At 39.5% G+C, this 139207-nt stretch overlaps 16 protein-coding genes and 1 long non-coding RNA gene across 20 annotated transcripts in view; 8 read left to right on the top strand and 9 right to left on the bottom strand.

Moving 5' to 3' along the window:
- Positions 1–4691, bottom strand: part of pdgfbb (platelet-derived growth factor beta polypeptide b) — an 11472-nt gene extending 6781 nt beyond the window's left edge. The window contains exons 1-3 of one of the 2 annotated variants that reach the window (XM_042008136.1): positions 4334–4691; positions 3866–4180; positions 242–338 (exon numbers count right to left, since the gene is read on the bottom strand). In XM_042008136.1, the coding sequence (XP_041864070.1) occupies positions 242–338; positions 3866–3931 (163 nt within the window). In that variant the 5' untranslated portion in view covers positions 3932–4180; positions 4334–4691. Of the gene's footprint in view, positions 1–241; positions 339–3865; positions 4181–4333 lie in introns of those variants that run through there. The other variant, XM_042008145.1, reaches the window with a different exon arrangement.
- A 19561-nt stretch (positions 4692–24252) lies between these two features.
- Positions 24253–43512, top strand: LOC121655753. The gene is made up of 4 exons (XR_006013289.1): positions 24253–24568; positions 27699–27706; positions 34076–34080; positions 43502–43512. It is a non-coding gene; the product is annotated as an uncharacterized LOC121655753 (long non-coding RNA).
- On the bottom strand, positions 41004–44401 carry tmem150b (transmembrane protein 150B). Its single transcript, XM_042008883.1, has 6 exons — positions 44340–44401; positions 44157–44216; positions 43911–43978; positions 43573–43700; positions 43242–43419; positions 41004–41269 (listed from the first exon to the last, which is right to left on the bottom strand). Exons 1-6 carry the CDS (start codon positions 44399–44401, stop codon positions 41034–41036), a joined length of 732 nt encoding a protein of 243 aa, XP_041864817.1. The 3' UTR covers positions 41004–41033.
- Positions 44402–45343: 942 nt separating this feature from the next.
- Positions 45344–53814, bottom strand: adsl (adenylosuccinate lyase). Its single transcript, XM_042008215.1, has 12 exons — positions 53522–53814; positions 49492–49695; positions 49286–49330; positions 48957–49036; positions 48647–48818; positions 48524–48570; positions 48171–48261; positions 47987–48056; positions 47742–47889; positions 45866–46046; positions 45606–45782; positions 45344–45489 (listed from the first exon to the last, which is right to left on the bottom strand). Exons 1-12 carry the CDS (start codon positions 53663–53665, stop codon positions 45403–45405), a joined length of 1446 nt encoding a protein of 481 aa, XP_041864149.1. The 5' UTR covers positions 53666–53814; the 3' UTR covers positions 45344–45402.
- A 69-nt stretch (positions 53815–53883) lies between these two features.
- si:dkey-110g7.8 (GTPase IMAP family member 8) lies at positions 53884–63424 on the top strand. 2 transcript variants are annotated; one of them, XM_042008173.1, is made up of 7 exons: positions 53884–53959; positions 54510–55084; positions 56144–56699; positions 57620–57717; positions 59083–59214; positions 59369–59959; positions 61424–63424. In XM_042008173.1, the coding sequence occupies exons 2-7, from the start codon at positions 55054–55056 to the stop codon at positions 61495–61497; spliced, it is 1482 nt and encodes a 493-aa protein (XP_041864107.1). In that variant the 5' UTR covers positions 53884–53959; positions 54510–55053; the 3' UTR covers positions 61498–63424. The 2 variants fall into 2 exon arrangements, with proteins under 2 accessions (XP_041864107.1, XP_041864115.1); XM_042008181.1 differs by lacking the exon at positions 53884–53959 and adding an exon at positions 53969–54360.
- Positions 63425–64239: 815 nt separating this feature from the next.
- Positions 64240–66937, bottom strand: atf4b (activating transcription factor 4b). Its single transcript, XM_042008264.1, has 3 exons — positions 66783–66937; positions 65682–66140; positions 64240–65580 (listed from the first exon to the last, which is right to left on the bottom strand). The coding sequence occupies exons 2-3, from the start codon at positions 66034–66036 to the stop codon at positions 64595–64597; spliced, it is 1341 nt and encodes a 446-aa protein (XP_041864198.1). The 5' UTR covers positions 66037–66140; positions 66783–66937; the 3' UTR covers positions 64240–64594.
- A 101-nt stretch (positions 66938–67038) lies between these two features.
- Positions 67039–83764, bottom strand: LOC121654020 (uncharacterized protein KIAA1522-like). 2 transcript variants are annotated; one of them, XM_042007862.1, is made up of 18 exons: positions 83660–83764; positions 83386–83540; positions 80868–80966; positions 80581–80733; positions 80331–80471; positions 76550–76669; positions 76265–76369; positions 76035–76130; positions 74146–74262; positions 73968–74033; positions 72074–72193; positions 71788–71892; positions 71565–71660; positions 69678–69794; positions 69503–69568; positions 68428–68467; positions 68205–68262; positions 67039–68010 (listed from the first exon to the last, which is right to left on the bottom strand). In XM_042007862.1, the coding sequence occupies exons 2-18, from the start codon at positions 83389–83391 to the stop codon at positions 67269–67271; spliced, it is 2247 nt and encodes a 748-aa protein (XP_041863796.1). In that variant the 5' UTR covers positions 83392–83540; positions 83660–83764; the 3' UTR covers positions 67039–67268. The 2 variants fall into 2 exon arrangements, with proteins under 2 accessions (XP_041863796.1, XP_041863804.1); XM_042007870.1 differs by having other exon boundaries at positions 80868–80949; positions 83386–83758.
- A 1773-nt stretch (positions 83765–85537) lies between these two features.
- napsa (napsin A aspartic peptidase) lies at positions 85538–90944 on the top strand. The gene is made up of 9 exons (XM_042008397.1): positions 85538–85729; positions 86026–86182; positions 86575–86698; positions 86915–87033; positions 87175–87374; positions 87557–87679; positions 87975–88119; positions 88211–88309; positions 90342–90944. The coding sequence occupies exons 1-9, from the start codon at positions 85662–85664 to the stop codon at positions 90501–90503; spliced, it is 1197 nt and encodes a 398-aa protein (XP_041864331.1). The 5' UTR covers positions 85538–85661; the 3' UTR covers positions 90504–90944.
- Positions 90945–91400: 456 nt separating this feature from the next.
- Positions 91401–95204, bottom strand: mief1 (mitochondrial elongation factor 1). The gene is made up of 4 exons (XM_042008228.1): positions 95058–95204; positions 94750–94930; positions 94031–94302; positions 91401–93933 (listed from the first exon to the last, which is right to left on the bottom strand). Exons 1-4 carry the CDS (start codon positions 95202–95204, stop codon positions 93094–93096), a joined length of 1440 nt encoding a protein of 479 aa, XP_041864162.1. The 3' UTR covers positions 91401–93093.
- Positions 95205–95394: 190 nt separating this feature from the next.
- Positions 95395–96545, bottom strand: LOC121655177 (MIEF1 upstream open reading frame protein-like). The gene is made up of 2 exons (XM_042009646.1): positions 96463–96545; positions 95395–95645 (listed from the first exon to the last, which is right to left on the bottom strand). The coding sequence occupies exon 2, from the start codon at positions 95605–95607 to the stop codon at positions 95395–95397; it is 213 nt and encodes a 70-aa protein (XP_041865580.1). The 5' UTR covers positions 95608–95645; positions 96463–96545.
- A 2625-nt stretch (positions 96546–99170) lies between these two features.
- On the bottom strand, positions 99171–103494 carry LOC121648422. Its single transcript, XM_041998505.1, has one exon. The coding sequence runs from the start codon at positions 103492–103494 to the stop codon at positions 99754–99756; it is 3741 nt and encodes a 1246-aa protein (XP_041854439.1). The 3' UTR covers positions 99171–99753.
- Positions 103495–103525: 31 nt separating this feature from the next.
- LOC121648413 (peroxisomal carnitine O-octanoyltransferase-like) lies at positions 103526–107788 on the bottom strand. Its single transcript, XM_041998493.1, has 5 exons — positions 107726–107788; positions 104534–104997; positions 103965–104366; positions 103593–103647; positions 103526–103533 (listed from the first exon to the last, which is right to left on the bottom strand). Exons 2-5 carry the CDS (start codon positions 104975–104977, stop codon positions 103526–103528), a joined length of 909 nt encoding a protein of 302 aa, XP_041854427.1. The 5' UTR covers positions 104978–104997; positions 107726–107788.
- A 2484-nt stretch (positions 107789–110272) lies between these two features.
- On the top strand, positions 110273–112921 carry LOC121654489 (3-mercaptopyruvate sulfurtransferase-like). The gene is made up of 2 exons (XM_042008658.1): positions 110273–110887; positions 112443–112921. The coding sequence occupies exons 1-2, from the start codon at positions 110299–110301 to the stop codon at positions 112736–112738; spliced, it is 885 nt and encodes a 294-aa protein (XP_041864592.1). The 5' UTR covers positions 110273–110298; the 3' UTR covers positions 112739–112921.
- A 19-nt stretch (positions 112922–112940) lies between these two features.
- On the top strand, positions 112941–116434 carry LOC121654479 (3-mercaptopyruvate sulfurtransferase-like). The gene is made up of 2 exons (XM_042008648.1): positions 112941–113625; positions 115084–116434. Exons 1-2 carry the CDS (start codon positions 113037–113039, stop codon positions 115380–115382), a joined length of 888 nt encoding a protein of 295 aa, XP_041864582.1. The 5' UTR covers positions 112941–113036; the 3' UTR covers positions 115383–116434.
- Positions 116435–116578: 144 nt separating this feature from the next.
- Positions 116579–123370, top strand: LOC121654822 (SUMO-conjugating enzyme UBC9-like). The gene is made up of 7 exons (XM_042009156.1): positions 116579–117005; positions 117295–117380; positions 117546–117629; positions 118039–118111; positions 118856–118965; positions 119081–119160; positions 122064–123370. The coding sequence occupies exons 2-7, from the start codon at positions 117315–117317 to the stop codon at positions 122125–122127; spliced, it is 477 nt and encodes a 158-aa protein (XP_041865090.1). The 5' UTR covers positions 116579–117005; positions 117295–117314; the 3' UTR covers positions 122128–123370.
- Positions 123371–126692: 3322 nt separating this feature from the next.
- On the top strand, positions 126693–128412 carry LOC121648404 (testis-expressed protein 33). Its single transcript, XM_041998481.1, has 4 exons — positions 126693–126737; positions 126833–126959; positions 127827–127937; positions 128066–128412. The coding sequence occupies exons 1-4, from the start codon at positions 126693–126695 to the stop codon at positions 128146–128148; spliced, it is 366 nt and encodes a 121-aa protein (XP_041854415.1). The 3' UTR covers positions 128149–128412.
- A 2710-nt stretch (positions 128413–131122) lies between these two features.
- Positions 131123–137948, top strand: il2rb (interleukin 2 receptor, beta). The gene is made up of 10 exons (XM_042007962.1): positions 131123–131385; positions 132200–132297; positions 132411–132546; positions 132712–132778; positions 132906–132999; positions 133186–133334; positions 133520–133703; positions 133814–133919; positions 134000–134078; positions 134883–137948. Exons 1-10 carry the CDS (start codon positions 131381–131383, stop codon positions 135633–135635), a joined length of 1671 nt encoding a protein of 556 aa, XP_041863896.1. The 5' UTR covers positions 131123–131380; the 3' UTR covers positions 135636–137948.
- The last annotated feature ends 1259 nt before the right edge of the window (positions 137949–139207 follow it).

Here is a 139207-nt window from a genome sequence, read left to right as displayed (position 1 = left end):
TAGAAATATATCTTGTATGTACACACTGTCATCTGCTAAGTGCTCAGAACTTTCTGTTGGGTTATACAACACAAAAATGGGATGTTTTGTATGTTGGAGTGTGTGAATGGAATTATGTGTTAATATATTATTTTTAGTCCATTTTCTGGATGATGCTCCTTTTTTTTTTTTTTTTGACCAAAATCTGAAGCATCATCCACAGAGTGCATCAGTAAAAATATCAGAAAGCTCTGTTCTTTACCTACGGAGTCAGACAGCAGCAGCAGCTGAAGGTCCTCTATGGAGGAGATGGGGCTGTTTCTAACCAGCTCCACCAGGGCTGCAGGCAGAGCGTCCCCCTGCAACACACACTTCAGTTAATACAAGACACCACAGAAACAAACATTTTCAATCATTGTGCAGGAGGAACTGCAGAGTTCTTTCACTGGACATTAAATAATACTAATAAATTTGAACAATTTTACCTTAAATTTAAAAGTGACATTGCAAACATGAACCAGGAACACTTATAAGGGACATTTGTAATAAGTTGCGGTTCTGTGAAGGGATTGTTTGCAAGTGAATATTTCAGCTACACTAAAAAGAAACACATAAATGATTATGTGTATTCATATCCATATTCTTCTGGTATTATTCTTCGTGTCTAAAATGTCTGTTTTTGTCCAAACACTCTGACTCTGACACTGCTTTGTCATCCTACTACACTGCATATACTGGACGGGGAAATCTTTTTCATGCCATGCATTTAGAAAGCAAAAGAATTTTCTTTTCTTTAGATCTTTTAATTTTCTTAAATAACATGATGCATTTCCATGGTGTCACATGTAAAAACCCAAGCAGCAGCTCTACATTGTGATGGTAGGGATTTGACTGTGAGTTTAACCCCCTCTGGTCATTAATGGGTTAGAGACAACCAGGGAGGGGGAGAACTGACCAAAGCAGACACACAATGGTCACTAAGAGCAGGGTGAATGACTATTGGCGTTGTGTCCTCTCATCTGCTAACATTTAGGGGTCAAAGGGGCAAGGAAGGAGTCAGGAAGTGGGGGAAGGAGTGATATAGAGAGGATGAGAGAAGGGAGGTGCATCTAAAAAAGAGAGAGAGGAATAATAGGTGAATAAAAGACGGGTTGAAATGGAAAAGGATCAGACGTGGGTCGAAGCACTGCCTAACGTTGCTTTAAATGCTTTGGATGAGGTTCACTTGCTTTCACTTGTCTTCTCATGGGACGATGGAATGAGATACAGCATGAGCAAAAGCTTTTTAACACAAGTTCATTTTAGTGAGTTCAGTACAGTTAACTAAACTGTGTGTTTGATTTCATTCAGCTTCTGGAGAACATAATGAATCCCAGCGGCGAGTAGGTTTCAGCCAAAGGAAGCAACCATCCGTGGACGGACGTGCACTCTCACCCTGCCCACGCTGTTTGCCGTTGACATTCCCCCATTGTTGGTTTGCTTGTCAGACAGTCAAATAATAACGCAGGGAAATGCCTGCTGTATTACTCTTGCATCTCTTTTGCAGAGCTGCCGATGCCCCCTGAGGTCTGATCGTGATTATTTCCTCCCTTTGCTGATGGAACAAGCCAGCCTGCTTGGCTAATTGTGTCCGATGTTAATTAGGGGGATGTGTGCCTTTGTTCGTGGTGGTGCCTGCTGTCATGGCAATTTGTGTATAAGCAGGAAATATTAAATAAACACTTCAATTCCCCCCCAAAAAACAAACAGATGCAAAGCGGAGAACAGAGCATGTAAACATGCATTAATAATGTTAAATGTGCAAAATATCACATTCAGCATATCATTATTATAAAACATCTGCCTATATGTGAATTTAATAAGACCTGCAACTAGATGAGCAAAAACATTTTTAAAATGACACCATTAAGCCTTTAAAATAAAATTTTTATAAAAAAATAAAACAAAACATTAGTACAGTCTATCTTTACTGCATCTAGTGTTGTCTAACTTAGGCTGTTTCAAATAACCAGCTTTTACTGATAAAATAGTTGTATCATCTGTTAAAACACTGATGCCATTTTACATGCTTTAAAAGCACTCATTTTGACATAAGCCAGTACTGATCACCTGCAGCAGCTTCCCCATCCCCCTGGAGGGCTGTTGGACTCATTGAGGAATGCCAGGTACAGGCAGAGGCTGCGGCGGAGGGGGAACGTCTAATCGTATATAATTAGGGGGTCGCGTCTGCTGGCGGCAGCAGCCGCAGAACATGTGGAAGGTTTTACATGTAGCATCTGAAAGTATGCCAACACGTGTGCAGCACAGCAATGTGCAAATAAGATGAGTGTTTAATTAATTCCATTGTCAATTCAGCTCAGAGTTTTGGAAAGGCGCCTGATGTAGTTCAGAATAATTATGACTTCATGTTTGTTAGAAACTGTTGGTGGTCTGTTGAATCAATATAATCATTACAGCTTTCCACAAAACCAAAAGCAGAGTTGAGATAAAAATGTTAATTAACCTTCTTATTGTAATCCTCTTTCAATACGGAGCTTCAATGAACCTACAGTTTCAATCATTTTCCAGCTGCGATTCTTTAAACTTTAAAATTAGACCTGGGGAATTCCTGGTTGTACACCTCAAAGCCTTCATAACTTTTCCCTGTAAAACACTTAGCCTGAGAAAAATTGAGATTTCTTATACATGTGGTGCCTGCAAAAGCTCCAAAATGAGACGGAAGCTTGATGACAAGTTAAAGTCATCATAGCTCAAAATTTTACTTTATGGGAGGCAGTAAAAAGGGATGTTTTGGGAGCTTCAGAGACAGAAAAAATGAATCATTGTCACTTATAGAAACGTGTGTACTCTCATTTCTTGGAGAAAATGTTACCATTTCCACATGAGGAGAAATGGAAACTTTTTTTTCCCCATAAATGCCATGTTTTATTTGTATTTTAACCCCATTTGTCTTTGTGAAGTCACATGAAAGTTATTGTGCAGATGAAGTAACAAGGTCAGACACAGACAATATCTTGATGAAAGACTGATAAAAATCTGACTTTGAGCTACAAATTTGCTCTGAAATGAACATAACATTGTTTTTCAGAGCCTCACTTGACCCACTCAAAACCCATAGGTAGAGTTTCAGCTTCCTGTTTGACCTCAGCAGATGGTCAGACTCCATCCATCCATCCTGATTCCTGTTTCATCACATCTCAGAGCAAAGTTACAGACAGATTTGCACTGTTATGTGAAGAGCGTGATGGTGCTAACTGACAGACTTACAGCTGCACTCAACATCTGGAACCTCATCCCTGAGTAAACCACGTGGAGTATCCAGCTGCAGATGGAATAGCACCCCCCCCCCCCCCCCCCCCCCCCCCCCCCCCTTTCCTGGTACATCACCCACCATCCACCACCTCTGCATGTGTCTAGCCTTTGGACATCCCTCCATAAGGCCATTTATTGGGAGAGATAACAGCATCCCGCAACATTACACAGAGACAATACAGTAAAGCAGGTGCACTACTTCTTGTGTTTCTTCTTTTTTAAAATTACTTGGATTCATTATCATTTCATGGTGTATGTCTAAATACATGTAGGAGAACTAGAACATAAATTACAGGAAGTTTAATCTAAATGTAGTATATATAACATGTCTAATCACGAATGCCTCAAATTAAAATAAATTTTAGCCATAGGCCTACAACTTAAAATAGGTTAAGTTTGTACAAGCTAATTTATTACGAAACCCTTTTACTTGTCTGTCCTGTCAATGTTCGTTTAAAACATTTAATAAAACTTGTGTTTCAAGTTTCAGAGACTCATTTGTAAAGTGGCGCATAAAACAAAAAGTGCGCCTGTAAATATTTATTTCTTTTCTCGTATTGTGACTTGAACTCACCTCGGCCACGCCAAACCGCAGACACGCCGCCAGCAACACGAGCAGCAGCTGTACCCACGAGCTCATCTTGCTGCCCAGCCTCGAGCCTCTTCGACGGACCGGGCATTTATGGAAGCGCGAGAGAGCCCTCTTTGCTCAGCACTGCGCGCGAGGGGACAGCGGCTCGCCCTGCGGAGCTGCGCGCGCGTGCAAGCTGCCGTCCGCACTGCTGACCCTCAGCAGAGCCGCCCGCAGATGGATGAAGAAAAATAAAAATGCGCTTGTGTTCGTTCAGCGTCGCCAAAACTCTTTTAAGTCCTCCTTAGAGACACAAACCTGGGGTGATAAGAAGTATTTGGTTATTTTTCTAAGTCGTTTTTCTTCAGTTTTGAGTCTAAGCCACTCTGTTACTCAGAAGTTTCCACTCATAAGAAGTTTATGTTTTGCTACAGGCGCAAAAAAGTCTAAAGAGTATTAAGCGTCACTAACCAGAGATTCTATGGCATTTCCGCACAAAAAAGGTCCATATTTCACAAAAAAAAGACAAAAATATCCACAACAATATAGAATAAGTAAAGTTCAAAAGTACTCCAAATGTGTTTAAATTTATAGGGAAAAACAGTTAAAGATCCATTTGACTAATTTTTCCAACAGTCATCTAATCTGTCCTCCATTAACCGTGATGCATTCCAAAATCCGGCTGGTACAGGCTGAAATGTTGTCGCAGGACGGTAGTTTGCGGTCCTCTTCTTCCAAGGAGTCTTATCAAGAAGCAAAGTGCTGTGTGGCTCGGTGCGCCTCAGCCCTGGAGGAGCCTGATTACGCAGCGGCAGCAGCAGGGGTGGTGGTGGTGGTGAGGGGATTGACTCTGTGCTCTTGGTCCGCTTGGCTGTATCTCTCTCCCGCCCCCTGCCAGAAGAATTAGTGCGCAACATTAGCGCGCAAACAGCCGCCTCGCAGCACCCACTCCGCAATATTTCTTCCTGAGTCATTTATACAGATATTTGTGAGGTTGGGCCAATTTCTTTCTCTTTTTTTTCTTTCCCTTTTCCCCTTTTAATCCATAAGCTTTTCTGACTTTTCTGTGTGCAACATATGTTTAGATTTTAACAGATATCATCATTATAATCATGAGTAGTGAAGGAAAGTGAAAAATAAATACATTTACTATTATTTACATTTATATAGTGGGGGATGGAATATGCTGCATTATATTGAACTAATCTTTCTACCTACAAATCAAATAAATAAATTCTTTCTTGTGACTTTTCCATTAGTGCACTAGTAAAAAGCTAAGTAATGAAATGTCATTTTTTGGTGCAGCTATCATTCTCAGATGGGTTTGCATATGTTTCAAATAAAAACATTTATATGAGGATCTGAATTCTTCCATCACTAGTTTATTTATGTACACCAGAAGTGTTTATCGGGACTCTTCTTCTGCAAAGCCATGGATGCAGTAAGTGGTTTAGCATTATCTTGCTGAAATCAGCAAGGCTTTTCCTGAAAGCGGTGTTGTCTGGATGTTGCTTGAAAACACTGCAGCTGTACATGCCGTAGGCACAAATGCAACCCCATACCATCAGAGATGTAGTACTTTGTAGTGTCCGCTGATGGTCCATCTCCTCTTCTGTCCACAGGACACAGCGTCCATAGTTTCCAAACATAATTTCTAATTTTGATTCATTTGACTACAGACCAGTTTTTCTCTTTGTCTCAGAACATTTGAAATGAGTCCCCCCCCCCAAAAAAATGCAGTTTTTCTGGAAAGTGTTCACGTTCTTCATCCAGTTTTGACCTTTGGCCTCATCCCCAGCACACAGAGATTTCTCCTGATTCTCTAAACTGTTTGTAATTTTATGTTGAGGAATAATTTTAATAAAACCGTTTCACAATTTTTAAATGGAGTTTGGTAAACTGATTGGTGAATCTCTGCCAGTCTTTACATCTGAAAGGCTCTGCCTCTTTTAAATGCTCCTTTTATATCCAGTCATGTTACTGAGCTGTAGCCAGTAACCTAATTACTTGTCAAATATTCCTCCAGTTGTTTTTGACCTGTGTCAATTACTTTTAGTCTTTAGTTGCCCCCGTTCCAACTTTTTTGAGAAGTGTTGCTGCCTTTAAATTAAACATGAGTTGATATTTTCCATGAAAATTTAAAATGTCTCAGTTTTAGCAGCTATATGTTGTTTATGTTCTGTTGGGAAAAATAAGGGCATGTGGGATTAGCAAATCATTGTATTTTGTTATTATTTATATTTTACACATTTTTATTTTTATCATTCCAACATTTTTGGAATTACGGTTATAATAATTTACTCATAAAACATTTACAGCCCTATAAACCCCATTAAATCCTTGTCTCTGTCAAACTTATAATTTATGAACAACTCTTTAACCTCAAATTCAGTCGCTTGCATAACAAGCCTTTATGCAGATTCTTTGCTTGAGAGGTCACCGGGATAGTTGCCATGCCAACTGACTCCTCTTATTACCTCAGCATCCCATCTAGCTAGGCTATCAGTAGGCAAAACAAAGTGTTTTTAAATACCACAGGAGTTATTCTCAGAGTTCTGACCTTTTTGATGGTCACTCATGTTTAGGGAACATTTTTGAACAATGCCCGATGGTGACTCTGCATGTTCAAGCATTTTAAACCCAAAAATAGTAAATCAGCTAGCCGACCTTGCAGGTTTCAAATGGCTTCTTAATGTTACGAGACAGGTTGAAAAGAACAAGAATGTTTTTTTAGGGTGAAAGAACAAAACAAGTGAAGGGCTAAACTGCATCAAAAGTAGTTTCTGACTGAAGGCATCACTGTAGCTACAGTACAAAGACTGTTCCTGCAGTCTTTTCTTCCAGTTCAGTCATAGCCCGGTGAATAATAGGATGCCATTGTTTTTCTAACAAGAGGCAATGGAGGAAGCAGCATGAGCTGTGGAGCTATATTTACACTCCGTTTCATATTCACGTTTGACCAAGGCCACTGCCAGTATTGTGACTTGGGATACCGATGCAATCCAATACTAAGGAAGAGGTGACGTAAAGAAAAATGATGAAAACGTCAGAACTGACTCAGTTTATTCACACATAAGTGTTTTGGGGTCAGATAAAAAGTCTGTAAAGATAACTATGTAGAGTAAAGAGACCTTGATGTCTGTTTTTGATATATATATATTTTTTATTTCTTGGTTACCTCCAGGTTTGTGCCCAACATGCTTCCTTTTATCATGTATTTGTGTTGCCAACTTTATAATAGCAAACATGAGAACATACTTTGCTTTATTCTAAGGTTGTTGCTCCCAAAACATGAGTGTGTAGTGTGTTTCTAAGGAGAAAGGAAAGAGCAGGAGGAGGAGGAGAGGAAGAAGAGGAGGATGAGGAGGGGGGGAGGACAGGTTCTTGACTAGAGGCAGGGATTTTCCCACCAGGAACCTGCATTCATATCTCACTTTGGTAGGCTTTCATACACACACACCTGCGACTGTAACATCTCACCACAATCCCACTGAGAGAAAGCCATCCATCAATCTCTGCTGTGGCGACAACTTAATAAGAAACAGTCAAAGAAATACTGTGGAGGCACCTGTACCTATAAAACCCAGCCATGTGCCTGCAGAAACACACATTTCAGTCTTGTGCATGTATACATACATAATCTATCTTTGTAAAGCTAAAGTCTTAAGCTAGCATTCAAATAATGTGCAAAAACACAGATTCAGTTATGTTTCACATAAAGAGCATTCACACATGTTAAAGCAGATCTCACCCCCTCATGCACACACATACACACATCTGTGCACGCTCACTGTCCTGAGCCTGCCACCATTTCAACCATGAACGAGGACAGAGGGCCCTCTATGTTTAACATTTGAGTGAGAAATGACAGCACTCGCTAAAATATTTAAGAGCTTTTCAGAAGATCCGGTGAGGGTCACAGTGGCCTGAACTAATCTTCGATTGAACAATGATGGCATTTGATTTCATGCGGTTTTTTGTCTGGTGTTGGCTGAAAAGCTTCAGTGGTTAATTTGACGCAGAAAACGCATAGCTGGCATCTCCTCTACCACCCCTCTATGGTCAACGTTTCCAAATGAAAAACATGAATTCACTGCATGTGTCACAAAAGAGGACGTGGGAGTTTATGCTTTAGTATGTGTGCAGAGGTGGACTTCGGGCTGCTGTCACATGCATCACAATCAAGAGGGGAGACAAGTGACCCTTGATTAGTCGCAGGGATAGTTTGTCTCCAGCACGTGTCTCTGGGATAATACAGGATCATGTAGACCAAATGGACTAATGGGAAGTCGTCAGTTTGCCCTCTCTAGACTCACCCTGGTTCTCAGGTTTCCTGATCCCAGATGCAGGAATGTTCTGAATTGGTTTATAAGTTAAAACAGGGTACATTTGAGTGCAGGGTGGCTAGTTTATTCATTCTGAGCCATGGCACAGGCTAAGAAACACTTATGGTCCTTTTATTTAGGATAACTGTCCATCAGCAAAATACATTAAACAAAACAGACTTACTACAAACACCAAAGCTCAATTTGGAAATCTACCACTCAGTTAAGTTCTCAGACAATATGACGTCAACAAATTACAGTAAACTATGGTTTACATCTAAAGTTTCTATAAACAAATAAATCTAGCTGTGTAACAATGCTCCCTCAGGTACATTTTCTTCCTATTTTGCTACACTAACCAAGCAGGAATGAGCGGAGTTTGGCAAACGTATGGCAGCTCAAATCCTTCATGTCTCAGCAAAGATCTGTCAGCATCAGCTAACGAATGGGTCTGAATGGGAGAGAGGGTGACTGACAGCGGAGAATTGTTGGAATGCACTTCACTGAAACAAAGGCGTAAAGAGGGGAAGATATAGAAAAGGAAAAACTGGAAGGGAAAGAAAGAGAGAGCCACAGAAGCTGCAAAATGGATGAAAATTTCAGTCACTGATAAAATATGATTTGTGAAATAGGGATAGAAATATGTTACACAGAGAGCCGAAAGAGGTCAAACCTATAAGAGCATGCTTTATCTTGGAGGAAAAAAAAATATAGAATGAGTCATTTTCTCTCTTCAAAAGGTTCAGAGTGCCTCTGGATCAGAGCCAGCGTCACTCCTTCTGATGTTTGAAACTCTGGTGTTGCAAGGGATCATTTATAGGAATGTAACTCTCGCAGCTGAAATAAACTCTTTCTTCAACTTCTGTAAGTCTTTGTGTCAGTCAAGCTTAAAGATTTGTATTATTATTATTATTATCTAAATAGTTTTTGCAAATTGAAAATGAGATTTTAAAACATGTTTTTTTTGTTGTTTTTCCATGCACAGTCAGGACATTTTGTCTCCAGGAAAGTTTCTTTTTCATGCTGAGAATATTGCCAGAAATATTGTTTTAATTGTCAAATGTTTCACCACAAATGTTTCACCTGATGTAGGGCAGCAGCAGCTCAGGTGGCAGAGCAGGTCGTCCACAGACCGGAAAGTCAGGGGTTTGATTCCCACCCCCTCAGTCCTTTGTCATTTTGTCGTTGGGTAAGACACTTCACCCTCCTTACCTCCAGTGTCGGGATCAGTGGTGTATGAATGCTTTGGTGGTGGCTGGAGAGGCCGTTGGCGCACATTGGCTGCCACATTTCTGTCCGTCTGCCCCAGGGCAGCTGTGGCTACACGAGTGGATGAATAATGGATCTAGTGTAAGTGCTTTGAGTGCGGTCAGCAGTAAAGCACAATATTGAATCCGTTATTATTATAGATATAACTTTTTTTTTAATTGCACATTTTGTTTGTCAAAACATTCTCTGAATGGCAGAAGCGAAGGAACCTTCGGGTAACTTGCAGATTTTTTCACATTAGTTTTCTTTTTGTGTGTGTATGTGTGGGTTTATGTCTGAGGTTTTTGTTGGTAATGTTGTAAACATGTAACTTTAATGAGCTGTACTGTTTGTGCAAGCATTGCTGCAACACAAATTTCAAACATATTTCTGACAATAGTTGTATCAAATTGTATTGGACCATATTAACCCTCTAAAGCCCAATAATTGACCCAATGAAATGTTGGGAGAAAATTAAAATTTTTAATCTGAGGTCTTTATTTGGTTCTTTAAAAAAATGTAAAAGAAAATTAAACAACAAAAATAATTAGCAAAAGGTATCCAATAGGGAGCAGCAGACAAGTATCAGATTGTCTCCAACAGGGTTTTGAGCAAAGTTTTTACCATAAAATGATGCAAAAGGTCTCTGAAAGTGTATTTATCAAATATGATACACACAACATTAAGTGATGCAGAATGCAATACAAGTCAAAAGAAATTGGGTATTTAAGTAATGTTCTGAGGCTATGCAGCTTCATGCTAATATTTTCTAAATATTAAAATCAAATCAAATTTTATTTATAGAGCACTTCTCATGCACAAAGCAACACAACGTGCTGTACATAATAAAAACAAATTATGCACATTAAAAACAAAATTTAACTTCACATATCAAAGAATAGGACCAAAAAAAAGAAGATACAATCGCACACAAACTCACATACAAACAGAGCACATTAACACTCTGCCCATACCCCATTCTGTACTAACATAAACTCCCATCACTAAAAATGAAACAATATCTTGAGGATCCAGTCACACCGGAAGCCAGCCCACCCATGACCACAGAAGGCACCATCACAGGAACCAAGTAGGTCAGGGCAGGCTGGGGTCCACACCACAGCCACAGCGCTGCAGTGCAGGACCCCCAGCCACACAGACAAGAGTAGTCACCATGGCAACAACCCCACAGACAGGGCAGGCAGAGCTACCAGTGTGAAGGATCCCCAGGATTAAACACTGGAGTTAAAAAGTAAAAACAAGAATAAATAAACCTATAAACAATAAGTACTGATAAGATTGACAATAATAAAAATACAGATAAAGGAGTTCAGGAAAAATAAATAAATAAATAAAATAAAAGAAAGGTGTTTATAAAACTGTACTAAGGTAAAAATAAAACAATAAGAAGTAAAACAATAAAACAGAGCCACATAAATAGGTGGTAAGAATAACAGAAGTATATATGATTAAATAAGCAAAAATCTAGATCAATAACAAATAAAATTCAGCTATATGCTAAACTAAAAAGAAAGATCTTGAGCCTGTTTTTATAAACATCAACAGTCTCTGCAGCCCTGAGGGTCTCTGGCAGGCTGTTCCACAGTCGAGGCCCATAGTGGTGGAACGAGGCCTCACCATAAGTCTTGGTTCTGACTTTGGGAACAACTAAAAGGCCGGTACCAGAGGATCTTAGGGTCCGCGAGGGTTCATAATTTAAAAGCAGATCTGATAAATAAGAGGGCCCAAGACCATTAAGACATTTATAAATAACTGTAAGAACCTTAAAATCGATCCTGAAACACATGGTGAGCCTATGCAGCGATTTTAAAACTGGTGTGATGTGTTCCCGCTCTCTGGTTGTAGTCAGAACACGTGCCGCTGAGTTCTGGAGTAATTGTAGGTTAGAAATAGACTTTCTGGGAAGACCAGAGAGCAGGGCATTACAGTAATCTAATCTACTAGAAATAAAAGGACACCCAGATTTCTCACATACTTAGTTAAAGTTGTGTAATTTTGATAAAACAACCTCTTTCTTGTCTTCAGGGCCGACAATTAAAACTTCAGTTTTGTCCTGACTGAGCTGTAAGACCGTCTCTGCTTTCCATGACTTAATATCTAAAATACAGTTTAAAAATACATTAACTGGCCCCAGGTCATCAGGAGACACGCAATGTAAAGCTGTGTATCATCAGCATAGCTGTGGAAATCAATGGTGTATATCCTGATGACATACTCAAGAGGCACCATGTACAGATTAAAAAGAAGTGGGCCTAGAATTGATCCTTGGGGAACCCCACATTGGATTTTATGGGTCTTTGAGACAATGTTTCCATACTTACATAAAACTGATGATCTGTGAGATAGGAGTAAACCAATTAAGAACAGTAACTGAGAGGCCCACCAGACTTCTGATTATGTCTAATAAAATCTGGTGATGTACTGTATCAAAGGGGGCACTTAGATCCAGTAGAACCAGAACTGAAAGTTTCTGTGCATCAAAGTTACACCTGAGGTAATTAACGATCTTTAAAAGGGTCGTCTGTGGTTTGTCCAAAAACCAGACTGATATTAATCCAAGAAGTCATTTAATTGAATAAAAACAACTTTTTCGATGATTTTACTTAAAAATGGTAGGTTGGATACGGGTCGTGATTATTAAGACTAGTGAGGTCTAAGTTAGTCTTCTTCAGAAGGGGCCTCACCACTGCCACTTTGAAGGGAGATGGAAAAGCACCTTTCTGGAGAGAGTAATTCACAATATTCAAAAGATCATCTGATGGTATCGATTTTATTTCTGAAGTGGTCTGCAAAGTCTTCACATGCAGCATCTGATGGTGTCATGGAGGACTTGTTAAAATCAACATTTATTAAAAGATCAATGGTTTCAAAAAGGAATTTGGGGTTGTTTATGTCATCTGTGATGAGGTTTAAGAAGTGGGTGTTCTGGCCTGTTTAAGAGTAATATTGTAAATTTTGAGTGTAAATTTTCAAAATGGATTGTTAGTTTTGTTTTTCTCCATTGCCTCTCTGCTATCCTGCAATTTCTTTGCAGCTTTCCAATTTCTTCATTTCTCCACGGTGTAATATTACTTTATGGTTTTTATCTATTTAAATTTAGGAGAACCCTTGGCTAACTTTAGGTTAACATTCTGCATTTGTTGGGCTAAGCTAATAGTTGAACTCAATATAGAAAAAACCAGCTATAGAGAAGTTTGGGACTTTAGGTAATGCTCTGCTACTGCACAACATTTTGGTTATAGTCTCTAAATGTTAGGTAATGGTTCTTGCTGGCTTAAACTTCAAAATACCAAAGATCAATATTGACTTAATATTCTGTGTTTATTGGATTAAGCTAATACAGTTGCAGTTCCAAAGCAAAATGGACTGATTGCGCATCCACATGTATCTGAACCTATATTTACTGAGATGTAAAACTGAGCTAAAATTAACATCGTATTGTCTTAATAGTCAGGATTTTTATAGACAGTACGTGTCATTTTCTGCATATTAACAAACAGAATTGCTCACAATGTGTCAACATGTCTCTCCTGAAGTAGTTTTATTTCTGCTGGATGAATATTCTGCTGACGATGACATTGTGAATACACTGACAGATTGCATGAGGATGGACCACACCAGTTTGTGGAGTATAAACACCTCCATGAGGAATGCCTGGTTTTGTTCAGCTCCAGGAGGCTGTATACAGCAGTATTCCTCTGCCAGCATCCCCTCCCTATCCAGGTTCACAGAGGACTGTACTGAACTGACTAATGAAAACCATACAGAAAACTGTGGTATAATTAATATCACCAACTATCTGCAATGAAATATGCTCTCTGTCAATCTTTGTGTTTACTTTTCCTGTTTTAAAACTTAGATTTTTTTTCCCATTGTGGATGCCATTCCTTATATCTTGAATGGAACTATTATATCGATGCATTTGTCCTTCAAAACAAATGTGTATTATAAGCTAAATATGGCAGTAGCATTGCTCTGTAGACATTAATCCATTTAATGCATCTACTTGTTAAGAAATATTTGTACAGTGTCATGTTGTGTTGTTAATTCCAAGGTTAAAAACATACAAATTATTGAATCATTGTGCAGAACTTCATAGGCAGTTGGAGGCATTTAATTTGAGGTTTGTTGGAGTACGGAAACACTGAAAACCTGCAGGACTGCAGGCCCTCATGAGACCGAATTGATTAGCTCTGGCGTAGAGGCTTGATTTAACAGATTATTAAACAGTTATTTGGTATGTGATACATCCATGTACTGTGTTTACTGTGCTGTCTGGAAATGTTCCAGAGGTTTCCAATGGAGAATTATTCCTGTTTTAATGCAGTGTCACCTGAGGAGCTGAAGATCACAGGCCTCAACCACTGATTTTCAGCCATTTACCCTTTCACACAGAGGTGTCTCCAGATTCTCTGAATAATGTTATTGGTATTAGGTAAAGTAAATGATGGAAAATTTCAAGTCTTAGCAATTTTATGTCAGAGAATATTATTTTGATATTTAATCATGTTATGTAGATGCAGTTTCTGGGTACTAATAAACTCCTCATCTTTACTTCTGAGAGACACTACTTTCAAAAATTTTCAACATATGTTTGCTGATGTGAATTAAATGTTTTTAGTTAAAGAAATTTGCTGGTCATTGCATTCTGTTTTCATTCAATTCAAACAACATCCCAATTTATGGGGTCTCTACTTTCTTTACTCATCTACCTTACCATAACTTATTAGAGTATTCCAATCATAATGACCAGGGCTTTTGGGGGAGCCTTATTTTCTAGCATATTAGTAATTGTGGTAAAAACATTAGTGGTAAAAACTATGGTTACTGCCAAAAAACCTTCTGCTACTATTACATGTTGCTTATTTAATCAGAAATAGGGATAAAGAGTTTTTTAACAGCCACAACAAGAAGCTTTTCAGGTGGTCGCTGTATGAACAATGCTGCTGTCAGCACCTGCGTCATTTGGGGGATTTAATTAATTAAATTAAATTAATGATTAAACACACAACGTTGACAAATTAATGCTATTCTATAAAAGAAAAAAAAAAATCCAGAACCCTGAGGAAAAATTAAATGTAATCTGAGGGACAATTTTTAGAGACTCTGAATGTCTTTTGGGGAGCACCTCTGCTTTTCAGGGGAGCTGAGCTCCCCTAAGCTCCCCTGTAATTCAAACCCTGATGATGACTGTTATGACAAATTCATAAGCATCTGCCTGTCACTCTACCGTGTTTCTTGTTTTTTTTTTTTTTAGCTATTAAAAAACAACTGAAAGTACAGTTGTGACCTGTAAATAAATAAAATGTGGATCTTTTTAAATCTGTCAATGATGGCAAAAAATAGTTCTGGTATGTGAGGAAGTGAATGGTGGAAGTGAACTGAACTGGGGTGAACTGAACTGTAGCTGAGATTCCCCACATTACAGAAATAGAAAAGGAAATAGCGAGGAAGAAGGGTCAGGAATACAGGTGTATTTGTAACGGTCTATCTAAAAATGAATCCATGAACTGGCCGCATTTTTATTGCACAAAGCAAGCTGAGCCTCCTCCCAGTCATTCCTGTTTACAAGGTTGCTTCCTGATGATGTTGCATGTGTGACGTAGTCTGTCATCTGCAATTCCTTTTAAAAATCAGAACCGCTTTCTGAGTATGGGCTACTTGTTGTTGGGACATAAGAGTCACATAGTCATGTTTTGAGCCTCAATTTTAAGAAAACAAAGCTAATCTCCACAGTTTAATGACTCTTCTTTAGGTTCACAATAGCTTAAATTTAAGATGAGTCTTAGGTTAAACATTATTTAGGTTAGAACGAGCCATCAGGAAGTGCAGTTAGTGCACTCATCTCCATAGTGATGAAAATACTGTTTGCATTTGTAAATTTAATTGCCCCCATTACACCACTGAAGTCTTTAATGAATTTTTCCGACACATTCATTCATATGTGGCTGAATATTTCTATCAACAATACTTGCTTTGGAATGACTTCACTTTTCCACACCTCTAAGCCACAGCTGTCCATTGTGTGGATTATTCAAGTTCATATCCTGATACAGAGGACAGGACATTGTTTCTGAAAGGATAAAATTGAAGTGGTTCATGTTGCTAATAAAAAGTGCTCACGTGGCCACGGCAGAAAAGAAACGGGGAAACAGATGCATACAGTAAATTCTGGTAAATACAAAGTACTTATTGGTATAAAGGAGAAAAGAAGAAGAAAATACAAGCTGTGTGTGAGATTCATATGCAGCACCGGTTCAAATTAGCTGGAGATATTATACATGCTTTCAGCAGATAAATGAATAAATATATAAATTCTGGATAAATGCAGTAAAATCAGCTGTACACACTGAACTTTACAATTCTGTAAATTACTACAAGTAACCTGTACTATAGTGTCCTGGTTCCAAAATATGCAAACTTGTAAAAAATGACTTTTTAGGACAGCAAACTCATCAGAAAACATGTAATATGTATTTTCACATGTCCAAAACCTTGTAATGTCCAAACTGATGGTTATTTACTGAGATATGTAATGCTAGTCTTTTTTTTGTCAGCATCATCACATGACAGAAACCATTACTCCTGAGTATTAACCCATAACAGTGTGTACTTTTCTGACCCTGACTCTTAATACCATCAGTTACTATCAATAACTCATTATGTACTTTTAATTATTTACTCCAGGTTGATCAGGATGTTATTGCATCAAAACTATGAAACGAAAAAGTCCTATTTTGTCTATTAGGGCCTCATTCAATAGGATGTAAAACCATAACCATGCAACTAACCTAAAAGGTTAGTGAAGAAACCATTTGGGTTAAAAAGCCTCTTTTTAATAAAATGAAATGAAAATGAAACTAAATGAAAATAAAATTAACTGAAAAACTAAAATCTGTTAAAAAAATGAGCAAAAGAAATAAACTGCACATATTAAAAAGGACTCTTGCTGTTATGATCATTCGGGAAATGAGCAGTTAGGGTTGTTACATACTCCGTGTAAAGCAGAGTATGGAACAAGCTTTAGACTAAAATTAATCTATGCGTGTCTTATTGTCAGTATAAGCTTCTTACGTACTCCACGAGAAGTGATAACGTTGTTCGTGTTTTCAAGATCGCAAAAACAGGAAAAAAGTTCGTATTGGTCCGTTCAATTCATACTCCATGAGAAGCTTCATCCGCGATGGGGCGGGGATTACTGCAGGCAGGGCGGGGTTGCACACGCAGCGTTGTCCGTGTCTTTAAATGCCACATGTTGTATTCATGTTCATACTTTCTCACCACCTCGACCAGCTGCTCATTAAAACTATCCGTTCAACCTTGCATCAGGGGAAATGCAGAAGCTACAACTTTGTGCTTTAGGCGTTTCCACATATACAATGGCTATTTCAAATGTCCGACCAATCACACAATACTGCTCGAAGCCCCATGAGAAGAAAGTTCTGCTCAGCTGGTGCATCAAGAACAAGATTCAAGGTGTCCCCAAGAACAAAATTACATCGCTTCTCATGGAGTATGGCACACCCCTAAGTCTGTGGTTTTCTTGTCTTCTTTTTATTTAAGTAAAAGGAACCTGTAGTGTAAAGAATCTAGAATGGGAATGGAAATGTAAACCTCGTTTGGCAAAAATCTGCCCCTAGTGGTGAAAGTGTTTTAAGACCAAATTTACAAAATCCACCTTTAACTGTGTTTTTTTTTTTTTTTAACCTAACGCTAACTTTCTGCAACTGGGAAAGAAGTTGGATGGGGTTCAGAATTGGTTCTCCTAGTGAAAGGGTCTGAAATATTCTTCTAAACATTCTTCTAAACATTATTTTACATTTTGTGCATTATCACATGCAAAACATATGCATATCATTTCAAATAAAAATGTAGGTGTCTAACTTTTTTGTTTTTGTTTGTTTGTTTTTTGTTTTTTATAGTGAAGATTGTTTTGTGACCAGCTATGGACTATTACCCATTCTGCTGTGAGACTGTGTTGAACCATCACTCTCTCTAAGTACACGTGCAATTAGTGATTCTGCTTGGGGTCATTAAGTGGAAAATAAAGACTTGGCTGAAAACAGATTAAATAGAAGGTCAGGCGGCAGCAGGTAATTAATGTGACACACTCTGGCTTGATTCCTATGTTATTTGGTAACTCTGCTCTTTGTTGTTTGCCATGCAGCTGCTCAATAAAAGTAATAAATCCCTAAAGTGCCATAAATCACACAGAAGTCAAATTCTCCACAAAGACTATTGGAGCGATTAGAAGGAGTGTTCACTCGTGCATTCAGGTATAACACTGCATAAAGATTCAGGTGAGCGTTCACACACATATTTGCTTATACACACGACTATCCCTGCTTCTGTTTCTCGTATTCTGCAACATACACACACACCTTTCAGGCTTTGTCCCTCTGTGTAGTATCTAACCGTGCTGTAGGAAGTTTGAGAGAAATACCCTGTAATCAAAATGAACAATCAGACAGGTTCAGACGGCACAGTAAAGCAGAGGGAACACCCGACTGCATCTTAAAATACCTCACATATCCCTGACTACCTGCTTATTACATAGGTGACTACTTATCCCATTTGGATATAAGGCTGTCATGCTGACTTAGGAGAAGGCAAATTTACTTTTTATCTAGCTTCCTATTTTTCTGTCTGCCTTTTATTTTAACCAGGACCAGACAGTGAGATTTTATTATGATTTTCTTATTCTTATCCATTTAATAAGAAAAGAGAGAAAAACAAGAAAACACTTAATATACTAAATATTCTATAAGGACATGTTTAGTGGTCTGGACACAGGTAGGTACGTAGGAAAAGGGGAGGATGAAGCTAGTTAAAAGGGGGCCTAATGGTTTAACAGGGGGAGGAGAGGAAATGAGAGGAGTGGTGTTAAATGAGAGGGTGAGAGCAAGGCGTTACCTGTTAAAGAGCTGGAGAGAGTGGAAATGGGGAAATCCAGGCTTTACCTCCCAGAAGAGACATGATTGGGAGGGGGTGGAGGAGCATGGGGAGGTTGGCAAGAGCAGCCGCAGCTGATTCTCAACTTGTGATGAGGGTCGCTGAGGACAAAACCTCTTGGCGTCTGCTGCAGCATTGATTTCCATCCCCTCCTACTCTAGATACAATGAAAATTGTGTCTGAAAACAATGCCATCTGCAGAGACAGAGTGGGAAGAAACTTTGGAGTGGCCCAGTTCAGCTGCCTGGCAGCCAGGGAACTGTGTCAAGGATGTGATGTCTGGGCAGCTACAACAGACCAGGCCCTCTGTATACAATACCTTGTTTCTGAGGAAGGACCAGTTGGAAAGTGCATTACTTTGTGGCAAACAATCTTGTTAAAAGTCATTTAACCTTCTAACATCACAACATTGTGTTGTTTGCCTGACAAACAGAGATGTACAAGTCTGAACATCCTTTAAATCTGAGAAATTATTAGTCATGAGGACACTTGACTAATTTGAGGACACATAAAATCAGCATTTAACTTGTGAGATGAGACAAGAAAATTAAGTATGACCAGTTATTTTAAAGCTATAGGATGAAGTTAATTAGGGTCCATCAAGTGGCAACATCCCACCGCAAAATGTGAAGTTTGTTGCGGAAGTGCAAAAAATTGCAGTTCACCCCTCATCCACTAGGAGCTGGCTCCAAAAGAGTCAATCCCCAAAGACTCCCATTTTAAAAAGACCAACTTCACAGCAGAAATAAACATGTTTAAAGCCTGGTACAAAAAAAAAAACATTTTAGGAATAATAGGTCATTCATGACAACTGTGAGGGGGGTGAATTTATTTCTAACTCATCCGTTTGGATGTTATTAAATGTTGAAATTTGGCATAAGTAGGGGCGTGTCCTTTTGATTGACAGATATCCAATATCCACGTTAAGATGGGAGAGTGTAGCACAAAAGAAAAATGGTTGTTGTTTTCCAGTCAGTACACACCTCATTAACCCCTTAAAAATCCACAAATATCAACACATTTTTATTGTACTTGGTTCTGTAATGTTTCTACTAAAGTGTAGTTTTAAAAAATACTTTTAAACCTAAAACATACTCTACTCTTCTAGCTTGGTTGCTAATTCACCTCCATCTTGTGTACAATGAATTCTGGGAGAAAAGAGGCCATGGAGGATGCATCACCAGCAGCCTTCCTTTGGGGCCAAACAAAGGGCGAATTTGAAGGGTCCTTTAAATTCTGTGAATTAGGACAATACTTTTGGGTTATTTATCCTGGCAGTGCTGTCACTACAACTCCCATAAACTCTATCCCATGATGGATCATACATCCATTGGCTACGTGTTTACTTTAGGCAGCATGGTGACAGCTACTGCCTGCCTGAACAACGTGCAGCTGAATGAGGATTAAACTTAAATAAAGTGATATGTAGAATAAAAAATGAAAAAAGTGGTGGTAGTGTGATGGTGTAAAGATTGAGGCGGGTTACCAGACTAAAAAGGAGGTAGTGGACAAGGTCGACAAGAAAATAAGAGGAGATAGTTTAAACATTTAAGTCATCTTGTAAAAGCACTGTTTTCAAATTAGCAAAGGTTGCTTTGTTCCTTGTTGGGAAAAAATTGAGAGAACATTGTTGTTGTGGTTTGGCATTTTCATGAAAAAGCTAATAAAAAAAAACTTAAAGAAACAAGTATGAATAAATTTAGTTTCACTTAAAATCTGGCTTCTTTTCACTGGCTGGTTTTTAATGTTTATCTCTGCTTTTATAAACTACAAAAGGACTGAAAATGCTGTAAGATGCTACAAAATGAACAGCTTATAAGGTTGAATACTATAGCCACTATTGCCTTGTATGTTCAATACAACAGCACCTGTAACAGGGTAGGAGTAATATTAAATTCAAGTAACCTAAAACATTTACAAAACAGGAACTAAAGTAAATCACACCTCAGAATGTAGAAATAGGAAACAAAACACAAACGCAAAGATGACTCGTCAACTGAAAAACCAAAAGAACAAAACACAAACCCAAACACAACAGACTCAACAGATTGTGTCTACAGAAAAAAAACTACTAAATGTTAGATTTTGGCCTGTGAAAAGTCTGACAAATTGTCGAAATAGTTTTTTTCTTTTGTATAATGGGCTGCTAAAACATCGTTTAACTTTTTATATGCCTGAAATAAGTCATTTTAATTAAGTCTTTAAATCCATCTATCCATCTGGTTCTCAGACTTTTGGTACAAATTTTAAGTGTCATACAGCAAAGCCCTGACAGTTTAAAGTCATTTTATCTTTTTTTTTTTCATGGTAAATTATGATGTTAATGGACACACTATGTTTGTGTCCAGCATGAATAAAATTAACATTTTGATTAGTGAAATTTAGCTGAAACCACAACGTTAATAATAAAATGAATAAATTTAACTAAATTGAGAAAGTTTACAATAAAGACCAATAAATTATCTCAAGGCACTTTTATAGATACGTCTAAATCCTGTTAAATAAGACTTTATTCTAATGTGTGGAAATTGACACTAAAGCAGCATCAATTCCTAAGACCTAGTATACATAATTAAATTCAATCAAATGAAACTGATCTTATAATCTGTATCAGTCTCATTCATAACGCCTGTACAGATAATGTTAATTTGTTTTTTATATAAACCATAAACCATCAACCTTCAGATTTCTCTTTACCTTCTATCCTGAGAATGCATGAAGATCCAGGTGCAGATACAGAACAGTAACGTATTCTTTAACTTAAAGAATATTATTAGAATAAGACAGCTTCTTTCTCAAGCCAATGCAGAGACACCGATACATGCTTTTATCATCTGCAGAATGTATTATTGCTCTTCTCTTTGGTCTCCCTAAAAATGACTGTAAATCCCTTTAAAGGTAAAATTCTGCTGCTCGTGTGCTGATGAGGATCAGAAAGAGAGCGCATTTTACACCAGGTTTAAAGTCTGTGCATTAGCTTCCTGCGTGTTTGTGGATTGATTTTAAAGCTCTTTTATTAGCTTTTAAAGTTAGTTAAATTCATTTTTTTCATATTTTTCCAACTTGTATTTGGTTTATGATCCTCTCAGAGCCCTCTGGTTTTCAATGACTAGTTTTTTAATTATTTTTAAAGATGGGATGAAAACATATGGAGACGTATCGCTTCGTTTTTCTGTTTCTTTTTTATGGAACCACCTTTACAGAAGACTGAGGGCAGCTAGGACTGTTGATAATTTTAAAAGAAAACCTAAGAGTTACCTTTTGGTAGAGCTCTTAGAGGGCTAAGACAGAGCCATAAACATCACTAGTTGCGTTTCAATTACAGTTTTTTGCAAAATAAAAGAGATATTTCTAAGATTTTGACAAAGTACAAATGCAGTTGGCAGATGTTTCCATTAAATGGTGTTTAGCACATACAGTCGTAATTCTCATCTACTCCCATCTGGTCTCCACTCCACTAGATTTCTAATTCTTGTAAAACTCTGCATTTCACTGTTGTTTGCTATCAAGGGTGATGGTTTTATTTTTCTTTATTTATTTGTAAAAAGATTTCTCCTCCTCTGTCCATACATACTGCGCCATCTTTACTTGAAATGAACTGGTGACGTGTAAAAGAAAAAAAAGTGTTTCCATTACACTTTTGACATATACTTCTACATGAACACATCTGAAAAACTACCTCATGAGAATGTAAAAACTTATATTGAGGAGGTTTTTCTAAATTTAGGTCTTTCCGTTGCCAGTGTTTTATTGTGATATTTAGGTTTTGCACTATGCTAGAGGTAATGGAAACACAGCTACTGTGTGTATTAGTGTCTGATTTGTGGTTGTGAATGGATAAGGTCGAGTAGCTGTGATGTAATTTTATTTTTAACCCTTGCTGTTTATTTTCTTTGCTGATTTTAAATTGTTTTTAATGATCATGGAAAGCACTTTGTGTTACAAATCTTTTAAATGCAAAGTGTTCTAGAAACAAAGATTGATTGAGAAGAACTTTAGGACTTTGCAATATATTGTAAAAGTGTAAATATACTTTTTTCTCTTTGGAAATAAGAAATAAGTAGTTTTTTTGTTTTATTGTTCTATAGGTTTTCTTGGTTGTCTGTTTTTTTTTCTTTATTTATGTACTTTTTGACTTTGTGTATTCAGTTTTGTGCGCTGCTTTGTGTTCACTGCTCACCTGGTTTAATTTGCTTATTTGCATCGCCTGCTTCTTGTTAGTTAAACTCAGTGTAAACACACCCTCGGTTTAATTTTTTTTCTGCCTGTTCATTGTCATGTACCTGTTGTGTTTCCCCGTCTTCATCCTTGTTCATCTAATTCTTGTTCTTAAAACTCACTTACTGTGAACTGGCTTAGCAATAACCAAATCAACCAATAAATAACTTGATTTATCACGAGAAGATTAATACCACATACTGTATGTCCAAACTGTCAAGAAGAAGCTTCATTTACCAGGAAAACTCTCTATCCAAGGGAACAACTATCCTACTTCGTTTCTATTCAAAACAACAATGATACGCTGCTGTTTAAATCTTTTTTCTTTTTTTTTTATCATCTTCCTGGAATACACATGGCTTAAACGGTCGTCTCTCTGACTCTCTCTCTCTCTCACTCTCTGACTCTCCAGTTTAATTTCACTCCTCATCCTGCCTCTCCTCAGCCTCTTCTTCCTCTTCCCTCCTCTGGGTTTGTTTGTTCTCCTTCTGCTCCCAGGTGTCTTCCTGCGCTGCTCCATCTTCCGCTGAGGAGAGCGCCGCTTAAGCTCCTCTTCCGTTCTGACTCAGGTACACTCATGCCGACGGCTTCCTCCTTGCTGCAACACAACACGCCAGTGAACTGTGACCCACTGAGACACAGATATAACCCCGCAAGCAGCACATAATCAAACCTGCAAACACACATAAAAACACCCTGATAAACAAACTAAAGATTCGTAGTAAGTCACACACGAGCGCACACATACGACCTTATTCCAGCCTTCTCACTCTTTCTCCCTCATCCAACAATAACACAACAAACCTTGCTTCCTCTGAGGGGGGGAACAATGGAAGGATAACTTTGATGGCCAAAGGCAGTTTGTTGTAGATATTCCCTTATCGGTCCACATCAGCCATAGATCCTGACTGGCCCAGTCTAAGCGGAAATTGGTAAATAGGAGTGTTTGTCCACACGTCTAATGTGTAGTAGTTTTACAATCCAAGTTTAAAAATTGTGAGGTGACATTTTGGTAGGCAGAAAGTTATCTGTGAACAAAACTAACACTGATTAAAGGGTAAGAGGTTTGACTTCATCCATCAACGTGGAATTGTTGCAATCGTTTGTAGGACATCATGAAAGAGTTGACATGTCATTAGTTACACAGTTAGAAGCTGTTTATTTTATTAAATTTGATGTGTATTTTTTCACTCAACACATATTTTACAGCCTGTCACGAGGTCTTGTTGGCCCTGTAGTGTCCCTCTAAAGAGTAGATTCATTGCTAACCAGAGCCAGAATACCAAGGTAAACCTGCATGCACTGGCTAAAAACTAGTGATTTTGAGACAAATTGAATTTACACACATAAAAATGGAAAAATGAGAAAATTGTCCAAAATTTCAGTGTACATGTATTAGTTACTGTAGATACATTAACTGTTTCTCACCATAGGGGCCATTTGAGCTGCATTTTGACCCAACCAGGGGCATGAATTCCCCCCCGACAACATCAAGGATCACTGGCACACAAACTTCTCCACTACAATAACATGGCAGCTCAGGGAAGGGGACTGCATCATCTGCGTACCTTAAATTAATAACATTTTGACTAATATCAGGTTACTTATTCATAAAAAGTGTAAATAAGATAAGATAAGATAAGATAATCTTTATTAATCCAACATGGGGAAAGTTCCCTGTTACAGCAGCTCAAAAGGAGATAAAACAAGTTAAATAAAAATACAATTAAATGAAAGAAACATTATATATACTATACAATAAAAGTGCATAATTAGCTGTCGGTCATACCGTCATGTGAGTGTGGGTTCCAGTGATGCAGTAGAATGTAATGCAGCATTATACAGTCTGATTGCTGTGGGTATGAAGGACCTGCGGAAGCGTTCCCTTTTACACTTCGGGTGTAGGAGTCTATCACTGATGGAGCTGCTTAAGGCCCCCATAGTCTGATGCAGAGGGTGAGAGGTGTTGTCCATGATGGTGGACAGTTTTGCCAGAACTCTCCTCTCCACCACCACCTCAATGGAGTCAAAAGGGCAGCCACAGACTGAGCTAGCTCTTTTTACCAGTCTATTGAGTCTGTTCTTGTCCAGCTCAGAACACTCCCCTCCCCAACACACCAGTGGTCCTAGAATACAACCTCGAGGGTCCCCACAGAACAACCAGTCAAGGAAAGATTTGGTATTGCTAATACATGCACACTGCTTTCTATGTGTTAAATAAAAGTTATTTCATTCAAAATGTGGATTATGAGAGGAATAACAAACATAGCATGTACCTTTATCTAAGTACTTAATTATCAACTTTAAAACCAACCTCTTAGAAGCCTTGAATATAACTGGATGGATCGTGTACAAATGGCCATATTTTTTATTTTGACAGATCATAAGTTGAGGTAATTGTGGCCATCTTCCAAACGAATGCCTCTATTACCTGTTGACCTGATAACATAATCAAGTTAGTAATTGGAAAAACTAACACCTCTTCATGTAATTTAAAGAAAAAGTTTGTATCAAGGCCAGAGGCGTCTTTAGCTTTAGAGCTCAAGTTCAACCACCATCTCTTTGCTCAAAGTTGATTTGTGATTCCTCCCTGGATATCAGCCACAGTAAATTACAGTAAATTACTGTATATCTCAGTTTAGGTGTTAGTGGTTTATGTGTAGCTTTCTGAAAGTCAATCCCATTTCCTTCAGCCAGTTTCTCATAGTTCAGTCTCAAACAATGACTCCTGTTTCTGCCCATTTGCTTTTCATTTCTTTGGTTGTGCATGTTTCGGTCATAAAGGCATATTGCTTTGAGTTTTCTGACCAGACACATTGAGTTTTGTAATCCTTTAAAACTTTTTATGACAAGGAGCTCTGTTAGCTGGGCCATGTTCCTGTCAGTCAGCTACAGGTTGATGAGCTTGGTGAGCCACTCTCAACTGCTGATTTATTTTCATACTTACACTTGCAGGAATTTGTTTTAGAAATGCAAGTTACAAGTTAATCCATCTTTTTTTAATCAAAGTTAAGTAGTTTCATCAGATTTATTTTTTTCTATTTGATCTAAAACAAGCTAAAGGTTACAACCATTTTATGATTTTTTTTATAATATTTTGCAAAGCCAGCTTTTAAATAGGTTTGTTTAGTCACATCTGAGTTTTGTTTACTTCTCTTATCTGTTGTCTCTCTCTCTCCACAATCGTCAACTTTACCACTGATTCAATAGGCCACAGGCTTTACTAGGGTCAGAGGTGTGTTGGGATACTAGTTGCCCCTAGCAACATCTCCATCAGTCCACCCTTTCAGAACATCCTACACAGAAACTCTGCTCTTTTTGTCAATGTACAACACTATACCCAATTATGCAGTTTGTGTGTGTGTGCATGGGTGTGTGTGTGTGTGTTCCTGTGTATCATTGAAGATTTCTGGCTGACAACTGCATATAACTTTTGAAGCATGTGGATGTGTGTGCTGCGTGGGAGAAAGGAGGCGATGAGTCATAGCACACATACCACCAGGACACAAGAGCTCCCCCTGTTGCCAGGGTAGGGGAAGCCCCAGAGGTGTGGGTGTATTGTCTGGGAGAACAGAGCTGCCCGTGACATCATAGGCCTTCTTTCTCCTACACCAGTCCCTGGAGGAACTCAGGGAGGAAGAGGGGCAACAGGTGGAGGCAGTGGGGATTTTGCTTCTTCCAGTCTCCTATTCTTTCTCTTTTTGTATATTGTCAACCAGAAATGAGGTTTCAGGCGAAAGCAGAGCCTGTCACTCGTTCCTGAGTTGTAGCAATACTTTGCAGCTATCGTCAGCTATTAACTAGCATGAATGGACCTCACTGTTAAAAGTCGCTTTTCCTCTGTGGCATTTAGAGAGAGTATTGACTGAGATGTGATGCCACAGAAAAAAATCCCTTCTGTTCTGTAACATATGTCAGTAAAAGTGCCTAAGTGTGTGTGTTGTAGTGGCATAAATGTGAGGACATAAACCTATTTAAAAATCACACTAGAGGTGAATTTTCCATGAAAAAAAAAAGGCCAAATAACCATTTTAAGAATAGCTTCACTGTTCAGGTATCCAGTAAAGTCTAGATATGATTTAAACATTGTGTGTATTTGTAGCTCTCACTTAGCCATGAATATCCATCCATCCCTTTTCTACAACTGTTCTGTCGTGGTTTCTGGGTTTTGGTGTGTGTTTGATCAGGGTTTAGGATTTTGGTTTTTGCCATGTTTAGTTCGGTCTTGCTCTTGGTTTATAGTTCTTGGGTTTTATCATGTTCAGTTTCTGTTATGTTCATGCTTTAGGTTTTCAGTTTTGTCGTGTTTGGTTTTCCCTCTTGTGTTCCTGTGGTTCCTGTTTCTGGCTCATTAGTTCACCTGGTCTAATTACTCATTCACTTCACCTGTTCCTTGTTACTCCTCCTGTGCATATATACCCCATGGTTTTCAGTTTGCTCCTGTCAGATCCTTACATGTGGTTCATTCCCCTGTCGTGTGTGGTTCCCTGTATGTGTTTTGAGGAAATAAACCTTGTCACCAGCACAGTTCTGCCTCCTGCCTTGACTGCCTGCATTTGGGTCCTCACCTCCGCCCGCCACACGTGACATGTTTATTCCAATTTAAAGTCGTGGGTGGCTGGAGCCCATCCCAGCAACTACCAGGTGAGAGGTGAGGTACATCTTGGGCAGGTCGTGAGGCCATCGCAGGGGCCAGGCCAGGTAAATTTAGACCACTTCTGATTTAAATCTTTTAGTAATTTGATCGATATTAAAATATGAATACCTTTGATACTAGCTATTTATGTTCTAGAATCAATGTTCGCATTGAAATATTGATATTTTAGTCATTTTGGGTAAATCTTTAGTTTTTTGATTAAAGAAACATCAACACAAAACTTGCATTATTAAAACTAAAGAATCCTTTCTTGTTCAGATCTCGAGTGATAAATATGACAGTTTTTTTGCACATTGAAATATGTAAAAAGAGAAATCTGAGAAATGGGTTTACATGCACAAAGACATCAGAGTATTGGGTGTTCATCCAGTTTCTCATAATCAGATAACTTCCATTATATGATAAAGGATTTTAGATTATGCTGTCCAGCACTGGTTAGCTACTGAGTATTGGTTCTTTATGAAAATGCATTTTTACAGATTGTGCTTTAAATAAAATATTGTAAGTCTGCAACTATGCAGGCTGTATGCAGCTAGCAAGGTGCCTCTGGGACATCTTAAAGGGAACACTAGAATATGTAAGTGTAAGTATGATTTAGAAATTACAGTTTCGAGAACTTCGCAGACAGAAAGTTCTCCATAATCAGAAGAATTATAGTGCCTGTGTCTATCTTGTGTGGTGTTGTGGCTCAGTAGGATGTGTAAAGCAATAACAAGGTGAAAGTCTTGAGTTTAAATCCTTTGAAGGAAATTGTTGTTTATATTTGTCCATCCAAGAGAAATCTGGGCTATATGCAAACGCTGAATCAACGACTTCTAAGCTCAGACGTCTACTAAATATTGAACCAAAGTTATTATAGTTTTAGCACAGATGTCTGTTTATGTCTTTTATAGATCTTTGAAAATGTGCTCAGTAGTTAATGTGCATTGATTTCACTGTACAAATATGCTAAAATAATCTAGAAAATACCTGTCATTCATGGATAAAACATCTCATCTGTGACTTTTGAACATTTCATGTATTTATTGCATGGTGTCATGTTGTGTGTCCTTATCCTGGAAAAAGATTGTATCATAAAACTCCAAAAAACTGTCAACAGGTCTCAGCTACAGTGGTGTCGGAAAAGCACAACTTACTCTTTTAACTGGAATGTTCTGGTATCAGGGCAAAATGGAAAAAAAGATTTCTGATTGTTACGATCTCTTAAAATTAATTAATTTCAAGCTCAATAATAGTTTTTTGTATGACATCATTGGTCTTTCTCACATTGTTGCATAGAAATCCACTGTACTTTACAACATTGCTTCAGGTAATTGGGGATTGCAGACATTTGTTATTGCAGAGTTTTACAAGACTCTTACCACAGCATTTCATTTCATTTGGATTTGCACTTTGATTAATTTCTTTTTCAGTCATTCTTTTTTAGATTTTAGTTCGATTGTCCTGTTTGACAGGGGGTTGCATGGGATTGGGAAAATGTAGCAGACAAACTAATGTTTTGTCAACTTGGGTTCTTGGAAACATTCTGGTCCACACTCCAGACCACTTGGTGGCAGTAATGCACCAATTCATTTTTTGCCAACCACCAAAAAATGCGAAGAAGAAGAAGAAGAAGAAGAAGAAGAAGAAGAAGAAGAAGAAGAAGAAGAAGAAGAAGAAGAAGAAGAAGAAGAAGAAGAAGAAGAAGAAGAAGAAGAAGAAGAAGAAGAAGAAGAAGAAGAAGAAGAAGAAGAAGAAGAAGAAGAAGAAGAAGAAGAAGAAGAAGAAGAAGAAGAAGAAGAAGAAGAAGAAGAAGAAGAAGAAGAAGAAGAAGAAGAAGAAGAAGAAGAAGAAGAAGAAGAAGAAGAAGAAGAAGAAGAAGAAGAAGAAGAAGAAGAAGAAGAAGAAGAAGAAGAAGAAGAAGAAGAAGAAGAAGAAGAAGAAGAAGAAGAAGAAGAAGAAGAAGAAGAAGAAGAAGAAGAAGAAGAAGAAGAAGAAGAAGAAGAAGAAGAAGAAGAAGAAGAAGAAGAAAGCTCAGGGTTTACTGCATGTATCGAAGAGAGAAAAGGCAGAGAGAGATATGAAGAAACAGGTAACTAGGAAGAAAGAGGGCAGATTTCTTGCTTTTGGTTTAACAGTAAATGTGTTTCTAATTACATCTCCCTCACGTCTGTGATGTTATGAGTATAGCAAGTTACATAGGTATAAGTTATATAGTTATAGTCCCCTATATATCCCTTCGCTCTGTGTATATAAGGGTGGAGGCGGTGCCTGGGAATACCTATTCCTCCAAAGGGGGGGCACGGTAGAAAAAGTTTGAGAACCACTGACCTAATTGAAGAGGGTATCTTAAAGTAGAATCTTAAATTTAACTAAGTTATAATAACGATTTAGGTTTACTCATGTCTTGAGCCGAACAAAGCTGAGACAATTTATGAGTTGCCTCAACTTAATTGCAAGAGTAAATCTGAATAGTAGCCTCAGGTTTGTCCAACTTAATATTTATATGTTAAATGACAGTCTTAAGGCCCATTTATGCTCGACGCAGAAGACAGATATACAGACGGACGGACCAGCAAAAGAAACGAACCAGAGAAGAAGAAGAGGAACTGGAAGAATAAAGAAAAAACAGAAAAAGAATAAAGACAAGGACAGCTACTGTATAAATTGCTCAAGCTTATGAAGAACAGCTATGCGAGTGTTTAGGGTGTGTTAGGTGGCTGGAAACTTTATATTGGTGCATTACCGCTGCCAACCAGTGTCTGCAACTGACACTGGATAGTGGGAGTGAACTCTGAACTCAGCACTGCCCACTAGTGGAGGAATTGACTAAACAACCATGGCAACGTAAAAGATGCTTGGAAGTATGAGGACGCCGACATATGTCAATGTATTAAATGGACGTCTCCTAATTTATTTACATAAGGTTAAAACCCTCTTAATTTAGCTTCACACAGCACCAGAACTCAGTTGAGTTCATTGAAGTTAAGGTTACTCAACTTTTTTAACAATTATGTTACAGTGCAGAGAAGATCATCACCTTGATTCAATGATTTTGGGGCGTCCAGGTCCTGTGGCTGCGTAACAAGCCCAAATCATCAACCCTCCACCTCCGTGCTTGACAGTTGGTATGTTTGAGAATTGTTTGTGCTGATATTCTTTCTGGTCCTCTTTAAAGATGGTGCTGTGCATTATGACTATCTCCACTTTAATCTCCCCAAGTCAAATTATTCAAGAACTCGCGCGGTTTGTTCAGGTGCTACATTGCAAGCCTAAATGCACCTGAATGCTCTGTAAAAACAAGCAGCCAAATTTGCTTTGATGGACGTGGTGTGTGATGATGATTAGTCAATCAAGTGCATTTGATTAGCAGCACATAACCTACACTCTTAATTCCTGTTAAGGTAGTAATGGTGAACTATGTTTTTACGCACTGATTCTGCATTTTGACACTGTGAAATATACAATTTTTAATGAGTTATTTCATTTTAAAGCTGGGTAAGACTGAGATGATTGTCCAGATGAAAACTTTTGAAAAGAGGGTCTACTACTTTTTCATATGACTGTAAAAGTGTGAAATCTACAAGTTTTACAACATTTGTGCTAGTGTGCGTCCAGTGAGTGTGAAACTGGACACATCACTTCAAGCCTTTTTGTCTTTGTAGTATGTTGGCTGAGGTCACTAAAAACAGACACACATACAGTATACATATACACAGGACGGGACGCGCGCACCAACAACAGCTCGCATACTCGCTCTCACACATGCACATGTGCACACACGCAGCAGGGAGAGGAAACTGTAACACAATGATAAGGTCTGGGAACACAATGGGCTCAGCAGTGCACAGACAGAAGCCAGGACCAGTTTAGCTCTGAAAGGTCAACAAGCCTCTCCAGGCTTTCATTCAGTTCCTCCAGTTATTATTGTTCAGCATTATAATAATTACTCTGATGGCCTTTATTTTGCAAATGTGGGAGCCATCCGGAAATACCAGTGAAATATGAAAATGCAGAGCAGAGCAGAGAGAAGGGAAAAAGGTTACTTATAATGAAAGGTGAGCTTCTTTGACGTCAAATTTCCCATGGAATGGGCTGGTTGTGGACTGGACTGGAGGCTCATCAGTGATCTCTGGTGCAGTGGCAAGTTATCAGACATGTGGTTGCATCTACATTACAAGCAAAGCAAATCCTGTCATGACAGATGTGCAAAAACGCTAAATATCTCGAGTTTGCACATTTAATTTAAAACAGTACAATGGTCTGACTTACAAAATCTATCCCAAATTATGTTTTTTTTTTTCCTTGCAAAAACTGAGCAAATTGTTCTGCAACCTAACACTCAGTTTTACCATTTACAATCTGTTATTATTATTATTAAGTGTGGGTTCCCTTCATTAGAATATTCATCCCTGTCAATAGCTGAATGAGTAAAACCTAGCCTGATTTAAAAACACAAATAACATAAATATAACTTTGGAGATCTCATAGAAAACTGCGCTTTCATTTCCATGTTTTATTGCTTACCAAAAGGTAAAGGATTCAAAGCCCCCATCAGCTATTTACACCCCATCTGTAAAGTATCAGCTCAACCATTTTTGCAGTCAAACTCTATTGTATCTCTCAGGTGTTAAAGCAGCACTAATTCTAAAAGTTGGTAGAACTGTCACCACATGTTGAAGTGTCCTTGAATACAAAAGACACAGACCAAGCAGCTCCTGATAGTACTCAATCACATTAGTTAAAAGGTGCAATATGAGTGGAGACCAATTACCCTTTTCTTAATAAAGTATCCACTTCTGTTGTTGTCGTATATTTGAAGTTCCTTTGAGGTCCATCCACAGATATTTGATAATTTGTCAATTGGTGGTCAGAAATATACAGCAAAACCTTCAGCATGCACCTCTTTATAAAGTCTGTTGTGGAATTTTAAAGTGCAGCGTGTAGCAAAATACCTTTCCATTCAAGTGTTTGAATTTTTGCTGCATTTATTTTTCAGTTAAAAATGGAAAAAAAAAAAGTTTTTTTAAAAATCAAAGGTCAATGACAGAAAAATTCAATATATCATTGAAACTGTGTTTCTAATTGTATAAAATCACTTTATTGAAATAACTTTTAGCTTTTTATTCTCTTGAAATGAGTCATTTCTATCTTCTAGCCCTGGGTTCACATACGTGGCAGTGACTATATTTTTACTATGGTGTCTCTGAATGGACAAACAACTCTGGGTGACAGAGCGGCATTTGGGATAAGAGCACCTTAGAAGGCACATAGAAGAGGACAGTACACATGCACACACTTTTGGTTTTCTGTAGTGTAGTTATCACTGGACCTCAGGCCACAACATGATTATGCCAGGAAGAATTTTGGCCACTGATGGCCACCATCCATTTACAGCTGTGCTTGGCATTTGAAATCATTTCTATGCCCAACTTTGCAATTAGATGTCAGTAATCTTACACATTGTAAGGTATGTTAGGGTCATAAATCCTGCCTATTTATGTTTGACACAGAAGACGGATCCGTAGACAGACGGACAGTTTTGTGTGTCTCCCGCATTGGTTGAGCACGGAAATTTGTCCGTCTTCAGGGACCTTAGCTATCCATCGCTTGATGCAGAAGACAGAGCAATGTCACCGGAAATTGCAGGGGTAGTGCTGAGCAGAATAGCTGACATGCTGCCAGCAAAAGAAACAAACTAGAGAAGAAGAACCGGATCGGGAAGGGACAAAAAGAGCTGAAGAAGAATAAAGACGAGCACAACAACTGTAGAAATTACACAAGCTTTTGAAGAAAGGATATGCAAGCATTTAGGGCATGTTGGGCATGTTGGGCATGTTGGGCGGTTGGAAAAACTTGCCAAATGGTGTCTGAAACTGATGTCGGCTCATGGGACTAAACTCCAAACTTAGTGCTACCAACTAGTGGATAAACTGACTTAACAACCATGGCAACGCAAAAGATGGAAGTATGAAGACAACGACGTATGACAAATTTGAAACAGACGTCCCTATTTACGTACATATCAGAGCATAAATGGACCTTAAGACATTGTCCTTTAATCTTATTCCTTCTTATTTTAATTAATTATTTTGATCATTTCATCTTGGTAGAGGGTCTTCCCTCTAACAGCCAAATGTTCTCCATCCCACCTGATTCACACAGAAGCATAATTTATCCACTGCTGTGCTTTAGCAGCTGATCCTTTCCTAAATTCTTTAATCTTTTTTCTACAAATGCACCTTTCCTTACTGTTGCATTGCCAGTAACACAGTTTTTTTTCCAAGTGCATCACACCTTTCTTTAGAAACTGCTTCTGTAGATAGAATTTTGGTTGTCCAGCATACCTGAAGCAACACGTGTATCTTGTATTTTTTGTAAATTACATCCATTACTATTGTCAGACTTCATCTATATCTTTTTTCAGCTGTTTGAAAAAGAACTGGTAAACAACTGTCGCAATTAAATCCATCTTTGTCTAACAGAAAAACACAAAACACAAAATTTTACAGAATTTCTAACAGTTGGAAGTTGTCTTTGCTGTCTGCTATTTCATTTGTTCACGTGCTAGCAACATAAGGAGACCCAACAAGGGGTCCATGGTCATTCAAGTCAGTTTGGTAAAAAGAAGCCCTCAAACCCAAGCAAGTAGATGGCTGCGAAGATGGCTGTGAGGTCAAACAGCACATGAAGAGAAACAAAACGATTCTTCAGGAGGTGGGGAATTCTGGCTATTATGGATGAATAATAAAAAGATCCCATTTGGTATTTATCAGCATTAATAATGACCATCATTGTGGTTTTACATCGCAGACAATGTGCCCACGATGAGCCTTCAGTCTGATGCTGCGTTAACACATCAGTTCAGCCCACAAGTGACGCCAACCACTGAAGCCTCAGTGAATGTCTGACTGATCCATAAAGTAGGAAAGGATCAAAGCTGATCTCAGCCTACCACTAAATGTCAGGGTCCTTATATAGTTCCTGCATGTATTTTCTATCATAAAACACCATCTTTACCCTCTCCCCACTCTGAGGTCTTCCAACAAGACAAAAAGGTCAAGACATTAGAGAGCAGAGAATGCTGCTGGAGAGATCGCCCAGCATAATGCTAAAGGTTAGCATGGAAAGTGGACATTTGGACAGTGTGACAATGAGCTTCCATACTCCCCCTTTGCTTTTGACGCTGATTCATTGATTATGTCAGATGTTGCAAGTGACCTATGATATGTGAGACAGGCTTTGTTAAACTGCTTGGATGGTGAGTGGGGAACTGGCTCAGCCTACTGACATGAAGAAACTCATTTGATAATGTAATTATTTTACGTATAATGATTCCTCTTTACTTAATACAGTTACTTAACATAGTTTCCCATGTAAAAACATTTCTGAGTCATTTTCAACTTCTGCTCCATGCCAATAAAGCTAACCTCTGCCCAGTCCCTGTTTTTTTCTTTTGGAAAATGTTCAGCAAAGCTCCAAAGCAATGCAAACCTCAAGGGAAAAAGAAAGCTTGAGATATAGTTGCATCTAAAAACAGCATCATTAAACAAAAAAGAGAGAGAGAGAGAGAGAGCCTTGATAATGGAAGCCATTGCCACTGTTTTTGGTTTTTCACCACCTGAAATATAGCTGTGCATCAGAGGGTTGCAGGTGCATGTTGTCTGCAATCTGGACGAGAGGCTGTAATTGAAAAAAGTTGGTTTTGTCATTACAAAGGTGATATTTTCTACCAACTGTTCTAAAGCAGTAATCTCACCGAAGAGACAGACAGTTGAAGCCTTGTAAGTGCTAATGACTGTTTGCTGATGTTTTCTAAAAACGATCATCTGTATTTAGATCAGACAAGCAGTTCCTTCATCTTCTTTTTTACATCAGAATATATGTTTACCCTTCAGGTTCAGGTACTGAAATACTGAACTAAACAAAGAGTTTGTTTGCTTACCAGCTTTTGCGTATTGAATTACCCTTCAATGTCCCATTATTTTTTTCCCCCCATTTATTAATCTCAATATATGTTTTTAAAAAAATGGACAGAAAAACATTATTGAGATGTAAATATACATTTCCTGTCATAAAAGCTGTTGTTAATCTTCAATAACTGCCTCTAAATAAAAATAAGCTGAAAATAGGGATTTAAAGCTCCTACACACTAAATACTCAAATTGTTTCCATTAACAAGCGTCATCACTGTTTTGAGCCAAGGCAATGAAAGAAAATCACCGTTATTTATGACACAATGTTTACTGCTACTAAAAATTAGAGTTTATTATAATGCAGGTACAGTAAAGTCACATGATGGCTATTAGAAATGATGACCTCTGTGATCCTGGCTGTGAGGGTCACATATTATGTTAAAAGAGCTCAGACTATTTGAGGGGTGACCTAAGTGAACACTCCTAATAGCCATCAGAATGTGTGACTTTACTGTACCGGCATTATAATGAACTCAGACTTAAATACAAGTGTTTTCAAGTCTTCTAAAACATGTACAGTTGCCCTCCTGTGGACACAGATTCTAATGGTTCACAGATTTTGGTGTAACACTGGAAATGACAAAGAGATCTCGTTTTTCCGAGCTTTGAACTCATAAGTTTGAGAGGATGCTGAGATAACAGATTTAAAGATGGCTACGCCTAGTACCACTTGTACTCCATTGTTGTCTTTCTTAAAATTCTTTTTAAATATATAAAGAATACATAAACTAAAAGCTCAACAAAAGTAAAACGAAACTCAACTGAAAGTGTCCTGTTTCTAGAGTAAACAGCAGCGAGTTGTTGTTATTGATAATTACGTAGTTACAGCTGGTTTGTAACTGAATATGTGGGGTTTATCGATCAATATCACCAAAATTGGCTGGTGTTCTCATGGTGTACTTTTTACAATGGTTTTGTCATTTTCCTAGTTTTACAGGGCTTTGTAGATGCTCACAGGTTGGATGTTTTGGAGATGTTCATTTTTTCCTAGGTGGTGCAGCTGGAACGCCAACTACCTGGTAGTGATGTCACATATTCTCGGCTGCTCGGAGACAACTGGAACGCACCATTAGCCAAGCTAATCAATGCTGATTATGGTCCCATCAATGCTTAGTCACAGCCAATACCAGTCATATAATGGGTGACTGACTGAAGGCTGATTAAGAACTTTTATATTTCACTTAATATCTAGAAGTTAGCATGCATTGGTGGGTATTTCATCCAGTGTATGGCTAACTACCTTCAAGTTTGTTATCATACTGTTACTTCTGTAAACAAACAAACTGTTCACATATTTAAGGTTTTATGAGTACTATGAACCTTCAATGGCATAGATGCCTGTTGTTTGAGCGTCTGGTGCCCCTCGTTGAGATCACCTGGAAGAGCTGAAGGAAGGAGAAGGAAAAGGTGTGTGTGTTTCTGTGTCTGAGTGGATAAATGACCAGTATGGTGGCTTTGCAAGACACACATGCATGTGAACAGGGGGCACGCTTCATTGTCCGTGTGTTTTTTGCTCACTCATTAAAAGCTTATTTCTCTTCCCACCATCTCCAGTCCACCACCACCCCTCCTCCCTCCCCTGCCTCTCTGTCTTGTTCGAGCAACAATAGTCTATTCTGTGCTGTCCCGTGCGACTGGAGACACACCCAAAGCCAAGGCCACGGTACGAGGGGAGCTTGTTGGCCAGAGTCCAGCTGAGAGAGACACTGGCTCAGTTCTCGTCTGGAAGAGTGGATTCTACTTAGAGAGGAGGGCAGCCGTGGTCATATCTTTTTAGCTGGAAATTGTAGTTGTCATTCAGTGCAAAGATTACACGGCAGGGCAGCTCATGACCAAAACGACTTCCTCTGCATTCTCAGAGTAATTTCAAACAAGAGATTATTCCCTACAAAGCATATCTATTGAGTTTGCTGTAAAACCTTAACACTATACATTGAGAATGATTCAAACTAATAGCTGGTTGGCGCAGCCCCTAAAAGTCCCCACCTTCTCACATAACAGAGAATACAGCACACACACACACACACACAGCAAGCCACAAAACATGCCCTGATCTCTGCCACACCACAGGCTGAATGTCATTCTATCAACCCGTTATTCTCTATCATGACAATCTTTCCCTAAGTGCCACAGCTGGAGTCCGCCCCCACCTACTCCACACACACATTCTCCTACCTCCTCTGATAAGACCAAACTCTCTTTATTGTCTGATAACATAAATATGACACACCAACACACAGTCTGTGGGTCCCTGTCTGCACCGGCCAGCCTAATTATATAATTATCCCTTGTCTGATTGTGCCTGTGCAGCTGAGTCGAGGGAGGGCTTTTGTGTGGCCGGTGGAATGTGGTGCACTTGGCATTTTTCAGCAAAAGGGCAGTTTTCTGGAAGGCTGTGCTAAAGAGAGGAGCGGAGGGTGAGATCACGGCTGCTGGTGCCCACTCTTCTTTTCTTTCTCTCTGGGACTTTCTTGCCTGTCTGTAGGTCTCTCTATCTTTCTCTGGATCTAGCCCTCTGACATCTGGACAATCCCATCTCTCTTCTGTGTCTGTCATTCTTGCCAAACATTCTCCCCAACACTTAACTCCCCGTGCTCTGTGAGCCCTCAGCTTTGGCAGATAGAGTGGCCTTTCGAAGTGGAATGCACAGGATTTGGGCCTCGGATGATAAGAGCTGACAGGTCATACTGTAACATAGGAGCCGAGCCACGGAGGGCTGCTGCTCTAATATCTGATAGTGCGCCCGCAGGCGAACGCTCCACTGCACGATAGGAAGGCATTGCTTTTGTTTCTATCAAAAAGCTGTTGCATGGATTAAAAAAAGACTACAACACAACCAGGTGTTAGGACAGATTACAGAACAGGCCTAGAAAGCGTGTTGGCTGATACCTCCTTCTTGAATCAAAGTCAAAAGCAACAAGTTGGGAGTCACATAAACCATGCTCTTCCACACCTCAGTGGAGGATCCAGACTTTTACACCAAGGGCCTCCAAAGTCTTTGCACATCGCTACTGGTGATTTTATGAGTTTTCGTACTTTGTTAGAGGCCTTTTATTCTCACTAATGAAAACAGCAGGAATAATGGTATTTTGGCGCCAAAGCTCTCCTTTCTAAATTCCTCTGTATAAGCTGCTGCATATAATTCAAGCGCATGTTTTAATGACAGCATTTCTTCAAAAGGACAAAAAATGAATGCAATCAAGTATATTTCTAACATCTAAGGTGAAGTTCTAGGTCAGATCTTTCAGCAGGTTTTGTTGAAGGGTGATGTAAAGTGATGAAGTCCATGTTCATTATCAACTACAGCAAATGGGTCCATCAGGGACCTGCTGATGACATTGTAAAGCAACAAGGGGGAAAAGAAAATGCTGACTGCAGCAGAAAATGGGCAACGGAGAGCACTCGAGAAATTCCCATAGAATTCCAAGCTGTCCGTCTGGTCCATGTGCCCTTGCATCAAAGCCCCCCTCTGGTTATCGCACAGCATGGAGCATGTGAAAGAATGCTGCCAGGACACTGGGGGCCCAGCCTTCCCATCTGAAGCATGCCCCTGGTAATTTTTGATGACATAAATAAAGTATCAAAAATCAAACTAAAAAGCTGATTATTATGCACAGTGTATGTTTTACTAGATTTCTTGGATGAGAGAAAGAGTTTGTATGTCGCTGCCAAGAGTGGGACCTCTCCCACTGTCAGAGTGACTGTGAGAGCTCCATTGTTTTGCTCATCTTAAATAGCCCTGACAAATTGTGCTGAATGTAGAACTTCTGTCTAAACTAGAGGCGTCTTCCAAAAACATGCTGGCACTAAACCAGAGATGCATTTTCCCATCATCAGCCATTGTTGCTCTACAGCACATCTGATGGCCTGCACTGTTACTGCAGATATGTATAAGGGACTATTTTTCAACCCAAAAAAGTTGAAATGTAAATAATAAAGAATTCAGTCATTTGCAAATCCCAATAGATCACAAACAATATATCAGATTTGACCTTTTCTTGGAAAATATTACCTTAATTTTGAATTTGATGACAACAGATTTAAAAAAAATATATAAATATAAAAAAATAAACATGAGCATGAGCAAAAAAAAAAAATTGAACGTGAACATGAGCAAAAAAAAAAAAAAAAAAAAAAAAGGCTTGAAAAGTAATTGGCACAAATCAAAAACAACTAGAGGAGCATTTGACAACCAATCAGACTGACTGGCAAATGGTCAGTAACATGACTGGTTATAAAAGGAGCATGTCAGAGAAGCAGAGCCTCTCAGATATTAAGATAGGCAGAAGTTCATTAATCTGTGGCAAACTGCATCTAAAGATTGTAAAGTTTCAGAAAAATACTCTTTATGTAAAACTGTAAAGACCTTGAAGATCCCACCATCTACAGTGTGTAATATCATCTAATGATTAAAAAAAAGGAGGAGGAATCTCTGTACGCACAAGACAAAGCAAATGTCAAGCATGCTCATGGATTAAATTTATATTGTGCATCTCTCAAACGATCAAGAGGAATCTCTGTGTGAAGGGGAAGGTCAAAACTGGATATATATATATATATATATATGCCCACATGCATCCAGTTTTGACTTTTTTTTTTTTTTTAATGCATGCGTCTCTCCCCAAAATCACTGCATGGATTCAGGAACACTTTCTGAACACATTTTGTTTCCACATTTTTTTTAACACATTACACCATGCAATCCTCAAATGCTGCTTAAAACTCTATTAGCAGAACAAAGACGAAGCCATATCCAGAAATGCTGTTGTTCTCTTTGGCCAAAGCTCGTTTACAATGGTCTGAGGCAAATTGGAAATCTGTTTTATGTTCAGATTAATCAACATATATAGAGGATTTAGTGCAACATGTGCTCCCATCCAGACAACATTTCTTTCAGGGAAGGCCTTAGCAAAACCAAACACTGCATCCATCACATCAACACAACAGCAACTGGTTTCAATTGCAGACAGTTGCTAAAAGATGAGGGGATGCTACTTAATGGTGAAACTTTTCCAACTTTTTAGAGATGTGTTGCTATCCTACTTAAAGTGAGCTAATATTTTCTCTGATGTGTTGTTTATTTTCTATTGGGAATGAAATGTGAGTTTATGAGATGTGCAAACATTTGCACCCTGTGTAATTTACATTTTGAACAGCATCCTGACTGCTCTGGAACTGGGGTGTAATGACCTAACAGTCTTGTTTATGTATTATGTCATCAGAAAACATGTTTCCTTGTGCTGCATTTCCCTCCATCCTCCTTACAGGTGACAGGTGGAGATTGAGGCTAGAGAAACTCAGACTTTACCTGGTAATCACATTTTGCCATAATCGTAAGGTAATACTTTCATTACAGAGATAAAACACTTTAAGTTTTCATTTCCATGTTAGTGGGAAATATAATGAGATTTTTAAGTAGAAGTAAGATTTGTACAGAATTAAACAACACCACACATGGACTGATGAATGGCACCACCCTGTGTTAGGATGCACTTACTGTTATTTTTTAACAGGGATTTTCTCTCAGATTTCAAAGAAATAAGAAGACTTCTTATAATTAAGTAAGTGTATTTACATGATGATTGAAATAAATACTACAATAACATAAAATATATCAGTATCAAAACTGTTTAAATACAGCTTGGGTTGGAAAAAAAACCCTTAATATATATTTTGTGAAACAAAATTTTGACTGAATCTTTACACTAAAAAAATATACAAATGTCAAAAACTTAATAACATTTTACTCAAAGACATAGATAACATAGAGCAATACTTTATAAATCCACTGAGTACTAAGCATCCAGTGCATAGACATCAAGTTTAAAAGCCTTCTCTTGCTTCTGGAGTGAATGTTGGGGGAGAGGACTGCTGACTTTCTTCAAAGCTTGTTTCTGTACGGTGAAACGATAGCAGTCGATATGTCTGAACTCTGCTGCAAAAAGGCCAAACAGCACGAAGAACAACATGGTCAAGGCCCATTCGCACACAGCAGCTTCATAATGGTAGGTTATAAAGACAAAAATGGACACTGTGGAAGAAGAGAGGAGTTAAGGAAAATAAGGTGAACACTGTGGTTTGTATCTTCACTGATAATTTGTCTGGTGTTATGTTTTCTGGTTGCATCGTAGCAAAAACAAACAAAAAAAAAGAAGAGAACATATTAGGAGTGTAACAATCCTTCCATCTACATATATCTACAGTCCCTGACAAAAGTCTTGTCGCTTATCCATTTTGTAGAAACAAAAGCTTATAACCTGACTTTAAATTCATCGATTGGTTTTAGAAATGTCTCATATGAAAGCTAAAACCCTCCCAAATTATGCTCAATATACTAAAATAAATTTGCTTCACTGAAGAAAGATTGATCATTTAATGAACACAGAAAGGTCAGATTTTGGCAAGACAAAAGTCTTGTCGCCTTGTCATATGATGCACCCAATCCTAGATTACAGCCTCACCTGTGATCAGTTACTGATCAATCACTTAGTGGGTGTGTATAAAAAGAACCCCAGCACACCAGACCTTCACATCAACTGCAACTTGACCTCTGACAACATGCCTAAGATCCACCCTGAGACCAAAGCGTTAATTATCAAGAGGCTGAAGACCAGATCCACTGCTGAGGTGGCTGACACCTTCAATGTGTCTCAGCGTCAAGTACAAAGAATAAGAAAAAGATATGAAAAGACTGGAGATGTTTTTGACAAGCCCAGGTCCGGCAGACCCCGCAAGACAACTGCTCGGGAGGACCGTTTGTTGCTTCGAAAATCCAAGGCCAGCCCCTTTTCCACTGCAGCAGAGCTCCACCAGGCCTGGTCACCTCAAGTTCCTGTGTCAACCAGAACAGTTTGTAGAATCCTGTCTCGAAATGGCCTCCATGGTCGAATCAGTGCACAGAAACCAGCTCTAAACAAAAGGCAATTAAAAAACCGTGTGGCATTTGCCAAGGCCCACAGCCTGCTAAAAGGATGGACACTGGAAAAGTGGCAGAAGGTGGATTTCTCAGATGAATCCTCGGTTGAATTACATCACAGCTGCCGCAAATATTGCAGGAGACCTACTGGAGCCCGCATGGATCCAAGATTCACCCAGAAAACAGTTAAGTTTGGTGGCGGAAAAATCATGGTCTGGGGTTACATCCAGTATGGGGGTGTGCGAGACATTTGCAGGGTGGAAGGCAATATCAATAGCCTAAAATATCAAGAAGTATTAGCTACCTCTTACATTCCCAACCATAAACGGGGTCAAATTTTGCAGCAGGATGGTGCTCCATCACATACTTCTATCTCTACATCAAAGTTCCTCAAGGCGAAGAAGATCAAGGTGCTCCAGGACTGGCCAGCCCAGTCACCAGACATGAACATCATTGAGCATGTCTGGGGTAGAATGAAAGAGGAAGCATGGAAGGCAAAACCAAAGAATCTTGATGAACTCTGGGAGGCATGTAAGACTGCTTTTTTTGCTATTCCTGATGACTTCATCAACAAATTGTATGAATCTTTGTCGAACCGCATGGATGCAGTCCTTCAAGCTCATGGAAGTCATACAAGATACTGAATATGGATCTCACAGCACTACTACTTAATTCACTGATGTTATGCAACATATTTTTGTATTTGAAGTAAATTATTTGTTCAATTTTCTGTAGGCGACAAGACTTTTGTCTTGCCAAAATCTGACCTTTCTGTGTTCATTAAATGATCAATCTTTCTTCAGTGAAGCAAATTTATTTTAGTATATTGAGCATAATTTGGGAGGGTTTTAGCTTTCATATGAGACATTTCTAAAACCAATCGATGAATTTAAAGTCAGGTTATAAGCTTTTGTTTCTACAAAATGGATAAGCGACAAGACTTTTGTCAGGGACTGTACATGGAGGGACTAATAAAGGTTTTCTTATTATTATTTGTGATATTTACCCCCCTAGTGCATACCTCAAAATAATACAGTCACATTTGCACAAAGACACCAACTTGTGAAATATAAGCTGAAAAGGATACTGGCAATGAAGAAGAGGGTGCTGAGGGTGCAGCAGATTCCCCTCACAGGTCCCACCCAGTATCGGTCTTGAGACGGCTGTGCCCGATAGGTCAGATATAGCTGTATCCAAAAGTAGATCAGGCCGAAGAAGAAAGCAGAGCACGCTCCCAGGAAGTGAAGTTTCTGAAAGTGTACACTCTAAACAGGGAAGGAAAAGAGAGATGATTAAGAAAAACTTTGCCTTCTTGCTCAGATCTAAAATAAGTAAAGGAAGATTCAGTAAATGAGTTAGAAGAAACAATATATAGAAATATATAGAAACAATGAGATGAACATGGTGGGAGGTGTTGCCTGGAAGTTGCCAGTCACAGAGATTCCTAAGGCGGACATGACTCCACAAACAACAGAGGCAGTGTTCTCCTTTCCATGGTCACCGTAGTCTATAATTTGCTGGAATCGGATCAACATAATCCACAGACCTGAAGGACAGGGAGAAAAAAAGCTCCGTTAGAGCTTCTTGGACATCTCTAATCTAACCATTGAATGAAACAGAAGCAGAATCACTAACAATGACATCTCTGGATTAACATCTTTTAATTAAACATTCATGCATGATTCCTTCTTTAGACGCAAAGTGGATTTTAATTATTTATTTACTGTGTTTGTTTATTTTGATTCTTTTTTTTTACCTAAACCGGAGCAGATGTTACAGATCTGAGCGAAAAGACAGCTCTGAGGGTTGAAATTGGCACAAAGACTAAAAGTAGAATGAGAAAGTGGAGTCATCAGTCAGCAATCATTTGTTACCAAGCTGTTTTGGTGTTTTTCCATAATCTATTAAAGAAAATCAACAAGATCCAAGTTTCTTTGAGGTTGCGGCCTTCTTCACAGCCATTCTCCATCATCTTTAATAACAGAAAGAACTTTATTCCAACCTGATCATCGGGAATGATTTTGTAAGGTTTGCTGATCCATTTGTCACTGACATCCCAAACCTGATGGGTGAGAAAACAAAGCTTTTAAGACTGAATGGTGGAATTATCTTTAATTCCATTTGCAGTGGCACTTTACGATAAACATGGCAAACAAAAATACAGAATTCTTAATCAAGTACTCACACAGTCCAAAAGCCGCTAGCTCCAATGACAGCCATGCAGACGGGGAGCGCCCACAGCCACATACTGCTGCACAGCTGCTGCCTGGTTCATGCAGAGGGGAACTCGGAGGGGAAGGCCTCTCCTTACTAAACAAACTGCATTTTCAGTAACAGGAAAGTATTTATGCTGTGGAGTTACAGACTGAAAAGCTGCTTTCTGTTAACACGTCACAGTAACACATTCTATCAGTACCGCCTTCCAGTATTATAACAACACAAGTACATGATATGCTCGATAGTACTGTACTTGCAAACTGATGATGCTACAGAGCTGCAGCAGTGACTCAACCCTATGACAGATATCAGTGGTTACGCTAAAGTCATTTGATTACATAAAGTGGGAAATAATTGATTCTATTAAAGGGTTAATGGTTATTTATGGCTGTACAAATTCCTCCTCTACTGTAAGCAAACCCTGAAAACTGTCCAAACATCCTTCTTCTGCTCTCGTTAACTAATAACTAAAGATTATTTTATCATAAATAAATTTATAAATTATAAAGCCTTAACTTTAACTACTAAATTTCATTCATTTTTTACTTTTACATTTCCCTATATCTTAATAATCCCCATTTTCAACCCAGAGGCTCAGATTGAAAAGGTAGTCACAGGTATCACCGGCATATAGGCATATAGTTAGAGGACATCCAAAGGGACCTGTTTGGACCGAGGTAGTTGTGCCTCACATACACATAACTTTCAAACTGTGAAGGGGAGAAATGAGGTTGCAGCTTCTAACCTTGATCTAAACCATTCATTTTTGGAAAACCCTATGCTATTAGCATTAATATGGGTAAATATATTAACTAATAATAAAAAAGGCATCCCTTTAGGTTACTTGATGACATATTTACTTTTGGATTCTGACAGTAAACAGAAAATAAACTTCTCAGAGAACTTAAAGACAAAAATAAACAATAACAGGTCATTTATTCTTAAACTGAAATGAAAACACTTCAAGAGGAATTCAGTCAGTAGCGGGTTTTTATTATTGAGGTACATTCAAACTCTCTCCCTGCTTGTGATCACAGCTCAAGTTCAATCTTGACATCCATCTTGGCCTTGTATGGCTCCAGCAGAGGGCGCACTTCTTCAGACAGAAACCTGGCAACCTGAACAGGAGGAAGATGAGGACAAAGAAAGAAAAAACGAATATGTTACACAATAGGAGCCACTGGATCAGATTTAAACACCGAGCTAGCTTAGAGGAGGACCGCTGGTCTCGTACCTGCTGAGGAGCACGGCCAATAAAGGTCTTAGGGTCCAGTAGGGCGTCCAGCTGACCCAGGATGGGCGTGAAGTAAGGGTCTCGCTGGACTCTGGCCAGCAGGTCGTTGTCACCCCCCTCCTGTTTAACCACCGCCGCTGCCTCCTGGGACAGAACGCGGATCTTCTCGTGGCAGTCCTGATGCAGAACCAGACAGATCATGATCATCACATCCTTACGGATTTGCTCGCTGTGTCCTCTCACTGCTCTGTCTGTCCCACCTGTCTGTTTCCCCCAGCCTTCACCATGGCCATAATGATGTTCTCTGTGGCCATGAAGGGAAGCTCGTGGCGGATGTGTCTCTCGATGACTTTTGGGTAGACCACCAGCCCCTCTGTGATGTTCTGCAGGGTGCTGAGGATGATGTCTGCTGTCAGGAAGGACTCTGGCAGAGAGATCCTCCTGTGTTTGAGAAATTAAAGACCGTTTTTCTGAGTGGATGAATTAAGTGAGACCAGAAAAACCCAACAATTGTCTTTTATTGACATTTATTTAAGCCAGGCCCTTAAAACAGAAACATCATTGAGGCTTGACAGAGACTAAACAAATTAAAAGGCCAATAATGTTTTTATACTGGCCTGAGATATAGCCTTGGTTACCATGGTTTCAGAACGTTCTTGCATAAATACAGCAAGACAGACAGTTTACAATCTACAATCAGAACAAAGTCATCCTGACCTTCCCTGCTTCAGAACATGACATGCATACAAATGAAAGGAATGAGGTGTCACTAGTTGCGTTTTTTCCTCAACTTCCTGCACGTGAGGAAAGGGTTGGAAAACCAACAGCAGCACATGACATGACTGGCATGACTGACCAACATCTTCCCAGTTATGTAATATTCATGATATTAAAGAGAACAGTGTGGTTTTGTTTATTTTCTTTTTCCATCTTCCTATCAGACATTCATCAGTGATTCTAAAAATTGTGAGACATTTTTGCAAAGACTTTGAGTACAGTGTATAATATAATCAAAAGATTCAAAGAATGAGGAGGAATCTCTGTATGCATGGAACAAGGCCAAAGGTCAACACTATGTAAATAAAATGCGAAATTCTTCTCTGGAAATGCTGTGTCATATGGACTTCGGCCTGCATCTCTGATGATAAGAGGTTGCATTAGTGCTTATAGTATGTGCAGTTTACACATCGATAAAAGGCTCCATCAGTGCTGAAAAGTACATAAGAGGTTTTAGAGCAAAAGATGCCTCCATCCAGACATCTTTCATTCAGGAAAGGCCTTTCATCATCTAACATTTTCCATGGAATGATAGAATTTCTCAGTTTTAACACATGCTTTTTTTATGTTCTGCTGAGGAAAAAAATATGGGTTTATGAGATTTGCAAATCAATGAATTCTGTTTGTATTTAATTTTATGCATTGTCCCAACTTTTTTAAAAGTTGAACAACATTGCCTGTACTGGCAGCCTTTGGCGCCGTTATGGAGCCTAAGTCATTCATTCATTTTTATTGCGACGCTGTTGGGTTGATTTGGGCTGTTTTGCTGCCACAGGACTGCTAACATAGATGAGGGCATCATGATTAGATTCTGATTCAGGCAGCCATGATGCGATTATAAAACCATTATTGATGCATCTTTGTTTTCCTGTGTGACTGCTTGACCTTTTTTGCTGTGACAAAGAACAAAGAAGAAAACTTGTTATTCTACTGGTTCTGTTTATGCCACATCAGAGCAAAACATGGAGCTAAAAAAGTTGTATTTATCTCATTTTATGACCTGGTGGGGATCAAATTACTTAAATATTTCCTGATGAGTTAAACCTCAGAAGTAAAAAAAGCTGGACTTTGTTTTTTACAGAAGCTGAAGGCTTTGAAGTCCACATAATACTATACCTCATATTTTCATATACCTCATCTTTTTAATTAAAATCTAAACCAATGAAAAAAGGACTGGCAACCCTGCCAGGGCGTACCCTCCATCCTGCATTGAATAAGTTGGAAAATGGATCCACACAAATCCACACCAATAGACATTATTGTGTGTATCTGAACTGAATGCAAGGTTCGCTTTATAAATTCCAAAGAACACATAAGTTGACGCTAGCTCAGTGAAGACATGCATCTGGGTTAGCTGACCTGTTGGCGCTGTCATCCAGCGTCCTCTCCAGCCACTGGACCGAGGCCGTCTGCAGCGGGTCAGCCATCAGCGCCACCAGATGCCGGGCCAAGCTGCAGCAGCGCTCTGCACGCATGGGGTTCCTCTTATAGGGCATGGCACTGGATCCTGTAGGGAGAGCACAGCTTCAGGATGCATAGTTTGAATTCTCACGTCATGCTTTCTGAGTCACAGTCACCCAGCTGGACGAGACAGGCAAACATACCGATCTGCTCTTTCTCAAAAGGCTCCTCGATCTCCTTCAGGTTGGCCAGCAGGCGGATGTCTGTGCAGATCTGTAGCAGACAGTTTAAAGATGAACCGTAACCAGATCGTTAATGGAAAATGTTTATAAATTGAACCACTAGATGGAGGCATTACTCTAAATACCTCTGTCTTCTATTACTTACCTTGTGGACAGTAGCTCCCAAACTGGCCAGGGTGGACAGACAATCAATGTCCACTTTACGGCTGTACGTCTGTCCAGTCACCAAGTAGGCTCTGGATGAGAGTAGGGACGACATTAGGAGGATACTAGCAGACCTTTTCTTTGAAATACGTTAAAGGCCTCCCTTAGCTGGGACTATGTTGGTCCACTGGACAACTAACCTGTCAATCAAAGCAGCCCATCTCTAATAATACAAAACACCTAAAATATCTAAATAGCTGCTTCAGATAAAATTCTACCTCACCCTTAATTTTCCAGTTTACAAAGAGAAATAACATGCCTCTGTTGGAGGCAGAAGTTAGGTGCAGAGCTTACTTTTTGAAGACAGCCATTTCCGTCACCATCCTGTCAAGTTCCTCCACCTGGTAGCAGAAAACAAGAATTAACAACGTATGCTCCATCATTACACGCTGGTTATTACTCATCCATGTCTTATACCTTGTCATGGTCCCCCTGAAAAAGCTGCAAGAAGCTGGCCTGGGTGCCAGTGGTCCCCTTGACCCCCCTGAAACGGAGGTCATCACGGGCTCGCTGCAGGTTCCGCACATCCATCGCCAAGTCCTGCAGCCACAGACATGCTCGTTTCCCCACAGTGGTCAGCTGGGCAGGCCTGAGTAGTGAGCAAAAAGAGAAAGTATCAGAAGGCTGTCAGAAAGAAAGAAAGAGGGAATAAAAAGGTAGCAGGGGAGCCTCAGGCGGACTGATAAAGACGTAGCAACACTGCATGTAGAGTTGAATTCAGACTCACTGGTAGTGTGTGAAGCCAAGCGTGGGAAGGTCAGCGTATTTCTCTGCAAAGTTTGCCAGCCTGTCAACGACCCTCGCCAGCTGTTGAAAGGAGATTATTATCACTGACTTACTGTACAACACATTGTCATGACTCACACAACTCCAACACAAAATGCTTGGCCTGCATTCCACATTCAATGTGACAACAGTACAAATTATTTTACTCAAGTCAATTATTTCTACATTGTTGAATTGCTACCAAACAGCTGAGGTTTGTGGGAAAGAAAGAGAAGGCAGAGATAAGATTCCACTGTCTTCACTGGATGAGTGTAAAAGGCTGAGCCTCACTTTAGGCAAGAGGATGTCAAATCCATCGCGAAGCATAATGAGATCCTGAGGAGGAAGAAAAGAAAGATGTAAATATTTAAAGAGAAGTACATCATTTTTTAAAATGATTTGAATGTAAAATGATACAACAGATATGTGTGTGCTTTTAAAGGCCGACAGCTGCAGCAGCAATAAAATAAAGTAATTAAATAAAAAGAAATACTTACAGTATTATCTCCAACATAGCATGAGGTGGCTCCGAGATGAATGATGGGTGCAGCAGCAGGGCAGCAATGTGCAAAGGTGTGGACGTGAGCCATGACATCATGTCTGAGTTTACGTTCTTCTTCAGCTGCCATGGCAAAGTCAATGTCCTCTGCATGGCTCTCCATTTCCTGGATCTGGGCGTCCGTGATGGGCAGGCCCAAAGCCTGTGGAGGAAAACCAGCCAACACAGGGCATAAGAGAGACGAACTCAACAACAACAAATTAATTCATTTACAATTCAAGCTTAAAGAAAATTAAAGTTCAAAAATGGTAATGTTATTGATACAGGATTAGCTGACTAAAAACAAACAAAGAGAAGAAACAGCCCTTCCTGTTTTATTTTTATTTAGTATTTTTTCATGACCTCATTGGAAAACCTCACTATAGTGAGAGAAATTTAAAAAGGATCACTAAGCTGCAGCCCCGAAACTACAAACGTTCAATATTTTACGAAAAGTGCTACTTTGACTAATGCAACCATAAAACATTCTTCCACAGAAACTGCATCATATATTTTGCATTAGTATTAAAAATATGCATGTGATGTGTGCAGTGCTGGTCGGGAGTTTGGGAACACTTTCCCATTAAATCCATATATATATATATATATATATATTGAGAGAGAGAGAATTATTCATAAATTATTATTAAGTTAGTTAAAGAACAACCTGACTAAATAATCAATTATTAGACCTAACTATGACTCCAGGAGAAATAAAATGCACTGGAGTTTTCCATCTCCAGCTCTTGCAGAATGTTCTAAATATGCACTAAAACTATATTAAGAACAAACAGCCTGCTGTTGAAATTAATGATTCTATCTTTCACTTGCACAATCTTGGCAGGCATGTGCTGTCCTCATGAGAAGCCACTCTTTATCTTGATTTGATTTGATGCATGTGTCATGTGGTTACTAGAAGATAATTGAGAAAATGAGCTCAACCATGTGATTTATTCTCTCCCTTTGTGTTTCAATACACCTCAAGAGTTAATGTAGTCAACCCCAGCTTTTTCAAAGGTCAGACTGAAGGTCAGGCCAATCCCAAGCATGTTCAGTGGATATAAAAAGTGTAAACCACCCTGTTAAAATACCAGGTTTTTGTAAAGCTAAAGTAAATAACTTTTAAAAAGTTTAACACCTTTAATGTGACCTAGAACCTGTACAATTCAACTGAAAAACAAACAAGCCTTTTGAGGAGGAATATAAAAATAAAATAAAGCAGAATTAGCTTGTTGCATAAGTGCGCACATCCTTGATTAACGTCAAATAAAGTTCAGTTGTCCCACTGGAATTTCCCTGACATTTACTTAGAGTAGTTGCCTGCTAAACCAATAACCATGGCTCACAGAGAGCTTAGAAAGAATAAAAGGGGTGCATTTAAGAAAGGTACAAATAAAATCTGCAGCATCTGAACATAGTAAAGATAATCATCAAGAAAGTGTAGAAAATATGGGATGACTGAGATTCTAAAGAACTAGACCTCACCACCAAAAACTACATGGTAAGGTTGCCACGAACCCTACAGGAACACTGAAGGAGCTAAGTAATTAGCAAAAAAGTATGTCAAGTCTCCCAAAAACATGTAGGTATATATGTTCTGGTCTGACAAGACCAAGGTTGATCATCTTGGCCACAATTATTAAATGTAGATTAGGCACAAAATAAACATTTACCATCACACAAAAAGACACCATACTCATGATGAAGCATGGTGGTGGCAACATCATGATCTGGGGTTGCTTTTATTCAGCTGGAACTGAGGCATTGGTCAAAGTAGAGGAAATTATGAACAGTTCCACCTTTGCCTGAAAACCATCATATGTCCGCCATAAAGCTGTAATTGAAGATAAATTTCGCCTTTAAAAATGCCAATGACCCCCATACGCAGATCTAAATCATCAAAAAAATGGTTTCACCAGTAGAAAATAAAAGTCCTGGAATGGCCAGAGACCTGAGCTAAATCCAACACAAAATCTGAGATACTGTCACAATCAGTCAGATTGGGAGATACTTTTACAATCTGACAGATTAGGAGTTTACAAGAAAGAGTGGAGCAAATATTATCAAGCAGAGATGTGCCATCCTGATAAGACACCTAAGAAGACTGAATGCTGGGATTAAATCAAACGAATATTTAGTTTAATTAGAATATTTCTGAGGGGAAAACACTGCAAACATACAGGAACTTATGCTTAGCTGAAGTGTAATATTAGTAAAATACACACTCCCCAGAGGGCTTTCTCCTGTTACTGGTACATTCTCTGCTATTTTCAATCACTGTAACGTATTGGCCAAACATACTCTGCACAGGGAGACTGCAAAGCTACAGTAACTCCAAAGAAAGAATGTGTGCTTGTGTCACGTGAGGTGACATGTGAGAGACGATCTGTCACCAGTTACCCTCGTCTTTGGCCTCTTTACTAAGACAGCTGATTGAATTATAAGAATGGAGTAACTAGTAGAGCATTTGTGATACTAACCTGATCATCTCAACAGATGCTTATTTAATGACATCATCCATAACAACAAAAGTTGTGATTGCTTAACTGAACATGTTGCATGTCTTTTTGGCCAACTCTGTTTAAGGTTTGTTAAACTCTGACCTCGCTGTTTAAGGCATGGTCTCGAGGGACCTTAAAGGGGTCGCGTTAGGTTCAGGTCCTTAATGTCAGGCATGCTGCTATGTTACAGAAGACTCATTCCAGCTTAATGATGTGAGGAAAAGAAAAGAAATTCATTTAAAATTCCAGCAAACACGAAAACAACAACAACAAAAAAAAAAAAAAAAAGTCAATTTTTAAGGTATTAATACACAATCACACAAACTAAATATTTTTTTATCCTAATTTAGGCAACATACATGAGTTAGTGTAGAATAGGGGAGAGATGGTAAATGTAAATGAAGTCAGCAGCCGTGTTGATAAAGTTATTAGGTTAATAACATAAACATATAATTTTTACATGTTATTCGTATCAAAATTAATAGTATTAAAAGTTATAATTTAATATTAATATTTTGGTATTTATTTTAAGATTGACTAATTTACACAATTTTCTAATTTATCCGTCATTAAAAAGTCACTTAATTGAATTTTCTCCAGAGTGAGTAATACACTTTTTTGTTTGTCAGCTTTTTTTGTTTGAAAAAATAATACAAATGATAATAATAATAAATAAATAATAATAACAGAATAATACATAATACTTATATAGCAGACCCAGAAAAAAGACAATCTCTTAAAAGAATAATGAAAGTGTACTATTTAAGAATATTTGGAATATTTGTAACATTGATAATTTGGTATGAATGCATGGCTCAGAGCTAAAAATGCTAAGTTATAGAATTTAAAGGTAAGAAATGTGGATAATGTAAAAACTAAGGTGCATGAATGGACGTTGTTGTGTGTTGTGTGCAAGTGATGTTCATATTTTATTCTGTTATGTGTTGAGCAGACTTTATGTATCTGAAAACTGTGTTTATGTGGTGTATTATGTGGTGTGTATTATGTAAATACAGTATAATCTTCTAGAGTAATGTTAAATCATACTGCACCTGTTTAATTAAATTAAAATAGCACACGATAAAGCAAAAATAAGTAGAATCATAATGAAAGCTATACCAATTCATGTTGCATTTAAGAAATTTAATACTATAATAACTAAACCTTTTAAGATGATAAGATGAACATTTTATAAATAAACAATATCATAATATAAGGGTTGGAGGGGGCCCAGTGAGTTTCTGCCTAGGGCCCCAAGAGAGTCTACAATCGCCTCTGTATATTTATTCTTTATTCCTTTTCTGCTTGTGTTGCTGTGGTCCTCCTTAAAAACTATATTTAGAGCAGGAAACTTGATAAGGCCCTCTGAAGGTCGCTAACTAAAGTTCACCAGACTTGCAAAGCTAGACATGAACGTGCAGTTACATTAACAATACTATCGCAAACAGAAAAACTGCTGTGCTGCTCTTCTGCAACAATGTGCCAAACCTTCTCAGCTTTTGCAAGGCAGATCCACAGCTTCCTCCAGGTGGTGAACTTCTTCCTGTCACTGAAATTGTAGGCCATCTCCTTGCTGGCATATCTGGACACCAGTGGTGAACGGTATTTCATAAACTCGTCGGCTCCCTCCATGTTTGCAGGACGGGGTTTTGTCTGCTAACAAGAGGTCCACGCAACACCTTCGCTGACACACTGACACTCTCAAGCCCACTCGAGAAGACTACTTCAGCCTGTAGCATCACATGGACGAGGAGATGGGATTTTCACGACAGTCAAAGTCGGCGTACGGCTCAGACTCTGATTGTGACACTTGTTACGATGTACGGCAGAGTGGTTCTGAAGAAAAAAAAAAAAAAAAAAAAAAAAAAAAGGAAAGGAAAATATATATAAATAATACAGGTTTTATTACTGCTGCAGTAAATTAAGGTATGTCAATCGAATTCCTACAAAAACTTACCGCAAATGCTATTCGTACTCACAGTTGACATTTATTAATTGATTTATTTTCTTAAATATTTTTTCATTCATTTTTAACGTTCGGGGTCTGTGAATGCATCACGGCGCAGCTGCGCACATAAGACAAGGACGAAGTTTTTTATTTTATTTTATTTATTTATTTTCTTCCATAAGTCGCTGTATCCTTCACTGACCACAATACTTTGAATTTAAAGTAAATAACGACTCGCAGTCACTTGCTATTTATAGTAGCTTTCGTGTATTATGTAAGCTGTGACATTAAGCCTAGTATCAATATTTAAATGAATAAAATGTTTTATTCTCTCCCACCCTCCCTCACCTCATAACATTATTATGTCTGCAGGGATTACGTAAGTAATTGTGTGTTTGTGTGTAATGCAGCACCTGGGGAATAAATCCAGCTGTAAAGACAGAATAATGCTCCCTCTCCTTTTTCTATCCCTCTCTAACCCTCCCTCTGTCTGTCTATCCATCTTTCTCTCTGTCCTCCTGACTGCAGTCTGCATACAGTGCCACACTGATGCTTCTGCTGCTGGGTGATGGAAGCAAGTAGGAGGAACTTCTGCCTCTTTTTTGCTTAAAAAAATGACAGGACATCCTTTTAGAGCTGCTGCAGCAGGGGTGGATTTGGCTTTCAGTCTCCTGCATTGCACAATCTTTCTCCTCTGCTCGGACTGATAAAGACAAAAGAGGGAGCACAGCAAAACCAGGGAAAAGGGAAGGAAGGGGAACAGCTGTGGAGGGCTAAGGAGAGTGTGGAGGGGGATAATAGATTACAGAAAATAGGGAGAGGTTGGATGGAAAACATAAGAAATTAAGAGAAGACAGGGACAGGAAACTAAGGAGAGAGTGAGTAACACTGCAGTAGAATGAGGGTTAAAGTGAAAGGAAGAGCTGAGAAGCATTTGAGCTGGCAGCCTCTCGCACGCCACTCAGGATCTGACGCTTTCTGAAGAAGCAAGAAAAAGGAGTCCACCGTGGAGCCCAGAAGGAGAAGAAGGAGGGGGGCGGAGGAGGAGGAAGCCAGAGGTTCGACACACAAGATGGCTGCTGTGTCCTCTGCCTCTGACACCGGTAAGTGAGTTTACATCCTTGGCTACACACTTCACCTCCAGCTCCACATAATCACCACTCATCTAATAACAGCTTCTGGGGTGGACTCGCTGCACCATTTGTTATTTGAATTCTGCTAAAGTGGGAAACTGTTGCACAACTCAACTTTGCGTGATTAGCAACATGTATGTAAAGCCTCAGCATCAGTGATAAATTTATGGACCGCTCCTTCAGCTCCTCATCTTGTCTCCTCACCAAGCATTCATCCCCATGGAGCATCACTCTTCCTGCATGGTATTGATATTCTATCCTGATGCCATATGATCAAAATGTCTCCTCCCCTTGTAACTTTCACATGGAGCATTTGATATTCTGTCCACATGTTATTGTATCTGGAAGGAGTCCTCCTCCTTGACCTTATTTTCCAAAAGGCTAAGGACATATAGAGAACAAGAAGAGGCATGCTGTGTGGTGAGAATTCTGCAAAATAGCAGAGCTGGAACACACAATTTTCTTTGTGATTTTTCTTTTCTTTGCATAGAGGAATATGAGCAATAAAACATTCTCCTCTAAAACTATAGCAACGCACCTGGTGGAGACAGATGGTGTGGAACAGAGAAAGACGAGGCCATTCTGACCTAACTTGGAGGGGGAAAAAAGTCAAACAAAGAATAAACAGCTCAACCAAGGACAAAACAAAGGGAATAAGCAGTGTAGGTGCTCATACAACAAAAGAATATCACACATTTTTTATCACAGCTTGGAGCAGGGTCAGAGAGCAAAGGAGAAGAAACAAGTTTAGTCATCTCCAAAACAACTATGATAGCAACATCAGCTGTTTTGCAAGAAGTTAAAACACAATGTGGAGCATTTCCTCTATAGTAGTACAGAATATTTAAAATTTATTAGAAGGACTTACATAAATCCCCTGATCTAGTGGCATTCTGGTTTTGTTTTATTGAGTAATTTACAGAAACTTCTTATATCTTAATAATGAGCTCATTTGTTCCATTCAAACATAAAAAATAAAATGTCATCCATGTACAAAAATGATTTTCTTACCTTTCTGTGCTACATAAGGGGACCCCAGGGGCCGCCATCCACCTGAACGCCGCCTACTGATCCTGGGGGGCCCGCAGTCAGGCAAGACGTCCTCTGCTAACACCATCCTTGGGGATGAGTTCTTCGACGCTGGGACCGAGACCACGCACAGCAACGTGGGCCAGACCGAGATCTACGGCCGGCGCGTCACTGTGGTCGACACTCCATCTTGGGTCATCCCGGCTGACCCCGAGGACGAAGAAGAAACTGATACCAACGACAATGCTGGTGCAGAGTCAGAGAGCCCGGCACGCCCTCCTCCAAGTCTGGACAGCGAGGGGCCGTGCATGGGGGCTATCCTCTGCCCTCCTGGTCCTCACGCTATCCTGCTGGTGGTGTCGGTCACCCAACCATTCACTGACACTGAAAGGAGGGCTGCAGAGGAGCAGCTGGGGGCGTTAGGTGGAGGGACCTGGAGGTACTCCATGGTCCTTTTTACATGTGTGGACAAGCTTCCCAAAGGCGTTTTTATTGAGGAGCACATAGCAAACACCGGAGAGTCCCTTCAGTGGCTGGTGGAAAGATGTGGAAGCAGGTACGATGTCTGTTGATTTTTCTTTTTTTTTTTTCCACCTTTTATTGTGTCGCTTCTCATTTCAGACGTCTGCTCTGAATGAAAGAACACCAACCTGCACAGCCGTCTCTTTAAAGTCCTTGTTAGTTTGGAAAAAGCAGAACAATCACAATTCATTAGTGAATCTCTTGTTTGGAATAAGATGCTGCAGCGGATTTTAAGACAAGTTAAAAGAAAACAAAAACAACATGAGTTCAAAGACAAAAATCTTGGGGATAAACTTTGATAATAGAAAACAAATAGAGCAAAAACTCTTTTCACAGTATGATTTCTGGATCTGTAGACAAATGACCTTTTAAACAATGAAATCTTCATTACAGACAGACACGCTTCAGCCCTGTGCCTATTTTTCAGGCCTCCGCTTAAACATTGCATACACATAATGAAATGATTCTATCTCTGCAAACACATACTTTTGGAGTCATAGTAAAGGGAACATTTGTGAGATTTAAGTTGTGTAAGAATAAATAAAGATGGCACATAGCACAAATGAAAAATAATTCAGGATTGCCTAAAAAAACAAACACTTTCAGGGTAATTATGAATGTGACTTTGGGAACTGAATGGTAGTAGAATATGTGAATATTGTCTCTGCATAGACCAATTCTGATAAAGTAAAGCAGAATAAAAATAGAGAGGTTTTAGTACCAACAGTTCAGATGAAAATGGCTATTTTGGCACAGTTTGACCCCATCTATTCTCATAGTCCCCCAATCGGGGGACCTCCAGGTTTAAAAGGTGTACATTTTTCAGTACAGAATTATATTTATAGGCCTCAGCTGAAATATCCCTTATAGCACTGAAAAGTTTTAAAATATAGCAGTCATTTTTTTAACTTTGTGTGCACCTTTTTAAAATGTTTTTTCTTCTTGTAACTGCAGGTATCATGCCTTTGATAACACTCGGAAAGAGACTGAGGAAAACACTCAAGTACCCGAGCTAATGGAAAAGGTTGAGGAAATGATCACAGACAACCAAGGTTTAACAGAGTTTCATATGTTACTTATTTACAAAGTTTTTTAATGTTTTCCACATTGAGTCATGCTTCATCTTATTATACCAGAAGCCTTTATGCAGTTATGAAAAAGAAATTACATCTTTAAATGATTTTAGTTTTATCTGGATATATTATTTTTAAAAAATCCTGTCTTCTCCGGGTTTTAAAATCCAATAAATGCAGAATGAGATGAACAACATCACATATTACACTGATTTGTATTTAACAAAAACTAAGCCAAAGTGAGCACGTGCGTTGTGGGTAAAAACAAAATACACCTCACGATGATTTTTCATCATCAACAAATGTGAGAATCTCTAGAAAAGCAAAGGTTTAATCAGTTTGCCGGTCTGGAGCATTCAGATATGTGTTAACACAAGGAGGAAAGACATCAGCTATGATCTGAATGAGGTAATTGTTGTTGCTTGTAAATCTGAGAAGGGTTACTCAGAAGTTTCCAGACAATTTTTTTATTCTACAGAGAGAAAGATTATTCACACAGGGAAAGCCACTCAAGACAGTTTTCCCAGGAGGATGTCCCTCCAAAAAGTAGAGCTGTTTGGTCAAAATGCACAGCACCATGTCTGGAGAAAACCAAACAGTTCATCATCAACACAAACACCCCACAGTAACTGTAAAGCCCTGCGATGGAGGGGTGGGGATCTGGGCTTGCAGCCACAAGACTTGGTTGCCAGTCAGTCGACCGTGAACTCCTCTGCAAACCGGAATATTCTAGCATCAGCTATGAGGCCATCTGTTTGACAGCTACAGCGGCTTGAAAGCAGGTCACATCACAGATCCCAAACACATCAGCAAGTCTAGAATGACTGAAAAAGACAATAACCAAGTCAAGGTTGACCCAGTCAAAATGCAGACCTCCACATGAAATAAACAATTACATATATAAACAAACTGAGGCACCACTTTAAAGACGAGTGGACCAAAACGCCTCCACAATCATGTGACAGACTGATAACATCATACAGGAAACGATCACATCAAGTAAATGAATCATGGGGTGTTTGCTTAGTTTTTCCACACTGCTATCGCATTTTGGATGCATTTTTGTTAAATAAATAGCTACATGTAATACGCTGCGCTGTTCACCTTAGTTATATTTTAAGACCTGGTAAGAAAGGGATGATATATAATTATGTCCTGATACATAAAGCCTTAGAGTTGAAAGGGATGTACTTCCTTGTACAAATGACTGTTATAGTAACACTGCATTTAGAGTATTTATTTATGCAGCTCCTACGATTACTGCATTATTAACCAATGTGCCATTTATGTTACAGAGCCAACTTAAAATGGTTTAGTGAATAATTTATTTCTTCCCTCATACAGGCTGGTACTTTGAAGTGAATGAGCTGATTTTACTGGAGGAAGAGCAAGCTAGGAGAGCTCTGGAGGAAGAGAGGATGAGGATGGAGGAGCATGCCAGGCAGAGGGAGCAGATGATCGGAGGACCTCCCAGAGGTTTGAGTTGTGCATGTGCATTTATTATAATTCTGTTAATGGGAGGACAGAACTCCACATGGATGTTTAGTGGAATCTCTTATGCTTTCATTTTTCTTTTCTTATCACTTTATTCATCATCATTCTCATTTCTCGCTGCTTTCCGGCTGCACAGAATTGAGGTTACTGTTATTAGGCTGGAAGGGTGTTGGGAAGAGCTCAGTGGGGAACGCCATCCTCGGCCGTCGGTACTTTGAATCGGGCCAGGAGACGGAGCTGTGCCTTAGAAGGCAAGCGCTGGTGTGTGGCCGTCGCGTCACTATTGTCGACACCCCGGGCTGGGACTGGTTCTCAGTGAGGCGAACCCCAAAGCGAATCCGGCAGGAGTCCCAGCGTGGTGCTGCGCTCCTGCGACCTGGACCCCACACCCTGCTGCTGGTCCTGCCCGTCGTCTCATCCCTCACTGCCAGGAAGAGGAGAACGCTCCTGGCGCACATAGAGACCCTGTTTGGTGACAGCGCATGCCTCCACACCATGGTGCTGTTCAGCTGCGGTGATTGGCTGGGACGCACACCCATCGAGGAGCACATCCTCAGAGGCGGGCGGGAGCTGCAGAGACTGCTTGAGTTCTGTGGGAACTATTATCATGTCCTGGACAGTAAGACACCCGGCAAGGACAGGAGTGTGTCGGTCCTTCTGGATAAGATAGAGGAGATGATCAGGGAGAACGGCGACAAGGCTTTCCTTCCCATTCAAACAGAGTGGTGTAAGTCACATTTCATTCTCCTGTATATTTTCAGAGTGAATCAGCATTTACTCGTCTAGCTGAGATGGATTTTTAAAAAGGTAGACTGCAAAATTGTTTATAAGTCATTTAAAGCAAACATTAAAGAAGCAGGAGAAAAAGGTTTCTTTACATTTTTCTTAACAATAACAACAAGAATCAATGTTTTAATGTTTTTAACAAATGGTTGAAATAGCAGTTAAAATATAGTAACAATAGGTAAACGGCTCAGTCTGAGCATTACCCAAACCAAATAGCAGAGATGACTCAGGCTTATTTACACAAATGTTTAATAAGATTAACTGAAGGTTTTTCAGTCAATTATAGTGTTAAATAAATGCTCATTTTGAACTTGAAACTACTAACAAGAAGTTGAGAGAGGGGCATGTTTACTGCAGCGTTGTGTTTAGACAATCTGCTTACGAACAGAGACAACAAATTATTGTTTAAGTGATTTCCAATCAAATTTTTAGTTTTTGTTTGGCAACCTGTCCAGGGTGTGCCATGCCTCTGGCCTTGCAGCTGCTGGGATAGGCTCCAGCCCCCCTGCAACTCGCCATTTGAAATAAGCGGGTGGAAAAAATGGTTAAATGGATAAAATTTCTTAAATGTTTTTAGTTGGTGGCAGATCAGCACTGCATATAGACCAGTTTAGTACCCAGATTCTTCCTGTGGTTCCTAATGTGGTTTACTGTTGTCTTGCTGAAATAAGTAAGATTTACCCTGCAAGAGACACGTATTTGTCATTTAATATTAAAGGTGCCATAGTGGCTTTTATACCACGCTGGCCCCTGACCTACCAACTGCTCCGCAGGTGCCTACTGCTCTCTGGTAAATCTACTCGAAATGTGTAAAACTTCAAGCCTAATTTCCCAATTGGGATGAATAAAGTAAAAAATATTATCATTATTATTTTTGCAAAAAGGTGGCCACCAACTCTCCTCTGAAGGAGATGTCAGTCGTGAAAAAAGAAATTCACAAAGAATCTCAAGTTTTTTGTTTTGCTTGTGATAATGCTGCAGATGCAGTTGTTCCCATTAAAGTAAAATAAAATAAATGACGACCATCGCTGCTTTTCCTGTCTGAAGGCCTGTATGTCACAGTTTCTAGATTCTTTCACTGAGTTATGAGTTAAAATAATATAATCATCTTTTTTTTCATGGCCTGTTTGCGTACACAGAGAAGTGAATCCTTTCATATCTTCACTCCAGAAAGAAAGATGTTCAACCAGTTAGGTTATTTTTAACATTAACCTTCCAGACTTTTTTGTTGTCTCTGTTTTGACTGTTTATAAACCATAAAACCTCCATTTCAAACACGAAGTTCAAGTCATTACGTTCATTACATTTATTCGGTGTCCTAAACTGTGAGGTATATCAGGCTATAACCACAAGGCTAACATGTTCGGAGTTGCGGACACTAATATAAGCTCGTTTTATTTGACAGTGAGCGAGGAGAGCTCCTACTCGTCTGACAACACCGAACCAGAGGACGACTGTCGAGGATGCCAGCTACAGTGAATCCATCAAAGAGGGAAGTTGCCTGGCTCTCTTTTCTCGAGTCTTCAGCAGGCCCAAACATCACCTCATGTAATGTTAACCTCATTTTGATGTCGCTCTCCAACTCTGAAGAGTTTCAGGGAAGAACAAAGGGTTAGGATCGGACGTCTGGTTATGCTTAACTCTGTGTTAGAAAAAAAGACCAACTCCACTGTTTACTGAGCAAAGCTCCCGTTGGACTAACAGTGAACGAATAACCACGTGAACCAGTGACGTTCAGAACAGATACGTCAAATTCACGAGGAGGAGAAATAATATGCTGCAAGTGACCAGAGCTCAAACAGTGCTGCTGCTAAAGAAACCACGGTCCAACATCTTTGTAGGTTTGTGTTCAGTCTGAACGGATAAGCTCTGCATTACAAGCTGAACCAGAAAAGGTAGGATCATGTCTGCAGCAAGTCTGACACTCGTGATTATTGGAAGAGTAGGAGTTATCTCTTTGTGTACGTCTTTGTACAGTCATCCCTCTCTGCACCAGATGCCATTACTGCTCATTGCTCAGTTTAAATCAGGTCAGCTCAAATGAAAGCAGATACCAAACCAAAAAGCATGGACAGTGAGACAAAAACACTGTGTTGTAACATGAGCTCCACAGTGCAGAAACCTTTTAGTTTACATCCTCCACGATTATAAAACCAGACCATGAGGTATTCTCTGGTCACTCATATGCAGGTTATTAAAAAAATCTCTTCATTAAAGTTTGATTAGAGTCTGCTCAGGGAGTCGGGGTTAAACTGATGACTTAAGAGCAAAATCTGGCACATTTACAGAAAGGCTGATTTATGCTGATTGCAAAACTGCAGACGTGAGTCCCATAGCAAATCATTCTGGTGTCTTAATGCGAGTATTTGCTTTAGATTGTGGGGACTGTGCCGTTTGGTTGCAATGGGTAGATTGGGCTCATCTGTTTAAAGTAGCAAACAAGTATTTTTGCTTAGTATTCATGCTCAAAAGGAGCTCTGAATAAGTTAGGGAGGGCTGCACTGAAACTTTGCAGTCTCAGATCCCCGTGGAGCAGCTCGGGCTGCCTCTGTCATGCATCCTGCGCAAATATCGACAAGGTAGATTCAGCTATGTGCCTCAGCATCAAAGCGTGAGAGTGGGAGTACAGCCCTGCAGCAGCAGCAGAGCTGTATCCTAAAGGCTACATCAAGCTTTCGCATGCTACAGAAACAAAATAACCTCATGAACCATTCAAGCTCACACAGGGCCTTTCCTATCTGCTAACCTTTTCTACTTCAACAAGGCATCAGTGGTGATATTTAAAAAAAAAAAACAAGGAATATGTAAATCTATACCCAGCTGTCAGAGGCATGTTAAGAGATCGCATGCAAACAAATGAGTGCCTCTAGAGTTCAAGGCAACCTCACATCTTTATTCCTTTGACTCCTGCTCCACCTTAACTTCAAAAAAAGACTAGTGGATGAGCGGAAGAAACTTCACTGAAAGGTACAACTAGAAGTGTATATAATTTGTGATGGATACCACTGCCATGCTGTAAACATTCATTTTCTACCCATGATGACGTAGCCAGCAAAACAACACCCTGCCGCTGCTCCCCCGCTGTGTTTTACTGACTCTGTGCTTCTCCTAGTACCGTAGGCTACCGCTGCACTTAGCGCATCAAGCATGACTTAAGTTTCATCAGAAGATGTATCAAACACGCATTCAGAGTCCTCGAGTCCTGCTCCACCTGTTAATGTTGTGAAAGCAGTGTGTATTTGCAGTGTAAAATTATGTTCAATTGTAAGCTCTTAGCAAAGCATTTTGCACTGTATAAGTTTCACCACTTTACTGTAGCCAAAGTGACTGTGCAGTCTTTCCTGTATGGTAATTACATCATCAGTACTTTGATCATCCTTTGACAACAATAAAAGACATAAACCCACTGGTTTTTGTTTATTTTTGATTTAGCAGCACTTTGCAGTAGACAAAATTATCCTGAATCATGTGTAGGAAGTTGTAATTATGTGGCATTACCACTAGGTGGCAGTGTAGCAAACAGATTACAGAATAATCTGTAAATGTAAAATAATTACTTGTTAATAATTTTATATATTTATTACCCTTAAAAACAACGCAGCATCCTTATAGTCTTTTTCTTTCTGGTGGAAATAATTTGCATGTTAGCTCTGCACCAGTTTGATTTTGGCATGATTCCACAGAAGTATAGATCACCCCCATAAACTGGACAAACGCCCAGGCCAATTACAGGACGTCCACCCAGGACCTCGTCATGTGATGAATGCATGTGGGGGAGGTTATTGAAGCTGCGCCTGGGTCAGCATCCCTTATCTCCCTCGCTTCCCCCTCCATTTTCTGTAAGCCAGTGTGCACTTCTATTAAGACCCCACACATGAACTACAATAAATCATAACTTAATAATCAAAACTCATCTGAAAGATTTCCTGTCTTAATATGAAACATTAATTTCACATGACAGTCAGCTGCTTGAATACCCGTGTTTCTGCAGCGTGCCGCTTGTCAGGTGGGTTTCATCATCCTTCCAGTTTATGGACATCAATGGTTTCATTTTTCCTGGTTAGACGTATCCCAACAAACTACGAGGCAATCGTCTTACACTGGGCATGTTCTGCACAAATCTAGATTTTAATCTATTCAAGGGGCCTTTTTTTTATTTAATTCTTTTTATTTAATTCATATAAATGATTGCTGCACACAAGAAAACACAAATCCATTAAATTAGATATTAAGTCTTTATTAGAGGATCCATTATATGTAGTCTGGTTATATCACATTTGAAAAACTTTAAAAACATCCAAATGGCAAGTGAGGTCTGGATGCAGGAAAAAATACAAGTAACATGAAAAGGTTATATTTCCTGGAAGGAAAATACTCATTTCTAAACTATTAATACAAGATCCAAGTTTTCTACATTTAATACCAGTGGATTTATAACTGCATTGTGTATCCAAGACATGCTATGTTGACAGAACACGATACACGGATACATAACATGAAATAGATTCTGCTGATCCCACTTCCTATTTATCACTTCTCAATGCATACCATCCACGACTACTACTAGGTCCAACCATTAGGGGTCAGCACTGAGACCTTTCTTCCTTCGAGTCTGGCAAACTTCTTCCATCAGCTCTTTGAGATATTCGATCTCTCTGGCCATGGACTCTGCCTTCTCAGTCAGTTCCATGTTCTTCCTCTCCAGCTTTCCATACTCTTCCAGAAGCATTTCCTGTTCTGCTCTTTTCTTCTGCCTGTAACGAGTGGCAGCAGTTTTATTCTGCTCCATCTTCTTCTTTTTCTTGTCCTTCGGTGCCTTTAACGTTACCCTTTCAACTCCACCTGCAGCCCGGACGGCCTTTACATTATCAATGACACTGGGGGATGGTGGCCTAGCTGTGTGTTTTGGCTCAGGGTATGGCCTGCTTCTGGGGAACCTTTCAGGAGGGGAAACTGGTGGGGAATGGTTAATTACCTCTGACGGGGCAGTGATCCCAACTTGGTTTTTGGGAGCCAGCACCAGGACAATGCGAGTTGGGGAAAGGGAAAGCACAATCCTTGGGACCTGAGGGACTACAGAGGTTACCACGGGCTTCACCTCACTTTCAGAGACATCCACCTCACTGCCCAGGTCCAAGGTGAAGTCTGGGGAGCAAGGAGAATCAACAGCAGGGGGAGAGGGGTCTGGAGAAGCTGGTTCAGATTTGATTTCAAGCTCCTCTTGTGGATCTGGGACATAAAGTGGAGAAGAAGGAACTTCTTGCCCTTCAATGTGAGATTCAGGATCATCTACTGTAATGACATCTGAACAAATACTGGGAAGGACAACAGAGGGTACAACACTGGGAGCAGAAGCAGAGGAAGGACTTGAAGTTACGCAAGTTGGGAGACTTGGAAGTTGGAAGGAGTCGAGCTCCACGGGACAATCCAGGGAAGCAAGGAATTCTTCTGGAGAGCTGGGGGACTCTTCAGCAGGACCGCAGGAATCAATCAGAGAATCCAGGTCAAACTCACTGAGATCCATCCTCTCAGCCATCCAATCCAGGTCACTGAGCACATCCTCTGTGGAGATAAAACATAAATTTGTCAGCTCCTAATCACAAAAAAAAAAAAAAAAAAAAAAACTACAAAAACAAAATAATTTTAGTGTGTAGCACCACTACCTTCACTGTCATCTGAAGACATCTGGCTACATCTCAGCTGACCAGGATCACCCAGCCAAGGGAGAGGAAGCAGATCAGACTCAGTCCCAGCCTTGTTTCCATGGAGAACAGCAGGTGGCGAGGGAGGAGGAGAGTAGAAGGGAGGAGGAGAGGAGGAAGAAGACAACGATGAGGAGGCGATGGGTGACACAGGTGATGTGTCCCCCTCCAGTGAGGCTGTTCCTCGTTCCTGTTGTCCGTCTTTGTCAGGGATAACGACAAAGTCCATGACGTCAGCCATGGGAGAGGAAGGCCCCCAGAGAAGGGCCTCCATGTCTGCCAGGCCAAACTGTGAGCTTGTCATCGTCATGGTCATAGTGGCTGTTGTTGGTCACAAATGGAGTGTGAGATGATATTAGGGTAGCAACGAACTCTTTTATGCTGTCAGAAGCAGCAGTGCTGAGGGTTCCCAAAAAGGACCTGAAAAATGAGGAAAAAAGAATCATGGTAAAAATCTCAAGCCCACAAATACATAAAATCTCTTGTCTTTTAAATGTAAAAACCATTCTGATAAAAATAAAATCCAAATAGTGTTCGCAACACTGCCCCCATGGCTGCAATACACCTGCCCCACATCACGCGCTCCCTCAACTGACGTCATCCCGCTTCCAGACAAGGTTACAGACGCCACCATCCCATAACAGCGGCTACACTTTGTTCTCAATCCACCCCCAGAAAACCGCCATCTTGACACAAAGAAGCGAAACATTTCCTGCCACGTTGGCACTGAGAAGGTCCGACAGACGCCAAAACAAAAGTATTTATTTCCGTTAAGACAACGATATACTTGACAAAAACAGATCGAAAGCATTTTAACCCAATAAGATCATTTAACATTTAATGTCAATGTCACGTGTTGCGTAGTTCCCGCTACGAGTCCTGTGATAAAATAAGGCCTAAAAACTAAACTGTTCAAGTAATCGAGAGATTTAATGTCAAATTAATGAAAAATTACTAAACAAAATGTTATTTATTCTAATACAGTTACGTCAGACTAGCGTGGCGATTGGCCGCTCTTGGCCTGACAGCTGTCATCGAGTAAACTTATAAAATAATACTTACGACATTTTTGCTGAATTAGTAGTGACTCAGTGCACTGGTTGGATGCACTGTTTTGGTGGTTGCTGCTGGGTCGCTGCACACGTTTACACTGCCATTTCGGCCAAATCTACCGATGTCCAATAATGCTGTCTCCTTTTTTGTTGATTCTCAGAAAGGAAAATGGCGAGTGAGGTTGAGCGGTGGTAATATACGTTACGCGTAGAGGGAGTGGCTGTATCCTTCCGCATTCCTCCACCATATCAATCCGCCAAAATCACTGTGTAAAAAAGAAGTGGTACTAGACTTTTCACAGTTATTACATAAGTGTTTATTTATACAAAATAATTTAACATCAAACATGAGTAACTTTTACAATTACACAACATTTACATAATTGCTTATGTTTCATTAATCCTAAATTAAATAATGCAGTTGTCACAAAGTAAAATTCTTACACACTCATACAAATAAACATATATAGCTACATGCATATATTTCCTCTTTTATTCAGCACAGCATTTCCCACATTTGAATCAGATAATTAAGCTCCTCCTGCAGGGCTTTGGCCAAACTGGAAATTCTACCTGCAAACTTGCTCTTGTTAGACTTTTTTAGTTTCTGATTATTTTTTTCTGTGAAATACTCATCTATTTCAGTAGCGAAAGCTTTAAGCAGGCTTCCAGATGTCACTCCACCTGGGTGGATTAGCGACATCCCTTTACTGTTGTTCAGGTTCCTGAACACAGCATGCGACAGATCTGCCATCCTCAGTGCATCTGGGTGAGCTCCTGCACTTTGTAACTTGACAGTGTTGTGTCTTCGCAGCTCATTCATCCCCGAGAGGATAAACTGCAGACAGAGTTCAATGTCAGCAACATCTGACTTATAGTCATTTGCTATTTTCTCCACTGTTGTCCTGTTCACAGACTTCTTGTTGGCTTTAGCAGCATGGATGCCAAAACCTCCGGCAGATGCCACCATACCAGCACCGGCAGCTGTAGCAATCAGTGAGGTGCCCATAGTCACTGGAGCCAAGGCGATGCCAACCACTGCAGCCACTCCTCCCACAGCACCTGTGGTGCCTCCAGCAATCCCCATGTTTTTACTGGTCTTCTTCACCTTCTCCAGCTTTTCAGAGATGGACTGGAACTCTTTTATGCTGTTCTGCAGGCTGTCTCTGCGTTTCATCATTAGAAGATTGTAGAGACGGCGGGCTATTCTAATGTTCATGGCTCTCTTATTAAAGGATCTGCATAAAAACCAGGAAAAGGAACACAAAGACAAAATACTGTAGTCAGTAAGGTTAAAGTTAATATAAAGCACATTCTTAAATAACTACCATCATAACGTTTTAGAAATTATGCAGATGCTCATTTGTGTGTGTGTATATATATATACAGTATATATATATATAAAGTGTTGATGGTAGTTTGCATTCATTACCTGATTTCTTCCTCTGTATCAAGCCCAAACAATGATGGAGCCATGACGTCAGGTTCTCCTGGAATAACCACACAGAGATATTTCATGCTACAGTTATAAAAATATATATATATTGTAACTCTTCAATATTATTTCATTTGTATTTTTTTTTTCGACAATCAGTTAAAACAAAATAACTAAAAACAGATGCAGTGATCATCTATATAACAAATTTCATACTTACTACACACTCTTTTCAGCCATGTCAGTAGCGCAGTGATGTCCTGGTGAAAACAAATTACTGTCAAAAACACCAAGGACTGACATCTCAGGTTTTAATTGCCTTCCCTGTGTCTTGGGACTCTAGTTACATTTAGTTGCCATTAGCTGTTGTTTTTTTAATGCGGTTTTCTCATAACAGGATAATTTATCTTATCTTGAGAAAACAAAGTTTGTTTTCTTGAGCTAACAGATTATTGAAATGTAGGGTCATGAGGAGGCTGGAGATGTTCCTAGTCCATCACAGAACCAACACAGAGAGACAAACATTCAGTCAGATTCTCACACACTCCTAGGAAGACTAGAGACTCAAATCAGCCAGGAGACAACCCACACATAGCTGCAGAACATGCAAAGTCCACACAGGTTCCTTCCAGAAACCTCCTCGTTGATTTAAGAATTATTTTTTAAAATGTATGTACTTTAATAAATTATATTGGCATTAATTGATTGTGTTTGTGGTCTAATGAGAGCAGTGCTGGTTTCCACACTTTGGGTGCAGCACTGAAGGAGCTCTGCAGGGCAGTCAGTGTTCGGGAGCAGTGTGAGGTGGTGGGGAGGAGGACTCTTCTTCAACATGGATGAGAGTTTGGCCATCCTTCTCCTCCCTCCTAACACCTCCACTGACCAGTCCGGGGCATCCCAGTACAGAGCTTTTGAGTTCTGTATTTAATACAGTACAGTCTCTGTCTTGCAAGCTGACGTCAGATCGAGGATCATCCATCACTGAATAACACATATTCCCCTCCCAGCTGTCATGGGGTGTGTTTTGATCAGTAAAATCAGCTGTAACACAGTAACACTTTCTTACCTTAATCGTTATCTCAAGAAAACAAACTGCATTTTTGATATATTTCGATAAATTATCTTGTTTTCACATAAAAAAAAAATCCGTCGTTATCTCAAGATAACAGTTAAGAAATGGTAATAGCTGAGCCCGGCTACTCTCAGTTTCCATAAAAACAAACCTCTACAACCTTAAATGAATTATGTTCTGTTATATTTCAGATGCAGGGAGAGGAGTCCAAGAAAATCCTTACGTCTGTGGAAAGCTGATATACGGAGTTGTAGTCAGGATCAGACTGATGTGTCGACATCATCGGTGTCTGGAAATGTTCCACAAAATCAGATAAACCGATCATATATTGATCATATTTAGCCCATTATGACCCATTTTTTTAAAAAAATGAATGAAATATGTTCAGCGGTCCTCACCGTCACATCTGCTTCATTTGGGATAATGTCCAAGTAGGAAGGAAACTCTCTCAAGCTGTAGTTGTTGGGCTCTGAAGGAGGGGAGGGTGGACTGAATGAAGGAGGTGATCTTCTGGTCTGTAATATACAAAAGAAAAACTTTTCATAATCAAGTATTTACAGCATTAATCTGGTGCTGTTCATAATAAAATTAATTACATGTATTTTCTGTTAATTGTATTTGCAGCTTAAGAGCTGGAACTCCAGAAATTCATACAATTCTTAGATTAGTTTATTTTATTTAGTTTTTTGTTAATCTTGAATTGAAATGCAAATTACAACAAAATTCACTGATTTGCAAATCTCATAAAGCCATATTTTACTCCTAGTAGAACATAAACAACATATTTGATGTTGAAACTGACCCTATTCACCATGTCATGGAAAATATCAAATAATTTTTAACTATTTGTCAATGTAAAATTGTGACAACTCCGAAGATTGCACTATCTAAATCAAAAGATTAAGGGAATCAGGAGGAATCTCTGTGTGCCGGGGACCAGGCTGAAGGTCAAAACTGGAAACTCGTGATCCTTGGGCCCTGAAGTGGCTCAACATTAAAAACAGGTGTAGTTAACTACTGGAAATCACTGCATGGGCTTAGGAACACTTCCATAAATCACTGTCTATGAACACAGTTCACTGTGAAATCCACAAATGCAGGTTATAGCTCTATCTTGCAGAGAAGAAGTCATATGTAAACATGATTTAGAAACACTACTGTGTTCTCTGGACCAAAGCTCATTTAAAATGGTCTGAGGTAAAGTGGAAAACTGTTCTGTGGTCAAATGGATCAAAAAAGTCCTCTCTTAAACTCCAGCAATTGATTTCCTCACCCAGATGTTTACAGACAGCTATTTAAAGAAGAATGGACGTAACACAATGGTAAACACCACCCTGTTACAACTGTTTGTGAAAGGTGAGAAAGTTAAAATGAGCTAATATTTTCCATGAAATAATAAAATGTCTCAGTTTCAGCATCTGATATGTTGTTTATGTTCTATTGAGAATAAAATATGGCTTTATGAGTTTTGCAAATCACTGTATTCTGTTTTGCTGTAGAGGTTGTGCTGTTGGTTTATATCGGTCTTTTGGTAGAGATGTCACATTCACTTCATTTAAATCAATAATATGGAAAATTATTGGGTGTGCTTGTTGGTTGGCATACCATCTAAGTTGGTAATACCACGTAATAACATGGTTATATAGCATTTTGCATTTCCAAGCACCATGGTAACCTGTACACTGATATTGGATTTGGGGTGAGAGGGGGTTTTCACATTGGTTGAAACATCCAAGCTAAAAAACAAAAAAATAACATATTTTATGAAAAGTGTTTACTTTTCTCCAAAAATCTAAATTCCTTTTCAAACAGCACACACTGACTTTTCTTTGAATCATGATTAACAGTTCCAGATTGTTACATAATGATAATAAGGACATCTTTATTGTAACATCTGAAATCTGAAGTTCACGCTTGTTTGTTCTATTTGGCATTTCTTTGTGTCTTTATGTCAAGATCTTTGAGGCAGATGAGGCATGGTGGTGGAAGTGTTATGGTCTGGGATTGTGTCACTGCCACTGGTACCATGCAATCATTGACTAAAGTTCTGTGGGTGGTACATCTAAGAATTTTTTTCTTAAAGAAGATATTGATCAGTGTTTTGTTTAAATCAGGTGGCCCAAAACAATTCATGTTGGCTACACAATGCTAAACGAAGGAAAACAGTTTTAAATCTAACATATCTGTTATTACCATAACAATATGCACATGTGCTTGTTCACCTCTTGTTACTGTTTCGGTAGCTACATGTCCAAGGTTCATCAGCTCTGCAGGGACTGTCCTACCTGTGAAGACAACTGAGTCGTAGAAGTACTGCGGTAGATTGAGGAAGGTTGGTATTGAGGTTGTGCAAACCCATCTCTGCTTGATCTGTCTGTAGCCTGGAAATTAAATACATTTCAGTTGAGTATAACTAAAACAAAACTTATTTGACCTGAGAACAGGAGCATATATTGCTGATGTAAATAGAAATGTTGCCATGTGCACAAATTTTAGCTTGCGACCTACCTGTGCTTGGTAATTTGAATAGGAACTGAGTGCTCCTGCTGGTGAGACAGGCCCTTGGCTCATGAAGCTGACAGAGGAACGCTGCTGTGCTGTCCCAGTGCCGCTCTAGCCAACATAATATTACAATAATATTAGACAAAAAAAAATCTGAACTCAAAGTGCAGCACTTAAATTACTCTTTAAAGAGAGGGTACACTTTTATATACAATTTCTCTACTGTTAGTTCAACTTAGAAATTTCAATGTCTTTATGAAGAAGAAGAAATGTACAATACTTCCAATGTTACCTCTGATGTTAGACTCTTTGCAGAAGGTGCTCGATCAGTATATAACATAGGAGAAGTAGGGGGGAGCTTTGGTCGAAGAGGGAGAGGAGGAGGTTTTTTCTCAAGACGGAGATCCCGAAGCTATAGCACAAGGAGAAAACAGGCATATATTAAGTTTTGGAAAATTCAAAATTATGATATCCAGAAATTTAGCATTGAATTAAAGCTAGTTATCAGTGGCTAAACACAGTTGTTTCGTGACATGCGATTTTTGTACTGGTGTAACTGGCTAGCTTAACATAAAAATGAAAACAGAGGGAACAGTTAGCTTGATTTTGTCCAAAGGGGGGAAACTACTAATCAAGCATGTTGTCTTTCAAAGTCAATGCTGATTTTATATCAAAAGTGTGTTTAAACCGTTTTTAAATGCATTTACAAGCAAGCTAATACAAACCCAGTTATACTACTACTTGACTTCAGTGCTGTGGAGGTCAGGTTTACTACCATCAAGGAGGAAACTACAACAACATGAAGGGATGTTATTTCTTTGTATCCAATCCACTTTATTTATAAAACACATTTTCAAAACAAAGACATGTCTCCAATGTGCTATCCAACAGGTTCTGTTGGACCACAGTTTGCATTGAGCATACCTTCTTCAGATAATCAAGCTAGTTTGTTGTAATCAGACTGTGTAGTGTTGTGTTAGCATTCGTACAGATCAACTAATGGTCTTGCGGACAGAAAATATCAATAATTTTTGTTTCTATTTGTCTTCAAGTCATTGACATTTTAAGGTTCTATCTACGTTGGACATAAATGTTGGTGAATGCACAAGCACAGCACCATCACTGAAAGTTAGCTTGTGTTGTTGTCACTGCTGATTGGAGCTAAAACCAGTGAAAACCGGCAACTACTGAAGTGTCATTTGATTGAATCAATTTTACTTTTCCCGCTGTACTAAAAAAAAAAACTAAAACTCATAGGGCAAAGGAAACTGTTGCTGCACATTCACTAGATAACACAATGATTAACCAGAAGAATGTCTTCAGTCAGAGGCTTCTTCATGATCTGGTATGGGAGGTCCTTCCTGCCTGTATAGCCTTGTACAGCTACTCCATATGATAAATATTTGTCTTCTTTACTGCCATCTAAGTTTTTTATTTATATACATTTTTTTTTTTATTTTATTGTGCCATCTAAGTTTTATTTTTTATTTTATATCATTTATTTTATTTTATTGTGCCATCTAAGTTTTAATACTTTACCAATTCCCTTTTGGAAAAATTGACCCCTAAAATCCATAAATTTCACCTAAACTACGTTTTCATGAATAAAAGACTTGTGGGTCAACTTTTTTTTTACTGGACCCTTGCTGATATAACAGTAGCGTCCTTTTTGTTGCAGTATCATTGTATCAAATTGCATTTGTGACTGGTCTGAAACAAGTGTTTTCTGAAACTACAGTTATGAATATAGCCTGGAATAGGATACATTTTTCAAAGTTCAAGAATCCTGGCTTTCTAGTGATTTTTATGTGTCTGGCAATGAAGTTTTACCATCAATAGTTCACAGAATAACACATATTCCCCTCCCAGCTGTCATGGGGTGTGTTTTGATCAGTAAAATCAGCTGTAACACAGCAACACTTTCTTACCTTAATCGTTATCTCAAGAAAACAAACTGCATTTTTGATATATTTCAATAAATTATCTTGTTTTCACATAAAAAAAAGTCCGTCGTTATCTCAAGATAATGAGAAAATGAACTTCTTATTTCAAGAAAACAGTTAAGAAATGGTAATCGTTGAGCCCGGCTACTCTCAGTTTCCATAAAATCAAACCTCTACAACCTTGAATGAATTATGTTCTGTTATATTTCAGATGCAGGGAGAGGAGTCCAAGAAAATTCTTACGTCTGTGGAAAGCTGATATACGGAGTTGTAGTCAGGATCAGACTGATGTGTTGACATCATCGGTGTCTGGAAATGTTTCACAAAATCAGATAAACCGATCATATATTGATCATATATTGATACAGGATTATAACCCATTTTTTAAAAAAATGAATGAAATATGTTCAGCGGTCCTCACCGTCACATCTGCTTCATTTGGGATAATGTCCAAGTAGGAAGGAAACTCTCTCAAGCTGTAGTTGTTGGGCTCTGAAGGAGGGGATGGTGGACTGAATGAAGGAGGTGATCTTCTGGTCTGTAATATACAAAAGAAAAACTTTTCATAATCAAGTATTTACAGCATTTATCTGGTGCTGTTCATAATAAAATTAATTACATGTATTTTCTGTTAATTGTATTTGCAGCTTAAGAGCTGGAACTCCAGAAATTCATACAATTCTTAGATTAGTTTATTTTATTTTGTTTTTTGTTAATCTTGAATTGAAATGCAAATTACAACAAAATTCACTGATTTGCAAATCTCATAAAGCCATATTTTACTCCTAGTAGAACATAAACAACATATTTGATGTTGAAACTGACCCTATTCACCATGTCATGGAAAATATCAAATCATTTTTAACTATTTGTCAATGTAAAATTGTGACAACTCCGAAGATTGCACTATCTAAATCAAAAGATTAAGGGAATCAGGAGGAATCTCTGTGTGCCGGGGACCAGGCTGAAGGTCAAAACTGGAAACTCGTGATCCTTGGGCCCTGAAGTGGCTCAACATTAAAAACAGATGTAGTTAACTACTAGAAATCACTGCATGGGCTTAGGAAAACTTCCATAAATCACTGTCTATGAACACAGTTCACTGTGAAATCCACAAATGCAGGTTATAGCTCTATCTTGCAGAGAAGAAGTCATTTGTAAACATGATTTAGAAACACTGCTGTGTTCTCTGGACCAAAGCTCATTTAAAATGGTCTGAGGCAAAGTGGAAAACTGTTCTGTGGTCAAATGGATCAAAAAAGTCCTCTTTTAAACTCCAGCAATTGATTTCCTCACCCAGATGTTTACAGACAGCTATTTAAAGAAGAATGGACGTAACACAATGGTAAAAACCACCCTGTTACAACTGTTTTTGAAAGGTGAGAAAGTTAAAATGAGCTAATATTTTCCATGAAATAATAAAATGTCTCACTTTCAGCATCTGATATGTTGTTTATGTTCTATTGAGAATAAAATATGGCTTAATGAGTTTTGCAAATCACTGTATTCTGTTTTGCTGTAGAGGTTGTGCTGTTGGTCTATATCGGTCTTTTGGTAGAGATGTCACATTCACTTCATTTAAATCAATAATATGGAAAATTATTGGGTGTGCTTGTTGGTTGGTATACCATCTAAGTTGGTAATACCACGTAATAACATGGTTATATAGCATTTTGCATTTCCAAGCACCATGGTAACCTGTACACTGATATTGGATTTGGGGTGGGAGGGGGTTTTCACATTGGTTGAAACATCCAAGCCAAAAAAAAAGATAAAATAACATATTTTATGAAAAGTGTTTACTTTTCTCCAAAAATCTAAATTCCTTTTCAAACAGCACACACTGACTTTTCTTTGAATCATGATTAACAGTTCCAGATTGTTAGATAATGATAATAAGGACATCTTTATTGTAACATCTGAAATCTGAAGTTCACGCTTGTTTGTTCTATTTGGCATTTCTTTGTGTCTTTATGTCAAGATCTTTGAGGCAGATGAGGCATGGTGGTGGAAGTGTTATGGTCTGGGATTGTGTCACTGCCACTGGTACCATGCAATCATTGACTAAAGTTCTGTGGGTGGTACATCTAAGAAATTTTTTCTTAAAGAAGATATTGATCAGTGTTTTGTTTAAATCAGGTGGCCCAAAACAATTCATGTTGGCTACACAATGCTAAACGAAGGAAAACAGTTTTAAATCTAACATATCTGTTATTACCATAACAATATGCACATGTGCTTGTACACCTCTTGTTACTGTTTCGGTAGCTACATGTCCAAGGTTCATCAGCTCTGCAGGGACTGTCCTACCTGTGAAGACAACTGAGTCGTAGAAGTACTGCGGTAGATTGAGGAAGGTTGGTATTGAGGTTGTGCAAACCCATCTCTGCTTGATCTGTCTGTAGCCTGGAAATTAAATACATTTCAGTTGAGTATAACTAAAACACAATTTATTTGACCTGAGAACAGGAGCATATATTGCTGACTTAAAATGTAAATAGAAATGTTGCCATGTGCACAAATTTTAGCTTGCGACCTACCTGTTCTTGGTAATTTGAATAGGAACTGAGCGCTCCTGCTGGTGAGATAGGCCCTTGGCTCATGAAGCTGACAGAGGAACGCTGCTGCGCTGTCCCAGTGCCGCTCTAGCCAACATAATATTACAATAATATTAGACAAAAAAAAATCTGAACTCAAAATGCAGCGCTTAAATTACTCTTTAAAGAGAGGGTAACTTTTATATACAATTTCTCTACTGTTAGTTCAACTTAGAAATTTCAATGTCTTTATGAAGAAGAAGAAATGTACAATACTTCCAATGTTACCTCTGATGTTAGACTCTTTGCAGAAGGTGCTCGATCAGTATATAACATAGGAGAAGTAGGGGGGAGCTTTGGTCGAAGAGGGAGAGGAGGAGGTTTTTTCTCAAGACGGAGATCCCGAAGCTATAGCACAAGGAGAAAACAGGCATATATTAAGTTTTGGAAAATTCAAAATTATGATATCCAGAAATTTAGCATTGAATTAAAGCTAGTTATCAGTGGCTAAACACAGTTGTTTCGTGACATGCGATTTTTGTACTGGTGTAACTGGCTAGCTTAACATAAAAATGAAAACAGAGGGAACAGTTAGCTTGATTTTGACCAAAGGGGGGAAACTACTAATCAAGCATGTTGTCTTTCAAAGTCAATGCTGATTTTATATCAAAAGTGTGTTTAAACCGTTTTTAAATGCATTTACAAGCAAGCTAATACAAACCCAGTTATACTACTACTTGACTTCAGTGCTGTGGAGGTCAGGTTTACTACCATCAAGGAGGAAACTACAACAACATGAAGGGATGTTATTTCGTTGTATCCAATCCACTTTATTTATAAAAACACATTTTCAAAACAAAGACATGTCTCCAATGTGCTATCCAACAGGTTCTGTTGGACCACAGTTTGCATTGAGCATACCTTCTTCAGATAATCAAGCTAGTTTGTTGTAATCAGACTGTGTAGTGTTGTGTTAGCATTCATACAGATCAACTAATGGTCTTGCGGACAGAAAATATCAATAATTTTTGTCTCTATTTGTCTTCAAGTCATTGACATTTTAAGGTTCTATCTACGTTGGACATACATGTTGGTGAATGCACAAGCACAGCACCATCACTGAAAGTTAGCTTGTGTTGTTGTCACTGCTGATTGGAGCTAAAACCAATGAAAACCTGCAACTACTGAAGTGTCATTTGATTGAATCAATTTTACTTTTCCCGCTGTACCAAAAAAAAAAACTAAAACTCATAGGGCAAAGGAAACTGTTGCTGCACATTCACTAGATAACACAATGATTAACCAAAAGAATGTCTTCAGTCAGAGGCTTCTTCATGATCAGGTATGGGAGGTCCTTCCTACCTGTATAGCCTTGTAAAGCCACTCCATATGATAACTATTTGTCTTCTTTACTGCCATCTAAGTTTTTTATACTTTACCATTTCCCTTTTGGAAAAATTGACTCCTAAAAGCCATCAATTTTCACCTAAAATACGTTTTCATGAATAAAACACTTGTGGGTCAACTGTTTTTTTTTACTGGACCCTTGCTGATATAACAGTAGCGTCCTTTTTGTTGCAGTATCCATCCATCCATCCATCCATTTTCTTCCGCTTATCCGGAATCGGGTCGCGGGGGCAGCTGCCTAAGCAGGGAAACCCCGACTTCCCTCTCCCCGGCCACATTCACCAGCTCATCCGAAGGGATCCCGAGGCGATCCCAGGCCAGCCGAGAGATGAAGTCTGTCCAGCGTGTCCTGGGTCTGCCCCGGGGCCTCCTTCCGGTGGGACGTGCCTGGAACACCTCACCAGGGAGGCGTCCAGGAGGCATCCTAACCAGATGCCCGAGCCACCTCATCTGGCTCCTCTCGATGTGGAGGAGAAGCGGCTCTACTCTGAGCCCCTCCCTGATCACCGAGCTTCTCACCCTATCTCTAAGGGAGAGCCCGGCCACCCTGCGGAGGAAACTCATTTCGGCCGCTTGTATTCAAGATCTCGTTCTTTCGGTCATCACCCACAGCTCATGACCATAGGTGAGGGTAGGAACGTAGATCGACCGGTAAATTGAGAGCTTTGCCTTTTGGCTCAGCTCTCTCTTCACCACGACAGACCGATGCAGAGCCCACATCACTGCGGACGCCGCACCGATCCGCCTGTCGATCTGCTGCTCCATCCTTCCCTCACTCGTGAACAAGACCCCGAGATATGTAAACTCCTCCACTTGGGGCAGGACCCCATCGCAGACCCGGAGAGAGCACTCCACCCTTTTCCGGCTGAGGACCATGGTCTAGGACTTGGAGGTGCTGATTCTCATCCCAGCCCCTTCACACTTGGCTGCGAATCGCTCCAGTGAGAGCTGAAGATCACGTCCCGATGAAGTCAACAGAACCACGTCATCCGCAAAGAGCAGAGACCCAATCCTGAGGCCACCGAACCGGATCTCCTCCACACCTTGGCTGCGCCTAGAAATTCTGTCCATAAAAGTTATGAACAGAATTGGTGACAGAGGACAGCCTTGGCGGAGTCCAACCCGCACTGGAAACGATTCTGATTTACTGCCGACAATGCGGACCAAGCTCTGACACCGGTCGTACAGGGACCGGACAGCTCTTACAAGCGAGTCCAGCACTCCATACTCCCTGAGTACCCCCCACAGGAGTCCCCGGGGAACATGGTCAAATGCCTTCTCCAAATCCACAAAACACATGTAGATTGGTTGGGCAAACTTCCATGCCCCCTCAAAGACCCCAGAGAGGGTGTAGAGCTGGTCCACTGTTCCATAACAGGGACGAAAACCACACTGCTCCTCCTCAATCCGAGGTTCGACTATCTGACAGACCCTCCTCTGCAACACCCCTGAATAGACCTTACCGGGGAGGCTGAGGAGTCTGATCCCCCTGTAGTTGGAGCACACCCTCCGGTCCCCCTTTTTGAAGAGGGGGACCACCACCCCAGTCTGCCAGTCCAGGGGGACTGTCCCCGATGTCCACGCGATGCTGCAGAGGCGTGTCAACCAAGACAGCCCTACAGCATCCAGAGCCTTAAGGAACTCCGGGCGGACCTCATCCACCCCCGGGGCCTTGCCACCAAGGAGATTTTTAACCACCTCAGCGACCTCAGCCCCAGAGATAGGCGAGCCAGCACCAGCTACCCCAGACTCTGCTTCCTCATCAGAAGACGTGTTGGTGGGATTGAGGAGGTCTTCAAAGTATTCCCTCCACCGCCTCACAACTTCTCGAGTCGAGGTCAGCAGCCCCCCATCCCCACTGTACACAGTGTTGACGGAGCACTGCTTTCCCCTCCTGAGCCGCCGGATGGTGGACCAGAATCTCCTCGAAGCCGTCCGGAAGTCATTCTCCATGGCCTCACCAAACTCCTCCCACGCCCGGGCTTTTGCCTTAGCGACCGCCAAAGCCGCTCTCCGCTTAGCCCGCTGATACCCATCAGCTGCCTCTGGAGTCCCACAGGCCAAAAAGGCCCGATAGGACTCCTTCTTCAGCTTGACGGCATCCCTTGCTGCCGGTGTCCACCAACGAGTTCGGGGGTTACCGCCACGACAGGCACCGACGACCTTACGGCCACAGCTGCGGCTGGCCGCCTCGACAATAGAGGCACGGAACACAGCCCATTCAGACTCAATGTCCCCCTCCTCACCCGGGACATGGTTGAAGTTCTGCCGGAGATGGGAGTTGAAACTCTTTCTGACAGGGGACTCTGCCAGACGTTCCCAGCAGACCCTCACAACACGCTTGGGCCTGCCAGGCCTGACCGGCATCCTCCCCTACCATCTGAGCCAACTCACCACCAGGTGGTGATCAGTTGCAGTATCATTGTATCAAATTGCATTTGTGACTGGTCTGAAACAAGTGTTTTCTGAAACTACAGTTATGAATATAGCCTGGAATAGGATACATTTTTCAAAGTTCAAGAATCCTGGCTTTCTAGTTGTGTATAACATGTGGAGGTACTTGGAAGGGAGACTCTGTAAAACATGTTTATTTTTTATGTCCAGCTCACATGCAGTCCTTTAAAAAATAAATTAAACTAGTCAGGCACAAAAGATTATTTACCATTGCAGTTGTCTCAGTAATTGATTTAGAATAATCACTGTTCCCCCTGACCACTGCAGCTGGGTTAACATGTTTGTTCACTGGTGGTCTGGGAGGCGGAAGAACTGGGCGAGGCATGGACTGTCTCTTACTTTGGGAACCCTGGTCACAAAGAGATAGAAAAATTTTAAAGCACACTAAATAATCTGTGTATTTACAGGTTAGAATAAGACACAACACTCTACTGAATATCAGACAAAGGTCAACTTACTGCAGCATTGATTGTGCTGTGTGTTTTATTTAAAGTGTCTGCAGTGTTGTTGTTGCTGTTAGGCTGATGTTGTGATTTAATCCTTGGAAGAGGTACCGGCTTGACTTTAACCTCCATCTGGTCTGGTGACTGGCCTCCATCTGCAACAGCACCCTGATAAGAAGTATTATACCATAGTTTAAATATAGCAAGAAGAAAGCCCTGAAATTCATATTTTTACAGCACTCAGAGTTCTTCTATATAAGTAACAATTTGATTACTTGCAAAGAAAGAAAAATCTGTTTTACCATTAATGAATCTGGGTCTTCATAGATGGACTCCATGATTTCATCTGGGCCAGTGCCAGCCGACTTCTTCATGTACTTTGTCCTGGGGGGTTTGGATGGCTTTAGGTTTAAAATGTGAGAGAAATTACTTTTCTATTGAGAGCTACTGGGAAAAAGAGTAAAGTCTAAATTAGTTAGGCAGCCAGTAATCATCATTTCTCTGTCCTCTGTCTTCCCACATTCCTTTAGAGCTTTTACAGGAAATGTTTGATATTTGTGTCTTGCAGGAAAATTTTGCAATCCATCTGTTTCTGTCTGTCCTGTTCCAGTAATCCATTTATCTGTAAACATCAAGGTATAACCCTAAACAGGTTTTTAACTTTTAATAAAATCAACTGTACATGGTTTCAGAACTTTTTCATGTCCCACTGTGACTCAAGCTCCTGAGGATCCAGGACATTTCCTCATTTTGCTCAGCTGCCACCCTTTTTCTGCAGTGTTTGTTCCAGATTATGTTTGACTTATCACGGTAAATAAAACATAAGTGCAAATACTGAATACTGGGCTCGCTTCTTTTGGCAGCTTCAGTTTCAGGGTACATGTGCTGTGCCGTGAGTAGCGCAGACATTAATTTGGTAAATCTATTTGCAGCACAAGTAAATATGATCACTTAGGTTATAATCAAAAGGTGTAACTTGATCATTTGTAATAAAAAAACAAGAGTTGCTTAAACTATTTCAGTGCTCAGGGAATCAGATTTCCCTATAAAATACTGCAACGGTCTTTCTGAAGACATGAATAAGAAAGTGACTCAGTGCACAAATAAAACTCAGTATGAAGCCAAAAATTCCTCAATGCAAGTAATAATAAGAGTAAATGATGTTCCCTGAAAAACAATGTTTTACCTTTCTAATCTAAAGAGATCTGGTGTCATTTATTCTATCTCACGTTGGTTAACTGGGGTCATAAGTTATGTTGGAAGAAATCTCATGCTTTGTGGGTAATTGAATTAGATATATTTGCACCTTTTGGAAACACTGACAACCCAAAAGGTGAGGTTTTCTTTGTAAGTGTCACATTGATCGCCATACTTGACTGAAAGTGCACTGTGTCAGATCTTGTAAAGTAATTGTGTCTTTTCTTCTTCTGTTTTAATACAAAATATATATTTCTTGACTCTTTACTTCATATTTTGAAATGGATTGTATTAATGCAAAATCTAAATCTATGGATGTGATTGGGGTTTGCATTAAGAGATCTACCTTTGTCAAACATTTTAATAAAACAGTGCAAAAGTGTTTCTTCAACTAATGTGATGACAATCACATTGTCTGGGATTTTTTTGGTTATATTTTGGTTACATCTTTAAAATAATACAATCAGAAAGGCAAACATAAGAAACCTGTCGGCTTGCCTGTAGACATTACAATATGTTGCTCAAATGTCTCACATATAAAGTTAATTTTATATGAAGAATGCTTGGAAATGTTGTAATGTAATATTTTGATTACAAAGAAATCAAAGATTAAGTCAAGAAATTTGCTGGCTACTTTTTTTTATCATTTAAATTAATCAAAGCCATCCAGGAAACATGATTACAGCATGAATGTTGGTGCCAACTATAGCATCAGGGAATAACATTTCTTATTTGGTTCTTTATTTTTTCTACAGACTGGCCGGAGGTATTGGGTTTAATGTAAATTTAACTGCACATAAAAACAATATGTGTGTTGTGCTACCAGGAAGCAATCTGTAACGCAGACTCCACTTAAATGTAGGCAGTTTACCCCTCTTTATTAAAAAGCACGTATAAACAGAAATGTCTGGGAATAGACAGACCTGAATGAGTCAGTTTGGAGAAGAGGATCTGCATGAGAGAAGGTGTGAGTCCGTTGAGCACATTGGTTAAGATCCCACAATGACTAAGGGCAGGAAGGCTCCTTATATTTCTTGTGGAACAGGTGAGACCAAAAGGTCCTGATGCAGAGGAACTGATCAGGACCAGCTGTGGCTGATAAGGGAACTGCAGGAGGAGGTGCTCCATGACACAAGCAACCATTCATGGTTATCAGATGCTTTTAAGTCTTACTGGCTGGAAAACTTTTAGGAAACATATTCAACTACTTTTTGGCTGATTTGTTTTGATTTTTGCTGCCAAGCTTCACCTTATCTCAACTAGAGCTGTTTAGAAGATGATACTTAGGCAAAGATCAATGTTCTACTGCACACATTCTTTTAACTCATTTTATTTTATGTAACACTTTTAAAGCTCAAAAAAGTTATCAAATGTTTCACTGTTAACCTTTAAATCCTCCTAGATACTTTCTTGAATAACCTCTAAAGTTTCAGAAATGTTACCCAGCTTCTAAAACTCCTCCATTCATTTGCTGGTACATTCATTCAGACAGAATCACACTGGCATACGTATAAATACCTGACACATTTTATCTGTCTGGTTTTGTGGTTTTCTACAACAAAACAAATAGAAAGAATAATAAGTAGCTGAATGTCACCAAACAACAAAATGTTTTGTTCCTACCGTCATGTTTTGACGCTTCTATTGTCCCGTGTTGAGTTTGATTAAAAGTCTGGTAGAAGACATTTATTTTTTCCCATGTGCTCATATTTTGGTATTCCGGTCACAGATACCACGGTTACATGTTTCCTCTCTCGCTGCGTATAGTTTAAATAAAGCTACAGGTGTGTGACAGAAGGACAGTGAAAATATGTGGGTGGGTTCTATCTTTCACAGAGACATGAAAATGCACAGAAAATATGCCCAAAATGTCCCTTAGAAATCAGCATACACATACTTGCTATTGTCTTTTGGGAAGACATGTACGTGACTTAGTGCTCTAAAGCCCTGCCTCCTTCATGTAAAGCTCTATAACTTCATCCTGACTTCCACCCAACTCAACCCCACAACTGCTGTGAAGACATTTCTTATTGTTTGCTACCTGAAGTGATGTTGATGTGTTTGTGCTATTTTGTCTGCGCCTCGGTTTTGACGTCCCAGTGTTGACGTTTGTATCTGTTGGGATTTTATCTGAAACCAGTTCCGCAGGCCAAGCCAGTGGCTTTTATGCCTTAGTTGTTACAAAGGTAAAGTTTTTTCTTTGTCCAGGTCCTGTTAATATATTTGGAATGTGTTAGAGTAAGAAGTTGACAGTTTAAAGTTAACAGTTTAAAGTTTCTCCCTTAAGGATGGGTAATGATTTGCGGTCTCACCCATCCTGCAGAGGACAGGATGTAGTGGTCACAGCTCAGAATCAGAATGTGCTTTTAGTAGAAATCCCCAGTGCTGAATCCTTTCATTCAAATAGATGCAGGAAGGTACTAACAGGCATCTATAAAGACAATCCTCAAGGTTACTCTTTAAGTCCCATATTCTGTATGGAAGAAAAAAATATGTATCACTTAACTTTCTGTTCTTATGTACAGGTTTCCGTTAATTCACAATATTATATATTATATAACTAAAAACTGACATTGTTGTGGCACAGATCTGCCTCATGAAAACAGAATTATTCTATGAGCTGGTTAATTTCTGAAAAGCCTTAGGGAAGGAAATGTTCATGAGTCTGATACTATGTGCTCTGAATGATTTATAACTCATGTTGATGGGCAGCAGATCACATAAGTGATGGTGAGAACATTCTCTCCTACTAGAGAGGTTAAGCTCAGTTCAAATTTGTTTGTATTGTGTCAGTTCACCACAAGTCATGTCAAGGCACATTTACAGACACAGCTCATAAACACACCACACTGAGTGCTTAAACCTTTTACCACTTTCCATAGCTAGATGGCAGGCATCTGAATCTTCAATGTAATACAAATGATGGGTGAGGAATTAAAAGTTTATGTAGAAATTGTGCCTATGGGGTGAGCAGTTTCCACATCTGTGTAAACAGATGAGGAATGTACATTGTTTGGATATGATTGCAATGTTGTATAACAATTTTAATAGTTCAGTGTCTTTAGGTTGTGGTACATGCTCAAGATATTATTCGGGGAATAAGACAAGGCTGTGCTAGTTCAGCTCTTTTTATAATGGTAGCAGAGATGTTATCTATGCTAATAAAAAAACTCCAAATTTAGAAGAACTTGAAGGGACAGGAAACAAATAAGCCAGCAGATTTGATTTCCTATTCAAATCTGAAGACAGAATATTCTCAATGATTTATTCTCAAAATCTTATCCAATACTCCCAAAAGTTCAGATTTAAAGAGAGTGTAAGTTTTTTAATGTTTTGATCAAGATCTGGTCTAATGTGGTCTAGGTTTCCAAAAATATCTGTGGAATCGCCCTTTACAGATATGGCGAATCGGAAACTACCTTCAATTTCTAGATATGTGTGTGCGTATTTGTTCATACAGACCTATCCCAAGTTACAAACAAAAATGTTTATATGGTTTACAAACCATGTGTTACACAAGCACCCGAAATTACACGCACATATTGAGTAGATTTTCTCTCCTTTTTTAATGAAACGCTTAAACGAATGTTTGAATTGTTTTTTCAGCTTCCATTTTAAATATTTATTCACTGAGTTTCAATGTGCCCTGTCGTTCCTCTCACAGTCACATCACAACTCGTGATCCTTCAGTGCTCGTTCTTCAACCAATGAGAAAAAATTTCCGGAACATTTTGCTCCAATCATGAAGCCGCATAGCGGGATAACCGAGTAAGTCCGAACATTGCCGAAGCACCTTTAGCTTTCTGCGTCAGTTTAAATAGTGTGCGGTGTTTGTTTGAGCACTTGCTAATATCTGAAACAAGCCTGAAGTGTTTATTTTTTTCCCAAGGAGGGCAGAAATGACGCGACTGGGGATGCTTTGTATTATCGGAGTACTGCTCATAAGTCAGTGCACCGCCGTCATAAGGTAAATAACATTTATCAGCTAATTTTGTCACAACTTGGAAGGTTGAGGGGCGCGTGCTGTCTTATTAAGTTAATCACAGTCGTAATTAGACGCACGCGTTTTCCATTTAGCGTCTGTAGCGACACCAGCGCAGTTAAAATGCTGTTTATGTAACTGAAAGCTCTAAATTTTGCAAAGTGAAATTGTTGCGCCAAAAACAATGGAACAGATAATTCAAAGTACTCTGAACCAGGAAGCGTGTGTACGCGCGTGATCACCGTAGGTGTCACATTTAATGCATTAAAATGTCGTTACAGAGTTCCCCTTCATAAAACCAGAAGCCTGCGTCGCCTCTTGAGCGACAATGGGATGTCTCTGGATGACCTTCTGACTTTGGCGAAGAGTGGCGGAGCAGACAGCTCTCCCTCCCCATCCCCCAACCTCCCCGTGGAGAGACTGACCAACTTCATGGATGTATGTACACCCATAGATTACTTCCATTCAAAGTTAAACCACCTTTAAATGTCAGCGGAAATGTCAGGTTGATGCTGAGCACCATTTGGGTAAAATCTTATCGCATTTCTGGCCTTGTCAATATTAGACTTTCTGACAGCATAATACCATGTGTTACACAGTGTCTTTATAGGTTCCTTCGTGAAATAACTCAAGGTCTGTTGTACAAATGAAAAAGAAAGGACGAGGTTGTTTTGTTCTTGAGTTATAGTTTTAAATAATTTAAAAGGCAGCCTTTATTATCAAAATCCTACCTTGAACTCCAACAGTATTTCAATCGGGTATGCTGCCCTGATGGATTCGCAGTTAGACCCTGGTTAACTTTCAGTCTGCTGACCTTCGTGTTTTCCCAGGCCCAGTACTATGGGGTGATCAGCATTGGCACCCCACCACAGGACTTCAGTGTGCTGTTTGACACTGGTTCCTCCAACCTGTGGGTTCCTTCCATTCACTGCTACCTTTTTGATGTGGCCTGCTGTAAGTTTGTTTTTGTTTTTTTGTTTTTCTGAGGGGGTTATAACTCATGTTTATGTCTAGAGGACTTAGTTGGAAAAACTTGCATAACTCTGACTCTAAAAGAAGGAAACTTTTATACATTTTATTGGAGTTACGAGCAGCCCTCTGGATCATCATTTGGTTTAAGTTAAGGGAATCTGTCCATAGCAGTTTTTATTAAGGGTCCTTTCTTTTTAGGGGTTCATCACCGTTACAACTCAAAGAAGTCGAGCACATATGTTAAGAACGGCACAGAGTTTTCTATCCGATATGGCAGAGGCAGCCTGTCTGGCTTCATCAGTGAGGACACTGTCTCTGTGAGTATAAGAGACACTCTCACGTTGCCCTTTTGTTTAATTTCATTTCTCTGCTTTAGTAATCACACCATCCCCATAATTTCAGTACAAAATTAGTTGTGCATTGTTCAGTTTCTTTATTTTCCTCTTCTCTGCTTCCAGGTTGCTGGCCTTTCTGTCCCTGGTCAGCAGTTTGGAGAAGCAGTGAAGCAGCCTGGCATCACATTTGCCGTGGCACGGTTTGATGGGATTCTTGGGATGGCATACCCCTCAATCTCGGTGGCTAGTGTCACCCCCGTGTTTGACACAGCCATGGCTGCTAAGCTGCTGCCTCAGAACATCTTCTCTGTCTTCATAAGCAGGTTGTTTTATTATTGTTTGAGTATAAATAATGAAATGTAGAACCAAGATCAGCATTGCTGAACTTTTTATGACCTTGGTTAGAAGAAAACTGCTGCTAGTTATCAAAGTGTGTGTGTGTGTGTGTGGTGGTTTATGTTTGGTCTGCTAACACAGGGAGGTTTTGTCCCTCTTTGTGTCTCAGGGACCCAACAGCAGCAGTAGGAGGAGAGCTGATCCTGGGTGGGACAGACCCACAGTACTACACTGGAGACCTGCACTATGTTAATGTGACACGGAAGGCCTACTGGCAGATAGGAATGGACAGGTAAGAAAAATCAATGTGCCTTTGTTTATATGAGGAACTGAAACAGTTTGGTCGATGCTTAGGTGTTGTCCCTCTCACAGACACATCCCTTTTCCTAGAACTTGAAAGTATTCTCACATAACTGAAGCCTTCATGAAAAGGCCACATATTTAAACTGTAGGTCTTTGAATGGTGGAAATGTTAACTTTGAACTTGTTTGGCCTTATGAGCTGTACCGTAGTGAAATGACAAATTAATGACAAACTGATGCCTTCTTGTCTTTTGATTCCACCTTTTTTATCAACCTCCCCTGCAGGGTTGATGTTGGCAACCAGCTGACTCTTTGCAAGGCCGGTTGCCAGGCTATTGTTGACACGGGAACGTCCCTAATTGTTGGTCCCTCGGAGGAAATCAGAGCACTGCACAAAGCCATCGGAGCTCTGCCCCTGCTGGTGGGAGAGGTAAAGCTGACAAGTGTCATGAAAAAACCTCCCACATTTCCCTTTCAGTATCAATGAAATCCTTTTAACATCCTTTTCTTCTTCCATGTAGTACTTGATTAACTGCAAGAAGATTCCCACTCTTCCTGTCGTCTCGTTCAACATCGGAGGGAAAGTGTTTAACTTGACTGGGGAGGATTATGTTGTAAAGGTATTTATTTAAACCAAAAGCATATTTTTTTCAGGTATGTTAAATGTACTTATTTATTTAAGTAAAGATGTAAAATAATTTGATCCAATGAGAAATTGAGGAAATGAATCCAAATTTCAGTGGCTCCACTGATTGACATGTTCCTTTATTATTAATTATCATGTCACATATCTGCATGAGGGTCATGTCTGCAAAGCAGGATTAGGTTGGTGAAGTAACTCCAGGTTCAACTCTGGGGTTTCAGTGTCATCACACCGGTTCGCTTCTTACCAGGGTGTATTACCATGGCAGCTGAAGCTGGAAACCCAACCTTCTTCCGAACAGCTTTCAATCTAATGAGATTGTTTATCAGTTTGAGACCTCGCACATGAAGATAAAAAATCAGGCATTAAGTAGTTTTGATCATGTGTGTGGTTTGTGCCGATAATCTAATCGCAGAACAACACACACATAACGATGCTGTCCCGCTACCGATCTACAATCTAGTCCTCCAAGTCAGACATCTCACGTGACCAAACATGATCTAATAAAAACGTAGAAGAAGAAGAACCATAGCAACAACCGGCAAAGACAACGAAGAAGAAACACAGCAACAACCGGAAAACACACAGCATGGAAGGGGATTTATGGGACGAGGGAAAGATGGTGGTCTTGGGACTATTGTTAACAGAAAACGCCAGAACTGGGAAAAAATAGACTGGAGACGGCGTGAACACGGACTTTATTTACTTCCTTGTTCCCCAGCCAGCTCGCTCTCTGATTGGCTACATTCTGTTGTACATCATCATCCACACAGTCACAATTCATGAGTCACTGGCGTTCCTCACACATATGAAGAGATCGGGCCGTAAATATTGAACATGATCTATTTTTCCAATTCTTGGTTACGACCCTTTTTCAGAGCATATTACCAGGACAAATCTGCCCGTAACACACATCAGACCACGTGATAATTGTACAGGGAAATCTTATAAGACTCACGATAATCAGGTGTTTGCTGTCCTTGGTCAGGAAGAGGCAAAATGGGGACAAAAGCAGCCCGAAAATCCTTATGTGTACCAGGTTTTAGACAACAGCAGCAGCACTGCTCCTTTGAAAACTCGGTCTTCTAAAAAAAAATGAATATCATCACTGAACTTTATTCTCTCCCAGCATTTGACTGAACAGAGTAGCTGTCTCTGCATTCGATCATGTTCGTCATCCACGTTTATTTATATCACAAAGTGTTTGTTAAAACGAAAAGTAATTATTACTGGACAACCAAAACCTCTTTCTATACCTTTTCAGAGCATAGATGCTGTAAAATGAACAATTGCGATTCTACTCAATTTTTTTTCTGTTTATTTGGTGCAAAGAGGATTTAAAACGGCCAAATTTGCATCTAATAGAATGACAGAAACTTTCTCCAGAATATACTTACCTTACACTGTTTTTAAGATCTGCTGGTGCTTTAATGATGTGGAAGTGACGATAACGTTATTTCCTTCCTGCTTTTGCTGCAGCAGCTGTGTTGGTCTCTCAGCCTGCTACAAATATGATTGTGAACCCCAGAATCCGTTCGCATGGGCTGACTTCCCGAGTTGATAATCGGTGGTGTGTGATACCGTTTAGCGAGATAGTTGGGGTTAGTTAAGGCAGATAACCAGAGGATACCAAAGATATGTTGAATCTGCTTTGTAGTGCTGGTTCTTCATATCAAATGTGCATTATAATATCATTAAGTGTAGTCATATGTAAACATAGTCATCAAATAATGCACCATTTACTCCTCCATTTATTAACCATACATGTTAAGGGGTCATAAATGGGCCTGGAGCCACAGTTGGAGTCGGACAGCCAGACTATTTGAAGACACACCGATGCACCTCAGAGAAATTTGCTGATAACAAAAGGTGCCTGCTTTATAAAGCACACATGTACCCACCATCTTTATCTTAGAATGACCTTGAATTTGATCATTAAGTGTCAGCTTTAATCAACTTTGCAAACATTAAGTTGCCTCGCTAACAGCTGGTTTTCACCTTCCCTGCAGGAGACTCAGCTGGGCGCACCCATCTGTCTGTCAGGCTTCATGGCCATGGATATCCCTCCTCCTGCCGGGCCCCTCTGGATCCTGGGTGATGTGTTCATTGGGAAATACTACACTGTGTTTGACAGGAATGCTGATCGAGTGGGGTTTGCTGCTGCAAAATAGATAAATGAAGATGAGATGAAACGTGTTGCAATACTCTTCTAAAACCGTTTAGACCTGAAGGTTGTTGATCTCATAGTTTCATTATTTCACTTTGCAGCAATCAAGATAATTTATATCACCCAAAGACCTTTTACCAAGTCAGTATGAATAACCACCAAAACCAGCAGTGATGTTCTGCCACTGATGAACTTTTTTTTTTTTTGCACTGTATGAAGCTGCTTTAGACTTCCCAGCTTTAATATTCAATATCTGATGCGAGACTTCAGCTATGTATAAATGTTTGTGCTCTTTGTATAATTTGGAGATAAGTTGAATATTTCACTTCTTAGTAAGAGTTCAGTCATTTGAGGTGTTTTTTCTACACAGAAGTGAAATCAGGATGTCTCATGTAACATGCTTGTGTGAATTTATTACAAAATGTGATGGAATAAAACTTAACAAATAAGTATTTTCATCTTTTGCATGGATGGATTTATTAGATTAAAATTTGATCATTTAGGCATATTCCCTTACAGGAAAGAAAAAGACCATACAGAACATCATTTTAACATTTAATGAAGTATACAAAGTGTTGCACTGTTCAACTCCAGAGCTGAATTTAAAAAAATGGGGGGGAAAGCCCACTTAGTGCATCACAGCATAGGACTAATATTCTCCACAAGGTAGAGGTAGTGGTCTACTTTGTGTTTTGACGTACACTGAAGTTACAGATGTGGCACAGTGACTTTTTTTCCCCCCTAACTTTATCACAGTAGTATTTTTCTTCTAGAATATAATAGATCTGCAAAGGAGAACCATAAGCTTTGAAAAGCTTAATGAAGATTAACTATCTGAAAGCTTAATGAAGAACAACACTTTCATGTTGAATACGCCAGTGAAAATAAATAATCAGCTCTGTTTTTGGTTACAAATGTATAATAAATACAAAAATATTCACCTGTTTTCCATTATCTGATTAAACACACACTGGGACTTGACACAACCCAAACCTCTCCATTATGTACACTATACTGAGATGGGGAATGGGGGGTATTTACTGTCTTGTTTTTAATTTATTCATTCTAAGGCTAAAAGTGGTGACAAAAAAAAAGCAGCCAAAAGATTATTTTGCACAAAATATTGTGAATGTTGACACAAACACCACCCGCAGGTCCAGCAGCTGTTCTAGCTTAATGTCCACATATTGTCACCTGCAGTGCTGCCTTAGATGGCAAAATGTTAACTTAGGTTATCGAGCACTTTAACTAAAATAACTGCTGTTATATAACTGACGGATCCCTGCGGATCAGATCATGATCTAAGAGATTAGCACCTGTAATCTATTAATATACATGAAGCTCTGACATGCAGAGGCATCAGTGCAGGTCATTAATGGATCTGTGGCCCATGTTCTGTGCTGTTTAACAGTACTTGCCCTTTCTGTGCTGACGACTGTTAATCCACGTCTGGCTACTTACACAACACACACTAAGTTGATTAGTGCGGACTCAAACACTGCGAGTGCTTTTCAGTATGCCCTGCTCAACCTGGTTCCGTGTAACATTTTTATAGTCAGATATAACCCGTGATGCTGGGCGCACGCAATACTTATTAGTTAATAAAGTGTGTTGGACCTGCACAACGAATGGGAGTCTGGAGAAAAAAATATCTCTTTTATAACGACAAACAAAGAGCAGCTCTGTATCTGTCCATCACGTGGACACCTCCTCTACTCACGGCAATAATTATGCAATTTTTTAGGATTTCAATCAGCCAGCAACAAATCAGGCATTTCCTGTTTCCATATATGGCAATATTAAATCTTAATTCACGTTATAGCAGATCTATGGTCCAACGGCGTGGAGACAAACAACATATAACTGCATATTAACCTGTTCAACTTCTAGAAGTAACACATGCAAACTGCAGACATTCAAAACACTGTTTCCACATGTAACATGTAAAGCACACGTCATTAATTCAGCCACTGTATTAATGAAGACTTGCTAGCTAAACTCTTTATATGCAACTCAAGTTTTTTTCTTTTTAAAGCAAAGTTAGCCAGAAAAGACTTTTAGCTTGTTTCTTTATTCGAGAATGATGAGTCTTTTAGGCTGATGAACAATTTATTTCATTTTGTTCGGCATACACACAATCAACATATATTCTATTGATGTAGCTGCATGTACCCGGCAGAAATGTCTGCACCCCAAAACTCCCCAAAACAGTTAAAAGGAACTCATATATGGCTGATTTCATGTCTTCTTTATATGAAGCAACCAATACAGAGTTCGCTCAATCCGACATAATTCAGCAGAGCATGCCAACACTAAACTTCATTAATACAATGGCTTTAAGGAGAGTCATCCACTCCAGCAGGCCTCCAATTTTTTCAGAGGTTAAAATATTTGGATCGCAACAGAAACAGCTTTCATTGTTAGAGTCAAGCTGTTGCAACACTTAAGTAGCTGATACTGTCTCATATTTACTCACAGATGTATTACAGAGGTATCAAGAATCAAGGGCGTTGCATGTGAGGTGATTATTCCATGCAGGTGCTTTCTCAAGGAGCCTGTTTTGGCTCAACAACCGGCTGACATTTGAGTGCTTGTTATGGATGCTGACGCTGTTCCACGGCAGTTCTCAGCAGCCCCTCAGGATCTGACAGAGCACAATAGAGGGTATAACCCAGCTCATCCACTTCCTGTTCAGTCAGCTCACAAAATAAGTTAACTTTAGCACTGAGGGCACATGGTAGCCTTCCCATCTCCAAGTGTCCCACTAGTGCTCGTAGTAGCTGAAGGAAGCGGTCGGCCAGCGCCTCCTGTGTCCAGTCACCTTCCTTTTCGCTCAGCAACAAGATGACATTGGTGAGCTGGCTGGCGTTGAGCAGGTTAAGAGCGGGGTTAAGCTTGCACACAGCCTTCGCCACCTTCAGGCAGGTGCACCGGCAGCCCCCGTCCTCCTGATCCAGCGCCCTGAGCCGCGCCGTCTCCGCCACGCGGAAGCTCTGCCGCCACAGGTTTTCGTGGCGCTCTGCAGTAAGCCGATGCGGTTTGGCAATCAGCGAGGTTCCATCCTCCATCACGAGCAAAGGCAAGAAGTCTACATACAGCCTCCGGTCCGTCTCGAACTGTACCTCCAGGGTCAGCGTCTCAGAGGGAACCACAGGACGGATGATGTAGTCGAGAACGCTCCCAATAGCTGGCCAGTTGATGGAGCCAGCGACAAGCTTGTCAAAGACCTCAAGAACTGATTTAGGGGAGAGGTAACCTCCAACCATGCAGCGGTCCCAGTAACTGCTGTTCCGTGGGAAATATTCCAAGTTTTCTCTGCGGACAAGCCAGAAACCTGGGACGTTCATGATGGTGTCTTCCCCTGGAACAGACGACCACAGATTCTTCTCCAAGACAAGAGGCACCATCAGCTGAGCATGGTCGGCTGTCACCACCTGGAAGGTGGGAAAATGGAAAGTGAAAGCTAGTTCGATTGAAACCTGAGATAAATATAAAAGGTAAAAACAAAAATACATGCATATGATCACTTACCTGGAGGTCATCGTATAGGCTGCCACTGAGGTACATCTCTCTGAGCGGCATGTCCGGCAGTTTGGCATGAAGAAACACCCGCAGCTCAGCGCAGATGTCTAGCGCCGCCCTTCTGGCCATCGCCTGCTCCTCAGCAGGGATGTTGACGTTGTTCTGATAAAACTCCCACAGATGTTCCTGCAAAGACAGGCGCATCCGAGCCCGCAGCAGGTCGGACTGAGTGGCACCACTTCCTCCCACAGCAGAGCGACCTACAGCTCTCCGCAGACAGTCTGAGAAAATAATGAAAACAGAAGTTAAAAGATACTGCTTTTATTTTAACACATAGTAGAATTTTTAGACCCACTTCTATTTAGATAATAGGAGGCTGTGGGTGAAATTATGAAGCTTAAGGGTCATCAAGATATCTCGATATTAAAGACTAAATCTAAAAAGACTAAATGAAGGGGCTTCTAAAGCGTATAAATAATAAAATCAAGCCTAAACTACTGCACAATCAATCCAACCAAAATACTACTAGAAAATAGCTGGATAATAGAACTGCAGGGCAGCAAGACTAAAAACCCACTGTAAAGAAAGAGCAACAATCCTCCAAGAAAGCTTTCTGTTAACAACAACAAAAAAAAACAACATCTGACTCAACGTCTAACCCACCAAACTGACTCACATTAATTAAAAATCTGAAACAATTATGTTAATTTCCTGGCAGATTTGTTTACCTGGTTCAAATGCATGTGAGGAAGTGGGCAGAGACTGGAGCGACCTGCTAACTGTCGACTTCATGTCATGGTTCAGTACCCGTGGTGATGACCCCATCCAGGCAGGCTCCTCCCAACTTCTTTTTCCTGTCTGCTCCATCTTGGTGGGGCTGGTGGGAGCACTTATGGCACGGTCATACATCTGCACAAAGAATTTGGGCGTGCACATTAGGTAGCAGCATGGATGATGAAGCAAGGGATTTTCTTTTTTTCTTTCTCCATCATAGTGTACATTGATGGGGACAAAAAAAGGAGCTCTTCACACTTACTCTTTTGACAGCTAGTGTTGCAATGCCAAGCATGGCTGCCCCTCCAACCCCCAGCACAAGCTTAGCGTTGGAAAGCATGAAGTCAATAGCTGTTCCAATACCATTGTCATCTTTTTTTCCTTTACGATCTCCATTCACCCCTGCCATCCTGCCACTGAAATGAGATCAAGCCAGAGAATGACTCAGGAAACAAGAACTATGTTTGGACAACCAGATTCTGAAGTACACAAATATAACCCTCATAAAGCATGCTTAAAATTAACTGTATACCCACCTGGGCGTGCGCCTCCAAGTGACCTCTCTAACCCACCTCCAGATGGTGCGTGCTCCCTCCTTCCTACATAAGTCCACCCAGTCTGCTGCTGAGGAAGAACTGGCCCCTCCTCAGTGCCTCCTCCTTATCCTCAGGTACAGTCAGGGCCTGGCAGCGGCGAAACTCGCGAGCCACAGCCCGACGATAGTAGTTTCTGTCAGTATACTGAAGGTGACGCCCTGCTCGGAGCAGCGCCCTGTACAGCTCCAGCACCGCACTGCGAGACCAGCTGCCCATTAGGGATCACACATGGAAAGGGGGCGCAACCCTGGCACCTGGAAAACAATTAGCAGAGTGTTTGCAGCCTTTTCTGTGAACATCTGACAAAGGTCATGTGGCCTGAGACAAATGGTTTACTGGACCCATGATCATTTGGGTCCAGTATGTCCAGTAGGTGAAGGAAGCCGTTAAATTTAAGTCAATCAGCATGGGTGGGCAGAGTTAACAATAGTTTGCAGCTGCAAATATTTATTTATCATATTATATTCCGATCTTAACTAAGAAATCAAGAAACTCATCATGGGATTATAAAGCAAAACTAGCTGCCCATCATGCTGCCTTAATGAAAAGTATCATTTATGATGCAAAAAGTTGAGTGTATGAAGAAGTGTACAAATGCTTTGCTCAACATCAATCTTCTTTTGATAAAACTGTGTAACATGTTAAATTTGCATTGTTTCTTAGCTGAGCGGCGAAATGCTCGCTCTGCAAATGTTTAACTCCCACTCTCATTGCAAAACATGCTGCGCTCCTCATGTTCAATAAGAGCTCGAACAGGCTGCAATCTCACCAGTGACAGTGCAGGTATGACCAGTAAAATATACGGAAGTGTCTTTTTTCTAATACCCATCACGTTTTGAGAAAATTTCTTTAATATTTCCCATGTCACCTACTGATGATCCAAAGTCTTCAGAAAATGGCTGGCTCAACAGAAAGTCACACATCTCTTGACTAGCTTGTTAGCTTCCCCCCGTAACTACAAGACCAGACAACCACTGACCTTACTTATAGTCAGCCTCATGGACAAGATACATGCGACGTTTTGAAAGCAATAACACAAATATACACAGATAACAACACGAGCCAACATACGTTTCAGGAATTATTCCACAGATAATTGTCTTCAAAGGGAGTAAGGTCTCGACTCAAACCGGGGGTCAGATACGACAGTTACAACCGGAAGCAAATGGTCTGTTACTACATCCGGGTCACAATTTTTCTTTTTTTCTGTTTTTTTTTTTTTCTTTTCTAAGCACCCCTGGCAGATTTATTCTGTCTACATATTTACATACATACATACATACATACATACATACATACATAAACAAATAAACGAATATTGATGAACTGGTGACCTGTCTAGGGTGTACCCTGCCTCTCACCTGCTAAAATGCTGGGTTAGGCTCCAGTTTACGCCCGCGACCCCTAATGGACAAAGCGGTACAGAGAACGAATGAATAAATGATTTTTTTTTTAAACGGATCCTAGATACATTTAAATAACCCAATAAATGTTTTAAAATTTAAATGATCATACTGACATTTTATATTATTGTTTTAAGTTTATCACAGATCACAAAAAATACAATTCCTCTGGAATAATGAATTCTTGAATTTTATACAAGTACTCATCATAAAATTAGAATATCATTAAAAAGTAAATTTATTTTAGTAATTCCGTTCAAAAAGTGAAACTTTTATAATGTAGACATTCATTCCTCACAGATTGACATATTTCAAATGGTTATTTCTTTTAATTTGGATTATTATGACTCTCAACCAATGTAAACCCCAAATTCTGTATCCCAGAAAATTAGCATATTACTTAAGACCGATCCAAAAAAGGAATATCTAGAAATGTTAACCAATTGAAAAGTATGAACATGAAAAATATGAGCATGTACAGCACTCAATACTTAGTTGGGGGTCCTTTTGCCTGAATTACTGCAGCAATGCAGTGTCCATCAGTCTGTGGCACTGCTCAGGTGTTATGAGAGCCCAGGTTGCTCTGAGAGTGGCCTTCAGCTCTTCTGCAATGTTGGGTTTGGCGTATCGCAGCTTCCGCTTCATAATACCCCATAGATTTTCTATAGGGTTAAGGTCAGGTGAGTTTGCTGGCCAATTAAGAACAAGGACACCATGGTCCTGAAACCAGGTACTGGTAACTTTGGCGCTGTGTGCAGGTGCCAAGTCCTGTTGGAAAATAAATTCTGCATCTCCATAAAGTTGGTCAGCAGCAGGAAGCATGAAGTGCTCTAAAACTTCCTGGTAGACGGCTGGGTTGACCGTGGACCTAAGAAAACACAGTGGACCAACACCAGCAGATGACATGGCACCTAAACCATCACTGACTGTGGAAACTTTATACTCCTCCTCAAGCAACATGTATACTGAGCCTCTCCTCTCTTCCTCCAGACACTGGGACCTTGATTTCCAAAGGACATGCAAGATTTACTTTCATCAGAGAACATAACTTTGGACCACTCAGCAGCAGTCCAGTCCTTTTTGTCTTTAGCCCAGGCGAGACGCTTCTGATACTGTCTTTTGTTCAAGAGTGGCTTGACAGAAGGAATGCGACAGTTGAAACCCATGTCTTGTATACATCTGGGTGTGGTGGTTCCTGAAGCTCTGACTCCAGCTGCAGTCCACTCTTTGTGAATCTCCCCCACATTTTTGAATGGGTTTCGTTTCACAATCCTCTCCAAGGTGTGGTTATCCCTATTGTTTGTACACTTTTTTCTACCACATGTTTTCCTTCCCTTCGCCTCACTATTAATGTGCTTGGACTCAGAGCTCTGTGAACAGCCAGCCTCTTTAGCAACGACCTTTTGTGTCTTGCCCTCCTTGTGCAAGGTGTCAATGGTCGTCTTTTGGACAACTGTCAGGTCAGCAGCCTTCCCCATGATTGTATAGCCAACAGAACTAGACTGAGAGACCATTTAAAGACCTTTGCAGGTGTTTTGAGTTAATTAGCTGATTAGAGTGTGGCACCAAGTGTCTTCAATATTGAACCTTTCCACGATATTGTAATTTTCTGAGATACTCAATTTGGGATTTTTGTTAGTTAACAGTTATAATCATCAAAATTAAAAGAAATAAACATTTGAAATACGTCAGTCTGTGAGGAATGAATGTCTATATTATACAAGTTTCACTTTTTGAATGGAATTACTGAAATAAATCAACCTTTTCATGATATTCTAATTGTATTTATTGATACGATATATTTAAAATCTCAGTGGAGCCCCCTCAGCATGTTCTGTGAATGACTAATAATATAAATCACATATGCAGCCCTTTGTGACTGAATATTTTTTAAACATGTACAGTGTTTGCACAAATATTAAAAAGAATTAACTCTAATATTAATTATTCTACAGTCACAAATATCACATATCAGCATTGTCATTATAAAAGCAACAAAATGGTCATTTTGTGGCATCAAAATTTTTATTTAATCAAATCAACTAATTCACAAAAATATCTGACTGTTGCTGGTAGAGGTAAATCCAGCCAACTTCACAGAGCAATAAAAAATGCAGTGAACAGATATAGATTCATTCATTCTTATTTTAGACGTTTTATACTCTACATTATGAAACAGGCTTGAAAGATGGTGGCTGGAGACTATAAATCTCTTTATCACTCTCAAACAGTCCTAACATTTTCATCCAAATGTTACTGGGCACAGGTACAAAGAGCATTATCAGCAAGCATCCAGATCTATCACTAACATTCATTTTGTACCTGATATTTATATAAAAACATCTTAATCACTACATTAAAACAGCATTGGTACATGATTTAGGTGACTTAAACAACAGGAAAAAAATTACAGGATCAAAACAAGAAGATTTAGAAGATTTAGAAAAAATTTGCTTATACAGATGATTACAACATTTAAAACAACTGGGTAAATAATGTCTTAAGTTTATTTATTTATTTATTTATTTTTACTAAACATACTAGTGTTTGTCTCACAACTAATACTTTGTAATAGACCATTTCAACATTGGCAAAAGGTTTTGACAATGAAATAAAAAAAAGGTTTTACACTTATCATGCATTCTAACTCTATAATTGCATTGAAATCATTTTACTGCCCCCACCCCTCCACCAAGAAGGAATAACACCACTTCCATACTACTACCAACTAATGTTGCAGTTCTTGACAGCATCTGCAGCATTAAAGACAGAATTAAAGAATTAAAGAGATAACAGACTTTGGTCTTTGGGCACATCAGGAATTATAAAACCCAGTAATCTGGATCCAATTTGCATTAGTCATAATTGTTACATCAGAAAGGTCAGAATCCAGATTGTATACTTTATTTTGGCTCAATAAATACAAATATATCGGCCTGGAAATTGGTGCTGGACCTGATTAGGGCATGTACTTCATTCCTTTCATCCTAGGAATGATATGTACATCTCTGACATCATCATGCTGAAGCAGCCAACACAAGTAACGCTCCGTCCCCATACCCCATCCACTGGTAAGTAGTGGCTTCACTTGGCGCATGCTAATGTACCACTTATAGGACTCTTCTGGCACTGCATGGTGCCTGAGGGCATCTTGTACCATCTCAGGGGTTGAATGGCGTTCACCAAGACCTACAGTCTCACCCAGTCCCAGCAAGAGGTCAGCAGCTTTGGCTTTGCACCGCCCAGTGCTCTCCACATAGGCCTGGTAGAAGGGGACTCCAAGATGGTCCATCTCAGTAAGCCAAACAGCCCCACCAAACTTCTCTATCAAAACACGCTCTCCTTTGCGAGTTAACTTTCTGCCAAAATGGGGTTGGCCGTCTTGTACCCACTCTAAGCAATCAGCAGAGGGCATCATGGGAATAGCCTGGTCTAGAGGGATTCTTGGTAGTGGAGTTTTCTTCTCTAGTTTACTCAGCATAGCTGTGACATGTGTAAGGGTCCCAGCAGTGTTCAGGATTATATCTGAGTGTTTCTTCAACATGGACTTGGTGAGATGAAACAGGTATCCCTCTGCAGTGGAAATGGCATCGTCCATGTCACCCAGTAGTTCACACTCCACATGGTAGAACTGGTTCAAGTGTGTGGCATCTGGATCTTCCCCTCTAAAGCTGGGAGATATGTAGTAGGTCCCTGGCAGGTTCTCCTGGAAGCGCAGGAAGTATTCAAGTACAAATTGCATAGAGTCGGCCAGGTAGACATCCTGTCCCAGCAGATCAACAGACACAGGCTCAGAGTCAGATCCCAGGCCCATTGGTGAGGAAATGGTATCTGTGGTGAGAGGGGTCAGGGCGTAGGAGTACTGGCAACAGCTGTGGAAATATTCTACTGTGCTGTGGAACAGAGTGTTTTGAATCTGGAACAGGTTGCGATACCACTGGCTTTTGATGGCAAGTGTGGAGTGAGACTGAGGGTCCTCCCAAGAACGAGGAGGTCTGCACTGGGTAATTTTTGAATGGATGTTCTTGAGGGTTTCAGAGTCAGCAGGTGGACCATCCAGCGATGACACAAATCCAGGGTAGTTTTGGAAGTATTCAGATTTCAGCTCAACAGATTTAGTGCCATCTGGTGAAGGTACCAGAGGGATCAACTTGAAATGGGCATGGTCAATCTCAAATCCTTCAAAGATCACTGCAACACCTTCAGCTTTCATGCCCTCTTCTAGCAATTTGGCAACTTTGTAAGTGGCCAAGATCAGTGCTTTGTAGTCAGGTTCATCCAGTCTGAAGATGTCACTGGACAGTGGTTTGCGTGGCACCACAACAGTTAATCCAGGTGTATTTGGGTACGGTGTAAGGAAGGCAACATGCTCACTGTCTTCCCACACTCTCCACTGTTGCTGCTCTCCACGGACAATGCGACAGAACAGGTTATCATTGGAAGGGTCACCAAAATAGTCAAAGCAAAAAGGAGCATTAGGTGTTGGCAGTGCATTTCTGATCCTGGCTTGAACCTGGGCCAGCGCTTCATCATCCCAGTGTGGGCCGCTTTTTGAGGTACAATAGCCGGTATTGTAATCATGGAATTCTTCCTCACCAGCAATATGAGGCTCCCACTTTGGCTCTAATCCATGCAGTGGGAGCAGCCTGATTTGTGCTGGCTGATCAGGGGTTGGATTGAAAACCATGGCGCAGCGCTGCACCCCTAGCCGCTCACATAGCAAGTTGGAAACAGCTTTTGCTCCTTGTAACATAGCAATAAAGTCAGGTGTGGCAAACTGGAAGATGCTACTTGCACCACTGAGAGTTTTTCTAGTGAGAATGGTTGACCCAGGGGTCCAGGGTTTGGGATTCAGGTAGGCAACCAGTTGGTCTGTTTCCCAGATCACATTAGACAAGCTTTTCATTGGTCTGAGAACCTCCACTCGTGAAATGTCATCAGTTATTGAGGCCACAAACATCACGCCAGCATTTGTCTCAATGACAGCATCACCTTTACTGTCTACAGCAATGATTCCTGCACAGGTCCCATTTAGATTTTCAGATATCACTTCCCTGCAGGCTTGCCTGAGGCTATAGGCTCTGTTGTGGTATAGACTAGCTATTTTCTGTGCCACAGAGTTCCTCAGAAACACATCTCCATCTCCAGAGCAGGTAATAGCTACCTTGTCATCAGCATATATTCCTGCTCCTACAACTGCTGTATCCCCAACTCGCCCTTTCAGCTTTCCAACCAACCCACCTGTGGAGGATGCTGCAGCCAATCCATTCCAGCGGTCCAAGGCCACAGCTCCAACTGTCTGAGGATGATTGTTTTTTGAGGTATTACCACAGCTGAGTTTTCCAGTTAACTCTTTTTGACGTATATCAGTGTAGAAGTACTCCAACCCAACAGGTTTCTCTTTCTCTTCCAAATCTTGCAGAAGCTCTTCGGCTCCCTCACCTGCAATCAGTGAATGTGAGCTCTTCTCCATCACACATCTGGCTGCTTTTATTGGGTTCTTTACACTTTTCACACAAGCAACAGATCCTGACCTCATTGCTCTGCCATCTGCAATTGTTGCTTCCATTTCAATTTTTCCATCCTTGTTAAACACTGACCCTTTACCTGCATTGAACAGGAAACAGTCCTCCAAAGCTTCCACTGACCTCTGAACTGCATCCAAACTGCTGCCTCCTTTTTGTAGCACTTGGGACCCTAGAGATAAAGCTGCTCGTAGAGCAAACTCAATGACTGCTGTGACTTTGTTGTTTAGCATGATTTCATCCCCAGCACCACCATGAATCACCAGAGTGTAGTTTGGGCTCATGCCAGAGTTAGCATCAACAGAGCTTTTGTCTTTGTGTAGACTGTCTGGGCATTGAAACCTCTGCTCTGTCTGACCCTCTTGGAATAGAGACTCCAGTGCTCCCATTTGGCTTGCAATGGCATATCTAAGAGCTAGAAGCATCACCAGCTTCAGGTTCAACTTGAGGTTTTTTTCAAGCTTCTGTAGTTCTAGAGCAAAGCACCCTTTTCCATTTAGCATAATGCGCACCTTGTCTCTTTTTCCAAGATAGGTTACAGCTAGCTGGTCTTGTGCATAAACATTTCCAACACCACACTCTAAACCCTCCATTAGATCTGCACCTGTGATGTACACAGACGGGCATCCAAAAGGGTTGAGGAACTTCTTCACTGGATTGTCAGATGGCAAAGATCGACGCAGAGCAGCCAGGTGTGGACCAACACCTTGACCACTTTTTGTCTTTCTGATGAGGTTCTTGTGTTCCAGAAATGCAACATGGAATAACTGTAGTAGCTCAGTAGTGTATTGGATTGTGTTATCTGGACCAATGCGAGATGCCAAGACCCTCACTAACTTGCGAGAATGCATTGTGACTGAGTATGTGGGATCACAACGGCCATGTTTATAGTGTCGCATATGGGTGGGTGTGACAAGAATATGATTGCCAGCAGATTCCCTAAATGTCTGCCTCAGAGAGAGCTGCAACGAGAAGTTTATCCAAGCATCATACAGGCCTCTTTGCCCTCTGAGAGTAGAAAAGACATCAGGATAAGAGGGTACATCAAAAGTAAGAACTGGGTGGGTTACTTTTAACTGAGGACTTTGTTTGGGGGTATTTATGCCTTGCAAGGGGAATGTTAGGGCACTTGGGTAAACAGAGTTAACATTGTTCACTGTGACAGGCTTATTCATTTTTTGTGTTTCATCAAGAACAAGTTTAAAGTCAACAGTCTCAGACAGATTGTACACACGTTCAGTTACAAGAGCAGCCACCATTCCATCCACAGCACTGTGATCGAACAGCATCCCAGCTTTGCTGTCTTTGAACACCACCAGGTTCAATACCTGCAAAAAAATCAGACAGACAAAAACTGATTGGGCTTCTGTCTATGGAAAAATCATCAAGCATTATAAATTTGGAGTACTTAACAGCAAGAGTGCATTCAAACTTTCTTTATGCCACCTTTTATCGCGTGACTAAGTTAGCTTTGTCCATGAATGTTCTCAGTGACAGATGTGCTAAAGCGCTGATATAAGATTAGCTGCATTCATATATGCTGCAAATTATTTTGTGCACTGCCGACTTTTGTACTGATGAAACCCATTGAAACCAAGTGGCATTTTTATGTTAATTTAATAACAGGATTTTAGTTCAGATGTACCTTGTCATAGTATCTCAGACATGGGCTGTCTCCTCCTCCTCCCAGTCTCACTGCATTGAGGATGTCAGCTAGTTCAGAAGGAGGGTTACAGTCTTCCAGACAGAGAGCTAGCACAGCGCTCTCCATCACCTGCAGCGATGTCATTGCTTCTCCTCCTTGCTTTAGGATCTCTTCCCTGATGGCGGCCCAGGATTTGCGCTCCAAAGCTGAGAGGTTGCAGATGACAGAAGGATCATTCAGTTTTTCAGCTCTGGGCTGGCCCATCACCTGAGTCAGCTGGTTGTAGATATCCAAAAATGACCGTGCAGAAACTGGTCCACCAGTGCTGGGACGCCAGAGTATGTCAACAGGAAACACTCCTCCAGCACAGATGATGATTGCATGGAGGCTGTCTTGGTAGACCTGCAAACGCAAAAGTTACAGGGTGGAAAATGTAAAAGAAATATTTGGATGACTGTGATGTTACAACCAGTCAGAAAGTCCATTCCAGTAGCTATATTTAAACCATGTTCAAGAAAGGTCAGACCCACTTACATTTCTTGCCAGCTGGGTTCTGTTAGTAATCTCACCTTAATTTCATCCTGACTCTTGCCAGGAATACGGCTGGCAGCGAATACTTCCGACTGCTGAGTGTGCTCCATGGGAACATCGCCCTCCAGTAAGTGGGGCTCACTGTACAGCTTTGCTGCTGCCCAGAGCAGAGCCGCTGCCCTCCCCAGCTGGGTAAATCCCTTTCCTTTAGATGGAAGAAGAACATCTGGGAGGGCTGTTGAGGTGGGCAGGGGGTCAGCACAAGACAGCAAACCTCTCTTGAACTGCTGTGTCACCCAATTCTCTTGGCCTGCAGCAACGGTTGTTATTTTTTGCTGGGCCTCTTCGAGGACTTCCCTCTGCTCTTCCAGAGTAGTTTTGAACTCTGAGTAAAGATCAGGGCTAAGAGTGAGCTGCAGAACACGGCTCACTTCTTGCAAAGTAACATTCAGCTCCGGGACAGGGTAGTTGAGAAGTTTCATCCTGTAAAAGATGGAGGACGCTTGACAGACAGAAGAAAAAAGAAGGCAAAATTGGTTTTGAAAGAATCAAGTTGCCAAGTACTTTGTGAAATTATAAAGACAGCTTTCAATGCACTGTGGCGGAGCCGGAAAATTTTAGTAAAGATCAGGCTAAGACACTTGAGATAGTGCAGAAACCGATGTGTCATAATTGTTCATTGTAGGATTTAGAATTAATTTTGTTGCTAATTCTTATTTCCAACTAAATTAACTCTAAATTTGTTGGTAATTCTTATTTCCATATGTAGGAATACCTACAATGTTGAAGTACACCATGTTCATGTAACTCAGTTTATTAAAGAAGATCAGTTTCTAATGTTAAGCTTGCTGAGATGCTAAGAAGAACAATAATAATTTCACATTTAAAATACATAAGATAATTTAAGCAGGAGCGCCATTAAAAAATGTCTGACAAAATCCTACAATACCCCTCTAACACCACGTGGGTGGCTTTAACATAGCAAGTCCGTTAGAGATGATCACAATGCCACCAGCATATTAACGTTTACTCCTCAACCAGCTTCACCCATTCACATCAGTTTTCTTTATTCTCCTCATGAGAATTCATTCTTGTCAAACATTCCTTCAAAGATCAATGACAGTTTCTGGGGTAATGAATGAATTATCTTGTTCATGTAATGTTTCACTCAATCGGTTACATTTATCTTACTATATCAATTTCAAATAACCATTATACTCATATTTATGCAATTTATTCATTATTTTTTCTTAATTGCATATATTTCATTGAACTGACATTTATTTATTTGTGTAAATTTGTCAGTAGAATAAAACTAAGTTGCTTAGAAATGTCAGGAGTTATTAGAAAAAACAGAAAAAAGAAAAAATTGTCACCTAGATGTAGCAACAAGCCATTTGCTTTCAGTTTTAACTGTTGTATGACCCCCAGTTTGAGTCGAGACTTAACTCCCTTTTAAGACTGTTATTTTTTCATTCATTATTAATTGTAATATTCCATAAAACAGGTCTTTCTATATGTAACGGCAGTTAACTGAAATTAATTGATTAGCAATGCTCTGATGGACTTCCTTGCCGGGTAGAGTGGGCATGGCCCCCCCTAGCCACCCCTTAGCTCTGCCTCTGTTAAAACCACCATTGTCAGTATATTCTATATGTACTTAATAGACAACCGCTGGGAAAATAAATGTTTTCTCAAACAAATGTTGCTGATGCTCATGAAAAAAAGGAAAATCAAGAAAAAGAGAAACTTTGACTTGTATCAGAATAGTAAGCAGAAGTCAGTTGTTTTGTTGTGCATGTACATTTAAGTATAATTAATTTATTTGCCAACCAAAATCTGCTTTGAATCTGTTTCCTTGAACATTTATATTGCATTACAATAACAGTACAAAGAGTAGAGACCATACACATGAGAAAGTTGGTGGCTTTGCAGACATGGAGCATCCTGGAGAACTCTCAGTACATCACTTTGACGGATTTAAGCATTTATGTTTGTCAAAGGGCTACAAATAGGCAGAAATATGGTGATCCCCTCTTATTTTCTGTAGGCTTATTCCTGATCATCAGCAATGGTTATACATAGCAGATGTTCTATTTAAATCTGAACATGATAACGTGAAATGACAGAATTAAGATTAAAATACAACTGTCTCATTCCATAAAAAATGCTTGTTTTAACTCACAGGCTTCTCCTCAGCCCACAGATGCAGTAGAACTCCAACATAAAGTGCGCACATAATCATACAAACTTGCACAATGAAATAAATGAGAAAAAGTATGCCACGTTTTCTTCACATGACGTCCCACCATTCTCACATTAGTGGAGTCGGTAAGTCAATTAACCGATTATTGGTCAGGGGAATATTGAGAGCAACAGAGGTCTCTTTGTGTGTTAAAGTGGTGAACATGGATGGAACGCATCCCGATTTTACTTCAGCACAAGACAATACCCCCTAGGCTGAGCAAAATGCAGACCTGCGTAATAGTTGATAACTCAACCCATCTGCTCACACGTGAAAGCTGTTAGTCCTTTTTCCAAACTAAAACTATTTTTTTTTTTTTAGCTGGTTGCCAGGGAAACATGAGATGGAAATTAGATTTCTCCTGATTTGCTTCATCAGTTCAAATCATCCACACAACGCTGGCTGTCTGTGTTCTCTCTCTCCAAATACATCCTTCTACCTGATGGATATCAGTCTTATGATTTCAATAGTCTAAGTTATTTCCACTACCCCGTATTACGTGATACAAAGTTCTTTATAATGATGAAGAGATTGTTTAACACATAAATGAGACCATTTTAAATGGTCAAACCAGGACAAATAAATAGCAAATAAAAATCTTTTATCAACCTTATTTAAACATCTAAAGTGAGAAACGCTCAGTCAGAGAAATCATTTGAATGAAAAATGTTTGTGTTATATATTATTCCTACAAAGGCAATGTGCTTTTTACAATAACAGTATCATTTCATTACATATTCATCTAATTATTTTGGCAGCAATAACAATCATTTGCAAGCATATTTTATAGAAGTTATTCTCAAAAAATAAGTGTATTATACACTATTGTATAGACATACTAGCGTATATATCTATATTAAACAATTATGCCTTTCTTAAGTTGTTTGCCATCATGTTAAGTATGAGTGACAGATTATGTGTCTGATAGAAAAGAAACCAATTTTTTTAAGTTATCCTTTGTTGTTTTAGAAGAAAATCAACTTACCTCACTGTGGAAATTTCTCCAAGGTCTGGCCGGCTGGTAGGGTGGACGATCACTCAGTAAGAGGAATGCTGGGGAGGACTGCAAAAACAAGGGATTTTCTGTAATGAAGAAGCAGTGACTCCAATTAAGAAACTCTCTTTCTTATCAACCCTTTCTCTCCACCTCTCATAGTCTATCTCTCCATTAAGGCTTTTATTTGTTTCCTTCCCTGTGTTACTTTGCTCTCTTTTTCCTTTTAATATAAATTTGGAGTTTCTTGTTATAAAGTGTAAGAGAAACATTAAATAATGGCATTGAACTACTACCCATCATGAGTGTAAACTTTTTTCTGCGGTAAATGTGGTGACTTGTAATAATATAAACCAATACAATAGTGTCTAAGTTGTCAGCCAGCACAAATTTCTTTTTACTGTGAGCAGAACTAGATATAGCGGTGTTTTAAGCTTGTAAACTATTTCGATTTCAGTGTTTTTGTGGTAAGGGCGTTCAGGTTTGTTTTTAAAACAAACAAAGAAACAAAAAAACAACAAAACAAATAAACTGATGGATAAGATGCAGTGGCTGGGTTCTCCCTTAGATTTAACTGCTGCCTTTGACACTGTTAATCATATTTTAATCTCGCGTTTGGAACATTGTGTCAGCATAAAAGGTGTTGCTCTGGAATAGTTCAGGTTCTATTTAGAAGACCGAACTTTCTCGGTTCGTCTATGGGATTTGCAAGTCCTCTTGTGCTCCACTGTCATATGGAGTCCCGCAAGGATCCATTTTGGGCCCAATTCTGTTTTCCTTGTATGTGCTCCCCCTGGGGTCAGTTTTGAGGGGACATAGCATCTCCTTTCACTGTTATGCAGATGACTGCCAGATCTATCTTCCACTTAAAAAGAGGGATGGGCTTCTGTGAACTCTCTGCAAACATGTTTCAAGGACATTAAATCTTGGATGGCACTGAACTTTCTTTATTTTATTGATTCTAAAACTAAGATTATGGTGTTTGGACCCAGTTCAGCTGGTGTTCTTTCTATAGATCTGGGAAATTTTAAGACATTGTTCAAGCCAGAGATTGTAAACCTGGGTTTTAAAATGGATTCAGAGCTAAAACTTGAAAGCCAGATTTGGTCAGTTATTCAGCTTCTTTACCTGAAGCAACTTGTCAAGCACTTTTTAGCACAGTTTTAGCTCCATGTCTTTGTAACTTCCCAGCTGGTTCATTGCAATGCACTTTATTTTGGGATGAATAAGTTGTTTTTTTCTCAACTGCAGCTGCATGTCTTTTAACTGGCACACGCCAGTATGAGCACATTACCCCGGTTTTATTTTCTCTTCACTGGCTGAGCTGTGCACTTCAGGGTCCATTTTAAATTGCTTTTGTTTGTTTTTAAGTGTTTAAATGGTGCTGCCCCGTTGTACCTTTCTGAGCTCCTCCGTGAACATATACCTTCTCAGGCTGTTAGGTTGGCTAACCAACTCCTCCTGAGTGTGCCCAGGACTAGCCGGAAGCTCAGAGGGGACCGGGCCTTTGCGGTGGCAGCACCTAAACTGTGGAATGAGCTGCCTTTATACATGAGACAGACCTCCTCTATAGCTCTTCTCAAAACCCATCCGTTCACTTTGGCTTTTAACACCAAATGAAATGTTGACATTTTGATCTGATTTCAATTTGATATGATTTTAGTTATTTTAATTATTTTCATTTTAGTTTATTATTTTATTTTTAACTCTATTTCGAATTTTTAATGCTATTTGTATTGTTTCAACTACCTGTTGGGGTCAACACAGAAAGGGACAAACAACCATTCATGCTCACTCCTAGAGAGCTGACCTAACATGCATGTCTTTGGACAGTAGGAGGAAGCCAGAGTACCTGAAGAGACCCAGGTACTCTGGAGAGGGTAGAACATGCACACAGAATGGTCACAGCCCCATGTTCGAACCTTCCCCCAGCCAAGGCTCAAACCAACGACCTTCTTGCTGTGAGACCATTGTGCTAACCACCACACCACCTCACACCTGCAACAAAAAAAACAAAAGAGAAGAGAAACCGAATACACGCACACACACACACACACACTGGCCATGAAACACAACAACAACAAAAAAAACAACCCAGGCTGCATTGAAAAGTAACTGTCTGATGCTAGTTCGCCCACTGCGCTCAGATCCTGTTGGGGTGAACAGTCAATACAGGGTATGAATGAATTTAAGGATGGCTGCATTTATATAAAACATGACTCAAACCCATCTTAATGTAATGTCCTGGAGGATTTATTTTCACAGTACTACCAGCAAACAATATATTTATTATATCATACTATCACACACAACAGGACAAAACTATATTTATCTATCTATCTATCTATCTATCTATCTATCTATCTATCTATCTATCTATCTATCTATCTATCTATCTATCTATCTATCTATCTATCTATCACGATGTACGCCCGACAAAGCCCCCCCTAAAAGCTGTAATTGGTGCCGTGCATAAGACGAGGAAGAAGAAGAAGAACACTGCCTGCAGGTGGCGCAGACGCGTCACATGTTACTGGCAGTTATTTGAGATCCTTGGAGTTATCATGGGAGTGCATACCCAAACTCTAGTCTCTGCAAAATGGCTTGCAAATATGGTAAAAAGAAATCTCGTTGGACCACATTTGAGAATCCTGGACACGTCCTGGTACCTCCCAAAGATGAAACGAGACGGCAGGAAGGAATTTGAACAATCTCATATCCCAGGAGCGCTGTTTTTTGACATAGACGAGTGTTCTGACAGGAGTTCAAAGTTCGACCATATGCTGCCAACAGAGCAGTTTTTTGCAGATTATGTTGGAAATCTGGGCGTCAGAAACGACAGTCATGTTGTTGTTTACGATGCAAGCGACTTTGGGGTATTTTCTTGCTCGAGGGTTTGGTGGATGTTTCGAGTGTTTGGCCATCCTCATGTATCTGTGCTCAATGGGGGTTTTAAGAACTGGATCAGAGAGGGTCACCCGGTCACGGGGACATGGAACAGACCTGAACCCACCAAGTTCACTGCCACTAAGAACCGTTCATGGGTGAAGTCGTTTGAGGACATCACAAATAACATTTCAGCTCAGAGCTTTCAGGTGGTGGATGTGAGGCCTTTTGCAAGATTCAAAGGAGAGAAGCCTGAGCCGAGAGAGGGTGCGTTTTCTACTTTATGCTATATTTAAGCAGCTACTACATACTTTTTGATGCAGCTACAAACTTTAACTGTTTAACTTTGCTAAAGTAGTCCTGGTTTTAGGTTTTGCAGTAGCTTCTACAACCCTGTGTGAAAATTTAAAGTGATATTGGCAGAAATGTATAATATTCACAGAAAATCGACTCAGAATCATTGTGCGTGTGTAATAAATGATTTGCAAACTGTGTAAACTAATTTGTGTTTAACTTTGGGTGGTTGTATGTATGTTCAAATGCACATTCAAATATCTAAAAATTTCACACACAAAAAATGTACACAAGCAGAAATGACAAAAATGCACAAATAATATTTTACACACAAATTTTTACCTTCAGCCTTCATAAATTTAATAGTTTACTGTTTAAAAAAAACTATGCATACAAATGGTTAAATGCGTGTGCACGAATTGCCTCGCACGGACAAAAATGCATTTAAGCATACATCAGTTTACAAGAGCTCAAGGTGTTTTCAGACAGCCTCACAGTCAGGCCACCACGGTGCGTTCAAGTGTTGGTGGAAAGCTGGTTCATCTGAGTTTTCATCGGATTTTCTTCTCCGGTTATTTATAAGCCATTACTTTCTGACTGAGAACAGACTTCATTTAATGGTCAGAAGTTTTTGAAACATCACACTTTGGCTGAAATGTTTAGTCGTCTCTACTTTTGGTGTAAAGCTGATATTAACATGCTTATTAGTGACTTCTGTTAGAAAACAGTTCATTCAACAATTCATAAAAAAGCTGCTTATGTAACGGGAATAATGATTGTATTGGTGTAATTATAAAGTTGTGATGTGTTATACCATCCATCCATCCATCCATCCATCCATCCATCCATCCATCCATCGCATCTGTCCCACTTTAAAATCCAGATGACCCAGCTTTCCACCAACACTTAAACGCATCTTTTACGCACGAGGCTGTCTGTCGGAACCTTGAAATGAGTCTCCAAACACCTTGATAACTTGTAAACTTATCCGTACGTGTCCGTGCATATGAAGCCATTTGTGCACAGGTATGTAATATTTTAAATGCTTAGAAGCCTCTTTGAACACGAAACGATTAGATTTATGAGGTTGAAGGTGAAAAAATGTGTAATGTGTAAAATATTTGTGCATTTTTGCTATTTCTGCGTGTGTAAAAATTGTGTTTGTGTGATTTCTAGATATTTGTGTGTGCATTTGAACATACATTTGTAAGTACCTAAAGTTATGCACAAAATTGTTTATATGGTTTACAAACCATGTGTTACACATAACTACCCAAAGTTACACACAAATTAGTTTACACAGCTTGCAGACCATGTATGACACACACACACACACACACACACACACACACACACACACACACAGTCATACTGGGTCGATTTTTCAAACCACATAATGGCCTTCCATGTTTTTTTTTTCTAGTTGTCATAGTTTACCAATGTGTTAAACCGGTTATAGTGACACCACTAGCTGTTTAATAATATGCTCCAAATGTGTGCAGACATGTAATTTGTCATCATCCAGCAGGTGTCCAACCAGGCCACATCCCAGGTTCTAAATGCATGCCTTTCAACGAGTTCCTAGATGGTGAAGGCATGATGCTTCCCACAAATGAGCTAAAGAAGTTCTTTGAGAAGTCACGAGTGGACCTGAGTAAGCCCATGTGTGGGACCTGTGGGTCTGGTGTGACAGCTTGTCACATGGTGCTGGCCGCTCATCTGTGTGGTGCTCCTGGAGCGTGTGTGTATGACGGATCCTGGTTCGAGTGGTTCACCAAGGCTCCACCAGAGCACATCATCTCTGAGGCTAAAAGCAAGATTTGAAAAGATGGAGAAAACCAATTATCTTTCAGAATAACAACGTCCTTCAAAACAACATAAAACACGTTTCATTTATGTATAATGGAGTATTTTTTAAATGTTTGTCAAACACGTGTCACTCATTTATGTTTGCATAAACTCTCACTCTCTTCTGCAGTGAAATAACTTACAATAAACTAATATTTTGAAGGCTGGTGTAATAATTTGGTGTCCCTTTAAGGCCAGAAAGATGTGAACCCTCCCTGTGTGCAGACGTTGCTCTCTAGTGTTCGGTGCTGGAACTGCGCGTGCAGTCTCCGTCATGGCGGCGCAGACCCGTGCTCTGGTCTCAGGTCAGTGGCTGATAGATGCAATCAGAAACAACCTTGTTGGTCCCAAGCTTCGCATTCTTGACACTTCTTGGTACCTGCCGAAAACAAAACGCGTCCCTAAAGATGAGTTTGTCCAGAAACACATACCGGGCTCGTCGTTTTTTGACATAGACGAATGCAGCGATAAGAACTCAGCGTTTGATCATATGCTCCCAACTTCCAGCTACTTCGCACAATATGTAGGAGATCTCGGCATCGGGAACGACACGCACGTTGTCGTGTACGACACCAGCAGCTTTGGCTCGTACAGCGCACCCCGGGTGTGGTGGATGTTCCGGCTGTTCGGACACAGCTCGGTGTCGGTGCTGGACGGGGGGTTGAAAAACTGGCTTGCTGAAGAATTCCCGGTGACTTCTGAGTACTCTAAGCCGGAGCGTAGAGATTTCCGAGCGACCCTAAATCAGTCATGGGTGAAGAGCTATGAAGATATTCTGGAGAACATCAGAACCAAGCAGGTCCAGGTAGCGGACGCCAGGTCTGCTGGCAGATTCAGGGGCACTGAGCCGGAGCCCAGAGACGGTGAGCAGGACTACAAACTTTTTAAATGAATATCTAAAACAGCCTGTAAAGTAATTTATTCTCTTCATGTAGACTAATGAACTTCATTCAAATAATCAGCACACATTAGTGTTTCCTCCTCTTGCCTTAAAATAGTTTCATACACTTAAAGTATATACTGTAGATTGGATTCAGGAACTTTTCACAGTTCATCTTAATCTGTCTCCCCATATAATCAGACTCACTGATGTTGAGATAACTGCTCTGTTGTGGCTCAGAATGTCTGCTAGAAACCTCCTCTTTTCTGTAACTCTTACTGTATGTCCCAACATTTTCTGTTTTAGAGTCATAGCTTCCTATTTAATAAATATAATTGGAATTTTAGCCCTAAATCAGTTTAATGAACTAATGTTCTTCATCATTTATTTAAGAGGTCTCAGTGCTGGTGAAACAAGAATTGGGTTACTGCAACATAAAAAGGCCCAGAAAGACAGCAGCGGCGAACGATCACATGATCTTTTCCATGTTGAAAAACATGTGGAGACTACACTGGAAAAGAGACCCATCATTACCCAAGTCAAACATAAAGAGAAGACTTAATCAGAGCAAATACAAATGGTTCACAACTAATTAAAACCATTTATGAGCTTTAAGGGAAAAAACAAACACCATATTATGCTTTATTGGACATTTTACAGCAGCTCTGGACAGGTAATCTTTGGATACATTCATCTTAATGATGGGAAGAAATAAATGTGCAAATGATGTTAGAATAGCAGAAATATGCTTAGCAAATAAAGTTTATGGAATCAGGTTTCAGAGTACAGATACAATAATGTAATGAAGTAAAACATACACAGTGAAAGCAACTGAAGAATTTCAGAAGATAAAAAAAAATGAATATGCTGCAGAGATTGAGCCAACTGGCTTGTCTTAATCCAGCCTAGCTGTACTTCGACAATACGTTGCTTCAGACAAGGGAGTAACACACATAGTCCTGTCTGTATTTGGCTGTGACTCTGCTCAAGCTGAAGCTCCAGAGATTTCTGATGAAGAAAAAGACTGTTTGACCATGAGGTCAAAGACCTTGGCAAAGCCTGAGATTTTCAATTTTTCCTCAACTTTTACTTGAACTTGGAAATGCATTCAGATAGCGGCATATTCATTAAATAGATGCCAAATCTTTTATATTTAATTAAGTACAGTATGAGCAGAGAGGACATTTGTAGGTTTGAGAGAAAACGGTCTGGTGAAAGAGCATTATACAAATACATATTACAGGTAGGTTTTTAAGTCACATCTAGTGAACCATATCCACAGATGCTAACTCATCTGTTATGTTGATTCACAAGACATTGGTTGTTATCGAAGGCTGAACAGAATGAAACACAAGAGATGTTGCTAAAATACCAGAGGAAAATCAGGTCTTATTATGTTAATGATAACTCCTTTCCTCACTCCTCTGTTTCATCCTCTCAGACGTACTGCCCGGACATTTTCCTGGAGCGGTCAGCATGCCGTTCACATCGTTCCTGGATGCTTCTGGAAAGCAGCATGGAACTGAGACCCTGGCCAAGCTTTTCAGTGAGGCAGGCGTGGACCTGGAGCAGCCGCTCTGGGCCTCCTGCGGTTCTGGTGTCACAGCGTGTCATGTTGTTCTGGCTGCTCATCGGCTTGGGCACCCCGGAGTTTGTGTTTACGATGGTTCGTGGGGCGAGTGGTTTAAAAGGGCTTCTCCAGAGCACATCATTTCTGAGGGGGAGGGAAAGAAAGTGTGATATGAAGAGCTGTTTTCAAGGAAGGTGCAAATGAGATGATGGCGGACAGTGCATGCTACAGATGGCTGTGTACATGACATTGTGAAAGTTATGAAAAGAGGAGAACAGCAAGTTTCAATAGTTGACAGAAACACTCAGTAGAGTTTATGTGTGATTGATGCAGATAGACTGACTTTTTATTACAGCTCCACTGGTTTAGTTTCTGTTGAATGCTGCTTTAGTTATTTTTATTTTCATGTTACAGTATATTGATAGTGATCGCCACATTTTTTTCCTCTTAAATATGATTCAGGATATGCAGGAGATGTAGGTTAAACTTGCATAAAAACAAAAATTTCCAAATATAAAATACTGCAAGCTTAGACGTCATGTTACAAAAAAAAGTAAACATTGACTAGACTTTACTGGTTTAGTCCAGTCCCTGTTGTGGATGTGAGCTGACAGTATTTTTTCTGAGCAAAGTTCATGTATGTAGGTTGTGTTACATCACTGTGACTACATGTAGCAGTACAACACATACTGCTGAAATAATGTGGGACCATTTATGCAGGGGTCCATGTGTTGAGTTTGTCAGAAAATTTGCCTTAAATCTTATTAAGCATTTAATATTTTCATTTGTAACAAACAAATTCTTATTTTTATAAATGAGCCATTTAAATGTTTAAGGTATTCCCGTAACCACTTTTTGATGTCAGATGATGTTTTGTTTCACTGGGGAAAGATGGGGGATAAAACAGGCGAGACCAGAATTAACTACAGCAAGTTGAAAGGGTCATTTTAAAGAAGCAGTGCTTGGGATGATTTAAACATCTATTCTAGGGGCACTGCAAATATTTGTTACATTAAGTGAATCCATTATTTCTGTCATGAATGGGCCACTCTTACCTACAAAACGTTATGGTTACAAAAAGGGTGTAGCTTAACCATTACATTTGCTTAAAAAAATAATAAATTGTTTTGCAAAGTTTTTTTTTTGTAACATGTGTATGTTATTACCTTATTTTTCCACTTTACACAATATTTGCTGACTACACTATTAAAAACATTGCTACGCAATTGTATTTCATCTTTAATTTCATTTAAATGGTTTTCTCATTATTAATAAAAGCAAATGTTTTTAATGTTTGATGAAATGTAGCTGTACAGTTTCAGAAAACGTCCATACCGCTCATGTACAATGAATATCTTTGACAAAAGGAAGAAAAGGAAGAAGCGGCACATCCACAACAAAGATGGCTGACCATGTGTGACGTGTAGCATTGGGCTGTCCCATACACTGCCTGAAGGTCCTTACGAAATAAACAGATTGGGGTCCTTTTTCGCGGTTTGGGCGGTGTATGGAGTCACATTGTTTTACATAACTCTGTTTAATTACCCCCAAATTACAAAACTACACGTTAAATTTTGTGTTTAAGTAATAGTGTGAAAATAGCCTATTGGCCATTAACGTCCTAACTGGCCCAATAGTTTTGTTTTTAAACGTCGAAGGGTGTGTTTTTTGTTTTTTTTTTCCCTAGTCGCTGTCCGTCATAGCGAAGCTAACGTTAGCATTAGCGAAGCAAACAAGCTAGCCCTGAAACTTACCCCACGCCATTTGCGCTTTTTAGTCGAATAAAATACGAGGTAAGCTAACTAGAATAGATGTGACACAGACACTAGGACTTGTGAAACGTTATTTTTGTGTGCTGTTTCCGTGAGTTGTAGTTTCTGTCCTTTACCGAGGGCTACAGTGGCTAGTACCCCCCTTTTTTTTTATCACCACCTTCTAATTGATTTTTTTAAACAATGGAGCTGGTCATTCGTAAATTATTTCGCATATTTTATTATTTTGGTGAAAGGAGCCAAGACATTAAGTTAGATGTTTTTTAGTAGCTTCAATGAAAGTGATGAGTTTTGGTTTGTTTTTCCACAGGGAGGCGTTGATGAGCAGTAATGTCTGGTATTGCTCTTAGCAGACTGTCTCAGGAGCGCAAAGCCTGGAGAAAAGACCACCCGTTTGTAAGCAGCAACATGCTGAATTACATGCTTTATCAGCTACGTATGCACTGTATCACAGATTTCACTTATACTATATCCCAACAAACGTAAAACCTAATACGTAAACCAGTGTACTATATGGCTGTGGCACAAAGTGGACTGATTTGTGTTTTTTAAACCACACAGGGTTTTGTTGCTGTGCCCACCAAGAATCCAGATGGAACCATGAATCTGATGAACTGGGAGTGTGCCATCCCAGGGAAGAAAGGAGTATGTTTATGAAATACATGTTACACATTTAATTATAACTTAGTGATCAGGAGCCAGTAAAGGAATCGGCATGGGTGGGAATTTCTAACCCAACAGGCAGCCAGTGCCTATGTAGTTTTTACACGGGGCTGCGCAATTGCAGTTAAAATTATAATCAGGATTATTCATGTTAGTAGTTGCTCCTGAACTTTTAAACCATGCATTTTTCCATCTTTAGAAACAATTAATGTTTTTTTTTTGTGTGTTGCTCCTCACTAGATTCCTGGTATGAATTAGAAAAAATTGTAATTGAAATAAATGTTTGATATGTTCAAACCTAGTTTATACAGTTTTTTTTTTGTTTGTTTTTGTGGTTTATAAATTTGAGTATTTCTCAGAGTTTACTGATTGTGTTTTTTTCTTTGTTTAGACTCTGTGGGAGGGAGGACTCTACAAACTCAGAATGCTGTTTAAAGATGACTACCCTTCCTCTCCACCCAAATGTGAGTACGACTTCGCTCTGATCTTTGCATATGGTTTTAACTAATATCAAAGACAGAAATATCAAAGCAGAAACACTCAACAGGAAACAAACGTTTTCACCATAAAACCTTTATAAATAGTGCATTAATATCTTATTTGCCTCTTTTTTTATTCTCAGAAAGTTTCTTGTAAGTATTTAAAAGCTTTTGAGTCACCTCAATTTATGGATAAATATAGGAAACATTTTGTGGTTTCTGTGTGATCGTATGACCACAGTGTGAGATTAGACGTAAGATTTTAGAATGTTTGCAGAGTTAGTGAGTCAAAGTTCAGTCTCACAGTTGATTGTCCCACTGTTGTCATGGTGCTGTCAGTGTCTTGAATAAACATATTATTTAAAAATAGAAAAACATTTTAATCTTAAAATATATATCTTGCCTGTTGTTGATCCCAGCCTGTAGCGGGGTGTGAACCATATTTCTGCTAAAGACATTCAGATTAATTGATAAAGAAAAGCAGTGTGTGATCGGTGATGTGAGGAAAATTGCACTTTTTCCTTTTGAGTAAAGTGATACAAGTTTTGCACAATGACGGCGCTCTCACAGATCCTCTTGTGTTTTAGAGACATTGTGTGAATCACTTAATGATGACTAGGTAATGATGGATTTTTACAATAACTACATTGCATTTTGCAACTGAAATCTTCAATTCTACAAAGTCAGTTTGTTTCAAGATTTAAAATTCTGATTTCATTTTCAACACAGGCAAATTTGAGCCACCAATCTTCCATCCGAATGTCTACCCGTCAGGCACTGTGTGCCTGTCCATCCTGGAGGAGGACAAAGACTGGAGACCTGCCATCACCATCAAACAGGTGAACACTCAGATATTCGTGCTCTCACTCATTCTGTTGTGAGTTTCGGAGTGGTTTTTGTGTACTTTCTACCAACAGGTTGCTAGCTGTTGTTTTTTTTTACCCCTCTTTAAAGATCCTATTGGGTATTCAGGAGCTGCTGAATGAGCCAAACATTCAAGACCCAGCACAAGCAGAGGCTTATACAATTTACTGGTATGTATGTCTGCTTTTGGAGCCTTAAGCTGCTGAGACACCTTCAACTAAACCTGAAATAAAATGACATTTTACTTAAGAACAGTTCAAATAGTAGAAAAGGCTCTTTTACAAACCTAATTCTAGAGAAGTTGGGATGCCATGTGAAATGTTTAAAAAAACAGAATTAGAGCTGGGTAAAAAAATTAATTGATTGATTTGAATTGATTAATTAAACATAGCGATGAATTTTTTTTATATACATTTCCCTTCCCCATAACAACAGTGACCCCACTCTTGCGTGACTTACAAATTCTCTATGAGATCTTAGCGTATACATCTGAACGGTTACTTGTGTTGAAGTAATTCCAAATTTGCATTTTTTCATTCACCACTGGATCACATTCAACTGTAAACTGTTTAGCAGCTAATCACCTCGACCATTAGCAGCTAATGCTAAGACCACGGGCTCCACCATGGTCAGCAAACACCCAATGCTTTGAAAATAACTTGAAGCGACGTCACCACACACATACACTACAAGGTTAAGTTCATTTATTTTGATCTTGTTCTCTTATGGCATCAAGTCACAACAATAATTAAAAGTCACATTTCCTCTGGAACAGGTTTAGTCTCCACCCTTTTATCAAAAAGCTAAGTCTGAAGTTATTTATCTGATTTTCATGACCATGTCAAAGCTGCTCTCTGTGTCCACGGCAGAGTTCAGCCATGATGCCACACACACAGGCACATGCACGCACACGCTGGTGATCACACTTCCATCAGCAGACAGAGCGTCAGTCAGCTCAGACAAAATATCCGAGTTTTTTAAATTCTCTCAGGGAGGTGAAGATGGAAACACTCCTGCTTCAGCGTTCCACCGAGAGCGTCGTGTCCATCACAGGAACATGCACAGCTGGACAAGCTGAGTCTACGTCGTCGTAGGAATCTCGGAGCTTTAAATAGATCCAATATTTTTGGATCTATATTCTCTGAGATCTGAACTTTTAAGAAGATTTAGGGTGACTACTGAATGAAACACTTTCTTCAGAACTGTCCTGAGTGTTTTTTAATGCCAGCGTTTCTGGCTGTGAACCTGGAGGAAACACTGACCAGTAAATGTAGACAACGATCTTTCGAATGTGTGTGTCGACGTGTCAGATCAGATTATTACAGTAATCTGATTACTCCCAGATATTTGATTTTGATGTAAACGTGCTCAGTGTTTGATAAAAAAATTATCTGATGTCTTTAATATTAAGAAAAACTGGTTTTGTTATATCTGTGAATAATTGGATTTAATAGAAAGCAAATTGAATCAGATGGATTCAGGAAGTTAGTGGCGATGCCCAGTCCTAAACACAGAGCGATGTTTAGCTTAGGACACAATATTTTAGCATCATCGTCGTATTTAGAATACAACTTAAAATGGTTTTCCATTTTAAGTTGTACAAATACATAATATAAAAATAAAAAACTTAAAAAAAATAAAAAAAAATAAACTTCAGTATCAGTTTTTTATATCAGACACATTTTTATTCACAGTTCAGATAAAAGCAGATGCTGCCACCACACTTGTTGAACCCTCGCCTCCTGGATTACTACAGTAATACTGACCTCATTTCTACGCAGCGGTTGATTGAGCCCATTAATATTTACTAATACAACAACTTTTCCTCCACCTTATATTTCCCAACCAATTCTTTTTTGTATTGCTTTGTAAATTTATTTACATTTGTTCTTTGCTTTAATTTCTTATTAAGTCCATTCCATAGGTCCACGCCACGAAATGATTACACACCTTCCTGTGTGTGTTACGGACACAAGGTTCCTATAACAGCATCGTTATCATGAAAATCCTGCTGTGATTTCATTTTTAAAAGTCGGGTTTAAATGAATTAAATGTATGAACAAATAACATCAGTACCAAAGGCATGTGTTCCTCGGCCGTGCGCTTGCTACTGCTGCTGCGGCGGCCATGTTTGCCTCTACCGTCACTACCGTCAACTCAGAGTCTGACTCGCTAGGCAGGAAGTCCGCTCGGTACGGTTCGATCCTGTAAGCTGCGATGCCCCCATATTCCTCACCACACTCTTCTGAACTGGAACTGGCTGGTGATTCCACCACACAAACCAGATGTGCTGGAATCATCATCCATGTTTTCAGCCGCTCCCATCACGCGTGTAGAACGGTCAGCCAGCTTCAAGCCGTTCTCCTGCTGATGTGACAACATGGCGGGGGGTCCTCCAGCCACTCTCCTGGCTCGGTGAACTGTGTTCACAGTCTGGGAATGTTCCTGAACTCATTCAGTGATTCCCGTGACAGAATCGTGCCTCTTTTTCATGCCGTGCTGCCTGAAGATCACGTCCATCCAGTTTGGTATTCAGTGTGTCTCAGTGCACAGAGACGTCTCCAGGTTCCTCAGATGTTGTGATAACATTATGTCTTGTAGATTAGATAATATTAAAAGTTTTTGCAATTCTTTCTCTAAGGTGGTCTTCTTCTACCCAGTCTTTTCATTCTCCTGTTAACCAATTAACCAGGTTAGTTGCGACGTGTTCCTTCAGCTGTTTGTTAGTATTTCAGTCTTTTGTTGCCCTGTTCCAACTTCTGGAGACACTTTGCTGCCATCAACTTCAGGACAAGCCAAACATTTTTCATAAAACAGTCGAATGTTTCACTTTTAGCCTTTTATCTGTTGTTCAATTAAGGATAAAGTCCGGGTTTATGAGACGTGCGAGTGATTACGTTCTGTTTTATTTACATTTCACACAGCATCCCGACTGTTTTGGGGTTTGCATTTGAATAAAGGTATCGAGTGTCTTTCTGTACAAGGCTTGACACCTGCCAGGTTTTAGAGTTACAGAAAGAAAGCTAAAATGTACTTAGTGTTGCTTTTATTTATTTTGATTAATCTCTTTCAGTCAGAACAGGATGGACTATGAGAAGCGGGTAAGGGCACAGGCCAAGAAGTTTGCCCCCACATAGAGTGGAAAGCTGCCCTCGGCCTTGCCTGAACAGCCTGAAGTGACAGTGGTAACAAACAGGAGGCGGGCGGCACCTGAAGGACCACTCCAATAAGAATCCACGTTTGAGTATTACTATACTATTGCACAGGTGACAAGCCTGTTTTCTTTTTTCTTTCCTCCTTTTTTTTTATTAAAAAAATATGACTGTATTTGTGTTTAAGAAGTATTTATGCATCAAATGCATAGCTGATGATGCTAGAACTCTGCTATCAATATGACATTTGTAACTGTTGTATAAACCATATCTCCAGTTTTGTCAGAGTTCAGAGTGCTAAACTTACTCATGTCCCCATCAATGCCATAAGTAATGTGTCGTCAGAGCTGTACAAATACAACTTCATGCCCAAACTCTGTGTGATGCTCAGCCAAGAAGATTTCATCCGTTATACCATCTCCCAGCTTCGATCAAACCATCAATTGTGGATATTTTGTCATGAATGTTCCCACAAACTGAGACAGAAGCACAACTAAGCTAATTCTTTATTACAGATTAACTTCAGAGTTTTGAGAAAAGCATCCAAAAGAAAACTTATTTAAGTAAAAGACAATCCTGGCACTTCTGTAATGTTGGTTGTGAACCAAACACTAGCCCTCATGTAGGCAGGAAGAGAAGTTCAGTCCATGTTAGGAAAGGAAGCAGAGACTGAAAGTAAGACAGGAGAGACATAGCTCTGCTTCCTCCATCGTCCTTCATCCTAGTCTAACATTTCATAGTGTAAAGATTGTTTTTGTGGATCCAGCAGAAGGTGAAACAAATAAATTTCACGCAGATTCATATTCAGTGTTTTGTCTTCTTCCAAAGATGCTGTGACGTTTCATAAAAACTTAACAAAAACCTTTTGCTGTGTTTATTTTTCAAGCTTTTTCATTCGGTCAGTCACTCGCACACCACCTCCTAAATCAAAATAGATGTATAAAACCAAAAAACAAGTCCAACTGAAGGATCCTCACTGGAATGGCCTGTCAACAACCAACAATGACAAAAGAAAGTGCACTTGAAAGTAGACCTAGCTTTTTTTTTTTTCTTTTCCCCCTTTGCCTCTGAAATTTTTGAGTGCATGTACATAATATAAATAACAGAAAACTGTGGGAGTTATGTTTTATATTGTTTTAGCCAGTTGACATTGTGTGTGGTATAACAAAGGACACAATAAAAATGGTCTGAAATTGTGAAATAAAGTTGAATAAAAACAAACAGAAAACATTGTCTTGCCTCTTGGTCTTTCAGGATTATCTTTTTCCTGCAGTTAATGGAGTTTGCAGACAGATGCTACTTTAGTCTGCTCAGCGACATAAATATGAACTTTCAGGAACCTGAAGTGTTGCAAGAAGGTCCACTTTTTACCGTGTAGTTATGTATTAGGTTTCAGAAATGTATGTATTAAACATGATCCTGTTGTTTCCTTCTTTTCCTGTTCTTGATGCCAGTGTGTTGTTTCTGCGATGAGGTGGCTCCATTGTGTGATGAGCTCTTTTTTTTTTGAGGTAAAAAGAGCTCCAGATTACTTGATATTTAATAAAAAAAAATAGATGATATTATTAAAAAAAGATCTACAGCTCTGTGAGGTCTCTCAGCCAATTGTAGAAAACCACCAAATATATGTAATATATGCTCTTACAAACAACATTTCTAAGCACATCTGGAACCACTCCTAAGAGCTCCTGAGACTTTTTATATGAAAACATGTAACGCTACACCCTACATGGCCCATGGAGTTTATTTGTTGCTGTCTGCTATAAAAGGTTGTTGAGTTTGCTCTGTTCCTGTTATACTCACAGAAACAGACTCTTATATGTATAGTTCATCTAAATTTGCTTAGTGCAACTAAATAATTAAATTACCTACATAATGCTAATAATTAGACACTATAATACATTAGGCATTAAAGATTCCTAAAAACAAATCTAAGGTGGAAACGTGGAAAAGCAAAGGATGCACCTAGAAGCAAAGACTGGTATTAAACGCTTAGTCTCAAACTCTACAGACCTCAGTTGTCATGTTAAATATTAAATGTTCATGACAGTATAATCAGAAAGAGACTGAACAAGTATAACATTTGCCAGGAGAAAGCCAGTTCTCTATAAAAAAAAAATATATATATATATATATATATATATATATATATATATATATATATATATATATATATATATATATATATATATATATATATATATATATATATATATATATATATATATATATATATATATACACAGTCATGGACAAAATTGTTGGTACCCTTCGGTTAATGAAAGAAAATATCACAATGGTCACAGAAATAACTTGAATCTGACAAAAGTAATAATAAATAAAAATTCTATGAAATTTAACCAATGAAAATCAGGCACTGCTTTTCAACCATGTTTCAACAGAATTATTTAAAAAAATAAACTCATGAAACAGGCCTGGACAAAAATGATGGTACCCTTAACTTAATATTTTGTTGCACAATCTTTTGAGGCAATCACTGCAATCAAACAATTCCTGTAACTGTCAGTGAGACTTCTGCACCTCTCAGCAGGTATTTTGGTCCACTCCTCATAAGCAAACTGCTCCAGTTGTCTCAGGTTTGAAGGAAGCCTTTTCCAGACGGCATGTTTCAGCTCCTCCCAAAGATGCTCAATACGATTTAGGTCAGGGCTCATAGAAGGCCACTTTAGAATAGTCCAATGTTTCGTTCTTAGCCATTCTTGGGTGATTTTAGCTGTGTTTTGGGTCATTGTCCTGTTGCAAGACCCATAACCTGCGACTGAGACCAAGCTTTCTGACACTGGCTGGCACATTTCTCTCTAGAATCTCTTGATAGTCTTGAGATTTCATTGTACCTGCACAGATTCAAGACACCCTGTGCCAGATGCAGCAAAGCAGCCCCAGAACATAACAGAGCCTCCTCCATGTTTCAAAGTAGGGACGGTGTTCTTTTCTTCATATGCTTCATTTTTCCATCTGTAAACATAGAGCTGATGAGCCTTGGCAAAAAGTTCCATTTTTGTCTCATCTGTCCATAGGACATTCTCCCAGAAGCTTGGTGGCTTGTCAACATGTAGTTTGGCTTTGTTATGATTTGTTTTCAACAATGGTGTCCTCCTTGGTCGTCTCCCATTAAGTCCACTTTGGCTCAAACGACGACGGATGGTGCGATCTGACACTGATGTTCCTTGAGCTTGAAGTTGACCTTTATTCTCTTTAAGTTTTTCTGGGCTCTTTTGTTACCGTTCGTATTATCCGTCTGTTTGATTTGTCATCAGTTTTCCTCCTGCGGCCACGTTCAGGGAGGTTGGCTACAGTCCCATGGATCTTAAATTTCTGAATAATATGTGCAACTGTAGTCACAGGAACATCAAGCTGCTTGGAGATGGTCTTATAGCCTTTACCTTTAACATGCTTATCTATAATTTTCTTTCTAATCTCCTGAGACAACTCTTTCCTTTGCTTCCTCTGGTCCATGTTGAGTGTGGTACACACCATGTCACCAAACAGCACAGTGACTACCTGTAGCCTATATATAGGCCCATTGACTGGTTACAAGATCGTAGACACCTGTAAAGCTAATTAGTGGACACACCTTGGATTAACACGTCCCTTTGGTCACATTATTTTCAGTCTTTTGTAGGGGTACCATCATTTTTGTCCAGGCCTGTTTCATGAGTTTATTTTTTTAAATAATTCTGTTGAAACATGGTTGAAAAGCAATGTCTGACTTTCATTGGTTAAATTTCATAGAATTTTTATTTATTATTACTTTTGTGAGATTCAAGTTATTTCTGTGACCATTGTGATATTTTCTTTCATTAACCGAAGGGTACCAACAATTTTGTCCATGACTGTATATATATATATATATATAAAAATAGCAATGCAGCACAACTTCAGAAACAAATGTGGTGCTCTGCATTATAAAAACCTCCCAAACCCTGTGTGAAACACAGTGGTGGAGGCTGAAATTGGAACTTTCATTAGGACATTTATTAGGTCCCAAATACAGAAGCTAATCTACAACAGCATTAGTGAAAAAGAAAGGAGTCAAATCTCCATTGACACAGTTAAAGACCAGACCTCAGCTTGATGACATACTATAGTGGACCTTAACAGAGCTGTGCATGTTCAAATATCTGCTAACTTCAATGCATGGTAGCAAAAAAAGAGTGAACCATGTGAAAAACTAAGCTCATACTGAAAAGGCATCAAGTAGTGAAATGTGTTTCTACAAGCCATTGAATCATCACACCAGTGTTTCAACATTTTGATGAAGTTGTTTTTTTTTTTGTTTGTTTGTTTTTTTTTGTTTTTTTTTCAAGAAATAATGACAGTAATAAGTTGTGTTGTTTATCTGAGGTGCTATTTCCTTTCGCTTGTTGCTTGTTTTAATCAAATGTCACGTTTTTTTCTTTTTAGGATGGCGTGGGGGGTGAAACCTGATGTAATGTTCTCAGGTATCTTGCATGACATTCTAAAGAAATGTAACACCTTTAACACCTATTGCTTGCTTCGCCACCCCAGCGGTTTCTCATCTTGGGATGATGACCTCACTTGGCCAAGAAGACACAAAACAAGCAAAGACAAAGGTAAGACGACAATTTTTTTTAGATACTTTTTTACTTTCTGCACCAGTGAGGACCATTTCGGTTGACCCATTCTGTGCTGAATATCTGTATTGCAGATGAAAGCTGTAGAAATTCCCGAGGTCCCACCTTTGTCGCTTGCTCCTTATACAGATGCTGGATCAACCCTGCATCACCATGGCTATCTCAGCTTGAGCCACTGCCTTCGAACTAACATATTTCCAGGTCTGGTCATTTATATGCAGTCACTGTTTAGACTCCAGTTTTCTTACGGCTCTGTTGCAGCTGTCCTGGTTTTTTAAAACACAAAGATTCTTTGACTAGAGAGTCTTCTGTGCTAGCGTGCAGAATGAGGTTTGGTATTGTTTTGCTGAAATAAGTAAGATTTTCTCTGTTGAACACAGCAGCATATGTTTCTCCAAAACCTGTACATTTTGTTAAATATTAATGATGTCTTTACAGATGGACAAGTTTCTCATGTTACATGCACTAACACACTCCGATACCATCACGAAGGCTGGTTTATAAATTCTACACAAATAAGTTACATGGAGCCTCTTTTCTCCAGTTTCCAATAATTTTTCATTTTGACTTCATGTCTTGTTAGAAGAGCACAAGCTCGAAGAGGGCAACATACAGTGGTTGTTTTCTTTTCTTAGTTTCAACTTGGGTTTGTGCATGTTGTATTGTGTCTTCGAAGTGTTTCTGAAGAAAGTAGTGATTTACACACAGATAGATAGATAGATAGATAGATAGATAGATAGATAGATAGATAGATAGATAGATAGATAGATCTGTCTGTCTGTCTGTCTGTCTGTCTGTCTCTCTCTCTCTCTCTCTCTCTCTCTCTCTATATATATATATATATATGAGAAAACGCAGTAAATCTTGGTTTACAAACACAAAATCAGGGGTCTGCAGCTCTGGAGCTGCAAATAGCTCTCTGGACATTCCAAATGTCTCTTTAATACATAGCTGAAATACTAAAGAGCTAACTAATTTTTAAAGTATAGATATAGTAACAAATGCAGGTTTTAAACTTCTTAGTTGTTACGTTCTTATTTCATTCTAAGCTGAACTCTCTGTCACCAGGCACATCTTCAACATGGAAATCTGTCACCAGGGACTCGTACATCAGCCACCCTCTGACCACATGGCCTGCTGACCCCCATCTGTGGTTTGGCCATCAAACAGATGACGTGGGTAAGCATCCTTTTCCCTCCTCTTCTCCTCTCTGCATTTACTGTATATCTAATTTTCTTAGTGCGGTTGTTGTGATGCATCTTTTTCATATGTAAAAAAGTATATCTAACACTGTTTCTACTTCGCAGTCCAGTGGACAGAACGAAACATCTTGCACCAGAAGCTCAAAAAGTTACTGACACAAATGGAAAAAAGGTGCACCACAAAATAGCTACTTCTGTTGCAATACTTTGACACCACAACATGCACAGCACCTGTGTGATTCACACTCTGGTTTACTTTGGACATGCAACCAAAGTTGTTGCTTGCCATTTTAAACTTGCAACTAAACAAACAAGAGGAAGACTGTTGGAGAAAAAAATACCACCAGAAGATGTTTGGTTAGACAAAAGAAATATTGTGATATGTGGGTTTAGGGTTAACCAAATATAAATATAAACTGGTGCTAAAACATGAAATTACTTGTGTGTGTTTTGTTTGTGCTCATGTACATTTTCATATATATATATATATATATATATATATACACTACCGTTCAAAAGTTTTGGGGTCACTTTGCCATGGGATTCAATAGGGATATATTATATATATATATATATATCTATATATATATATATAGATATATATTTATATATATCTATATATAAATATATAAGCTGTGCAAAGGAAAATAAAACTTGAATTGATCAGAATTTTTGAGCTGTGTTTACTTTATTTGAATTTATGTTGAAATGTTGAAGAAAACTGTAAAATTTATGTCACATAAAACACATCCTCCAGCTCAAACTGAAACAAAAAGAACTGAATGCTAGCAGCAGCTGAAGAGGACAGTCATTGCTTTGTGTGATGTGTGCAGGCAGCAGAATGGAGGTGGTTTCAACAGAAACCACTGAAACTTGCTTTTTTGTCACAACCTTGCCTCCTGTCAAGCCATAGTAGCAATTGGATCCATTCTTTTCTAAGCAGAGTTGATCAGAGACTGTTAAAAGTTATAATTACTGACCCAGTCAAGGCTGGGCATCTTCTGCCATTTATGACTTAGGTATAGCATAGAAAATGCATACATGCAGAGACGTTTCTTGTTTTAAGCTCAATTATTTAGATGTTAGCTTGTTTAAACTAGGTAATTTGTAATTCCAAATTAGCATAGAAACTAAAAAGTTACCCTTTTTGCTTGATGTTTTTGTTTTTCTTCATAAAGTTAAGGGAAAAAATCTAGCCCTTTTTTGTTTTTAACCAGTTTTCTTTGTCCTTGTTAGCTAGCTAACATTAATATTTAGCATCACAGTACCTAAAGCCTCATATCGGCTACCCTTAGCTGTTAGCATAACTGTTGCTTCAGCTTTTTCTTGCTAGTTTGGACTCCTGTCATAATTCTGACAGACCTAGTGTCAAATAATATGACTTATTCATTTAATGAACAGCCTTTTGAATTACAGGATATTAAATTTAGTCAACTCAGGCCAGATACACAGGAATTGTACATTTAACTACTAGCATCGGCATTTAATGAGTCATTAAACATAAGAGAAAGAGAGCATAATACCTGTTGCTGTCTATACATATATATATATATATATAATTTCCCTGAGGACTCTCCAAAGGGATTAATAAATTATTTCTATTCTATTCTATATATATACACACACACACACAAACAGGCACACACAATGCTACAGGATTTGCACCCTTTGTTGCAAACAAAAAAGTGTACCCTTTTTGTTTTTGTTCTCACCTCCTCCCCATTGAACCCAGCCCTTTGTGATGTATTGATTTGAGATGTTTTTTTGTTTGGCTGATGAGCAAAAATATCGCTATGGTCTCAGCGGCTTTCCGGCACAGCAGATGCTGTCCTTTCAGTCAGCGCTGTGTGCTCTTCTTCCTACTCCTACACCTTTTCTGCACCGTTGTACCCCTCTGGTCCTACCTCAAGCTGAAGCTGTCACCTAAATAACTACAGAAACTAGTGGCAGCTGTCATTACATTATCTCTGGCCTACTGCAGAACTAAACCCACTCAGACTGTGTGTTCAAACATTAATACATGTCATGTTGACTGTGTGAATGCCTTGTGGTTTGTCAGTCTAGAAATATGGAGGCGTGTTACACAATGGCCCTTCACTGAACTTTAAGGTGATATGAAAAATGTTAGAAACATGCCAGACAATTTTCCAAACCTGCAATGATCTAGCAAGATGTTAAAATTAACCAAGCATGCTTGCAATATTTGACAATATGTTCAGTCTTGAGGAAAAATGATTTTACAAAAGCCCAAATTTTGGGAGAATAAGACCTGAAGGTACAAGACACTTTATAAAAGATCAAGTATGCCAAAAAGAGCTTATTTATTTTATTATTTCTTTCTCAATTGCAGGGGTACTCAATTCATACCTATAAGGGCCACTGTCTTGCTGGTTTTTAATATGTCCCTGTTCCAACACACCTGACTCAAATTAAATGGATCCTACAGCCTATGGAGTTCTCCACAATGACTCATTAATTTGAGTCAGGTGTGTTGGAGCAGGGACACATTGAAAACCCTGCAGGACTGTGGACCTCATGGGACCAAATTTATTAGCCCAGCTGTGAATTGTGTATTAATACTGTCTTGTGGTCAGATTTGACAAAGTGGTGTTAGTTAACAGACCACTACTGCAGACATTAGACATTCAATGACTGCTGCATAGACAACAAGTTGATCCTTTTCCTTTCAGATGCATTTGTGTATATGCGTCTGTGTTGGTTTTGGCTGTAGCAGAAGTATGTTTTGATGCTACAAAGCTTTTGTGTGTGGGAGACAGAGACAGATGTCACTTTGTCCACGTTCCACTTTTCAAAATCTGGTTTCTTTAGCCTCTTTAATCTTTTGAATCTTTCTTTTTAAAGCAGAGTTTCAATGACAAAAACCACTTCATAGAACTAAGATTTTCTCTCCATACAACACCACTTTAAGTCACAACTGAAACAGGATGTGGTGTTGCTTTTTATGCAAATATTATAACCTTAAACCATGAGATGGGGGGCCCAGGTAGCAGTGCCAGTTGCTGGTGGGTGTAAGAAGAGGCACCATGTAAACAAGGCGCAACCCCCACTACCATCACCCCTCCCTCCACTAACACCAGCACCACCTCTCGCTCTCCACCCGGGGCCCGTCCCCTCTCACTATCACTCATAGCTGCACAAAGCTTCCTGTAAGACCTATGCGTATGCTGTGGTTTCAAGTGGAAAATGTCACTGGGCACTTAAAAGAAGTCAGAGAGGTGAGAATGAGGAGATAGAGGGATGAGCAACTGCTTACACAAGAGTGAGAGAGAAAGAGAGAGAGTAATGTATAAATAGAAAGAAAGAGGGACAGAAAGAAGCAGAAGTGAAGAAAATCTTCATCAGTCCAGCAAAGGAGGCAACGATGTGTTTCTTCCTGCTGACCATCTGCCACCAGCACTCATGAGGTACTTTTTTAACTTAATTTTGTTAATGTATGAGAATAAAAATGTTTCTTTTAAATCAACAACAGTAAAAATATATTAGTATGCACACTTGCCTGCACATATTATGGTTTAATTTATTCAAACCTAGATGATACTCAGTAGCTCTCCTCACTTAAAGGCTGATTATTTAAGAAGGAAGTTGCTTCTTTCTTCTGTATATGTATGCTTAAAATGTCAGTGATACATTCTCAGGACATTTATTGTCTGGCCCACTTTCGGTTTGGATAGAAAACCAGCACTGAATGACTCTATTTGCAACTATTTAAAAAAATGTAATCTACTTTTAAATATCATAATCATAATTATTTGCCAGCTGATCACTGTGACTAGTTTATCAAACATGAAGTCAGCCATACTATATTTATATACTGTATACCATACTATCTATATCTATCTCTCTCTCTCTCTCTCTCTCTCTCTCTATATATATATATATATATATATATATATATATATATATATATATATATATATATGTACTATTTTTAATCAAGTATGACTCTCAAAAAAGCAGTACAACCAAAAAGAAGCCCCTAATTTATAAATTCTCCACTCTTTAAAGTGTTTTCATTCAAGTTTCAGTTGGTATTGCTATCTGATGCTCTAGTAATCTCTGTAACAGTAGAAATTTTTGGTGATGTAGTTTCAGCCTCCGGGTTTCAGGAGTGAGTTATGAACTAAAAATGTCATCGGCTCTCACCTCATTTTTCAATAAGTTCTGAACGTTGGGGGATATTTTCTGTTTTACTTGAGGTTTAATCCTGTCTGCTTACAGTCATATCGCAGTCATGGACACGGAGTTGCTGTGGTTCTTATACATCCTGGTGGTTTTGTTTCCAGTGCGTCCAGTTCGCTGTCATAAAGACTCACTCGGTAAGTTAAATTTTGCCCCTCTGTGGCTTTGTTAGGCAAAAATGGGTGGCTCAGAAATCTGATATACTAGCATATAGACACCATCGTCTCTTTCTTCTTCTCCAACACACAAGGACTCCACTGTACAAATGACCTTGTCAACAACGTCAGCTGTACTTGGATCAGCTTTCAGGACAGCTCTGGAGAGGACTGTTGGATTTCTGGTGTGATGAAAGATTGGAAACCAATAACACAATTTGAATTTATTAAGTAAGATATGGCAGATGTTTTCATTACTGCATGTCGAAATTTAACTTAAATTACGCTTTATGAGGAATAAATCACACTAAATAAATAATTATGAGAAAATAAAGGTTTTAGTCATCAGCTAATCAAAAGTGGGGCATTAAGTCAGATTTTGTCCCTTTTTTTTAGGCGACGCTGCAAACTGAAACAACACATGAAGTCTCCTCCAGGCTGTAGTTTTGCATTTGAAGGAATAGTAAGTCCCTAGCATTTATCTTGCACAAGATTACCAAACCATTAACTGGCCTCTTTCTCTTACTGTAATAATTACTGTTAGGAAAACTCACGTTCTTATTCCAGTACAATTTAACGGTTCCCTGCAGGAATTCAGTGGTTATGAGGTGATGCCGAACATCAGTGTGGAGTGTAATGGCAAGTTGGTGGAGAATCTCACGGACTACACCCCAAAGGATCACAGTGAGTTTCTTTTACCTCTGTAGAGCAACTTCTAAACAAGTTTTAACTGAAAAAGTCCCCCAAAAAATCTTCAAAAAACTGCATAAAAAGTGAGGAAAAGAATCAGCTCTGCACAGCAAACAATAAGTATGTTTTAAATAATTTTCATTATAGCTTATCAATCTCTTTTTGTGTGTGTGCATTCAGTTAAAATGCATCCTCCAGATGCTCCAAATGTCAGCCTCACTACCAATGAAACCCGGATTTCATGGAGCCTAGGGAGTCCTGTTTCTTACCTGTTCAAATCCACATTTGACTTTGAAGTCCAAGTCACAAAGAACAAACATTCTTGGGGGGTAAGCACCTGTTAACACTTTTACCACACATACTTTCAAACTTATATTCACAAAAAATAAGCAAGCTAAAGTTTCATCCCTCATGAAGTAGTGCTTGGATTTGTAAGCAGAAAATACCTGATCATACGTGTAACATCATTCGTGTAACATCCTAATCTTGATGCCGAATTTTAATGTGTCATCAGGAAGCCATGAAATTTACTGCACAAGAGCAAGAGCTGAAATTTTCTAGTGTTCAGCTAAAGGGCCACCAGCGGGTCAGGGTGAGAGTGAAGCCCAGTAAAAGAGATAAAAGCCACTGGAGCAACTGGAGTCCAGTAACATCTTGGATGGGACCGACAGACAAAGTGGATGAGACAAAAAATCAAGGTATGAACAGAAAAATTATTTTAAAGTTCTTGAGCACATATATATAAAAAAAAAAGCAAAACAACACAGGATCCTTCTTTCCTGATTCTCATAAATGAGCTGTGTTTCAGAGTGGTGGCTGGAGCAAAAGCCTCTGATCGTGATGGGAGTCATGCTCACTGTCTGTCTCATCATTACTGTCCCTCTGTCCCTTTATAAGAACTGCAAAACCAGGCGGTGAGTTTATTGCAGCATTAAGTGCCTCTTAGTGTGTGTTTGCACGCAGTATAATCTGAAGTTTCCTTTTTTTCTGTCAGGTTCTTCAAAGTAAAGCCAATACCGAACCCCTCTTACTACTTCCACTCTCTCCACTCTGTCCATGGAGGAAATCTGGAGGTAAAAATAAACATCCTCAACATGCATTCAGTGTTTGGGGCATGTGATTAAGCACAGCAATTATTAAACTATTTATAGTGTGTTTTCTAAATGTGCACTTTTTGAATTTATTTATTTATGTTGTCACTCATTCATGGCTGATAAATATGAAATCTGGCTGTGCCCAAATTTATCACTGTTTCTGCCGGTAAAGTGTAGATTAACTCATAGACGTTAAAGAGATTTTAGTCAGCATCATGTATCCTTAGTGATGAATTTTTCTTAATTTCAAATGTCCTACTTATTTTTGACAAAAAAGATAGAAATATGCAGCTTTATTTTTAAAGCTGAGATTTCTTCTTCCACTCTGCACTTCTCACTCTGTCTAAAACTTTATTTAAGCCTCTTTTACATTATTTTAATATTATATGGTGTGACGCATTTCCAACCTAAAAAAGGTGGAAACACTCCAAAAAATAAAGTCAAACGTGCCCTAAAATTGATGAGTATAATTTTCCCCCCAGAGCTCTTTTCATGGTTATGATCACTGAAGGCTTGTTAAACATGATTACCTTCAAAGTGCTTATTTAAGCCTCATTCCAGTCGTCCTTCCTATAAACACTGATCCACCAACAACATTCATACAGAGGCATGATAGAATAGACATAATAGAATATATAAAGATGGGGACACCATTCACACTCCTGCCACTGTAAAAAAATAAAAGGTTGTATTTCTCTATGTTTGTGAATAAACTAGTACTACTATTACAAAGCAGGGTCACAAACTCATTCCCACATCTGAATTTGTTTCTCTTTTCCCTAGAAATGGCTGAATCCCTTGCCACTTTCTGAATCATTCATCACACCCCAGTCATGTGACCAAATTTCCTCGGTGGAGGTGTGTGAGGACTGGAAAGGGTTACCCTTCCTCTCTCCATCCTCCAGTCCCACCAGTGCCCTGCTTAATGGCGACCCCTCCTCTGGCTCCAACATCAGTGGGGTTGTCTACAACTCCTCCTCTTTGTCTGACTACTCTAACATGGGTTATTTCATGTCCAGCTCATCCGGTGGCTCACCTCAAACCGATCCGGCTTACTTCACTTATCAGGATGATTTCTGCAATCTGCCCAACAGCCACAGCCATCACCCTTCCCCGTGTGCTCCGCTCGCCTCCTGTCCATCTTATGAGAGTCTGAAAAGGGTGCCAGAGTGCCCCGACTCTGGTTTTGGCATCACAATGGAAAATGAGATGGACATAACGAAATATACAGACACAGAAGGTGAAAATGTTCTTGATAATCTGATTTCTCCTGTTCTCATCCTTCCTGCACATCTTCCTTCTCACACGTGCCCCCCCTCCGCCCATCCAGCTCCTCCTCATCCTTCCACTGTTACACAGACGCTCTCTGACAGCCAGCAGGCGACTGTGCCTGAGGCAGCAGCCAGCGGCAGCTCTGCAGCATGGCTTGTTTCTAGTGCCATGTGCAGGTCTTCCTCCATGCCTGTAGAACCTTCTAAAACAGGTTATCTGACACTCAAAGAGCTGCATACAACATTCAGCAATAAATCCATCTAAAAATGTGCGATTAAATTTTGATTAAGCCACTATCCTCATTTCATTTGGGACATTTTGTAAAGTACTTTCAAAGCTAGTTTTGTATTAAAATATATATATATAATTTCATGTAGCAACATGCTGAAAAGGTTAGGATAGAGGGATGTTTGCCTTTGTGTTACATCACATATTATGCTTTTAAGTCTTGTGGGAATTGAGGATACTAACTGTTGCAACTCTAAAAGAATCTGCAAGATTGTAGCTGCTCAGCAGTGTGCTGTTGTTCTCCTCTTCATGCTGCTCCATGCTTTTCCTGCAGGAAGGCCAGGCAAGCACACACACTGTATATACTAAAACACACCATATTGAGACATAATAGAGGCTATGCAGAATGAGGTCTGACATTGTCCTCTTGACCTTTGATGCAACTGCCAACATATCATCTACGATGCTGGATTAGGTTTAGATATTCATGCTGAACAGCCAGGATGCTCTTTCTTATCTCCCAGGTAGGACCAGACTACCAAACAAACCAAAATGGCCAATGCTTTGCAAAGAAGATGCATTTGAATTGTCTGATTATTTTCAAAGTTTAGATGCAAGTTTAATCAGTAGATATGAACAATGTTGAGCTATATGCACCGATCCAGAGAAATCCGTTCAGTTCCCTTCTATTTTGAACTATCTGGTGCTTCAGATGAGGTTAGATGGAAATGAGTGAAGAGGTGGAGTGAAAACGATTTGGGAGTAAGACCCATCATGACAAATTCTGCATAGTTCCTGCTGATGTAAATACAAATTTTGGTGTTTTTATTAGTGTTGTTGCTACATTTGCTTGGTGTAAACACGCTGTGATAGTCCATTTCACTCCGTCATGGCCTTAATTCGTCGTAGAAGCCAGGCTCATGTCGTCCTTATCATAAAGAAAGCTAGGACATCTTGATGAGCGGAGCAAAATGTTAGCTCATGTTAAAATTAGCTTAATTATATGCTGCTGTCAACTTCATGCTTATCAAAGGTAATCTTGATAAGTAAAAGAAGAAAGCAGCAATGACTTTTATCATTCCATGAGCTTTATTTTACCCACAAACTAGCAAAAGCTAACAGAGAAGGGCAGATTGAAGTAAAGTGATTTAATTAAGCAATCAATGCTGTCATATACTCGGTTCCTTTAAATCTTGCCCCCAAAAAAGGCTTGAAAGCCATTTTTAATGAAATTTGTCAGTAAAATCTTTGGCTCGCTCAAGGAGTAAATCTTAAGTAACGTCTGTCAGTTTCAGGATCTCAGAGATTGGAATAGGCAAAAAAGCAACACAAAAGTGAAGTTTTCCAGTGATCCATTAGCATTGGCCACACATGCCCTGCTCTACAATGAACTAGGCTGACCACCAGTTATACTACACAGAAATAGTGGGGCAAATATGGCATTACATGAATATAAGCAACAGTAATGACTGAGCATTAACTACTCATGGGTTTGTCACAAGCAACCATGCAAACAGCCGGCATTACAGTCTTCACTTACATGAGTTTAGGGTTTCTTTATTGGTTTATTTGTTTTTGTCTACCATCATCAACTTTTGTGTCTCATCAGGCATTTATGTACATTGTAAACTTTTTTTTTTTTTTGGTATTCTGTGATTATTGCGACAGAAACTTCTCCAAGACCTCTTCTTTTAAGTCAAACTTTTTTAATCCTGTATCTTTTTATCCCACATTTTATACTCTGTTGATGTATTTTACACCATCTGAATACCTTTGTAGCAAAAATGTAAACATGTAAACATGAAACTGCTATTAAATCATCATACATCAATATTTGTTCTGCTTTTTCTCATAAAAAAAACTTCATAAACAACTTAAGATTTGCTCAAAACTAGCAAACATTCAGTAATTTTCAAGATATTAACCCTTTAAATACCAGTTTAATGATTTGAATGAATAATTAATAAAAAGACATGAAATATACTTTCCATATAATAATAAATAGTGAGGTGGGCTGTTAGTGGTGATTTGAGTCTTGGATATGTTAAAAATGAGCAAGATTGCATTAGTACTTTTTATGTAGTATCAGATACTCCTTTTGGACTCCTTCATGGTCAAAACTATTCTGTCATGCCATTTTCATTTAGAAGAAAAGTAGTGTTATTTAACATTTAGGCTCTTTTCCACCAGACTCAACTATTTTGCATTTGTGTGTGTGTGTGTGTGTGTGTTTGTGTTAAGAGTAAGTAATGGTGTTTTAAAAGGGCCTCTTTAAGTTAAAGTTTAAGTTCAAGTTTATTCATATAGCACATTTTCTGCAACAGCAGTTGCCCAAAGTGCTGAACAAAAGAACAAACACTCCACGGTTGAAAGGAATGTGTTTTATGTCTTTGCATGAGTAGAAGAATAACCCACTGCCTATGCTTCAACCAAAACATTCCTCACATATTCAAAGCCTGGACGTTTCTGTTTCAAATCCTTTCCTGTTTCATGAGGTAAACTTTATATTTCGATTTTCAAAGTTGTATTTTGCACAATAATCATGTTCACACTGATGAATTAGAGATTAGTTCACACGCAATTTTTTTTTTAGCGTTTTTATTTGTTTGTTTATTTTTATTCTAATATTACATTTAAGGGAAAAACAAATCTGAAAACTGGTTCATATTTGGTAGTTTTGAGCAGACCTGAAGTTGTTTAAGTGATATGAAAAAAAGAAGAAAAGAAGAAGAAAACAAAAAAGATTGTCCACAGAGTAGTAAATACAATTTTTTCTTCTTTTTTTTAATTCTTTGTAACTTTAATCCAACTTTTACAAAGATATGCGCTGCGAGAACTAATGGAAATAGTTCATGTCATTTTACAATATAATTAGCCTTTACTAAAATAAAAACTCCTTGTTTCTGCAAAGTTATCTGGAACTTTATAAGCAGTGAAACATGACTTTAGATGTGATTATGTAAAAAAATGAATGTATTTCATGTTGATCTAATGTTTTTAAAGCTGAGTCATGAAGGTATTCTTAGCATAAAAAGTAAGGGAATTTGTGTTTAATAGATTATTTCTTTGTCTCTTGGCAATAAAATTTTAACTGTTGGAAAACCTGTTTATTTTTTTTTAAATGGTGCCACATTTGTAAGGAAATTGCAGTTGTGGTATGAGCAGCAGAGTTGAATATGTGGGTTGTGCCCACGAAAACCTTCTAAAAGTCTCTGTTTATACCACCAATGACTCTTGTTTTGGGCTGCTAGAATCCAAGGGGCTAATTAGCATCTCATTTGGAACATTTTGTTCAGCAACAGGTCCAGATTCTGCCTTTGGCAGGTGGATCATGGGGTCAAATTGTAGCGAAGACATGGAGAGAATTATGCTGACTGCTGCACCAATGATAACACCTTTTGGTGGAGGCAGTGTGATGGTGTGGGGTGGCATCTTCTTCACTTGAGAGACAAGCCTTCAGAGTTATCGAGACGGGATTCTGCAGCCAGTGGCAATCCCATATCTCCACAGTCGGGAGCCAAACTTTATCCTCCAAGATGGCTACGCTCACCCTCACAGAGTGGGATTTATCAGAGACAACCTCCAGAATTTGGGAGCAAAGAGGATGG

Source organism: Melanotaenia boesemani, chromosome 2 (genome assembly GCF_017639745.1).
Source record: "Melanotaenia boesemani isolate fMelBoe1 chromosome 2, fMelBoe1.pri, whole genome shotgun sequence".
Taxonomy (NCBI): domain Eukaryota; kingdom Metazoa; phylum Chordata; class Actinopteri; order Atheriniformes; family Melanotaeniidae; genus Melanotaenia; species Melanotaenia boesemani.
The sequence above is the reverse complement of the archived record's forward strand: the minus strand, read 5'-3'. Positions and strand labels throughout refer to the sequence as shown.

What these genes read in the sequence shown, in the direction of transcription:
- tmem150b (XM_042008883.1), bottom strand. Translation starts at nt 44,401, where the DNA reads ATGTGGCTGTGGGCGCTCCCCGTCTGCATGGCTGTCATTGGAGCTAGC. An exon ending in GCTAGCGGCTTTTGGACTGT is followed by an intron (nt 44,217 to 44,339) that starts GTGAGTACTTGA and finishes CTCACCCATCAG; the next exon opens with GTTTGGGATGTCAGTGACAA. An exon ending in TAACATCTGCTCCGGTTTAG is followed by an intron (nt 43,701 to 43,910) that starts GTAAAAAAAAAG and finishes CCTGTCCTTCAG; the next exon opens with GTCTGTGGATTATGTTGATC.
- adsl (XM_042008215.1), bottom strand. Translation starts at nt 53,665, where the DNA reads ATGGAGGGAGCCGACGAGTTTATGAAATACCGTTCACCACTGGTGTCC. An exon ending in CTTGGCTTCACACACTACCA is followed by an intron (nt 48,819 to 48,956) that starts GTGAGTCTGAAT and finishes CTCACTACTCAG; the next exon opens with GCCTGCCCAGCTGACCACTG. An exon ending in CTGGATGACAGCGCCAACAG is followed by an intron (nt 46,047 to 47,741) that starts GTCAGCTAACCC and finishes TCTCAAACACAG; the next exon opens with GAGGATCTCTCTGCCAGAGT.
- si:dkey-110g7.8 (XM_042008173.1), top strand. Translation starts at nt 55,054, where the DNA reads ATGGCTGCTGTGTCCTCTGCCTCTGACACCG. An exon ending in GATCGGAGGACCTCCCAGAG is followed by an intron (nt 59,215 to 59,368) that starts GTTTGAGTTGTG and finishes CCGGCTGCACAG; the next exon opens with AATTGAGGTTACTGTTATTA. An exon ending in TCCCATTCAAACAGAGTGGT is followed by an intron (nt 59,960 to 61,423) that starts GTAAGTCACATT and finishes TTTATTTGACAG; the next exon opens with TGAGCGAGGAGAGCTCCTAC.
- atf4b (XM_042008264.1), bottom strand. Translation starts at nt 66,036, where the DNA reads ATGACCATGACGATGACAAGCTCACAGTTTGGCCTGGCAGACATGGAG. An exon ending in GTCTTCAGATGACAGTGAAG is followed by an intron (nt 65,581 to 65,681) that starts GTAGTGGTGCTA and finishes TTATCTCCACAG; the next exon opens with AGGATGTGCTCAGTGACCTG.
- LOC121654020 (XM_042007862.1), bottom strand. An exon ending in AAGACCCAGATTCATTAATG is followed by an intron (nt 80,734 to 80,867) that starts GTAAAACAGATT and finishes ACTTCTTATCAG; the next exon opens with GGTGCTGTTGCAGATGGAGG. An exon ending in ATTCAAATTACCAAGCACAG is followed by an intron (nt 71,661 to 71,787) that starts GTAGGTCGCAAG and finishes TTTAATTTCCAG; the next exon opens with GCTACAGACAGATCAAGCAG.
- napsa (XM_042008397.1), top strand. Translation starts at nt 85,662, where the DNA reads ATGACGCGACTGGGGATGCTTTGTATTATCGGAGTACTGCTCATAAGT. An exon ending in TCAGTGAGGACACTGTCTCT is followed by an intron (nt 87,034 to 87,174) that starts GTGAGTATAAGA and finishes CTCTGCTTCCAG; the next exon opens with GTTGCTGGCCTTTCTGTCCC. An exon ending in TGGCAGATAGGAATGGACAG is followed by an intron (nt 87,680 to 87,974) that starts GTAAGAAAAATC and finishes CCTCCCCTGCAG; the next exon opens with GGTTGATGTTGGCAACCAGC.
- mief1 (XM_042008228.1), bottom strand. Translation starts at nt 95,204, where the DNA reads ATGGCAGGGGTGAATGGAGATCGTAAAGGAAAAAAAGATGACAATGGT. An exon ending in CAACACTAGCTGTCAAAAGA is followed by an intron (nt 94,931 to 95,057) that starts GTAAGTGTGAAG and finishes TTCTTTGTGCAG; the next exon opens with ATGTATGACCGTGCCATAAG. An exon ending in GCCTATACGATGACCTCCAG is followed by an intron (nt 93,934 to 94,030) that starts GTAAGTGATCAT and finishes CCCACCTTCCAG; the next exon opens with GTGGTGACAGCCGACCATGC.
- LOC121655177 (XM_042009646.1), bottom strand. Translation starts at nt 95,607, where the DNA reads ATGGGCAGCTGGTCTCGCAGTGCGGTGCTGGAGCTGTACAGGGCGCTG.
- LOC121648422 (XM_041998505.1), bottom strand. Translation starts at nt 103,494, where the DNA reads ATGAATAAGCCTGTCACAGTGAACAATGTTAACTCTGTTTACCCAAGT.
- LOC121648413 (XM_041998493.1), bottom strand. Translation starts at nt 104,977, where the DNA reads ATGAAACTTCTCAACTACCCTGTCCCGGAGCTGAATGTTACTTTGCAA. An exon ending in AGAGTCAGGATGAAATTAAG is followed by an intron (nt 104,367 to 104,533) that starts GTGAGATTACTA and finishes TTGCGTTTGCAG; the next exon opens with GTCTACCAAGACAGCCTCCA. An exon ending in GTCTGAGATACTATGACAAG is followed by an intron (nt 103,648 to 103,964) that starts GTACATCTGAAC and finishes ATTTTTTTGCAG; the next exon opens with GTATTGAACCTGGTGGTGTT.
- LOC121654489 (XM_042008658.1), top strand. Translation starts at nt 110,299, where the DNA reads ATGGGAGTGCATACCCAAACTCTAGTCTCTGCAAAATGGCTTGCAAAT. An exon ending in GAAGCCTGAGCCGAGAGAGG is followed by an intron (nt 110,888 to 112,442) that starts GTGCGTTTTCTA and finishes ATCATCCAGCAG; the next exon opens with GTGTCCAACCAGGCCACATC.
- LOC121654479 (XM_042008648.1), top strand. Translation starts at nt 113,037, where the DNA reads ATGGCGGCGCAGACCCGTGCTCTGGTCTCAGGTCAGTGGCTGATAGAT. An exon ending in TGAGCCGGAGCCCAGAGACG is followed by an intron (nt 113,626 to 115,083) that starts GTGAGCAGGACT and finishes TCATCCTCTCAG; the next exon opens with ACGTACTGCCCGGACATTTT.
- LOC121654822 (XM_042009156.1), top strand. Translation starts at nt 117,315, where the DNA reads ATGTCTGGTATTGCTCTTAGCAGACTGTCTCAGGAGCGCAAAGCCTGG. An exon ending in CCCTTCCTCTCCACCCAAAT is followed by an intron (nt 118,112 to 118,855) that starts GTGAGTACGACT and finishes TTTTCAACACAG; the next exon opens with GCAAATTTGAGCCACCAATC. An exon ending in CTGCCATCACCATCAAACAG is followed by an intron (nt 118,966 to 119,080) that starts GTGAACACTCAG and finishes CCCTCTTTAAAG; the next exon opens with ATCCTATTGGGTATTCAGGA.
- LOC121648404 (XM_041998481.1), top strand. Translation starts at nt 126,693, where the DNA reads ATGACCTCACTTGGCCAAGAAGACACAAAACAAGCAAAGACAAAG. An exon ending in CAAAACAAGCAAAGACAAAG is followed by an intron (nt 126,738 to 126,832) that starts GTAAGACGACAA and finishes TCTGTATTGCAG; the next exon opens with ATGAAAGCTGTAGAAATTCC. An exon ending in CCATCAAACAGATGACGTGG is followed by an intron (nt 127,938 to 128,065) that starts GTAAGCATCCTT and finishes TCTACTTCGCAG; the next exon opens with TCCAGTGGACAGAACGAAAC.
- il2rb (XM_042007962.1), top strand. An exon ending in CTACACCCCAAAGGATCACA is followed by an intron (nt 133,000 to 133,185) that starts GTGAGTTTCTTT and finishes GTGTGCATTCAG; the next exon opens with TTAAAATGCATCCTCCAGAT. An exon ending in TCCATGGAGGAAATCTGGAG is followed by an intron (nt 134,079 to 134,882) that starts GTAAAAATAAAC and finishes TCTTTTCCCTAG; the next exon opens with AAATGGCTGAATCCCTTGCC.